Genomic DNA, 121,912 nt, shown 5'->3' on the forward strand with positions numbered 1-121,912 from the left:
GGTAGAAGTGGCTGGCTGAGAGCAGGTTGTCTAGGTAATCAAGTCTGATAGGTAGTATTGAGTCAAATCATAGAGGATATTGAAAACTAGGCAGTTCTCAAATAAAGAATGTGTTTAATAAAGAATGGCTTGGAAGGAATATGCATAGCAAATACGGAAAATGATACGGGTGCATCGGTTTAAAACAAATCTCATTTAGAAAAAGCCCAAACCTCTGAATAGCCTTAAGAGTGATAATTCTCATGAACAAGGTTTTTCTTAAGTCACCGGATCGGGTTCATTTGAAAAGGATTATGCTACCAAAATGACTTCTACTTACAAGCGCATAAGAGGAGATACACCAGCATTGGATCTGCGACATTATCGGCAAAGAAAATATCCAATTCTGCAGTGAAACAGCCCCCTTAGATCCTGCTGGTGGGATTGTAAATTGTGCCTCTCTTAGAAAGTGACTTGGAAAGCGGCTCTAGAGTCTTAACAACATGCATGTTCTTTGACCCAATAATTCCAGAGCCCGAAGTTTATCCTTAGGGAAAAAAGCAAAGAGGCATAGTAAAGGCTTTCTGACAAAGATTTCTTTGCAAGGCTGCTTATAACAAATAGATTGTTAAATGCCAAATAAAATTGCTAAAGAATCCCTATACACTAATCTTAGCATTCATTGGTAGCCTTACATTTGTAATTTCTAGAATTCTTATTCTCTGAATGTTACTTTCCTAAAATAGCATAAAATTGTATTCATGGAGACAATATCATCTCTCATCTCTCTTAAAGTTACAAGGTTGTTTTTTTCCCCCCCTTAAGTTTTCTTCTGCGTTGTTTCTTCCCTGACTTTTTTCTTCCTATTTGTTTTGGTCTCTATCTTTTATGGGAAGGCTTTCCAAAAATGGGTGATAGTCTTTGGCTATCCACTCATGGTTAACCGTTAGACAAGGCACTAAAAACCTTTTCGGGATGCTTGGCATCAGCAGAGCTAGTAAATTGCAGGAATTCACTGTGGGGTGGCCAAGTGGAAGCCTCAAGATGTCAGTATCTATAGCTCTTTTTTCTTGAACTGGTCAGTGTCTCTAGAGAGGAATCTTTTTAGTACCTGCCTGGGGGAGTATAACCTTGGCTGTTGGAGTTCTAGGAGCCAAGGAGTGGGAGGTCTCGGCAATGAGGATGAAATGCCACCCGATGCCCACTTTCAGCTCCATACTCACCACTCAAGGTCCTCTCGGGTTCAACTTTTCCCCACTCATGCAGGGTAGCTGGGACTATCGGAGCACGCAACCATGCCTTTTTTTTTTTTTTTTTTAGAGAGACTAAGTCTCCACTCCTGGCCTCAAGCAATCCTCCCGCCTCAGCCTCCCAAAGTGCTGGGATTATAGGAGTGAGCCACCGTCCCCAGCCTGTGGATGTTTTTAAGTGAGGAATATTTCTTCTTCCCAGAGATACTGAGACCTGGCAGGGAATACCAAATGAGTTTCTGCCTTATGGGAGTTTAGCTATACTTGGAAAGACAGAACCTTTATAAGGACATTACCAAGGAAAGTGTTTTAAGGTCATTTAAGTTGTAGAGACCACAGTAGTCACGTGCATTTCAGAAACCAAATTTGAACTAATTTAAGACAAAAGCAAACTGATTGACTCACATAAAATGTCCAGAGGTAGAATGTAGCCTTAAATGAAGGTTAATAGAAATGTTCAAACAGAAACGCACTACTTAGATGATCCAGCTTATAAACAAATCAAGTTATTTCTCCCAAACGTTCTCTAGGACAGACTTTTGGGTACATTCTTGTACCACATTTAAAAATGAAGAGGTAGCGGGCACAGTGCTGTGTGTCTGTGTGTCCCAACTACTTGGGAAGCTGAGGAGGGAGGATCACTTGAGCCCAGAAGTTCGAGTCCAGCCTGGGCATCATAGCGAGATCGGGTCTCTTTAAAAAAAAAAAAAAAAAGAAGACGCGCACAGCTGAGGCACCATCTTGTCCTTTATAGAGTAAAACATAAGGCCAAGTAACAGGGGCAAGATGAGGTAGAATGAGAGGTGGGGGAAACATCAAATCAAAAATGAAAAAAAAAAAAAGATTCAAAAGAGAGAAGGGGGTCGGACTGGGAGTCTTGGAAACCTCATTTTCCTGTGCTGTCCCTGGCTTAGCCTCTCCCAATTCTATCTCTATTTGTCCCTGATTAGATGTCTTAGGTAATTAAATCAGAGCAGGTAGGTTGGTGAAATGATTTGTTTTTACTGTGAACATCATTCTATTCTATAAAATAATCCCACCTCCATTTCTGAAAAACTGGAAAAAAACTAGAAAAAAGAAGGAAACTGAAAGAAAGATCTCCAAAGTAAGCTTCTTTAAAGGAAAATGAAACTACCTGCAGTTTTTTGTGTTTCTTTTTTTTAAATTTTTTCTCTTTCCAGGTCCACATGGTCCTAAAGTTAACATCACTCTTTCTTTCAGTTGCAGAGATTGGGACCAGGAGCAAATAATAGGAAACTTCCTTGAGACTGGCACTTGTTACACTTAACAAACAGCATTGTATTTGCATCATGTTGTTTTTTTTCTCCAGTGAACTTGAATCATCTTTTCACGATATAACAATTTCAAAAGCTGGAAACCAGTTTCCAAATCTTATGTTACATGCATAAAATATAAGATTCCATTTCTCATCCTTCCAAGATTCATAGAAATCCATTCAGAAGAGGCTAAAGTTAAGTCAACCAATCAAACATTGCTTCTCATTAAAAACTATATACTTACACATATTGTTGCAGGTTAAATCTTATCCAAGACCTTAGACTGGTGAAGTTACACAGATTTCCCATCTGTGCTGCTTCAGGATTTCATCAGTTGTCCTCAATTCTCTACCCTTTATAGGCTGCCTCATCAAAGGTTGTTTCTAGCAACATAGTTCAAATCTAAAGTCTCATTAACTGGCTTCAGGAAACTGTTTTGCAAGGGATTCGAGGTTCGTTTCAAAGCAGCTGTCTCTACTCAGACCGGCTTAAACCCTGGCTCTCCTCTTAGCAGCTCCATGGCATCAGGCAAGTCAGGTGGCTCTCTGAGCCAGGGGTAAAATTTGGATGCCCCCATCTACCCCGTAAGGACACTGTAAGAGTAAGGATGAGCAATGCTTGTAAACTACCAAAGACACTGGACAGCCCACAGTAAGTGCCATATAAATGACAGTATTACAACTGCATCCTCACGGTTCATCTGAAAAGCAACTCTAATCTCTCCTTAATGCTTCCTAAAGGAATTTCGTTTTTAAAATGCTGGTATATATGTGATTAAGCTTAGTGGGCACTGCAATACATAGTCATCTATTTAGCTAATTCATGTTAGATGTATGCTATCAATGACCAGCAGTTTAAGATTGTGTGGTGATTTCTTACCTTAAATTTACATAATTGGAATCACAATCTTCTACCTCAGGGTTTCGTGAATCAAACTGGGGTTTGTCAAGCACCTACCGAAATACTCAGGATCAGGGAAAATGCTGTGACAATGAACGCTTATTAGTCCTGAAGATTAAACATTAGATCCAAACGCTGGTAACGAGAATGGGGCTATCCTTTCCTGTTAGTAATCCTCAATTCCTGTGATAGTGAAACCACCGAGCCCTAATGAACGATCTCTCAACAGTAATCTGATACAATGTTGGAAGGCTATCAGTATGTTTTAAAGGTAATTATAAAAATGGTTTATTTCCCTTGTTTTTATTAACACAGTCACTAGAACTTCAATCTCAGTGTAATTTTCCCCAACAGTTTAGCTATTTCCAAGAAAAACAATCATTTGAAGACTGGCCTTCCAGATAACAAAACATTATTACTTTGTATTGGCTTCTCTTTACTAGATAGTTTCAGCAAAAACAGACCCCCAAACTTGTCTAGCTGGTCCTTGCTTCACATACATTAATAGGGCAAAAGCCTTGATTTTTGTATCTCATGATTATAAAATGAGCAACTCATTTCAAGCAAAGAGCTGTGACAAGAACACTGAAGACCCACGGAACTCCCCATCAAGTTAACACTACACACGATATTAGCACCGGTACACCTGACTTTCATGCTTTTCAAATTGTTTTCTTCCAGAACACCTGAGGATTACAGAGGCAATACTTCTACTTAAAAGAACACATTTAAAAAAAAAAAAAATGTAGTCAGGGCAAGAAAAGGAAAACAGTATCTTTATTGTGTGTAGTTCTAACAAACATTCATTGTGTGCACATTCCAACAGAAAGAGACAAAGATCTTTGTTCAAAATATGCTGAAATAAAATAGGTAAACAAACTCCACTATTGAATACCAAAAGGAATGTTAATATTACTCGATCACAGTTGAGGGTAAAGTAAAAAGAACAGAAGTTAAATACTTGAAATAGTGTTTTGCCCAAATAGCAAATGTTCGGTGCAGGCGTGGGCAAAGAGCAGCTACTAAAACTTATGAGTAAGATGCTGGCTGTAGGGTAGGTAACTTGACAAATACCTCTCTGCTTCTTTGGAACCTCCCTCCTAGATCACCCCCACAAATTCCAAACTTGGCTCTTTCAGAGCACAACAGCCAAATGTGACTAAACTCCCCATTACTTCTGTGATATTTGGCAACAGAGTGAGATGGTTTAAAAAAATTGATTTCTTGTTGAGACAAGACATGTCTGAATCCATTTCTCCTGGGATAGGAGGCAATGAACATTAATGTTCTGCATTTCAATCTCCTAAAATGGAATTTAACCAGATAGGTATCACTTGACATTTTAAAGCATGAGATACCATAAGTAATGACATACCTGGCCTGCAAAACATTTTTCATTGCACCACATCGGAACTAAATGAGTATAAACTCAACAATGTTCTTATTTCACAACATATGCATTTATGATAACTGCTTAAAGAACTTTACAGGCCCAAATTATAGGTTCCAATGGAGTTTCGTTTTTGCTTAAGTGGTCACAAGGAGATCTAAAAACAGTGTCAACTTTGACCATGCCACTTTCTTATCTTTATAAACGTAGAAGTCATTTGGAAACCAAAACCAATTCCCAAGAGTCAGGGGCTAGGAAATTTTGGAAATCAGGCACTAACACCCTCTATTCTGGTGGCACAAAATTCCCCTCATCTGCTCCTTCTGTGTTCACCAGCTATGATGTGTACAATATGGTGTGTAGCACCAGCTAGTCTTCCTCGGGAATAAACAACCCAGCACCCCAGAGACCAGCTGGCATTGTCCACCAATGGGGACTGGCTCCACTGGCTCTCCTGAGGTGTTTTCACAACCTACTAATGTCAAGACTGTTTCGAGAATTCAAGTCTGCTTCTTAAACAAAACTCCTTTTTGATGGATTTGGCTCATGTACTGTATTACTTTATTGTTTAGAGAAAACTCCGCAAACTCTTACACAAAATCTACCTTTCACCTGGCTGTTTTTGTAGGCAGCAGAATAATAGTAAATGGACCCAAAAGTGGTTTTTATAATACAAAGTGACATCACATTAGCAGTAGCTTCAAAAGAAGCCCTGGGTACTGGATGGATTTCATGGATGGTAGTGACAAAAGCTGAAAATTTTTTCCCTCTGGCTCTCGGTAAAAACAAGTCTACATATAAACAGGAAAAGAAAACTAATACGAAATAGAAAAACATACCTTTTCATTGGTGTTTACCCTAAAAATATCAAAACACCAATTTTACTTAAGACTATAGTTCTTTCACATTTCTTAGAAGCCAGATGTTTTTCATTCAGTTTTGGAGACTGCCAACACACTTTTACAATTGATTCAAGTTATCTTCTGGCTTAGTTTTAGCTTGAATGTCCCCTTTCCAGCTCCTCACTGCTCCTTTGTTCTTTACTTCTACCCGAATGTACTCCCTATAATTAAGTAATCGTGCAACTTAATTATTACAGCAATTCTATATCAATCCTTATTCAAGGAACCCTTTCTAGCCTTTAAATGGAGGAGCATCAATTCACACGACTTTCATTACATAATAACCAAAGACTTTTGTTCAATAAATTGTCTTAAAGTGGGATCTTATAAGATATACAAATATTTTCTGAAGATAAAAGTTTTACTAAACCCATATCCCAGATAATAAAAGTCAGCCAGAAATGCTCTAAAATTACTCCAAAATATATTCAAGTGTGTGTGCAAATACAAGGTTAATATTATTTAGATGAATTCTGAATTCATTCAACTGCTAAATCACAGGATACAAGACCTGGGATGAACTTTTTCTTAAATAGTTTACATGGGCAGACACTGGTTTGCCGGGCAGTTTCCTGTCTCATCAAGTCCCTGGCAGGCTGGAGGGGAGAGAGGAGATACTGAGCAGCATCTATGGTCCTTCCTGAACTAAGATGCTCCCTGCTAGAAATGACAATGGCTCAGAAGCAGACTGGTAATCCTAAAAGGAAGGGGAGAAAAATCACCACAGTTGCGGCAGAAAACAGACAGTGCTTCCATGGGGCAAAAAATAAAGCCAAATATGCCAGAGAAATCCCTGAACCAATAAGAAACAGTAACATAATTCTAAATAATAACCTGCTTCTCAAGGAAACACACATCCAAGAAAAAAAACTACCATTTTTTTTTTTTATTATTCTCAACAGAAAAACAGAACAAAATCATAGGTTGGAGCCATGGAGGTAAAATACAGATGCAATGGAAAACAGTCTCTTGTCACAATCTTCCACTTTCAAATGCCATTTTATATGGAAGTTATTTTACTGGGGCAAACAGAGGGTCAAACTGGAGTCTCTCACTTTTGTAAAATACAGAATCAAAAACTTGCTTATCAATAAATTAAAAAGCATCAAAAATCCCTGGTAGAGTTTTACAGACATAATTTTACATTTATAGTTTACCAATAAAAGATAGCTAGGGGGAAAAAAGAGTTGGCCAGAAACTGGTGCCAAACCAAAGTGAAAGCTTTGGTGCTTTTTCTAAACTCCTATCCTAAAGTAGTGTTTTTCAATATTTTTCAAAGGAAATATTACTCTGAATTTGTCAGGGTTCCAACACTCCAGTTCATCCCCCTTCCTTTCCGTGTCTCTTCCCACCCCCAAGAAATAACAGGGAAACATAGTTTTGTCCAGCACCATTTGGGAAGCGAAGGGGCTGGACTTGGATGGGAAGAGCTACCTGCTACACTAGCTTGGGAGGGAGGAGAAGGCCACACAGTTCTTTGTGGTTTTAACAAATACAAACAAGGAACAGATCATTTGGCAGTTATATTTTAAGTAATAAGTACACACCTTTACTTCATAATTAAGCCCCTTATGATGAATACTAGAATTAAATCAGAATTTTTTTAAAAATTTACTTAAAAGAAAAATGGAAAAAGCTTCCACACTAAGACTGCTGCCCTGTTAAGAATGTCTAATGTGCAAAGTATTGGAAAGCGGGCATTTTTACCAAAAAGCAATGTCACTACAATATATGAATTGCAATTATGAACAGAAAGTTTTGAAGTGTAAGTGGAAACCAGTGCGAAGAGAGCGAACACTGGCAAGGACACAGACTGCTGAGCAGGTGCTCTGGGCGTAAGGCTCTGAAAGATGAAGGACGCTGGTCCCGGATCTGAGGTGGATGTCTAACCAACCGTCTTGACTCCAAGGGGGAAGGATACAACTGGCAAGATTCAAAGAGAGGGCATCGTGGCAGCCCCCAAGCAAGTCTCTGGTTTTCACTCCCAAGTGGACGTGTTTTCCAGACTTCAGCAAGGCTTCCTCAGGAGGATTTGCTTTCCACTGTGTAGTAGCGATACAGGAAACCTAAGAGAATAGCGCCTGCGATGGGGAAAATCCAATATACCCAGCAACTAGAAGTAGAGGGAAAAAGAAAGAAAGTTGTGAATGTTTTATAGCAAATGTTCACTATCTTTTGGCATTCATATGTTAATATTTATGTGAGCAAAGAGTTTGGATTTACTTTGGGAAATTTAACTGCTTTTATCATACAGTACTTGGGAAAAAATACTTGGAGTATTATTCAAAGTTCAGAAACAAAATGAATAGTATGATTTCAGAAAAGTTATACACACCTCCATATATGTTTCTACAAAGACATATAAGTGGTTATTTCTGGGTTGTGGGATTATGGATAGTTTCACATTTTCTTATTTGTATCTTTATTTTTCACATATTCTACAATTAACATTATATAAGTGCCATTTCACGCATGTATGGAGGTATATATATTTATCCCATTATAAATTTGTAAGCAGTAATATCTAATATGACTATCAGCAATATTCTAGCTGCTTCACATGTATTTAAAAATTTAATACTCATAAAAGTGCTATAAAATAGGTACTAATATTATCCTCATCTCATATATAAGAAATATCCATCCTCTTAATCTCTAGTTAAGTCTGGATACTAATAAGACACACACACACACACACACACACACACACACACACACAGCATATAGATGGCTCTAACAGAGTTAAGCAAATGACAGTTGGCTTAAAAAATATTTTAAGAGACTATCCTTAAGAAAAGTAATCATTCTCCTTAAATTCTGCTTCTTTAATAGAGCTTATTAGCACACTAGTTTTAAGGTATAATTCTTCCATGATCCAAATGACCTGGCTGCCCTTCTACTTAAGACATACGCGGTCTTGGCATTAAAAGGTATGAAGCCAACAAAACCAACTGAGATCCATGAAAATGATTCTCTTTGCCTAAATATGCCTAGCACTTTGTACACTTAAGTATGGCAGAAAGCTACTCTGGACAAGTTTAGAACGTCAGCCAGGTAGCTTTATTTTAAAAACAGGCAAGATGGCACATGGGAACTTTGAATTAATCTCCCCAAAAGAGTAATGAATTCAGACTTCTTGAAGAGCAACCACAAAAGACTAAAGAATCCAAAAATAGGATCCTTGAGAAAACACTGAAGAAGAAAAATTCTTCAGTACAAAAGACTGAGAATGGTTGACCACTACACTAATCCTCATATAATCTTTCCTAATACTTAACTGCCACTCAGGAGAGAACCAGAGGAAACACATTTATACTGCACTAAAGGAGATTTAGGTTCAACAGTAACTTCATGGCAAAAGACAGAATTTTCTTCTCGGAGATTCATTCATTTTATTGCATGTTTGTGATTCATTTATTTTTATTGTACTTGTAGCATTCTAATGTATGAATAAACCACAATTTATTAATTCACTTTATTAATGAACAGATATTAGGGTTGTTTCCAGTGTCAGAATATCTTGACTAATGCTACTCTGAACATTCCTGTACGTATTTCCTGGTATACTTGTGCATACATTTCTATTGAATATATCCCTAGAAATGTAATTACTGGGTCAAAAGTTATTCATATTATCAAATTTACTAGATAGTAGCAAATTGTTTTCCAAAGTGATTATACCCATTTACATTGCCTTAGGAGTGCTTAAGAGGATTGGGGATCCACTTCCTAGTCACCTCTTATTTGCAGAATTTTTTTCATTTTTGCCAATCTTGTAGGTATGAAATATACCAATGATTTTAATTCATATCTCTCTGATGATGAATGAGATTAAATCTTTTTTCTATACGCTTATATAATATTTGCGTTTCCTCTTCTATAAAGTGCTTGAATCTTTTTCTTATATTCTACTGAGGTATTTTTTAAAAATTGATGTGCTGGAATTCTTTATGTATTCTGCACAATAATCTCAATCAGTTTTATGCATTAAGTCTATTGTAAGTTTGTGGGTTCCATTTTCAAATTCTTTATGCAACATTTGGCTGACTATAGTCTTTAATATCAAGGAAACTGAATTTACTAATAGTTTATACTTTGTCCATTACTTCAAATAAAAGACCTGACATTTTATTGAAAAAAAAGATACAATTTTCTCCCTTTCTCTGTAATACTTTAAGTGAGTGAGATTAAGTTTTGGTGGAATCACATAGCTGAGCTGAGCTACAGAGACTGAGGGATTGACTTAACAGTAGTTACCTGTCCATGCACAATGGACAGCAATCTTAGTGTGATTCTAATTTATGTCACAATCAGATTTAATAATTACTCAAGGCATGAACCTTTCAGATCATTCAAAATGGTTGCAACTGTAAAAATTCATTTTGCTAAAGTCAAGGAACTACTGAATTTGCAAAGATTTTGGCCAATAAAGAATTAGCTGTCAAACTGTACTCATAAATTATGTTATACATGTATATTTACGGAAGAACCTCTTGCCACATTATGTTGAGCATAAGGAATTCTGTTAAGGGGATACTAACCTTTTGCACGTATTCTTTTTCGAAGGGTCCTGAAGATGACACATATTCAAAAAATAACAAACAAACAAAAAAAAACAGAAGATTAACATAGCACATATAAATCTTCTTGAGTAAGTATACAAATGCTGTAGCTGATAACAGAACTTCTTCTTTCATGCATTTTGATGTTTATAAATGTATAAGCAATCAGTGGGCTGGGAATTTTATTTCTGATAACATGCCAGTATTCCCTAGGGAAGAACCACTAATGAAAGCAATGACCTAAACTATTTTAGATGTCAAAAAAAATGCTTATGATATAAAGTATATTGAAATGGACTAATTTGCAGTCACAGTGATGTGCCTGGCTCAGCTGGGCTTGCCACTGGCAGTAGCTAACATCACATTTTCTTTTTCTTTTTTTAAAACTAAGTTTGAGAAGCTTGTAATATGTTTATTGGTTATGTAGATAGTCTTTTTTTTTTTTTCTCTTTTGGGGACAGAATCTCACTCCGTCACCCTGGTAGTGTACAGTGGCCTCATTGTAACTCACTCACTGCAACCTCAAACTCCTGGGCTCAAGAGATCCTCCTGCCTAAGCCTCCAGAGTAGCTGGGACTACAGGGACATGTGAGACAGGGTCTCACCGCTTTTGCTCAGGCTGAACTCCTGAGCTCAACCAATCCTCCCACCTCAGCCTCCCAGAGTGCTAGGATTACAGGCATGAGCCACTGTGCCTGGCCTAACATCACATTTTCTGAAAACATTTTAAAAAGCAGAAAAAACTCTTCTCTTGTATCATATAAATCAACTTTAAAATGCTCTAGATCATGCAGATGATCGCTTTATGGTTTATAGAAGTGAACTGGTTAACTCTTTGAAATGTTTATAATTATGACTAGAGACCTTAGGGTGTATTTCACAGTGAAAAGGGAAAGAGTAGAGTTAAGGGAAAGAAAAATGCCAAAATAATCTTCAAAAACAAACTTTAGCAATAAAAAGTAATGAAGCTGGGCGTGGTAGCTCACACCTGTAATCCTAACACTCTGGGAGGCTAAGGCGGGAGGACTGCTTGAAGTCAGGAGTTCGAGACTAGCTCTGAGCAAGAGCAAGACCCCATTCTCTACCAAAAAAAAAAAAAAGAAAAATTAGCTAGGCGTGGTGGCACATGCCTGTAGCCCCAGCTACTCAGGAGGCTGAGGGAGGAGGATCACTTGAGCCCAGGAGTTTGAGGTTGCAGTGAGCTAGGATGACGCCACTGCACTCTAGCTGAGGTGACAGAGGGAGACTCTGTCTCAAAAAAAATAATAATAATGAAGTACTGATATATGCTACAACACGGATGAACCTTCAAAACACTATACTAAGTGAAAGAAGCCAGACACAAAAAGACCACATGTTGTATATTTCTGTTTATATGAAATCTCCAGAACAGGACAATCAATAGAGACAGGAAGTAGATTAGTGGTTGCCTAGGGCTGGAGGCAGAGGAGTGGTGGGGAAAAGGAAAGTGTCTGCTAAGGGGCATAGGGTTTCTTTCTGGAGTGATGAAATTGTTTTAAAATTGATTGTGATTATGGTTGCACAGCTCTGTAAATATATTAAAAATCACTGACTCACACATTTTAAATAGGTGCATTGTACGGTATGAGACTTGCATCTCAATAAACCTATTATTAAAATTTTTAAAACCCATTTAAGTAAATATCAAATGAAGTTACTGATTCCCTTAATTAGCTGTATAGTACAGAAGGCTTGCAAACTTAACTGCCAGAGGACAATAACCCATTAGCATAGGTTGCTGCTGCCCAAAATATCATCTCTTGCCAATATGTAGAAGTATACTAGGCTATGAACATAGAATATCAACTCTGCCTAAACACAGTTTTCAATAATCTCTAAGAATTTTCAGAAACCAAACATACTGGCCCAGATATACTTTAGAGCAGTCTGTGAAATGAGTTTTAATTTCATATATCCAAAACACTTTCTTGCAAACGAATACAGGCCCCACACTGCAAAGAAATTAGCCTATAGGCAAGTAAGACTTCAAATAAAAGTTTTGGATAAACCGTATATTAATGTGTTACTATACTTCTTCAGGACCTTGATGATTATGATCTGGGACATTTCTGCTGGCATAGTAAGCATCCATCTAATTAAAATGTGTTACAGGTCAATCTTTGAGAAATACAACAAATGTTACTTATTTATAGATGTGGAAGGTGGTGGTGGTGATGGTGGTGAGTGCATCCAGTTAACTTATAATGTTGCCTTTGAAATATTCCATTATAGTAGCCAAGATATAATTGAATTCCATCAAGAACATGTCCATGACCTTTTATGCTTTATCCACATATATACCAATGATTTACAGAACAAAATATGTAGTTACTATTTAAAAAAAAAAACTGGGATAATTGGAAAGGCTTATACAAGAGCATCACTGCATAATGTATGTACTATGATGTTTAATCTATAACTACATTAAAAGTTATACACTTCATTTAAATGGATTCTCTAGATGTCAAAGCTTTTAGCCTTTTTTTACAACCAAAAGCCCTAGATGTATGCTAACTAGAGTGAGCCTTGGACAATGTAATAAGCAACTGAGAGAAGAAAGAGAAAGAGAGACTAGAGCGAACCAAGAACAGAATATGCCGAAATTGTAATGGTTTCTAATAAATAATTAAAAATACATATGGTGTTTTATCAACTAAGTACTACAAAGTGTCCTTCTTGTAAGATTAATCCATCCCAGGAGGCAAAAAAGACTGACTTGTCTAATACCTTAGAGGAACAAGAAGAGGAAGCATACATTCCCTTTAGGATACTGACAGCCAAGTAAATGCCAAACTACGGTGACCCCACTTTTAATCAACTACAATATAATGAAAGAGATGTTTAAGGCATAGCTCTTAGCAGCCAAGTCCCTCAACCAAGTTTGGAAAGAAGCCAAGTAAGTTATTTTTAATTTTACAAAAGTGAAAAAAAGTTCTATTAACACATAACGTTCCTTGGCCTTCATCCTTCCTCTACATACAGTTCCCCAATCCTCATTTCCACAGCTAAGTGCTGTGCTAAACCTAATGGATGCTTAAGTGAAATTCCTACAGTTTATAGCTGACTTCAATTTATCCCTTTGGGTGTCCGGGCATATCTGGCTAGTTATGTTCATGCCCAGACTTTAATGCTCTCAACTTCTGGCATGGAAAGTACTGCAATACTGTGATTTTAGTTACAAGAGAACAGATCAAATCCAAAGTTCTTCCAGCATAAGCCCTATTAAGTAATTAATATGCATGTTTCTTTATTCTCGCTCAAAACTAACAGAAATTAACTGTGTAAATAAAACTGGTTCCTAAAGTTCAAGGTTCATTAAGGCTTTAATTCCCCATTAAGATAAGTAAGGAAATAAATGTATTTACATACATATAAACAGTAAAGATGGGCTTTGTAGGGTAAAAGGAAATATTTTGTAATACCTGAGTAAGCTTTTTATAAAGCTGCTCATAATTTATGTCTAATACCTTCAAGCCCAATGCTATAAATCAGTTTCCTCATTTATAAAATGCAAGGCTCAGATCAGATGAACTTGAATTCTAAAGTCATATTCAATTATCTCAACACAATTTTCTGGGCCAAAGGCATTTTAGCAAAATCTACAAGAGCAGCCTTCTAAAGGGTAGAAAAAGGAAACACCATTCTCTCATGTCTAGGAAGACTGAAGGGGCACATGTGTATTATTCTCTCTTCCAGCACCTATATAAAGGAGTGTTTTTCCAGATACCCTTCCGAGAGGCACTACACCATAAATAAGTACTGACTCAATTTGATATGGTTAAAAGAATGACAAAGAAATGTCACAGTTGGTAACCACATGGAAAGGGACTTAGGGGTCAGTAGGAGTAGATTTCCCTATGAATTCTGTTTATGAGAAAACATGAGAATAGAGCACAGACTTAAGGAATGTGGTGTACTTTGTCCACAGGATATAAATAAATTTAGGAAAGAATGAGCCAGAATTATGATTATGATGCATTAAAACATGTAGACAGGACATTATACACCTTCATCTATACAGTTTATATTTAGGCTTTCCAAGGCCTTTCCAAGATCCTCCTGTCTCAGCCTCCCGAGTAGCTGGGACTACAGACATGCGCCACCATGCCTGGCTAATTTTTTCTATATATTTTTAGTTTTCCAACTAATTGCTTTCTATTTTTAGTAGAGATGGGGTCTCGCTCTTGCTCAGGCTGGTCTCGAACTCCTGAGCCCAAACGATCCACCTGCCTCAGCCTCCCAGAGTGCCTAGGATTACAGCTGTGAGCCAGTGCGCCCGGCCTCGTGGCCAACTTTAACTGCTGTGTCAAACCTGTTCAGTAATGCCAGCTCAATGAGGAATGAGGAATGGGAAGGAAGCAAGCAGCTAGAAAGAGGAAAAGGGGAAGGAGGCAGTATTGCTTCCATATAGGTTCTAGGTAGCACCTAAACTGCTTTCCCTTTAAACTGAAGGGCACAGCTTGGGCAACATAGTGAGTGAGACCCAGTCTGTATAAAAACTAGCCAGGCGTGGTGGTGCCTGCCTGTTGTCCCAGCTACTCGGGAGGCAGAAGGATTGACTGAACCCAGGAGTTTGAGGTTGCAGTGAGCTATGATGACGCCACTGTACTCTAGCCTGGGCAACAGAGCAAGACCTTGTCTCAAAATAAATAAATAAATAAATAAATAAATAAATTAGAGGGCAGTGTAACAGCTATCTGAAGGATGGAAGTCAAAGAAAATTTTAAGGGCATAAGGGAGATGAACCACTCAGCTTGTGGGAAGCAGAAAAGGCTTTCATATTTTCTTCCTGGTACCTAAGGTAGTGCACATTAAGGTTTTCAAACACTCGAATACTTAATCTTTTATTTTTCCCATATCACTGAGTAACTGGGAAGTACGTGGGCCTATCCGAGCCTCCAGGATAAAAGAATTAAATTTAGGAAATAAGGACAGAAAGGCCTTTGTATTACAAATAAACAAGATAACTTGTAAGAAAAAACCAACTTTCCGATTCTTTTTCCAGCACACAAGCAATTATTATCACCTGTTCTATATAATATAAGAATAAGATACTTTTGTGCAACTGAACCCATAAACTAATTTCTTTCAAAACCATATGGGGCACAGCTTTGGAGTTTCAATTTTTTGAAAAAGCATATAGATGCACTAACAAATTGTTTCCTACTGTTCAAGTCAGCCATTCTTTTTTCCTGAGATGGCAGGTACTGAGTCCAAATTCCTGAAAAATAGGATTTTGTCTTGGGGAAAAAGTAAATACTTTTTAACTTCTCTTAAGGTAATTTTTTTAAAAAAGCAATTCTACTTGAGTAAACAGAAATATAAACAATTAAAACATATAAAACAAGTTGATGACTTCTTACCTTGCTACCACTTTCAGGTTTAAGGTCACTCTGCTCAAAAGAGGAAAACAAATAATATTTTAAGATATATCCAAATGAAATCTTACTTTGTGCTTGTTTCTAAGCTTGGAACTTGATACTACATTCTGGTGACAGTGAATTCTCTGGGAGATTTCTGGGTCTTTAGACAGGTACTGAACTCCACCCTGAGTACAACAGGGTGCCCTGTTAGAATGGTATGTATGGATGGTTTAAAACATCCACAGTTATTATCTATAGCACGGAACTTGCAAGAACAGCCAAACCACTATTTTAGACAGAGATGTTATTAATTGCATTACAAAAACACATCAATCAATAAAAATAATAATCCCAAATCAACTCCCTTAGCTTTTCAGAGATACACACGTGCTGCTTGGCCAAAAAGAGGCTATATCTTAGCACAGTAAGGCTAGATGATTTTAGCGAAAATTTAGCCTGACTGCTGGGTAGAATGAATTTCCCTTTTAATAATTCATTCCCTCATCCTGTTCTATGACTGTTTAGTACTTTTCTCCAAGCTCTGATAGTTCATACCGGATGGACATCGCCAATATAGTACTGCTTTAACATTTCTCTGGCATCCAAGGAGTGTCCTACATCTTCAAAGCTTTCACTTGCATCTACACCAGCTTGTTCCAGCAGAACCTCTTCTCCTCCAGGATGCTGCAAGGAAAAGAGATTTATTGAACAGGGAGTTCTCTGAAAAGCAAGCCAATAAGTTATTTTTTCACCCTACTTTCCTTCCTCTGTTCTCCCTTTAATGGGAATAATGCAACAAAGCGGCATCCGGTGCCACCTGATAGGATGCAATGCGAGGAAGACAGCCTAACTTCTGTGATATTCTAGCCAACAATGCATAATATGGGGACTACTGTGAGAAAACCTAGGACAACTGCAAATTGAGAAATATTCTACAAAATCTCTGTGGACAGGACTGGCCTACGATCTCCAAAGATATCAAGGTCATGAAAGTCAAGGAAAGACTGAAGAAACTGTTCCAGATTGCAGGAGGCTACAGAGACATGACAACTGGGAACAACATGTGATCCTGGGTTGGTTCCTTTTGCCAACATTATTGTGACAGCTGCAGAAACCCGAATGGGGACTCTAGTCAAAGGGTATGTGAATTCCTTATTCTATTCTTGCAACTTTTCTATAAGTTTGAAATTGTTTTAAAGTAAAAGTTTAAATAAATAAATAAGTAGTACCAGAGGAAACAGATTCTATAACTATAAGCTATGTGACCCTGAACAAGTTATTAAAAAATTGAGATGTCTTTATTTATAAAATAGAGATAGTAAGAATATTTGAGAACTATTGTGTGTATTAAATAACGATGCAAAACACTTTGTGCTCCAGAAGAGCATGGTACAGTAGGTATAATGTGCTACCATCTATGATTTTAAAAAGCAGATATTAATAGATACACATAGGCTTACACATGCTTAAAATACCCCTGGAAATGCTGAAAAGAACCTGGTGGCTGGGAGACAAGGTGGGAAGGAAGACTTCACTGCATACACTCTTGAAATTGTTTTACCAAGTAAAGTATTACCTATTCAGAAAATAAATCGTTTTTTTAAAAATTACACTTAATGTAGTCCTTGACTTAAAGTAAATAATCAATAAGCATTTACTTGTAATTAGCAAATTTAGAATTTACATTATTCAACATATCCAAATTTACATTTTGGAAATACTGAGTAATGCTTTTTTACTTGGTTATTTTTTTAACAACCATTTAAGGGAGAACAATATCATTCCTATCTTAAATATTTATTCAACTGAAGTACAAAAACTCTAAGTGTAACCTCTCAGTCATCGTCACTTGCCTATGAGCTCCCTGAGGATAAGGAAAACTATTTTTGTCTCCTAAAAGGTCTCCACCCTTTTAGGTGGACCCAGCAGGTGGGTCTCACATCCCAGTATTTAAGCATGCTATTTTAAAGCGAAAGAAAGACAGTAACCATTTGTTATTACATCTGAAACCTCAGATGTGTTTTCTGTCAAGGAACTAAGTCATTAGTTCTGAAATTATGTCCCAATTTGCTCTATGCACCTCAGCTAGGGAAGATATTTTTTTCCTTATGACACATCCCAACTATTATGTTTCCTTTCAGAGTAAAAGGACAACAAAACTTCTTAGCAGCTTGAGAGATTTCAGGGAAGGACTGACTTCCTATACAGCTCTTTCTACAAAGTACTTTCATTTTCATCAATCTCTTTAAATGAGTCAACAAGGCACAACACTTTTAAAAAATATAAAAGTAAAAATTACATTAATATATTCACTGTGATAAATTTGGAAAACACAAGAATAAAGAATCAACTATAGTCCTGTAACAGAAATAAGTACACTTAACAATTTGGTGCATAAAATTCCATTGCTTTGTCTTGTGCATTCTTTCAATCATTTCAGTCATTATTCTATAATTTCTATTGAGGCTGTACTATTAGTATTTTATGTAGTAGGCAGTGATGAATAAAAGTTTTTGTGTTCTTACAAAAGTGAATTCATACAGTACCTGTTTTATGGCCTTTTTTTCAGTGAAGGGGGATCAGAGTGGTCCCCAAAAACCCTTAGTTTAGTAACTATCACTCTAAAATGTGGTCTTAATAGAGATGGCTTAGAACGAGCAAAAAGATTTCAGGGAACTCTTGGTTTCTGTTTTAAAACTCTATAATTTTCAGATATTGTTATTTAAAATCAAATGGATGCAGGGCTACAGAGGGCCTCCGGCAACCCAGCTGAAAGCACTAGGCCCAAAGCGACAGCAGCGTCCCGGGCCAGTCCTAAGCCAAGAGAATGCCCAGGCTGAGTGAGGGGCATGAGAAGGCCTTGAGGGGAATCCAAAGAGCCCCCACACCAGAGTAAGAGAAGCCAGGCTAGCTCTCAGTGAAGTCGCTGGGCGACTCCAAGTCAGCCTCTGGATAGTCCAGCCATATTTATCATCACCCTCTTCTAGGGCATCATCCACCACTACGTGTTCATCCTGCTGCAGAGCAACAAGGAGCTCATCCAGGAGCAAGTATTTGACAGTTAAGTCCTAAACTGAAGCAGAGTCTTCAGGGAAAATGGAAATTACCTTCCCCAAAAAGGCTTTCTTGACATGAAAATACGACCTCAACAACCCAGAGGATGGGTTTTTCAAAGAACTAAAAGGAAAACAGTGCCACTTTCTCCCACTATGCTCTTGGACATGACGAAAGGCAATGTAACCAATGTCCTGCCTATGATTTTTACTGGTGCATTAATCAACATGACATTCTCAGGCTTTCTCACAACCAAAGTCCTATTTCCACAGACCCTGTGTTTTTAAGCCTATGCTCAGGAAGGAATCAAACTACCCACATTAGAAGTGTCCTGGGAGCGTTCTGCATCTTGTCATTTCCTCAATGTATCTGGGCCTTAGAGCATTTACTCTCTGATCCTGGGCCAAGATAACGGCCATGATCAATAAGGAATGAGGCAAGAGCAGATGACTGGAGCAGCCAAGGCCAGCCCACAGATACCAACAAAGCTTCTAACACAAAATGGGAAGTTTTGAAGGTAATGAATCGCCACTGGGCACCAGATGATACCAAAGAAGAGCTCATGGCCAAAGAAAAGACCTCTACTTTGAAGGCATGTTCAAAAAGGAATTACAGAGCTCTTTTTCTTTTTTAAAGACCAAGCAGAGTTTGCTCTGCCAGAACTTGGAGTAGCCCTTAACTTGCTAATGTTCATTTGAGCTAGAGCCTCTTGGAATAAAAAGAAAGATGCATGAGCCGGTGGGCGTGCAGCAAGCATCACTCTTATCGAAGCCAGATTCCCCTTTTTGCCTGAAACTAGAGGAAATGAGGAGTATGTGCTGGGTGACTTGCAGAAAAGACCCACATAAAAAATGAATCTTTGGAAAAAGGATTATGGATTATAACTAATTATTATGTTCAGTAAGTCTGATTTTTTTTTTTTTTTTTTTAGAGACAGGGTCTTGCTGTCACCCAGGCTGGAGTGCAGTGGCACCATCATAGCTCACTGTAGCCTCAAACTCCTGAGCTCAAGGGATCCTCCAGCCTCAGCCTCTCGAGCAGCTGGGACTACAAGCATAGGCCACCACACCTGGCTAGTCAGTCTGACTTTTTTTAACCACAGTAAGCTCCTGTTTTCTCGGGATCCAAATACTCTGCATTTTTACATTTAACTGTGTTAGTATTTCAATAACTTTCTTTATAAAAGTAATAATTTTCATTACCAAAAACTTAGAAACTATGGATAAGTAAAGTGAATCTTCCTGTATTATTGTTCTTGAGCGTACAGAATGATGTGAAGAACAAATGTGTCAAAATTTTATTCACATAAACTCTTTAGAGTGAATACCCAGGGCTAGGACAGACTTAGCAAACCTTCCCTATCTTTTATACTGTCCAGGGAAAATTGGCAACACTGACATACTGCTTGATTTTCTAGTGCTTTCAGGATTATCAAAGACAGGTAAAAAAATGAGAGGTTCTTAATCTAGAGTTGAGAATGTAACAAATCCACTGAAAAAAAATCACTGTTTCTGTACTGTATATACAGCCACTCAGTAGAACTAAAGACCTAGTTATTCTGTATAAAAGAGTTTATATAATGTTTTAAGAAGGGAGAGAGTAATTGCTAGCAGATATAGAGATAAGTGTTGTCCAGGAATTATTCTGTCTGGATTAAATGTGCCAGGGTGCCATTTCCGTATCAACAGGTAGATTTAATTGCCATGATGAACACTATAATCAAGAACAAATGGGCCAGGTGCGGTGGCTCACGCCTGTAATCCTAGCACTCTGGGAGGCTGAGGTGGGAGGATCACTCAAGGTCAGGAGTTCGAGACCAGCCTGAGCAAGAGCAAGACCCTGTCTCTACTAAAAATAGAAAGAAAGAAAAAAATTAGCCAGGCATGCTGGTGTGTGCCTGCAGTCCCAGCTACTCAAGAGGCTGAGGCAGGAGGATCGCTTGAGCCCAGGAGTTCTAGGTTGCAGAGAGCTATGATGATGCCATTGCACTCTAGCCTGGGTGACAGAGCAAGACTCTGTTTTGAAAAAAAGAGAGAGAGAGAGAGACACTTGCATATATTTACTGATTAGACACAAGGACAGAGTTTTTCAAAAATTTTTACCCACAGAACACTTTCTTCAAGCAATATTTTGGACAGAAGCCCAATACACACAATCAAGTAGATGTGATTAAAGTGTACAGCAATCTTCAAGAATCAATTTGAAAATCAGTGACACAGGCAAAACAAGAAATAAGACTAGATTACAAATTAAGTAATACCAGTGGCAGACACAGGGCAGTAACTTCTGGAAGATGAGTTTAATTTCAGTCTTGCTGGGCCTGAGATAATAGCAGGAATTCAAAGCACAAGGGGCTAAGCTCAGTCAGCCACATCTTCAGATAGCACACTTATAAACCATCAGTACACAGAAATGTGCTGCAGTAAACTTAATGTAGCTACCGAAATTTAAAATGCACCAGAAGTGGTCAGAGAAGGAAGAAAGAAACTACAATAATGCACAGGGAGCTCCACTCCTTAAACACATTCAAAGATTGTAAGGCTAGTGGTAGGTAAAAGTATGTTCCAACATGTTGAGATGGATGGGCCAAGTTTCAATCTTGGAGCCCAGACTATCAACAGATTTGGTCCAACCAGTTCCTGTCTACAAATAGTGATGAATGAGGTCTTGGCTTAGAAGAATACATAGGAGTAAATCTTCATGACATTGGATTAGGAAATGGTTCCTTTGAGACATCAAAAACACAAGCAACAAAAGAAAAAATAAAAAAACTGGACTTCATCAGAATTAAAAGAAAGTGAAAATACAACCCACAGAATGGAAGAAAATAATTGCAAATCATGTATCTGATAAGGAACTCATGTCCAGAATATATAAAGAACTCTTAAAACTCAACAAAGACAAATAACTCAATTTTTAAATGGGCGCAGGATTTGCACAGACATTTTTCTGAAGAAAATGTGCAAATGGCACATGAAAAGATGCTCAATGTCATTGATCATTAAGGAAAAGTAAGTCAAAACCGCAATGAGATTCCACTTTACACTGACAGCAATGGCTATAATCAAAAAGATGGACAATCTTTTTGCCAATAACAAGTGTTGGCAAGGATTTAGAGAAATTGGAACCCACATATTGCTGGTGGGAATGCAAAATGAAACAGCTGCTATGAAAAATGGTTTGGCAGTTCCTCAAAAAATGAAACATAGTGTTACAATATGATCCAGCAATTCCACTCCTAAGAATACACTCAAGAGAAATGAAAACATATAAAACATACATCTACAAAAAACTTGTAAATGAATGTTCATAACAGTATTACTATTCATAATAGCCAAAAAGTGCAAACAACTGTCCTCAATTGGTAAATAAATAAAATACGGTATATTCATACAATGGAATATATCGGGGCAGCTAAAAATAATGAAGTACTGCAACACAGATTAACCTTACAAACGTGCTAAATGAAAGAAGCCAGTCACAAAAGGCTACATATTGTATTATTCTATTTACACAAAGTATCCAGAATAGGCAAATCTATGGAGACAGATGGGTGGATTAAAAAAAAAAAGAACACATGGTAGGGAGTAGGGGAAACCTTTTGACTTTTCCTTAAGGTAATTTACTTTATTTACTAAGTACTATTGGAAAGAAGACAGAAAATTTATGTTTAATAGAGAAAAGAGGACAAATTACTAATGGAAAATAATACTTCCTGATTACTAATTCTATGGAAAGAATAGGGGACTGATGGGCTGAAAAGAGGAGAATGTTAATGACAAACAGTTATAGAATAAAAATCTTGTTGGAAAAAAACTACAAATTGTCTGTGGGTGGAAATTCCACACTGATGTAATAAAAACCCAACAATAGAGAGATACTAGAGACCACCTGACTTGGAAAATACAATCTAGAAACATTAAGTAAGATTGAGGAAGCTGCAAAACTAGGCCTGGTGATGAAAAGAGGGACCTCTAGCCAAACACATTACCTCATCAAAATAAAATACAGAGGTTAAAATTTTGGAGAGAATAAAAACTACTTCCTGAAAAACGGTCTACAGGGCAGAGAAAGATAACAGACCTCGGTAGTGAACAGGAGGAAATGGTGGAGGCCCAAAGGCATTTATTTGCATTTGGACTAGATTGAATCTGGTAAGACAGAGGTGTTACCTAGGAGAGGCAAACTAGCTGGCTGCCAGAAAGGGTGTAACCTTGGCAAAGTCACCACTGCCCAGGGTCTGAAGGTCAGGTCTGCAGATCGAAACATAACTTGACATCCTCATCTCCACCAGATTAGGACCCACAGCTAGATTCTCACAACTCCATAGGCGCCTTCATGGTATTAATATTTATTTATCACACTGTATTTCTTTATTTATGTGCTTCTTCCCCACCAGACTATAAACTCCATTGGGAACACTTTGGCTGTCTTATTCATGGCTGTTTCAGCACATAGCATGGTGCCTGGAACACAGGGACATCTAGGGAGCCAGCGCTCACTCTGTTCTCAAGACTGCATACACACATCTCCATGCCCACACACCCACGCCCACAAGCAAAATGAATAAATAAATAAAAGTAGATTCCTTGGCTGGGTGTGGTGGCTCACGCCTGTAATCTTAGCACTCCGGGAGGCCAAGGCGGGAGGACCGCTCAAGGTCAGGAGTTCAAGTTTGAGACTAGCCTGAGCAAGAGCAAGACCCCATCTCTACTGAAAAAAAATAGAAAGAAATTAGCTGGACAACTACAAATATAAATAGAAAAAATTAGCCGGGCATGGTGGCGCATGCCTTGTAGTCCCAGCTACTCGGGAGGCTGAGGCAGGAGGATCACTTGAGCCCAGGAGTTTGAGGTTGCTGTGAGCTAGGCTGACGCCATGGCACTCTAGCCCGGGCAACAGAGTGAGACTCTGTCTCAAAAAAAAAAAAAAAAACTGGTAAAAGTAGATTCATTGATCAGGTCACCTTGCCTGGGCAGTGCTAGAAGTTAAATTCCGTCCCATCTTATTTCTAGTCTTCCCAGGACTAACCATTTAAATATGTTAATTCCACTAGCTGGGTAACAATGAAATTGCACTTTGTTTTGATCAATCTAAGAGAAATCCAGTAGGAATTATTAGTCAAACTCTGAAGCTTTCAGGAGATACCCTAGAGCTGGCATTCTCAGTCTTGCTTAAGGCCACTCTCTACCTTGTATGACAATTACTTGTGCATGGATCCTCCCTACAAATCCAAGGCATCTAATTTACCTTTAAAGCACCTGCCACTTAGCACTCAAAAGATGCTGCAGGGAACACTGTAATTTTATATTAATAACAAAAATAGCCACTAACACTTACAGAGTTATTTAAGCCAGGTAGTATACCATACTAAGTCTTTATATGTATTATTTAAATTAATTGTCATAACCACAATCACCCAGTGATGTAATATTACTTCCATTTTACAGATGGAAAAGGGCCTGTACAGAGAAAGTAGGAAACTGAACCAGACACTTGGATCTCCAAGCCAGCACCCAGCCATTAGAAAAAATGCTTTCAAGTCAATAATAAGAAAATAAACCCAATTTAAAAATGGACAAGACTAAACAGATACCTCACAAAAAGACATATATAAATGAATAATAAACCCATGGAAAGATACTGAACATCGTTAGTCATCAGGGAAATGCAAATATTAAAACCACAATTATATACCACAACACATCCATTAGAATGGCTAAAAGTAAAAGGATAAATAAATGTGTCAATGAAAATGTGAAGAAACTGGAAAACTCTTACAGTGCTGGTGGGAATGTAAAATGAGGTAAACAGTTTGGGAAAGGGTCTGTCAGTTGCTAAAAAGTTAAACAGACCTATGACCCAGCAGTCACTCCTAGCAATTTTACCACTAGGTATTTACCCAAGAGGAATAAAAACATATGCCCACATAAAGATTTGTACATGAAAGTTCAGAGCAGTTTTATTCATAGTAGCCAAAACCTGGAAACAACCTAAACATCAACCAACAGGTAAATGGATGACTTTTGGTATATTTACATAATACAATGAAATAAGCAATAAAAAGGTACCAATTACTGGTACATAGCAAAAAAAAAAAAAAACAGATGAATCTCACAAATGTATAGAGCAAAAGAAGCTAGATAGAAGAGTACACCTGTTCTACAATGTTAGAAATCAAGTTAGAGGCCAGGTGCGGTGGCTCACGCCTGTAATCCTAGCACTCTGGGAGGCCGAGGAGGGCAGATTGTTTGAGCTCAGGAGTTCCAGACCAGCCTGAGCAAGAGCGAGACCCCATCTCTACTAAAAACAGAAAGAAATTATATGGAGAGCTAAAAATATATATAGAAAAATTAGCCGGGCATGGTGGCGCATGCCTGTATTCCCAGCTACTCGGGAGGCTGTGAGGCAGGAGGATCGCTTGAGCCTAGGAGTCTGAGGTTGCTGTGAGCTAGGCTGACACCAAGGCACTCTAGCCTGGCCAAAAGAGTGAGACTCTGTCTCAAAAAAATAAATAAAAATAAAAATAAAAATAAAAAGTGTAACTTCAAAAAAAAAAAAAAAGAAAGAAAGAAAATGTGTCTAATGCACCTAACCTACCAAACATCATGGCTTAGCTTAGCCTACTTTAAACATGCTCAGAACACTTAATATTAGCCTACAGTTGGACAAAACCATCTAACACAAAGCCCTATACAACAAAGTATTGAATATGTCATGTAGATTATTGAAAGTAAAAAACAGAATGGTTGTACGGGTACTCAAAGTATGGTTTTTACTGAGCGTGTATCACTTACCATCATAAAGCCAAAAAATCTTAAGTCAAATCATGGTAAGTTGGGGACCATCTGTAAACTGCTTCAATGTCACCCCTCATCTTAAAACACTTCAGTGGTTTTTTATTACCTTATGGATCAAATCCAAACTAACTACCAGGCCTTGCATGTCCTGGCTCCTGCCTGGCTCTCCTCATTGACTACATTACAGCCAGAGATTCTTTCAGTCCCACTATTTAATAATACGCCAAATTCCTGCTTGACTGCAAATGCTGTTGGAATGCTCTTTTCTCTATTCTTCCCAAAGCTAATTCATTCATGCTCATCAGCTCAGTTAAAAGTCATCTTCTCAGAGGCTTTCCCCAGATCACTTATTAAAGATCTTCCCCTATTTTTCTTTCTCAACTCCTTTTTTTCTTTATAGAAAGTACTAGAGTTTAAAATTATTTCATTTGTTTATTTCTGTTTTCTTTTGTCTCCCCTAGAATAGTAGCTTCAAGAAGGCCAGACCATATTTATTTTTATACACCACCAGGGCCTAATCCTATATAGCACTTAACAAATATTTGTTGAATGAAAAAATTATTCCCATCCATAAGACAGATCCTAAAGTAATATTTCTATTTATGCCGACAGTTACTAAAAAACACATACAAAACTTTAAAATATTGCAATGTGTTATTTTATTAAGTTACTTTTTTGAGGAATGGCAATTTATACACAAGTCAATAGCTCCCAAATTTTCACTTGTGATACACAGAAAGAAAATAATTTTACATTGCAATCCAGTACACACCATATATATAATGTTATATATAATTAACTGAAACAGAGTTTTACAAAATCATACTTACTCTTGGTAAGGGAGGTGCACTTTGATATTTTCTAGTCATTATCATAAGATATTGTGACTGTTTTAACATGATTTTTCTAAACTATTAAATGGTAGAAAGACAACGATGTGTGTACTATTTTCATTCAGGATTGCAATAAATTAAACCAATAGCACTGATTCCAAAAATGCAAAATTAATCTGTTAGGGAAAAGATAATTCAATTATATTACCAATTCTAAATTATCACATACAAACTCCAGTATATTCTAACCACAGTTATTAATCAAAAAAATGGTAATCTACAGACACAGGATATTTCGATTAGAAACCCCTTGCCAAGGAGGAGCCCCAGAGTGATTTCAGATTGGAAAGAGAAGGATTAAAACCAATGTAAATCTTCCCCATCTCATCTAATAGCAACCCAGTTCTTGCAGACCAAAAATTTGGGTGTTTTCCTTAACTCCTTTTTCTTTCATTCCCCAAATCCAGAGCACTGTTAAATCCTATTGGCTCTACCATCACAACACATCCAAAATCGGACACTTGTCACTACCCTCACTCCCACCATTCTGGTCCAAGCCACCATCTCTTGCTTTAATTATTACAACAGCCTCCTAACTGGACTCCTCAATTCTGCCCTTGTTCTCCTTCAGTCTTTTCTCAACAGTGCAGTCAGAATGATCCCATTAAACCATTATGTCACATCACGTCACTCTTCTGCTCCAACCTTTCCCATCTCAGAACAAAAGCCAAAGTCCTTCTTTTTTTTGAGACAGAGTCTCACTCTCTTGCCTGGGCTAGAGTGCCCTGGCGTCAGCCTTGCTCACAGCAACCTCAAACTCCTGGGCTCAAGCGATCCTCCTGCCTCAGCCTCCCGGGTAACTGGGACTACAGGCACACGCCACGATGCCCGGCTAATTTTTTCTATTTTTCAGTTGTTTGGCTAATTTCTTTCTTTTTAGTAGAGATGGGGTCTCGCTCTTGCTCAGGCTGGTCTCGAACTCCTGAGCTCAAGCAATCCTCCCACCTCGGCCTCCCAGAGTGCTAGGATCACAGACATGAGCCACTGCGCCTGGCCCAAAATCCTTCTTAAAACCTGCAAAGCCATACTTGATCTGCCCTTCCCAGTCATTCCGATCTTGGCTACTATTTAACCACCATGGCCTCCCTCATTGTTCTCTGAACCACACCAGACATACTCCCATCTCAAGGCCTTTGAACTTGTTTCCTCGGCCAGGAATGCTCTTACTGAAGTTGTCCACATGGCTAGCTCCTTTACCTGCTCATGGCCTTTAGTCATCTTCATAAAGCCATCTCTGGTTATCATATCTAAAATTTCAACCCCTCATCCTTGCACCCTGACTGTATACACTTCCGTTCCACAGTCCTCTTCCCTGCATTATTTTTCTTCTTACCATTTACCACTAACACAGTATATATTTTAGTAAATATTTATTTAGTCTGCTTATTGTCTTCCTCCTGTAGCATGTAATCTTCATGAGGGCATAAATGTTTATTCACTACAGTATCCCCGGCACCTAGAATAGTATCTGGTACACAATAAAGGCTTAATAAATATTTGAATGAGTAAGTGAATGGATGAATAGGCTTGGAATGAACAAGAAAACAGGGATAGAGATTAAAGAACAGGTTAAATGAAAATGGCTAACTGCAGGTAAAGACCTATGGCTCAACCTTCACCAGTCTTGGTGCACCAGTGATGTCCATGGCTATATCAGGATGTGGTAAAACAGGTTAGACAACTATTACTCGAAAGACTGAATTAATGTTCTTTATAAGCACTGAGTGTTCTTTCCAGGTTCACCATCTATTCTGAATCAATCAAGAAGAAATTTGGGAGAAATGAAACCACAAATGAAGAACACAATTGCCTACCCATTATGAACTATGTTTTAACATGGAACTTATTATGAGGCAAACACCAGAGGATGTAGCTAAGGCTAGAATTTTGAAGTAATGCTACGCAGACAAGAGAAACCAAGGGATGTGTCTAAGCCAGATTCTGCCATTAATCAATTCTATAACCAGAAATCTCTCTAAACCTATTTCTTGTATCCCTGTTAAAATAAGGATCGTTACTATATAAGTCACTCTCAACTAGTTGTTTTGAGGATGAAATAATGGGTAAGTACTTTTAAAAGCATAAAACGCCAAGCACATAAAGATGCAAAAAGTTTCTAAATTGAGTTCTTAAATCATTGTCCACTACAAAAATTTACTAGAAACAATGCTCTTTTGAGGAAACTTTAAGTTTTAAAACTTTATAGAATTATGAGTCAGGAGGTAGTGATTTTTCCCTTAGGTCCCAGATTAATGGAAAAAATATTTTACTAGTATATTTGCTTCATAGAAATGGAATAAAAAGAAACTTTTTTCTCAGTTACCATGTTATATTATGCAAATGTTTACAAGGAATTGACCACAAGATTATTAATCTATTACTCTAGATAGAATGATTCACACACACACACACAAAATCAAGGCTTCAAACTAATCTTTAGTGGTTGCATATCACTAGTTGGCTGGGGGTGGGAAAATGACTGGAAAAAAGCAAGAGGGAACTTTTTAGGGTGATGGAATGCTCTACACCTTAACATGAATGAATATATTTATCAAAACTCATCAAACTGTACATTTTAAATGAGCACAATTTGTTTTATGTAAATTATACCTCAATAAAGTAAATAACAGTGATTTTCCCCTTCAATTAAAAAAAAAAAACCACTCAGTTGCCCATGGTCACAAGGAGAATTTGTGTTAACAAGATCTAATACAAGGGCTGGGCGAGGTGGCTCACGCCTGCAATCCTAGCACTCTGGGAGGCTGAGGCGGGAGGATCGCTTGAGCCCAGGAGTTTGAGGTTGCTGTGAGCTAGGCTGACGCCATGGCACTCTAGCCCGGGCAACAGAGCCAGACTGTGTCTCAAAAAAAAAAAAAAAGAAAGAAAAGAAAAAAAGATCTAATACAACAGGCTTGAAGATATAAGAAAGGGTGACAGAACCTGAGACAGTGGAAAAAAAAAAAAAGTCAACTTATGACCTTCTGGCCTTAAGCTCAACTCAAATTAGGAAAAAAAAAAAAGTAATAGCATAATGGCAGGAGGGAGCGGGGAATCCCAGCTTCTCAAGAAAATGAAAATCAAAAATGGTATTACTTAAAAAAGCACACTGGGAAAAGCACAGGTTTGTGCACTTCAGATCTAGGTCTGAATGGATCTAGGCCGTTAAGTGCATGACCTTGAGCGTTCTCAACCCAAGCCTGTTTCCCTTTTGTAAAATGGAGATAATGATGGCTTAGAGTTTAACCTAACACACAGCAAATGCTCAATACATAAGTAACACACGATTATCATACAAGATAACAGAATTTGGTGCTGGCCGGAAATGCATGCAGACCTAAGGCCCCCCTCCCCCGTTTCTCTATCAGAGGGTCGCGGTCCCTTCCGTACCCCTTATGGCCCTCAGCCAGGCCTCACAGCCTTCTCACACACGCTCCACATAGCTTTTTCACCCTCCACCCCAGCAGCTTCCAGGAGCCCCCCACCTCGTTGAGGAAGCGGGTGACATCGTAGACTCGCCCGTGGATCACCAGCCATAGTTCCTTCAAGGAGTTGCGCTTCGCCACTTCCTCCAACCGATAGTAGGTGACGGAGGTCTCAACCCCCTGCTCTTTCCCATCGCTGCTGCTAGCTTCCACAGTCGCCATTGGGACCGAGATACCTCCGCTTACTGGGCTTCCGTAGGTAACTTCCTTAAGGTAGAGCCCGCGCTCAGCCCTCCTCGGCTTCCGTAACCAGGGCCCATAAGGCCTTGGGAGGGTTCCTAGCAACAACCAATCATACTTCCGAATAGTTCCCTGTTAGTTTTCTTTTCACCAATGACACGAGGAGTTCAGTTCCAAGTCCCGCCCACTCCTCTCCCGATCCTCGAAATAAAGGTCTGGTTCGAGGTCCAATTAACCAATCAGAGTCATCCAGCCCAACCTCGCAAATCAGTGATTTTGGAACGGCGCCGAATAGAGACGTGTTGACACAGGTCTCCTCAGGACAGAGTCCTTTTCGCTCGGCCTGTGGACCTGCAGAGTCCTAGAAGAGGGGAGCGAGTGTCCTGTTTCCCGCTTCCCTTCCCATCGCTGTGGATCCCTCCCGAGCCATGCAAAGCTTGTTTCCCCCACTTCCTGTGCGCCTTGCATTCCAACCTCAGATTTACAGCTTTGCTTTTCTACCTCCAGGCTGTGATCTGGCAAATCCAGTCTCAATAAGGCTCAGTTTCCTCACCAGTAAAATGGGCATGATAAGCTCTACCTTACAGAGAGGTTTGCATATTTAAATGAGAGTGTCTGTAAAGAGCTTGGTGCATAGTAATCGCTACATAAATGATAGCTGCTATTAGAAAGGCAGGGTGACCGGCCCGAGGCCTTAGGACAGCGATTGGGGACAGGGTATAGAGTACCCCAAGTTCCTACCACTACTCAGAATTTTCTGATGATCAGAATCTATCTGCATTATTTTCGTTTCTACGAGATCTAAAATAGAATTCACCTCAATTGTCCCCGCTAGAGGTCCCAGTACTTTGGAATTCCAAATTTGGTTAATATGCAGTGTTGTGAGCTACTTATTTTTAACTGCCATTATAACTGACAGATTGGTCTTCCTGTAATGTCATTTTCATAATGTCAGTCTCGCAGCCTACCATTCAGGACTCTCCACAATCCATTCGCAACGTCTTTCACTAATATTTTCCACCATTCCCTTTTATAAGCCTTGAGCACCAGCCCAGACTCCTAAACCCACATCCATGGACAGACATCCCAGGTACACCCAGTTAAGATATCCTTTTCCTTCCAACGACTACTGACTTTTCAAGTCCCTCTTCAGTTTTGTCCTTCTACCTTTCTGAGCTCCCGTGGTTCCATCCTCTTGTAGTACCTAAGCATAAACTATTTTAGGAAACCCACTGTATCTGTAAATGTTAATTTTCCATATTTTACCTCCCCAGTTAGACTGAAACTATGAGAGCAATCTCATATGATTCTTAGGATCCTCCACAAACTCTAGATTCAAATATTTACACTTATTTCAGAGACATTTACTGAATATTTACTGTTACAAGTCCTACGATAGGCTCTGGAAATAAAAGATAACGTAAGAAACAAGATCTCTGAAAGAAAAAAAGTTTACCAAATATATATATATTAGCAAATTACCAAATATTATATATATATATAATTTAATGCTGAAATAGAGATTTCTACCAAATGCAATGAAACACACCTCTCAACACATATTTGTTAAATAAATAATTCACACTTGACCCTGGTCCATGCCACACCTGAGAAGGCTATGTTAAAAATGCAGATTCCCAGCCTCACCTCCAGAGATTCAGGTCCAGTGCTTCCAGGCGTAGAACCAGAAATCAACATTTTTAGCAAATATTTTGGCTGACTCTAATGCAGATCTGCGGACAGCTTTGGGAAACACTGAACTGTTTTTGAAGCGCATTATTAATAGATATGTCTTTATCTTTCATACAATGAGTTGGTAAAGGTATGCATTTCCTTATTTGCCTCCACCTAGGAAAGTGAGTCCAACTGTGTTTTTTAAAGACCCTGAAAGGATAGTGTGGGAGGACCTCTCAGCAAATGTGGGGTGGGGGGGGGGTACTGAAAATATATATTTGGAGTACAGCAAAAGCAGGCATAGCCTTGATTGAGGAGAGATTTCCAAGACTGGGAAGAGGATGGTCCCCTCCAGTAGCAGGGACCCCACTGGCTTCTTCAAAGGTACCTGTAAGGTGATAGGACTTCAAAGGGGAAAGGCTACATGGTGCATGCAGGAAGACCAGACCCAGCTAGCAGACATACTTGAGTCCCAGTGTGAAGACTGTTAGCTCTGCAACAGATCTCTCAGGCAGTGACCAATGTGGACTGAATATAAACCATCTTCCTGATGGTTTGCACTATGTAAAAAATCCCTGGGAAGGAGGAGAGGAGCACCAGTATACGACAAAACTGAATTTGTTACCACTGTGTTAAATATAATGTGTATCAAAGGGTTTTTTAATTATTCAAATTTTTTTAGAAATTCAAACAGGTAAGTTGCAAGAATGATACAATGAATTCTCATATACTTTTAACTTAGACTTACCAATTGTTAATATTTTTCAATATTTTGTTTCTTCCATGTATGCTTTTTTTATTGTTGTTATTGTGCTGAACCATTTCAGACATCATGACTCTTTACCTCCACATAATTCTGCATGTATCCTCTAAGAATAAAAACATATTGTTATATAACTGCAGTATAACTTTCAAATCCAAGGAATTTAACATTCATATAAAACTATTATCTGACATGTTCTCCCTATTATTTTCCAATTATTGCAATAATGTCCTTTGTGGAATTCTGGTGTGTCTGTGTGATCCAGGGATCCAATTCAGGATCGTGTATTGCATTTATTTATGTCTCTATAGTCTCCTTTAATCAGGAACATTTCCTCAGCCTTTCTCTTTTTTTCATGGCATTGGCATTTTTAAAGAGTATAGCCTCAAATTGAATTTGATACAAAAAATTATCGTAGCCTGAATGTATTGATTGTAACTTCATATTCACAGTTTATAGCATGTGTTAGCCAAAAAGTCTGGCTTGGAATCCCTGTCCCTGCCACTCACAAACTTGATGACCTTAGCCAGAGTTCTCAGCCTCTTTTTTTCCACGTGGATACCCACTCATTCCAGCAACATTGGATGAAAACACAATTTGCCCTTGAATTGTTTTCATGTCTTTGTTGAAAATTGTTTGATCATGTAAGTGTGGTTCTCTTTCTGAACTTTCTATTCTGTTCCAGTGATATATTTGTCTACCCTTATGCCAATTCCACAGTCTTGATTATTGTAGCTTTGTGGTAAGGCTTTAATCAAGTAATGTAAATCCTACAGCTTTGCTCTTGTTTTTTGTTTTTTTTTTTGTCTTTGAGACAGAGTCTCTCTCTGTTGCCTGGGCTAGAGTGCCATGGCATCAGCCCAGCTCACAGCAACCTCAAACTCCTGGGCTCAAGTGATCCTCCTGCTTCAGCCTCCCGAGTAGCTGGGACTACAGGCATGCGCCACCGTGCCCGGCTAATTTTTTCTCTATATATTTTTAGTTGTCCGGCTAATTTCTTTCTATTTTCAGTAGAGATGGGGTCTTGCTCTTGCTCAGGCTGGTCTCAAACTCCTGACCTCGAGCGATCCTCCCGCCTCGGCCTCTCAGAGTGCTAGGATTACAGGCGTGAGCCACCGCGCCAGGCTAATCCCAGCACTTTGGGAGGCCAAGGTGGGAGGATCACTTGAGGCCAGGAGTTCGAGACCAGCCTGGGCAACATAGTGAGACCCTGTCTCTACAAAAAATTAAAAAATTGGGCCAGGCGCGGTGGCTCATGCCTGTAATCTTAGCACTCTGGGAGGCCGAAGCCAGTGGATCATTTGAGCTCAGGAGTTCGAGACCAGCCTGAGCAAGAGTAAGACCCCCGTCTCTACTGAAAATAGAAAGAAATTAGCCAAACAACTAAAAATATATAGAAAAAATTAGCCAGGTGTGGTGGCACATGTCTGTAGTCCCAGCTACTCGGGAGGCTGAGGCAGAATGATCGCATAAGCCCAGAAGTTTGAGGTTGCTGTGAGCTAGGCTGATGCCATGGCACTCACTGTAGCCCAGGCAACAGAGCGAGACTCTGTCTCAAAAAAAAAAAAATTAAAAAATTGGCTGGGCGTGGGGGTGCACACACCTGTAGTCCTAGATACTTGGGAGGCTCAGACAGGAGGAGCACTTGAGACCAGGAGTTTCAGGCTAGAGTGAGTTATGATCATGCTCCTGCACCCCAACTTGGGTGACAGAGCAAGACCCTGTCTCTAATAAATAAATAAATTTGTAGTTTTCAATATAGAAGTCTTCCAGATCTTTTGTTAAATTTTTTCTTTCTTTCTTTCTTTGTTTCTTTCTCTCTCTCTCTCTCTCTCTCTCTTTCTTTCTTTCTTTCTCCCTTTTTCTCTTTCTTTCTCCCTTTCTTTCTTTCTTTCCTTTTATTTATTTATTTTTTTTTGAGACAAGGTCTTATTCTCTTGCCCAGGCTAGAGTGCAGCGGTGTCATCATAGCTCACTGCAACCTGAAATTCCTAGGCTCAAGTGATCCTCGTGCGTCAGCCTCCCAAGCAGCTGGAACTACAGGTGCATGCCACCATGCCCAGCTGATTTTTCTATTTTTTGTAGAGACAAGGTCTCACTACATTGCCCAGGCTGGTCTCCAACTCATGGGCCCAAGCAATCCTCCTGCCTCAACCTCCCAAAGTGCTGGGATTATGGGATTACAGGCATGAGCCATCGCTCCTGGCCATGTTTCCTTAAATTTATTTATGAATATTTTAAGTTTTCGTGCTACTATAAGTGGAATTATTTCATTTTCCAACGGTTTGCTGCCAGTGTAGAGAAATAGAATTGATTTTATACATTGCCTTAGTATCCTATGACCTTGCTAAATTCACTTATAGTTCTAGTAGTTCTGTGGATTTCTTAGAATTATTTATGTAGCAATCATGTCACCTGCTAATAGAGACACTTTTACTTCCTTCCACCTTTCCAATCTGTATGCCTTTTTTTTTTTCCTTTGCCTTATTGCACTGGCTAGGACTTCCAGTACAATGTTGAATAGAAATGGTGAAGTGAGCGTCCGTGTCTTGTTCCTAATCTTAGGAGAAAAGCCATTAAGTCTTTCATAATTAAATATGATTTTTCAGTAGATGCCCTTTATCAGCTTGAGGAAGTTCCCCTATATTCCTAGCTTCCTGAGTTTGTTTTGTTTTTATTAAGAACGCAGCCAGGCACGGTGGCTCACGCCTGTAATCCTAGCACTCTGAGAGGCCGAAGGGGGGCAGATGGTTTGAGCTCAGGAGTTCAAGACCAGCCTGAGCAAGAGCCAGACCCCATCTCAAAAAAATAAATAAATAAATAAAATTAAAAAAATGAAAAAGGAAAAAATAAAAAAAGAGCAGTGTTGAAGACTATTGAATATTTTTCTACATCTATTGGGATAATCATATGATTTTTCTCCTTTATTCTGTTAATATGGTGAATTGCAATGAATGATTTTCAAAAACTTAGCCATCTTTAGATTCCTGAGATAAATCCCACTTGGTTATGATGTTAGTCTTTTTTAAAATATATATTGTTGGATTCAATTTGCTAATATTTTAAAGGATCTTTGCATCTATAGTCATGAAGAATATTGGTCTGTAACTTTCTCTTCTGGAATGTCTTTGACAGTTTTTTTCAAGTTCTTGGACAAATATTTACTGAGTAGCTGCAGTTAAGCACTGTGTTCACATGACAATTAAACAAAACTCTTAGCACAGTGCCTGCCACAGAAAGACCTCAGTAAATGCTGGGTATTTGGGGGTTATTATTTCTAGATGCTCTAAATGAGACCCAGTTCTTAAGAAAGATTAGGAGGAAGATGGCACTTATCTTAGAAAACGTTTTTTTTTTTTTAGAAAACATTTTTAACATTAATGTTTTACTATTGCTGTTTTTACAAATTAGACAATCCTATCCCCCAGGCTGTTGAGGTGTGTGCTCTCTAATTTATCTCAGGTAACAGTAGGATCAGTGTGTAAGACACTGTTCCAGGGGAGTTGTTATTTACCTTGCAAGATCATTTTACTGCTCTTGTATAAACAGTGGGTTTGGAACAGGAAACTGTCAAGGCAAGCACTGTGCATGTTCCTTGAGAATTGGGCAAGGAGCAAGGATGCCGTCCCATTTCTTGCAGACATCAAGCATACCTCCTGTGTTCTCATAGTCTTTTGAGGGGAGGAGAAGGATTCCCCTTTCCTGTTCCAGGAATGAAATACAATGAGGTGGCTCTCCAATCTGTTCTTGCCCTTCTCAAAGTATTATGTTCCCTGGCAACCTAGTCTCTTCCCCTGCCAGAGGGAAGACAAACTTTTATAGCTGTCACAGTCTAACACTCTCTTTCCCTTCCCTGGGCCAAGCCTGAATCATCCGGTGTCCAGGAGGCTTCAGGAAGTTGGTGCAAAGTTAGGAACCTGTATCCTGCATGGTATGGTCTCAGGCAGTGTTTGGCTGTCAGCATTCTAGAGTACTTCCCACTCCCAAGTCAGCCAGACCTTCCTGGGTGGCCTCTTCTAGACCCCAAAACCATCCTGTTGAGTATTATGCCAGGCCCAATCCCCACCAGCCCAGCTCCATGTCTAGACGTGAAAGAAACTATAGGCTATGCAAACAGCCGTTGACTAGGATGTTTTCTACCCTGGGTTGGTTTCTCTGGCTTCAGAACAATCACTGTTTTTTGTTGTTGTTGTTTTTGAGACAGAGTCTCGCTCTGTTGCCTGGGCTAGAGTGCCATGGTGTCAGCCTAACTCACAGCAACCTCAAACTGCTGGGGTCAAGCAATCCTTCTGCCTCAGCCTCCCGAGTAGCTGGGACTACAGGCATGTACCCCCATGACCTGCTAATTTTTTCCTATATACCTTTAGTTGTCCAGCTAATTTCTTTCTATTTTTAGTAGAGAAAGGGTCTTGCTCTTGCTCAGGCTGGTCTTGAACTCCTGAGCTCAAACGATCCTCCCACCTCGGCCTCCCAGAGTGCTAGGATTACAGGTGTGAACCACCGCACCGGCCTAGAACAATCACTGTTCCTCTTTCCAGAGTTTGTTTGTTTATTTGTAACATATAATAAATACATTCACATATTTCAAAAAGTAAATATATATATGCATATGTAAATATATATATTAAAATATATATACAGTTCCTACCAAGTAACTACTTTTGTTTTCTCATTTATCCTTTCTACAACACTTCCCATTTTATAAAAAGCATAGCGTAGATGGGGCATGGTGACTCATGCCTGTAATCCTAGCACTCTGGGAGGCTGAGGTGGGAGTATTACTTCAGGTCAGAAGTTCAGGACCAGCCTGAGCAGGCAAGACCCTGTCTCTACAAAAAAAAAAAAATAGAAAAAATTAGCAGGGCGTGGTAGCATACACCTGTAGTCCCAACTACTCAGGAGGCTGAGGCAAGAGGATCACTTGAGCCCAGGAGTTTGAGGTTGCAGTGAGCTATGATGACACCACTGCACTCTAGCTGGGGCAACATGTCTCAAAAAAAAAAAAGCATAGCTTATTATACATATTTCATGCATGTTGTTTTATTCACTTAACAATTTCTTCTCAAGATCATTCCATATCAGTTTAAAGAGAGGTTATTCATTCTTTTTTACAGCCACATGGCATTCCATTTATAGTTGTATCATAGTTTACTTTATCAGTGTCCTATTATTAATATATATTTGGATTATTTCCTGTCTTTTGTCATTATTGTCAATATTTCAGTGAATAAATGGGTATGTTTGCCATTTGGCCTATGTGCAATTCTATCTATAGGATATATTACCAGAAGTGGGAATAGCTGGACCAAAGAGTGTATGCTTTTATTAATATAATTGTGGTAGATATTATCAAATTGCCCTTCTTATGGGATGTATTGATTTCCACACTCACCCCAATGCATGAGGATGCCTGCTTTCATAGTCTAACCACCAATGTGTGTGATCAACAGACAGACAACAACAGAGATGAAACAACAGAGAAAGTCCTAAATTATACAATCAAGAAAAGAAGATGTAGTAAAAATGTTATCTCAAATCAGTAAGGAAAGGAGGCTTTTTATGGTGTTTAGACAAAATAATAAATAATATTTTTCCATAGATTTGATTCTAGCTGAATCAAAGATTTAACATAATAAATGAAAAAATAAAGAGTATAATTCTATTCAAAGTTCAGAAATAGACAAAACAAATATGATAAAAGAAAAAATAGATAAATTGAACTTTATCAAAATTGAAACCTTTGTGCTTCAAAGAACACTATCAAGAAAGTGAAAAAATAGCCTATAAAAATGGGAGAAAAGTCATATGTCTGGTAAGGTACTAGTGTTCAGAATATATAAAGAATTCTTACAACTCAGCAATGAAAAGACAACCCAATTAAAAAATGGGCAAAGTGGCCATTTTTTTTTTTTTCTGAGACAGAGTCTTCCTCTGTTCCCCAGGCTAGAGTCCCGTGGTGTCAGCCTAACTCACAGCAACCTCAAACTCCTGGGCTCAAGGGATCCTCCTGCCTCAGCCTCCTGAGTAGCTGGGACTACAGGCATGTGCCACCACACCCAGCTAATTTTTTCTGTTTTTAGTAGAGACAGCCATCTCCCTCTTGCTCAGGCTGGTCTCAAACTCCTAAGCTCAAGCAATCCTCCCGCCTCAGCCTCCCAGAGTGCTAGGATTACAGGCATGAGCCAGCATACCCGGCCGGCAATACGTTTAAGTGCCAATTTGCCCGGCCCAACATGTAGTGTGTTATGGATGCTTTCAAATTATGCCAATCTTATATTTTAAAAACTTATATCACAATGTAGTTTTTTTGGTTTCTGCCTCCCCACCCATGGTTTTTTTGTTTGTTTGTTTTTTGTTTTTGAGACAGGGTCTCACTCTGTTCCCTGGGCTAAAGTACAGTGGTATCATCATAGCTCACAGCAACCTCAAACTCCTGGGCTCAAGCAATCCTCCTGCCTCAGCCTCCCAAGTAGCTGGGACTACAGGTGCACACCACCATGCCTGGATGATTTTTCTATTTTTTGTAGGGATAGGGTCTTGCTATGTTGCTCAGGCTGGCCTCCAGCTCCTGGCCTCAAGCAATCCTCCCACTTTGGCCTCCCAAAGTACTGGGATTACAGGCCTGAGCCACTGTGCCTGGCCCCTGTGCTGTTCCTCATGGTAGACTTGTTGGGGTGCTGCCTGGGGCCACTCCAATGATACAGATTTGGCCTTGTCTCCTTTCCATGGCACATAACTCATGTTTTTCGTTTTATCCAGAGAGGGCTAAAAATACCCACCTCTCCCCTCCTGAGGAAGAATGTAAGCTTCTCAGTCTTTTCAGGATTCCTGAAGTCTACCATATTCTCTGGTGTCCGTGTTTTATGCTTTGTCACTGGGAGAAAAGGTTGGAATCAAAAGGGGAAAAAAATCCACCTTTTCTCTTTTTTCAATAGAAAAATAACTTGGATTAGTATATTTCACCATCACTGTCAACGTGTAGAATTTTTAAAAATCGTAAAATGTAAAACCTTGTCTCTCTTTCCCCAGTTTTCCCTTAAAACCACAATTTTTCTTGCAGTATCTTCCTCTCTGCAAATGCCAACCTCGAAACAGGAGGACTGAACAGAATCAGTCACTTTGCTCCGTTTTTCCATTTCTTTCAAAACTTGATGCCACTGACTCAGGAAACAAGGTCTGGGTGATGCAAAAACAAATTCAAGGGCCAGCCAGCGGGAATCATGGGCACACTGGGGCTTTGGGGGCAGCTGCCTCGGCCCTTGTCCAGCCAGCATGCCTGCCGAGATGGTTTAATTTCTATATGCCAAGCATGAGCCTGTCTTGGGGGAATATTCCTTATGGAATGATCTTCCCAACCCCAGCTTCACATATGGATCTTATTCTTCTAATTTCAGTTTAGATGCATCCCCTCCCTAAGGCCTAGACTTGCAACTTTGTCCTAATTGGCTACCCAGTCTCTCTCTAACACATCATTCTGTTTTCTTTTCTTTCCATGCAACTCATGGCTACATGACATTTTCCAGTTTATGTGCTCAGTGATCCGTATGCTCATCGTCGTACCCCCAGTGTCTGACATGGTGCTTTGCACGCAGTAGGCACTTGATGCAACTGTCTGTTGAATAGATAAATGCCCAACCTCTGGAACGAGGGGAAAGAGGCAACGTTTCTAAACAGCATTTTTTGAAATTGGAGTGTGGGAAAGGAATTTGGCCTTGCCACTGGGTTGAGAATGCCGGCAGGCAGCCCCGAACCTTAGTGCTTTATTCTTAAAGCATTTGAACTTCGTGCTAACTTGAGCAGTGGACGTGAGACCCACACCCGGTTAAGTTCAGGTTAGGTTTGGGACACTGGGATATTTTCTTTCATCCCTAATCACTGGATCAAGGCCTATAAATCAAATAGTTAAGACACAAAACACAAACAAGGTCATAATTTGTTTCTTCCTGCCCTCTGTTTTTGTTGGCATAGAAAACTCAAGCTTTTCCTGACTAGGGATGGGTAATGACATTGGGGGGTGATTCATTAAAAATGGCCTATGTAACTGGCCTTTTATTTCTTCTCATTCTTTGCCCATATTGTCTCAACTCATGTAAGGAAACACATTGAATAAAATAATTCTGCTGTTGATAAAGAACTTTCCCTTGACTCTTTGCTCCCTTGCAACTATATGTTCCCAGACTCGAATTCTTGGAACTGGAGAGGCCAATGTGAGTAAGGGTGGATGTGATGGATATTTCTGGTAGAAAAGGAAGGCCAAGAGTCCTGGCTTATGGAAGCCACTTCTCCGACCACCTTTTCTTAACAAAGCTGTCTATTAAGTTAGGACATTGTTCCTGTCCCCAGGGATCCTGGCCACACAAGCAGGAGTTGGGTGTGGCTATGGGCAAGTCTGGGAGCCTCAGTAACTCAACTCGTAAATGGGTGTTATAACACCAGTACCTTCTTCTCAAATGAGTGCCATTAATTTCAACCATTCCTCCTTCCTCCCCCTTCCTCCCTCCCCTCTCCCCTCCCCCCGGAAAAAAAAAGACATTTCTAAGGTCAGGAAAGAGAAAGGGAAGTGGTAACAATAAAAAAAAAACACCTCAATTTATAGCCAGGCGTGGTGGCTCACGCCTGTAATCCTAGCACTCTGGGAGGCCTGGGCGGGTGGATCACTTGAGCTCAGGAATTCGAGACCAGCCTGAACAAGAGTGAGACCCCGTCTCTACTAACAATAGAAAGAAATTAGCTGGACAACTAAAAGATATACAAAAAATTAGCCGGGCATGGTGGTGCATGCCTGTAGTCCCAAGCTACTCGGGAGCCTGAGGCGGAAGGATTGTTTGAGCCCAGGAGTTTGAGGTTGCTGTGAGCTAGGCTGACCCCATGGCACTCACTCTAGCCCCTCACTCTAGCCCGGGCAGCAGAGTGAGACACTGCCTCAAACAACAACAACAACAACAACAACAAAAAACTCAATTTAATAGTATACATCCATCATGATATTAAGAGAAACGACAGAATATACCATTTTCACCTTCTACATGATACATTTCCGTATTATTTGAACTACTTCTATAAAATTTTTAAAGGAACAGTGAAGGAATTTTAAAATGTAAAGAAAAAAAGGCTGGACATTAATAAATCCAAATGCTAACAATAGTGATCTCAGAGTTGAGGGCTTGGGGAGTTAATTTTAGCTTTCATCTTTATACTTTTCTGTATCTTTTTAGTTCTTCTAAAGATTGTACGTTACTTGTGTAATTGAAAAGAAATAATAATAAAACACGGTGTTGTTTAAGTTGCCCCAAGCTCCTACATGCACCTCTCTGTGGAAGTGAAACAATTTATTTTTCCAAGAGGTGGGCGTAGAAGGATACAAGTGTGATGGGAGATGTAGGGGACAGATGTGGCTGTGGTCCCGGTCAGGGCGAGGCTGTGGAAAAATACCAGGGATGCCACACCCTGCCCTGCACATGGTTCTGGTGAAGGCCACTAGTAAATCACCACCACGTTGTTTTTTCCCTCCCTCCATGTGAAATAACCCGGTTCCTCTCACCTGCTGTTGTAAGTAAATCCAGCTTCCTTGCCTTTCTGGTGACTTCCCTGTGAGCCCGCTCCTAGCACTCCACGCTCTCTGTGGATTGCCAAGGTCAACAGCTCCTTGGTCCCGGGTCTGGGGACCCAGTAAGAAAGGGGAGAGATGGGAGAATGAACCTGTGGGTCCCTGATGCTCTAAGCTGGCAGTTCTTGTTAACTTTTGAGAAGGAATTCAATAAATAGCAGGCCTCCTCCCTGCTCAGGCTCTAAACCAATTGGGGCAGAGAAGGGAGTCAGAAGATAGATTATCTTCTGATAAAGGCTACAGGTTGGAGAATGCGGCTGAGTGTGTGCCACATTGACCTCCTTGTAGCCTAATTAAACACTCTCCCCTGTGTTCCAGGCAGCAATGGACCAGAGCACTCTGCACAAGTGGAGGGAGAGAAGAACTTGTGCTCCCTCCATGATCTTGATCCTCAGAGACCAGGAGGAGGAAGACACAGCAACTCATGCCCAGGTTCCCCTACAGTTCTCCCTTTTCTCTGTGCTGAAGGAGTAAGGGGTGCAGAGGAGGCTGCAAAGTTACCTTAGTTGATGGCCCTCCACACTGAAGGAAATATCTGGAGTGGGAAGAAGCATTTTCCTCTCCAAAAGTTCTTACTATTTCTTGGATGAAAGAACACTTTGAGGACATGAAGCAAGCTATAAACCACCATCCCAGAAAAATGCACATAGGTGCTGTCAGAGACTTTGACATTTATGGTTTACATCTGCCTGCTTTTCCTGTCTGCTTACATGAGCCACTAAATTCACCTTTTTCTTTTTTGCTCAAGCTGGCGTGAGGCAGGTTCCTATTATTTTGCTGCGTATGTGCACACACAGAACTTGGCCCCCCCTTCCTAGAGGTGCTCAGACTGTAAGCCCAAACCCCCACTGGATGTTAAGAGCCCCTTCTATTAGTGGGGCCCATTATGAATTTGAAAATTGATCAGGTATTCAAAAAGATTCAAATAGATCTGGCCACTGCATTTGGGGCAGCAATACTTGCCTCTTCATGTTGGCACCGGTTTCTGCTTGTCAGCAACTTGGAAACCATACTGCAAATGCAGGCCAGAGGGCATGTAGCTTAAGAAAAAACAAGTTATATGGTGTATTAGAATGTAGGAAGTGCTAGAGACAGTGTCTACCTAAGGATAGAGAGGTTATCTTAAAGTTCAACTCTCCTCTTATTTTAATATACTTTAATATAATGGGTGAGAGTCGGAGGTGGGAAAGGGAGAAAGAGACTCCCACCTAAACCAAAGAATATATTTGGACAAATTAATCTGCAAAAAGCTCTGGACATGTGATGCACGGTGCTGTAGAAAAATCTATGGGGTAATAACAGCTAACATTTTATTAAGCATTTCCTCTAGGCTGGATGTAGTACTAAGCACTTTACATGCATTGTAGCAATGCTAGGTGGTGTGTACTATTGGTTTTCGGGGGGGGTTGTTTTTATTTTTGTTTCTTTCTTTTGGGAAAGGGTCTCACTCTGTCACTCAGGCTGGAGGGCAGTGGCACTATCATAGCTCACTGCAGCCTCAAACTCCTCGGCTCAAGCGATCCTCCTGCCTCAGCCTCCCAAGTAGCTGGGACTACAAGCATGTGCCACCATGCCCAGCAGATTTTTCTTATTTTTTGTAGAGATGACATCTTGTTATGCTTCCCAGGCTGGTCTTGAACTCCTGGCCTCAAGTGATCATCTTGCCTTGGCCTCCCAAAGTGCTGGGATTACGGGCACAAGGCACATGCCCAGCCGGTACTGTTGTTATTCCCATTTTACAGATGGTGAAACTAACCCTGAGAGGAGTTAAGGACTTGCCCAAGGGTCCTACAGCTGGTGGAGCCAGGATCTGACATCAGGGCAATCTGAACCCAGTGCTTTCCAACCACCATGCCCTTCCACTCTAGCTAAAGACCTGAGTTTGAATCTAGCTCTGTCACTCGCTGGTTGAGTGGCCTTGAGCAAGTCAGCCTCTCTGAGCCTTTTGCCGCACATGGAAATTTCAAGGATCATACTAAATAACTTCTCTCTGTCTCTCTCTTTCAACTCTAACATTTCAAAAATTAAAAAATCCCCAACTTCCCAAACTAGGATTTGTATTCCTGGCCCAAGCTTTTTTTTCCTCAAGATCCTATAGATTGGTTTTCCCATGGATTTAGGATCAAAGGGCTCCTTCAGGTTATGAATTCCTTTGAAATGGATTCAAAGGCAGGGGGAACTGGAAAGCCTTCAGCTTTGCTGAGTGAATCAGCATCCGTGAGCACAGGTGACAAGTTCTGACCCATCCCTTCTCTGTCTGATAAGCCCATAGGTCATGGTTTGAACTCGAACCCACTTTTCCTTCTTCCTGCCCCTTTTGTGGGCTTTCTGATAAGGCGCCCTAAGTCAGCTGTGACACAGTTTTCTCTCCCTGCAAACACAATCCCCAGGGCGTGCACTCTGCCTGCAAACTCCCCAGCTGCTTCCAGCTCGCCCTCTGCCCACAGCCCTTATTGCTGCATTCCAACAAATTAGCCATGTGACAGATTATTTTTAACTTCAATAGAGCAGCTCCCTCTCTTTTAATATATCATGCTTGGCCCACATTCCCTCGGTGAAAAGGGCACCATCGGCTACTTCTGAGAACTTTTAATTACTCCAATTGTTTGCAAAACTCTCTCAGAAGCTTGGAAAAGAAAAAGACATTTCTTTCTCTTTCTGCCTCCACTCCCGTGGTTGAGCTTGATGGTGAGGCTGAGCCTTCTACCTTGAACTCTCACAGAACAACAAGCATGTCAGTAGCCACCACACAGACCAAAGGCCCTCCTCCAGTTTTTCTGAACTTTCTGAACCTCAAATACTTCTCTAATCTCAGGAGGCCAAGGGGGTAGGGAAGAGGTTATATCTCCACCAGCACCTAGAAGGTAGAGATAGAGTTGCACTTCAGTTTGAATCCCTCTAAAACTGAGAAATGTGCATTTTTCCTATGCCTGAGTTTTGCAAAGCAATTCATACAGGTTATAATATGGGCATCATTCCAGCCATTTTCCATGCCATAGGTATTTTGACACACAGTGAATTACAAAAAGATAGTTTGTGAGAGTGTGTGTGCATGTGTGTACGAGTGAATGGTTGTGGCTGTGTGCTGGCAAAAGGGAAGAAAGTGTTTCAGGCAGTGGGAACAGCATGTGCAAAAGCTGCTGAGTGGCAAAAAGCATGGTGTGTTTGGGAAACTGACAAAAGACCAGTGTGACTGCAACCTACAGATAGTAACATGTTATGAACCTCACAGCCCAGTTCTTTTAAGTTTTTAAAATTGAAGTGTGTATTTAACATAAAATAAAATGTCTAGGCTGGGTGTAGTGGCTCATGCCTGTAATCCTAACACTTTGGGAGGCTGAGGCAGGAGAATCGCTCGAGCCCAGGAGTTTGAGGTTGTAGTGAGCTATGATGATGCCATTGCACTCTATTTTGGGTGACAGTGCTAGATCTTGTCTCAATATATATATATGTACACACATTGGAGTGTACAGATCAATGAGTTCTGACAAGTGCAACAGAACTTTCCCATCTCAGAAAGTTCCATGGTACCCTTTCCAGTCAATACCCCAATAACAGGCAACCACTGTTGTTGATTTCTGTCACCACAGATGCATCTTGTCTGTTCGTGACTTACCAGCACATGAATGGAATCTGCAGTGTGTAGTGCACTATTTTGCATCCGACTTCTTTCTTTCAACATTATTCTTTTGAGATTCATTTGTGGTTGTTCCAGCAGTTCCAACCTATGTAGTGATTTTCTGTTGAGATTTGCAGGAATAAGAGGTGATCAATTCAGGCCTAACCAGAACAATTTCATTTATGATAGATTTCCCTACAATTGGCTTAGTCAACTGCCACAGACCCCAGTAATGCTATTTAGACACGGCAAGGTGCTCTTGACTAAAGTAAGTTTTCAATACGCACCTCACCCTTTGACTCAGCTATTCTGCATTGAGGAGTTAATCTTACAGATAGACATACTCATTCACACGTGTGTGCCACAATGTTTGTACAAGGATATGAATGGCAGCATTATGGTCACAGCCAAGGATTAGAAACAAACTAATGTCTATCATAAGGGCCCAATTAAATAAATCATAATAAATCCAGACAATGAAACATTGTACAGTAATGAAAAAAATGAGGAGGTTCTTTATGTACTGAAATGAGATGATCAAAGTAGAAAAAGCAAGAGGCAGAACAGTGTGTGTTCACTCACTTGTTCAACAAATATTTATTGAGCAACTAGTATGTGCCACGCATCACTGTAAGTGCTAAGGATAGAATATTACACAAAATAAAATCTCTTCCCTCATGGAGCTTCCATTCTACTGCCAGGAGCGGCAAAGAAAATAAACAAACTGTGTATTCATATAGTGTGCTCTCACTAATGTGAAATAAAAGAATAAAAAGAGGGAAGGAAACACGAATGTGTTATTTTAAATATGCACAAGAAGCTGGTTGAACTGGGAGGCTGGGCAACAAGGATGAGGGAACAAATTTCACTTTATGCTCTTTGTATCTTCTGAATTTTTAAGTTAAATGAATGCATGATCTAATCCAGAATTAGTGGACATAATTACATTTTTTTTGTAAGTTGGGAGAAGTATTTGGCAGTATTTTCAAGCACCTGGCCCCTCGAGATGCGGGAAACGCCTCACTGTTGTTGAATCAGGGTGAGAGGAAAGGGCTAGCGGCCAGCTGTCACTCACTGCAGTCATGAACCGAAGCCATTGCATGCCTCTCATAAGATGAAAGAGATACTGAGGACAGAAGGAAATAAAATCAGTCTTGAGTCACATATGTATCATGGGTATTTATAAAAGGCTTAGACAGCTCCTTCCTAAATTTGAATTCATGTCAAGAGAGAATCATTTCAGGAAGTGTGAGTTCCTCTCTTCAAACCATTTGGACAATCCCACTCTGGTGTGAATCACAGAGGGCCACGCTCATTTATAGTGAACATCTGTGTGGGGGGAAGTGGCGGACACAGGGCATAATAAAGAGACCACCTGAAACTGAACTTGGACACCTTTGCCTTTTTTCCCAACTTCCCTTGAGTTGTTCGTTTGGTTGTCTGGGAGGAAAGGTCTATGAAACCTTCACGGTTTGAGTTTATGCACATAACATGTAAAAGTGGCGAACGGAAGAAGAGCCTGATTGAAATCTGCACTCTTTGTCAGTGTTTGTGTTCTAGAAGTTTCCCAGAGTTGTTGGATGATGGCTCTATGATTACTGTCTCCTTGTGATCTGTAGTCAACCAAAATGGAATAAAAAGTTTGGCTTTGAGAATAACAAGTTTATAATTTATTTGTCTTATTTCACAATAAGTTACTCCCCTTTAAAATCCTACCATTATTTTTTATATTTTTATTAACTTTTAATTATGAGTTAATATGAGAATACATTCTTTTTTGAAAAAATTAGAGTGTTACAGATAAAGTTTTCATTCTGTTTAATCACTTCCCACAATGCCAGTTCCTTTCTCCCTTCCCCACAGAAAATCACTTCCAGGAGTTTTAAGACTATCCTCATGGATTTTTGATTATACTTTTACATATATATAAATGTACTCATAGAAAACATACAGGATTTTTACATGCATGTGGTTGTTTGTTTGTTTGTTTGAGACCGGGTCTCACTCTGTTGCCCAGGCTAGAGTGCAGGGGCATCATCACAACTTATTATAACCTCAAACTCCTGGGCTCAAGTGATCCTCTTGCCTCAGCCTCCTGCGTAGCTGGGACTACAAGCAGGTGCCACCATGCCCAGCTAATTTTTCTATTTTTTGTAGAGATTAGGTCTTGTTCTTGCTCAGGCTGGTCTCAAACTCCTGGCCTCAAGCACTCCTCCCGCCTCGGCCTCCCAAAGCATCAAGATGGCAGGTGTGAGCCACTATACCCAGGCATGTGGTTTTTTTTTTTTGTTGTTGTTGTTTTTGAGATAGCAACAGGCACTCTGTTGCTTGGGCTAGAGTGCTGTGGCATCAGCCTAGCTCACAGCAACCTCAAACTCCTGAGCTCAAGCAATCCTCCTGCCTCAGCCTCCCGAGTAGCTGGGACTACAGGCATGCGCCACCATGCCCGGCTAATTTTTTCTATATATTTTTTTTAGTTAGCCCGCTAATTTCTTTCTATTTTTAGTAGAGACGGGGGCGGCGGGGGGGGGGGGGGGGGGGGTGTCTCGCTCTTGCTCAGGCTGGTCTCGAACTCCTGAGCTCAAGTGATCCACCTGCCTCGGCCTCCCAGAGTGCTAGGATTACAGGCATGAGCCACCGCGCCCGGCCGAGCTAACGTTTATTGAACTCATGTATTGGTCATTTTTGTTGATTGCGGACAACAGATTTCACTCTTGCTAATTTAAGCACAAAAGGATTTATTGAGGGGTCTAGATAGCTCTCAGAATCATTAGGAAAGTTGAAGAAATGGAGACAGGCTAAACAGCCAGGAATGACTTTTTTTTTTTTTTTTTAAGACAGAGTCTCACTTTGTTGCCCGGGCTAGAGTGAGTGCCGTGGCGTCAGCCTAGCTCACAGCAACCTCAAACTCCTGGGCTGAAGCAATCCTCCTGCCTCAGCCTCCCAAGTAGCTGGGACTACAGGCATGCGCCACCATGCTCGGCTAATTTTTTCTATATATATATTTTTAGCTGTCCATATAATTTCTTTCTATTTTTAGTAGAGACGGGGTCTCGCTCTTGCTCAGGCTGGCAGGAATGACTTTTAAACTTACACTACAGAACTGGGCTGACAAGCAAGACACAGCCTCTGCCACCAGCCAGACGCTTCAGAATTGCTAAGCTGCCACCACCAGCTGCTGGCTCCAGAATCACGTTGCCTCTGCCCTGACTAGCACCAGCAAAATGGATGCTTCACACTCTGCCTCTCCCTCCGTATAATTCATATTTAGAAAGTCTCACACAGTGGAACTTAAATCACAAGCAAAACCCCAGCTGCAAGAAAGTTCAAGAGATGTAGCATTTAGCTTCCCATCCTGTGCAGTCCAGGAAGCAAGCGAGAAAGAGGCTGGAATGGCTTTTGAGTGAGCCAGTCTAAAGCATCTGCCACGACCCGCCGGGTGCCAAGTCCTGAAAATGTGCCTGATCTCATCTCATGCTTACAAGAATTCAGTGAAGAAGGGACTAGAATTACCTCCATTTGACAGATGGACAGTAAATGGTGGGGGACACAGTATGGTCTTAGCTGGGCAGTAGGGAGTTAAAAAGGGGCCCTTTGTCCACTCTTAGAGACAAGTAACTAAAGAGAGAAGCTGGGCTGGAAGACAACAGCCCACGAGGAGAAAGCATGGGTCCCAAGGGGACAAAGGACAGCCAGACTGAATTCGAGAACTCTTGAGCAGTACTGCTGTGGACATTCACGCCAGACCAATTCCAAAGTCCCTGCTCCGTCCGCAAAACCATGCTGCCCCCAATGGGAAGAACCAGAACGTACACACCCACAGCAAAGACTTAAGGACACGTCCCTGGTTACAGTCCCACAACCCCATTTGCATCGAACACAGTGCAAAAGCAAAAAACTCAGCAGGGAAGGCTTCCAGAAGGAGGTGAGTTTTCAGTCGGTTTTTAGAACAGAGGCGAAGTGTTAGCTTGTGCACAGCTGTGAGAAGGCAGAGGACTTCAGATGAGGAATTCACAAGCCCTCGTGCCAAGACTCAGAAGCTGAAAGGGGCAGCCGGTGTAGCATATCAAAGCAGTGTCCTTGACCGGGGATAAAGGAGGTGAGTCAGTGCTTGGGAGAAAACAATAAATAAACTGGTGGGGAAGGGAATTGGTTGCAGGGTAAGATTATGTGAAACCCTTCCTGTGATTATGGTTTTATGAAAATATTAGTAAAGTAGGTATTGAAATTCAACTTGGAACAGAATGAAAATCTCAGAGAGCAGGCCCTGGGAATTTTCTAACAAATGGGTTGCCTGTCTTGATTTCCCCATCTCAGCTCTCCTTCCCTGGGACCGAACCTCGGTTTCTGGTGCACAGGGGCTTGGGTCCCTTTGCAGCATCATTCTTTCCTGGACACATTCTAGTAGGATCAAAAGATGAAGAATAAATCTCAAGGAAATGGGTCTCTTGGTGCTGGGAGATTCAGAATAATTTGAGAAAGGGGTGTCTACATTCCAGAAATGTGGCTGTATACATAATTCTTATTTTGCTTAAGCTTTATTAAACAATATTAACTAATGTTTTATCAAGTCTTTCCATTGGCCAGGTCCTATATTGAGCAATTTAATAATGTAGCATATCATTTAACCCTCACAGCGATGACCTGTATTAGAGGTTATTCATATCCCCATTTTACAGATGAGGAAACTGACGCTTAGAGGTCCTGAAGCTAAGAACTGGAGACTCCACAGCCCATGGATTTCACCATCCTGCTGTGCTGCCCTGGTTTATTCTCCCTTATTGGTGTTTGCTTATTATCTTTCACATATAGTGTTTGTCTACTTATTGGTTTCTCACTCCCTCAAAAACTAGAAGTTTCTGGGCCAGGCATGGTGATTCATGACTGTAATCCCAGCACTTTGGGAGGCCAAGGCAGGAGGATCACCTGAGGCCAGGAGTTTGAGACCAGCCTGGGCAATTTGGCAAGACCTCATTTCTAAAAAAAAAAAGTAGCTGCACGTGGTGCCATGAGCCTGGAGTCCTAGCTACTCAGGAGGCTGAAGCAGGAGGATGGTGTGAATCCAGGAGTTTGAGGCTGCAGTGAGCTATGATCACACCACTGCACTCCAGCCTGGGCAACAGAGCAAGACCCTGCCTCTTAGAGAAATTTTTTTAAAAAACCTAAAAGTTTCTTAAGTATGCAATCAAGTTGAATTGATCTTTTGACACCCTTAACCCCAGCACCTGACAGAGACTAGCACATAGTGAGTGCTTAATATATGTGAGCGAGAGGGTGCTTCATAACCCAATAACCATTCATTCATTTTATGTACTTACACTCAATTACTTTTGCAGATAGTAACAGCTTCAGGAAAACACGTGGATGAAGCGAGTCCTCTCCTTGCATATAGTACCATGGTCAAGTGTGAGGGTCGTAGAGCCAGTCACAGGTTTGAATCCCACCTCAGCTACTTATTGGCAGTGTAAACTTGGGCAAATGTTAAAAGAAAAAAAAAATAAGTCTTACAATTTACGAAGGGTCATCTGTTAAAAAAGTATTGCTGTTGGGGCATGAAGAAGAGCTGGGAAAGCTTATGATTCCGATGCTTAAAAAAATATATCTATATTTTATAAAAGTGGTAGGTGAGTAGATTCTCAGAGCTCAGCTTCTCGCTGGAGTAGCCAGAGCCCTCTGACCTTCGCAAGGCCCCTCCTGTTTAAAAAGATCAAGCAGCAAGTACAGAGACTTGTGGTTAAATGTTAACTTGGGTTTATTTCTCTACAACTGCCTGTTGTTTAATTTGGCCAGCCCAGTGAAGATTCTTTCGTAAGCCTGTGTGTAATTTCTAAACGCCAGACCTACGACCTTTACACACATGCTAAACATTTATAGAGTGGGAGAGTTCTTTTTCTCCATCAGTGAGTTAAATAAATGCCAACATCCTCACCCCCCGACCCCCTCCCACAAAAAAGTATTCTTTGATCTACGCTAAAGATAAACTGGTAATAATTCATCAGCTAAGGGTTGTAAAGCAGATTCTTTGATAAGCCAGTTAGTTAATTTCAGAGGGCACTGGGGCTTTTTTCTTCCTGATGCTGATTTTGATTTGTAAGGCCTTAGCCTTTTAGAGATGGAAAGAGAAACTCAGAGTGTTTATTTCCTGAAATAAACCCTCTGAATTTCATGGAGAAGAAAACTCTGAGTTCCAGAGAGGGAAAAGACAATTTAAACTCCTGGATAGATGTTAATAAAGAGGCGTCTAAAAATGTTTTGTGGCCGGGCGCGGTGGCTCACGCCTGTAACCCTAGCCCTCTGGGAGGCCGAGGCGGGTGGATCACTCGAGGTCAGGAGTTCGAGACCACCTTGAGCGAGATCCCATCTCTACTAAAAATAGAAATAAAAATTATCTGGACAACTAAAAATATATACAGGAAAAATTAGCCGGGCATGGTGGCGCATGCCTGTAGTCCCAGCTACTCGGGAGGCTGAGGCAGGAGGATCGCTTCAGCCCAGGAGCTTGAGGTTGCTGTGAGCTAGGCTGATGTCACGGCACTCACTCTAGCCCGGGCAACAGAGTGAGACTTTGTCTCAAAAAAAAAAAATGTTTTGTTACAATTTCTACAGCATTTTAGACTTTCGGTGGTGGTTGTTTTTTGTTTCCTTTATGGTCCGGTGATCCAAGGACAGTATCTGGGCTTGGAAATGGAAACCCGGGGACACTAATCCTCAGCTTCGGGCTGACGTCAGAGACATTTGAGAATCACTGCTGCCCCCTGCTGGAAATTTAAAAATCTCACAGGCTCTCAAGGTTATAAGGAATTTTTTCTTTTTTTTTGAGACAGAGTCTCACTCTGTTGCCTGGGCTAGAGTGAGTGCCGTGGTGTCAGCCTAGCTCACAGCAACCTCAAACTCCTGGGCTTAAGCGATCCTCCTGCCTCAGCCTCCCGAGTAGCTGGGACTACAGACATGCGCCACCATGCCCGGCTAATTTTTTCTATATAGATTTTTAGCTGTCCAAATCATTTCTTTCTATTTTTGGTAGAGACGGGATCTCACTCTCGCTCAGGCTGGTCTTGAACTCCTGACCTCGAGCGATCCACCTGCCTCAGCCTCCCAGAGTGCTAGGATTACAGGCGTGAGCCACCGCGCTCAGCTTGGAATTTTTGCAATGGTTTAAAAAATTATAAAATATTTCCTCAGGTTAAAAATTTTAAACAGCACGAAAGGATATAAAGAGAAAAGAAAAATCTTCCCCCCTCAATTCTACTCTCCAGTCATAACTGTTTTAATTTTTTAAACATTCTTCCACAATTTTTTCTATTAATGTATGCATATTATATGTACATATAATATATATTATATTCATAGGTATATAACTTTTATCCACAAATAGGACAATACTGTACACACTGTTTTGTAACTTGCTTTTCTCTTTTTTTCTTTATTTTATTTATTTGGAATAGGTAAGACATTCAAAAGATTCCTAAGTTTAAAAAAATAATGTCTTAACATGTTTTCAAAGTAGTATATATTGACAAATCTCATTCCTTTTGATGAAGGCATAATATTCCACTGCTTGGGTGTATCATAAATTATTCATTCAGTCCTCCTTTGATGGACTAAACAGTAAATCTCTATAAATAGAAAAGGGACTTTATTATGGGTATTTTGTTGTTAACTGCTGTCTCCAGTAATGGACATAATGTTCAATAAAGTGTGTTTACGGAATGAATGGACATTTGCTTAGTTTCAAGTTATTTCACTGTTTCCAAACTGCTGCCCTGAATACCCCTGTGCCTATATTTTTGGCATAGGATAAAGTCTAGGAGGAAACATAGTTTGAAAAGTCCCGTGAATTTTAAGTTTGACAGATACTGCCAGATTGGTCCTTTTGATGGAGGAGTGGACCCAGATGTTTAGTAATTCTATCATTTCCATACCTTATGGGGCATCAAAACCAGAACCTCCCAGATAGTTGAATTTAGAATAACTCCTGTTGGGCGGGGTGTGGTGGCTCATACTTGTAACCCCAGCACTCTGGGAGCCCGAAGTGGGAGGATTGCTTGAGCTCAGGAGTTCCAGACCAGCAAGAGCGAGACCCTGTCTCTACTAAAAATAGAAAAATTAGCCGGGGCTTTGTGGTGTGTGCCAGTAGCCCTAACTACTGGGGAGGCTGAGGCAGGAGGATTGCTTGAACCCAGGAGTTTAAGGTTGCAGGGAGCTATGATGACACCACTGCACTCTAGCCAGGGCAACAGAGTGAGACTGTGTCTCCAAAAAACTCCTTTCTGCACACCCCCTCGCCATGCTACTTCAGCATGGGGTGGGGCAGGATTCTGTATGTTTAACAACTCCCCCAGCGATCCCCATACGCTCAGGACAGGGAAGGGCCACATAATCTATCCATTTCTTGCCACACAGTAGCAGACGAGAATGTGCTCCTATATCATCTTAATATGGTTACTCACTTGTTATTCACCTGATGCTTATCGAGTGCCTGCTGAGTGAAAGACAGTATGCTCCCTCTCCCAGAGGCAACGTTGTACTGGGGGCGTGGTGTGGATTTTGCCTCTCCCGTGGGTGTCAGTGCCGGGGTCAGTGGGTGAGTTTGTTGCTGTATGTGCTGGCTGCTGGCTGGGGTTTGGGGAGGGAGCCGCGTGTGGGCGAAACTCAGGAATCCTGCAGCACTACAGTGGCCAGAATTTTTAAAAGGCCCAGCCCTGCTTTCAGTGACATGTTTCTGTGTCTAAGAAACATGGAGCCAGCACCACTACTAGGTCTTCTTAAGTGACTTCTCCTGGAGGTTCCCTGCAAGCTGGTGTATGGGGCAGGGCACGGACATTTCCCTTTGGGCTGGGCCCTTCCTAACCAGATAAAATATAATGCAGATGAAACGCACGCGGGAAGTGCGCCATGGACAGCCAACAGATCCCAGCCATAAAAAGAGATGACAGATTTCACCGTCATTCATGATCCACCCAAATGTCACGTCCTCTGGGCTCTTTCCCAGGCAGCTCCCGCCACAAGTGGGTGTTGTTTCCATGTACTTCATGGCACTTGAACTATAACAACAAGAGAAGAAAATACCACCACTGCTCCTTGAGGCTTCCCATGTCAGAATGTCTTCTAGCTGCTTTACTGCGTGATCTCATTTGATTCTCCCCAAAGTGCAGGCAACTTAGAAAAGTTAGCTAACTACATAAAAGCCATACAATTTGTTTAGTAGAGTGGTCTTCAATTTTTTTTGCATGTGCACTTCATCAAATAATTTTGAAAAAATTGTGTATCCCGAGAAACAGATCCATATACATGTGACCACTTAATTTATAACAAAATCTAATCATTTTATTATCAGATTTTTAAAGCTCTGATCTTTTCTACATTATACATAACGCTGGGATGAAAATCCTTGAACTTAAATCTTGGTGCCCATTTATTTATTTTTATTTTTATTGTTTTTGAGACATAGTCTCTCTCTGTTGCCCAGGCTAGAGTGCTGTGGCATCAGCCTAGCTCACAGCAACCTCAAACTCCTGGGCTCAAGAGATCCTCTTGCCTTGGCCTCCTGAGTACCTGGGACTACAGGCATGTGCCACCATGCCTGCCTAATTTTTTCTATATATTTTTAGTTGTCCAGATAATTTCTTTCTATTTTTAGTAGAGACGGGGTCTCGATCTTGCTCAGGCTGGTCTCAAACTCCTCAGCTCAAATGATCCACCCGCCTCAGCCTCCCAGAGTGCTAGGATTACAGGCGTGAGCCACTGCGCTTGGCCGAGATTTTTATGACTCTTGCTGGATTTTATTCCTAAATTGTTCTCTGGAAAAAGGCTGTTCTGATTTCTACTCCTACCAGCACTGGCCCACCAGTGCCACTTCATAGAACCTTCGCTGACTATGGGGATTGTTAAGTTTTAAAACCTTGCTAATTTGATTGGCATGTGTCAGACATTATTTACAGGCCTTATCTCATTTTATCTACACTACAGCCCTATGAAATGTCCCTTTGGTAGTCCACCCTCTTTAACAGAGCGGGAAAACAAGGTTCCCAGAGGTTACATTCTTACCCAAGTCGGTACATTGTACAGCCAGGAGCCTGAGCAAGCTGTGGCCTTTTCCCTGTACTACACTGCCACCTGCTGGAGCTCAGGAAGAAGGCAGGAAGCACTCAAGTTCTTCAAAGCCTTTCGTTGGATAATTAGGTATTTGTGATAGAGAAAGAAGGGCATGGTGTCGTGATAACCACATGATGATGGGATGATTAAAAAATGGGGAAAATTCATCAAGCAGTACACTTAAGATTTTTGCACTTGATGTAAGTTATACCTTTATTTTAAAGAAAAGAAAAGAAAAATGAAGAGACTTTTTGATAGAGTAGGAGACTTTTCAGGCAGGTGCTGGATGAGTTAATTAAAACAGCTTACACTTACTCTTCCCTTACAAAAAGCCAAGCCCTGCGCTAAGGGCATTGGAAATAGCAGTTCATTTAATTTTCACACACTCCCCATGAGGCACCTCTATTATTAATATTTGTGTTTGACAGATAAGGGAACAGAGGCACAGAGATGGTTAAGTAACTTGCTCGAGGTTACACAGATAGCAAGTAGAAGTGTCAGGATCTGAAGGCAGGTAATGTGGCTTCTGGTTAAGGCAAGCAGGCTGCGATCACAAAGCAGCCTTGGTCACCAAAGATCTGTCAGAATTAGAGGTCCAGTGGCGCTGGTAGGACAACCTTTGAAGCTAGAACAGTTACTGGGTCCCTCAGAAGGAGGTACACCCACTCACCGTCCTGAACAAAGGTCTGAACTGGAGTTTCTGTATTTGGCCCAGGTTTTTGGTGTTGTCTTCCAAGAGCATCAGAAACACCTGAAGATGATTCACATGCTGTTTCCCTGCCTCCTTCCTACACCCACCGGGGGGCCCCCCAGTCCTCTGGAAATGCTCCTTGCTCACGTCACTCCCCTGCCCCTGGCGGACACGAGCAATAATGCACCCAGGGAAGGAGTAGGGAAGGGACCATTCAAGGTCAATGTGGCAAACCCATCACAGAAGTGCAAAGAAGTTAAGGAAGGTTTAGGAATGTGTCCAGCAAGGTAGGGGCTGGTAGTGGGTCTGGAACCTGGGGTTGGACAAGAATGAGTACCTAGAGAAGTAGACAGGGACCATGATTTTTTGAAGTCCTCCCCAGGCCCATCTACAAGGATAGAAAGAGAGAAAAGAATTCAGGGCAGGCACCCTGTGCATTCAGGCATAAGATTATGTGGTCAGCTGTTTTGTATCTAGAAAATCATGACATAAATACATAAGAAATGGGAGGCAGCCCTAAGAATGCCCCTGTATCAGTAAATATAGTTTGCTGGTGGGCATGCAACCGGTACAGCTTTTCCAATGTGTATCAAAAGTCTTATTCATGTGCCTAGTCGATTCAATTGAAACTCAAGAAATGTGTCAGGCCCTGGGCTAGGTTCTGAGATACAAGGTGACAAGCAGGCAGCGTGCCTGCCCCTAAAGGAGCTAACTGTGGAGAATATATTTCAGGAAAGGTGAAATATCAGGTGTTAAGGAGAGAGCAACAGGGGCATTTATCCTAGCCTGGCAAGTAAGAAAGGGTGAAATGTCTTTTCAATGAGGCTTGAAAGACAAGAAGGATTTAGTTAGGCTAGAATGGACAAGCTAGGTTCCAGGCAGACTGAGTAGCATGTGAAAAGGAAATGATTGGAGCTGTAGACACACACACACACACACACACACACACACACACACACACACACACGTGATCATAAGATGAGGTTGACAAACAGGTGACCTCTTCAGCCTTTAAAAGTCCTGTTAAGGAGTCTGCACGTGTTCAAAAGCAAAAAGGATGACGAGTGGCTATTCTAGTCTGTATTCTGCTGCGTGTCCTTTGTGTTATGTACCTTTTTTCTTTTTCTTTTTGAGACAGAGTCTCACTCAGTTACCTTGGCTAGAGTGCAGTGGCGTCATTCTAGCTCACTGCAACCTCCAGCTCCTGGGCTCAAGCGATCCTCCTGGCTCAGCTTCCCAAGTCTCTGGGACTACAGGTGCCTGCCACCACGTCCGGCTAATTTTTTCTATTTTTGGTAGAGACGGGGGTCTCGCTCTTGCTCAGACTGGTCTTGGCCTCCTGACCTCAAGCGATTCTCCTGCCTCAGCCTCCCAGAATGCTAGGATGACAGGCGTGAGCCGCCTTGCCCAGCCTGTGTTATCTAGCTCTAAAATGAGTCCAAACATTTACATAGTGGATGATATATGTTTTGCTGTGATAGGAACTTGGAGTTTGTTGGCTGATGTCTGTTAAAAAAAAAAAAAAAAAGGAAGAACTTGGAATGTATTTCTCCTCTCCTCTCCAGATTTGATGGCTTCTCAGATCCCCTATGTGAGAACTTGGAGTGAGCTCCTCTTCCCCTGGGGAATGTGATATCACACCTCATCAGACCCCATATGCGAGTCACTGACCTCATCTACTAGACTTCAAAATAGACATAAAACTCAAGAGTCTGACAGACACTTTGAGAGCTTACGCCATGGCAGGCTACCGTCTGTCCGCCACCTCTCCAAAGACCAAGAGCTCAGGCTGTGACAAAGCCACCGTTAGCCTCTGAGCAAATCTCCAAAGCCTCGCCTGCCCTCTAGTGTTGAGGGACCGTACATGTCGTGCAGATCTCCCTGGTGTTGAACGCCATCTCTCCCAAGAAACCGCGGGTATAAAGATACACCTCAAACTTTAATTAGACTTTACTTTCCACGGAGACTTGCTTCCATCTACTTGAGCAACTAGACGAATAGCTTTGCAACTCTCTCACTATCTGGTTCATGTCCCTTGTCTCGAGAGCTTATTCCCTGTGAGATTTGCTCTTGTTCTTCTCCCCCTTTTAGCATTCTCAACCCGGGGGAGGGGAGGGGGAATTCACTTTTTATGGCGATAAACTGTGGGATTTGTGAAAACTTGTTTGATTATCTCCTTATTTTAACTACACAAAACACTTTGACTCAGCAATTCCACTCTAACGAAATTATCCTAAGGAAATAATTATGAATTTGTGCAATAATAAAGCTAAAAGAATGTCTCTAACATTGACCTTGTCTAGAATTACAAAATTTTTAGATAACCTAAACATCTTACAGTAGGCGTTTAGATAAAGAAAACTTTGGTTCATCCATATCCTGGAATGCTATGTATCTATTAAAGATACTGTAGAAAAAAATATTTAGTGGTGTTGAAAGACGTTCATCACATGCCAAAAGGAAAATGGAGCGCCTGTAGTCTCAGCTACCTGGGATGCTGAGACGGGAGTACAATTTGAGCCCAGGAATTAGAGGCTGCTGCAGTGAGCGATGATCCCGCCACTACCCTCTAGTCTGGGTGACAGAGTGGGGGGAAAAAAAAGGAAAATGAGGGTTATAATAGAATATGTATGGTCCGATGCCACGTTTGTCAGCACGCACACACACTAGGTATACAAAAGACATTGAAAGGCTATAAACCTAAATGTCAACTTATTTTTTCACGTGGGACTAGGAGTGATCCTTTTGCTTATTTTTTCCAATAGTTCTACAACAAAATGTGTTATTTTTGCGATTAAAAAAACTATATGTCTGGAGGTTTCTGGGGTGCCAGGCATATTCCATTTTTGACCCCAATTGGGATCACACTGGCCTTTGCTTTATATTTGCTAAAATGTGAATTTTAATGAACTTTCCTCTATGTATGCTCCTTGTCACAACTTTAAAAGTGTTTCATAAGGTGCACATATTTATCTTTCAATCTCATATATATAGTCCCGCGTCGCTAGCATAGTACCCGTACTCCGTAAATTAGGAGCAGAGTAGATCCTTGACTGCAAATCCTGGTGGGCTCACCGGCCTGCGCGGCGTGGACTCCAAGCCCCAGCAGGCATTGCGGCCGCACAATGGGAACTACGGTGTCCGAGAGGGGGGCCGGGCCCTCCGGCCCTTTCCCTCCCAGAAGCCCGCGGGCGGCTCAGAGCGCCGTTCCTATCATGGCCGCGGGAGCCGGGACGGGAGGCCCCGCTTCCGGCCCGGGCGTCGTGCGTGACCCGGCGGCGTCACAGCCGAGGAAACGGCCCGGCCGAGAGGGCGGGGAGGGCACGCGGCGATCGGACGCGATGGCGGGAGGAGGCGGGAGTAGCGACGGCAGCGGGCGGGCGGCGGGCCGGCGGGCGTCCCGCAATGGCGGGCGGGCTCGGCGGGGGCGCCACCAGTCGGGGTTGGGAGGCCCCGCGGAGCGGAGCGCGGGGGAGGCTCGGCTGGAGGAGGCGGTGAACCGCTGGGTGCTCAAGTTCTACTTCCACGAGGCGCTGCGGGCCTTTCGGGGTAGCCGGTACGGGGACTTCAGGCAGATCCGGGACATCATGCAGGGTGAGGGTCGGCCCGGGGGAAGGAGGCTGGGGAAGGGGGTCCATGAGGACTGGCTGTTGGGGCTGGGGCGCGGATCCAACGTTGTCTTTTTTCGCAGCTTTGCTTGTGAGGCCCTTGGGGAAGGAGCATACCGTGTCCCGGTTGCTGCGGGTTATGCAGTGCCTGTCGCGCATTGAAGAAGGGGAAAATTTAGGTATGGGCTATTTTTGTGTTCTTCTCTTGATTTACTTACGTAGGATTTTGTTTTCAAACTTGCATCCGAAGGATTACGGGTTAAAGTGCGCTGGTTTCCATCTCAGTGGTCTTTTTCATTCTACCGATGGGTCTGTTCTCTGGCTCTAGTTTTCTCCGTTAAGGTTCTCTTGGCAGCTTTTCTATGTTTTTTATTTTCGCCCACCTGTTAATTGATCACCCCAACTTTGTTGCGATCTCAAGTGCATTATGTTGATATGGACATCTTTTTCCCTGTGGTAGAGTGTTTTTCAGAGTAGGAGCACATTTTTTCCCCCCTGAATTGTACTCCAGCTGTTAAGCAAACTGTTGTCAGTTTCTGGCCACTCGTATCTGAGAATGTTGTATCTTGAATAGGAGAGGCAAATGCATGTGTTTAAAAATATTTTTTTTTGCTCGTCTTGAAAAGTATTAAAAGATGGTCACTTTAAATTCAGTGATTTGAATTTGGACTCTTGCAACATATGTAAGCTTGTAGCAAGTATGTCAACAAATTAAATGCAAATGTTACTATATTTGCATGTTCCTTTTCCGTAAGTGTATACATTTTTGGATATAACTTTTCCACTCTTTAGAAAAGAGCTTAAAGTGAAAACTGTGCTTTGTCCTAGATTGTTCCTTTGATATGGAAGCTGAGCTCACACCTCTGGAATCAGCTATCAATGTACTGGAGATGATTAAAACGGAATTTACACTGACAGAAGCAGTGATCGAATCCAGTAGAAAACTAGTCAAGGAGGCTGTAAGGCTTTATTTATTTCTTTTTTATTTTAACTCAAATCAGGGGTGTTAGAGAATATAGCGTTTAATCTTATTCTGTGTGGAGTAGAGGAAAACAAGGATGGAGAGAAAGAGAGCAAGCAAGCACACACACTCACAGATGTTATCTCTTCAGGTGTCTCCTTTCCCACCCAGGCTTGGAAAGAAATGGTGGGTGCTCACCTTTTGTGATCTTCCTTGTGGTGGTCTTCCTTGTGGCCCTGGCAGGAGGGGCCACGGTACCCTGGAAATGGGTTGGTATAGAAGGCTCTGACGTTTTGGAAGTTTTTGCACCATTCGCGAGTACTGTGAAAGGGCTACAAGTAGCTCTGGCCTAGGTTTGGTCACCCTTGTTTATAATAAACCAAGGAGACTAGATGGGGCCTTGGGAAATGTGGGACTGACTTTGAGCTCATTCATGCAATTGTCTGCAGAAAGAGAGGCTTAGGGAACATTCCCTTTGAGCAGATAAATTAGAATCAGAGGTGCTGGGATAATGAGCCAGCTAGAAAAATAGTAATGGTAGAAGAATGGTAAAAGGCTGGCACAGGAAATGTTTTTTTGGTTTTTGTTTTTTTTTTTAGACAGGGTCTCGCTCTGTTGCCTGGGCTAGAGTGCAGTGGCGTGATGATAGCTCACTGCATCTCAAACTCCTGGGCTTCTGCCATCCTCCTACCTCAGCCTCCCAAGTAGCTGGGACTACAGGTGCGCACTACCCCGGCTGGCTAATTTTCTTATTTTTTTGTAGAGACGGGGTTTCATTCTTGCTCAGGCTGGTCTCGAACTTCTGGCCTCAAGCAATCCTCCTGCCTTAGCTTCCCAAAATGCTAGGATTACAGGTGTGAGCCTTGGCACCCAGCCCAGAAAGTGTTCTTGAAATTAAGTATTCAGGAAATTAGGCTGGGTGTGGTGGCTCATGCCTGTAATCCTAGCATCTGGGAGGACGAGGCAGGAGGATCACTAGAGCTCTCGAGTTCGAGACCAACCTGAGCAAGAGTGAGACCCCCGTCTCTACTAAAAAAAAAATTAGAAATTAGCTGGGCAACTAAAAATAGAAAAAAATTAGCTGGATGTGGTGGCACTCGCCTGTAGTCCCAGCTACTCAGGAGGCTGAGGCAGCAGGATCTCTTCAGCCCAGGAGTTTGAGGTTGCTGTGAGCTAAGCTAACGCCATGGCACTCTAGCCTGAGCAACAGAGAAAGACTCTGTCTTAGAAAAAAAATTAATTAATTAAGTGTTCTTGAAATTAGTGGAGTGTTTAGGAATTCGGGGCTATCACTTTGCCATGGCTCGGGTAGCTTCAAGTAGTGGAACTTTGAGACAGAGTCTCGCTCTGTCGCCCAGGGTAGAGCACAGTGGCATCGTCATAGCTCACTGCAACCTCAAGCTCCCGGGCTCAAGCGATCCTCCTGCCTTAGCCTTCCAAGGAGCTGGGACTATAGGCACACACCACCACGCCCAGCTAGTTTTTCTAATTTTTTGTAGAGGGGGCCTTGCTCTTGCTCAGGCTGATCTTGAACTCCTGACCTCCCGAGATCCTCCCCTGTCGGCCTCCCAGAGAGCAAGGATTACAGCGTAAGCCACCACACCTGCCTGGCCTGGAACTTATTTTTATTTAAAGCATAGAATAGTCTGTGGGAACCAGTTAGAAAAAGATTTTTCTACTCCAAAAACCAAAGCAGGGGGTGTGGAAGCAGAATGCAAAGGTGGGGATTGAAGAACAAGTCAACATTGCCCTGGTGGTAGAAAATAAGGAAAGCTATTCAGAAGAGAAAAGAACACCCCTAAAAGGATGGGATCCCATAGGTGGGAGTAGGGTGGAGAGAGAAAACCTTGCTTAGCAGGGAAGACCTTCTGTCTCTTGGCTGTGTAGGAGGTACTCAGGTACCCTGTTAAAAAACAACGAACATGCAGGAGGTGCAGATATTTTTTCACTTCACTTGCGCAGGAACCACTATTGGTCTTACAAAGAATGCTAGATAATATTCAATTCCAAGAACACATCCTTAGTATAGGTAAGTCAAGTTTGTGTTGGTGGGTGGGTGGGGAAATGCCAGAAAAGACATTATTAGCAAGGGAGGAGAAATCCGTGCCTACTTTCAGAACAGCTGAGGAGCTTTTGAATGGGTACCAGTTCAGAGTAATTCATGTAACTCCTGCTAAGTATAGATGGAGTATTCCTTATCCAAAATGCTTAGGACCACAAGAGTTTCAGATTTTGGATTTTTTTAGATTTTGGAATATTTACATTAAACTTAGGTTGAGCATTCCTAATCCAAAATTCAAAATGCTCCACTGAGCATTTTCTCTGAGTGTCATATTGGTACTCAAAAAATTTTGGATTTTAGAGCATTCTGAATTTCGGATTTTCAGATTTGGGATGCTCAACCTATAGCTGACTGAGGAATGCAGCTCCTTCAGAGCTCAAGGACCATAGATTTGCCACGTGGCTCCTCTTCTGGAAGAGCATTTGTGGTCTTTCCTCTTTCAGCTGCGTATATATTATTTTATTATTATTTAAACTTATAGATCTCTTATTTGATGACTTCTTTAGGGAAATCTATTAGAAAAATCTAAACTTCCTTAAAATCATCAACCATTTTCTTGATTCTCTTCTGCTTTTCCATTCTCCACCAGGTACCAGATCTCTTGTTATACTTATTGTATTGTTGTTACCACAGTATAACAAATTACTCCAAGACTTAGCAACTTTTTTTGTTTTTTTTGAGACAGAGTCTCACTCTGTTGCCCTGGCTAGAGTGCCGTGGTGTCAGCCTAGCTCACAGCAACCTCAAACTCCTGGGCTTAAGCAATCCTACTGCCTCAGCCTCCCGAGTAGCTGAGACTACAGGCATGCGCCACCATGCCCGGCTAATTTTTTCTATATATTTTTAGTTGTCCAGCTAATTTCTTTCTATTTTTAGTAGAGGCGGGGTCTCAGTCTTGCTCAGGCTGGGCTCGAACTCCTGAGTTCAAACAATCCGCCCACCTCGGCCTCCCAAAGTGCTAGGATTACAGGTGTGAGCCACCGCGCCCAGCCAAGACCTAGCAACTTAAAAAATATTTTCTCTCAGTTTCTAAGGGTTGGGAGTCAGGTAGTGGTTTAGCTAAGTGGTTCTAGTTTAGGATTTCTCGTGAGGTTACAGTTAAGCTGTCAGCTAAGCTTGCAGTCATTTCGAGCCTCAACTGGGGCTGGAGGATCTGCTTCAACACTCACATGGTTGTTAGCAGGGCTCACTTTCTTTTCTTTTTTTTTTTAATTGAAATATGAAGGGGGGAGTGAGGAGGAGAGTTCAGTTTCCTTTTTTTTTTTTTTTTTTTTTTTTTTTTTTTGAGACAGTCTCACTGTGTCACTCTGGGTAGAGTGCAGTGGCATCAGCCTAGTTTACAGCAACCTTAAACTCCTGGGCTTAAGCGATCTTCCTGCCTCCAGCTCCCAAGCAGCTGGGACTACAGGCATATGCCACAATGCCTGGCTAATTTTTCTATTTTTAGTAGAAATGAGGTCTCACTCTTGCTCAGGCTGGTCTCGAACTGAGCTCAAGCAATTCTCCCACTTGGCCTCCCAGAGTGCTAGGATTACAGGTGTGAGCCACTGCTCCCGGCCAGGGCTCACTTTCTTACTGGCTGTTGGCTGGATGCTTCATCTCCTCACCTCTCCACAGATAGGGCTGCTTACAACATGGCAGCTGCTTCTCCTAGGGCAAGTCATCTGAGAGAGCAAGAACCTAAGGCAGAAGCTACGATCTTTTATAACTTAATCTTGGAAGCATCACTTCTGCCATGTGCTATTGGTCACACGGGCCAGATCAACTCTGGTAGAGTGTAAATGGGACTGTGCAAGAGGTGAGGTGTGCTGGAGGCTACCTTTGAGGCTGGCAACCGCAATTACTCGCTCTCCTAGTTATTAAATGATATGATATCATTTGTCTCTTTAATTTACATTTTTAAGTTTCTCATTTAGAGTCACAGAATCTGTTAATGGTCATCTTTAGGAAAATACCATGGGATGCCTAGGTTCAATGAGCCTTTTTGATGCATTTAAGCTTCATAAAGTGTCACAATTCATTTAAAAGTATATTAACTTTTTAAAAAGGTTTTCAAGTAAGTTATTTAAGTTAGAACTTTGCAACATACGGTGTCGGGATTACTGAGATGGTCCATGATGTCAAAACTGTTTTCATAACAATACTAAAACATTTGACTTTTTCAGTACATTGACATTTTCATTGATGGTGCAAAAGTCATGGTGGGTAAAATTGCTGATGCCTTAGCATGATCAAGACGGTGGTAACTTGTACTAGTAATTGTTGTATTCTTCACTTCCAGATGCAGTTTTTTAAAAGCTGCCAGTTTCAGGTTGGGTGCAGTGGTTCATGCCTATAATCCCAGCACTTTGGGAGGCCAAGGTGGATCGATTGAGGCCAGGAATTTGAGACTGGCCTGAGCAACATAGCAAAACGTGTCTCCACAAAAAATACAAAAATTAGCCAGGCATGGTGGCATGTGCCTGTAGTCTTAGCTACTTGGGAAGGTGAAGCAGGTGGATTGCTTGAATCCTGGATTTTAATGTTGCAGTGAGCTATTATGATGCCACTACTGCACTCTAGCTCCGGCAACAGAGTGAGACCTTGTCTCAGGAAAGGAAAAAAAAAAGAACTGCTAGTTTCGATCAAAAATGTCTTTGATCACGAAGTAAACATATTGATTTTATTAAATCTAGTATTTTGTGTGATGAAATAGGGAGTATGCCTAAAATATTTCTGTTACATGAAGGTGGTTATCTTCAGGAAAAGCACTTGTGTGATTGAGTTGCACGCTGTACTGGCTGCTTTTTTAATGGAACACTGACAAAGAACAACTGACAAACTGGATATTCAGACTTGGCTATTTGACAGTCATGTTCTTGAGAATGAGCAAAATGAACCTGTCACTTAAAACAGTTGACAGAGGCCGAGCGCGGTGGCTCATGCCTGTAATCCTAGCCCTCTGGGAGGCCGAGGCGGGTGGATCGCTCGAGGTCAGGAGTTCGAGACCAGCCTGAGTGAGACTGAAGAAATAGAAAGAAATTATCTGGCCAACTAAAAATATATATAGAAAAAATTAGCCGGGCATGGTGGCGCATGCCTGTAGTCCCAGCTACTCGGGAGGCTGAGGCAGGAGGATCGCTTGAGCCCAGGAGTGTGAGGTTGCTGTGAGCTAGGCTGACGCCACGGCACTCACTCTAGCCCGGGCAACAAAGTGAGACTCTGTCTCAAAAAAATAAAAAAATAAAATAAAACAGTTGACAGAATTTTTTTACCAATGATAAGATTCCAGCTTTCAAATGAAAATTAGAATTTTGGAAAACTTGAATTCATGTGCTTGATAGCTTCCCAATACTTACAGTTTTCTGAAGATTGGTGATACTAACAGCTGAGATTTTAAAAATATTTTTAATTAATAAGTCAACATTTGGAAGATCTACATAACTCAGTGAGCAAATATTTTTCAGATGATTGCTGCATGATGTTACAAAATCATTCATGGACAAAAGATCCATTAAAGTGCAAGATAGACTGATGGAGTTTAATGTGACAGATTGAGAAAAGTTTACTTGTTAAAGTTTGATGTAGGATCAAGAATATTCACTGTTTCCTGAAAAGGCTATTAAAATACTCCTCCATTTTCCAACTTTATATCAGTATAAAGCTGAATTTTTAAATATACCTCAACCAAAACAACGTATCACAACAGATTGAATGCAGAAGCAGTTATGAGAATCTAGCTGTCTTCTCTATTAAACCAGATATTAAAGAGATTTGCAAAATGTAAAACAATGCCACTCTTCTCATTAAAATTTTGTCTTAGAAAGTATAGTAACTTTACATAAAGATGTTTATGTTAATCCGTAATGTGTTTATTATTATTTTTTAATGAATTAATATTTTTAAATTTTCTCAGTTTTATATTTCTAATACAGTGAATATAAACAGATATAACCTTCATAAACAGAAGATCTTTGGGGTCTTCATTAACATTTCAGAGTGGTCTAAAAGAATCCTGAGACCAAAAAGTTTGAACCTGCTTCTGCAAGCTGTTAATTATGTTGAGACTACATTAGTTTTTTCTGCATAACTGAAAGAAAGATTCCTCAGTTAGATTTCTTTGGAGACCAACATGTATAGCATGTTCTTGGAGAAGCATTTGTTGCTTTTTGCTGTGCAGCATTCTCCCCTGCACCTTTGGTAGTAGAACCTTGAGTTTTTTGGGAGGCCTTACCCCATTTGAGGTGCTGACACATCATACACACTCACTTAGAACTGTAAATTTTGAAACAAAAAAACTTTGTTGAAGCTTTTTAAACATTGCTACTTCTCAGAACAGCCTCCTTTCTTTTTACATCTGCTGCTTTAACCTTTCTTCAGTTCTGTGAGTTTTGGTTTTCTTTTCCTTTATTAAAATGTGCTTTCTGACAGTTCTTCCCAACATAAACCAATCTCATTTAGTTTGAAAATCTGTACTTGGAATTTCCTTTTTGTTTAAGTTAGCCAGAGACCATTGATATGCTGCTTATGCCCTAAAATCTTAACATATATGTAAGAGAAAAAATTATACTTATTCCTGAGAACTGCCAAGTGATAAAGCAATGATTCATCTCTTTGAAATTTTTTTCTGCAGGATATTAATACATAGTTTTAAAAGATAAGCACATAGCACAACCTTTGAAGCAGAGAAGTTAAAAAAAATTTTTTTTTAACTTTTTCTCTCAGTTAAACACTGAATAGAATGAAAAGGCAAGCCACAGATTGGGAGAAAATATTTACAAATCACATATCTGAAAAGGACTTATATCCATAATATATAAAGAACTAAAAAAAAAAAAAAAAAGCCTATACAACCCTTTTTTTTTTTTTTTTTGAGACAGTGTCTCACTCTGTTGCCCAGGCTAGAGTGCTGTGGCGTCAGCCTAGCTCACAGCAACCTCAAACTCCCGGGCTCAAGCAATCCTTCTGCCTCAGCCTCCTGAGTGGCTGGGACTATAGGCATGCACTACTATGCCTGGCTAATTTTTTCTATATATATTTTTAGTTGTCCAGATAATTTCTTTTTATTTTTTAAGTAGAGATGGGGTCTCACTCTTGCTCAGGCTGGCAACCCTATTTTTGAAATGGTCAAAAGGCTCATCAAAAAATATAGATGGCAAAAAGTCACATGAAAAGATGTTTAACATCATTTAGCCATTAAGATACAAGTTAAAACCACAATGAACACTAGTACCTACCAGTTAGAATGGCTAAATTAAAAAAAAATACTAACAATAAAAAGTGCTAGTTATGTGTTTCCAAATATCATGTCGTACACAATAAATATATACAATTTTTATTTGTCAACTTTAAAAAAAAGTGCTAGCGAGGATGTCAAGCAACTGGAACTCTCATACATTGCTCATGGGCATGAAGAATGGTACAGCTATTCCAAAAAACGGTTTGTCTGTTTCTTAGAAAGTTAAACATATTTTCCATATGATCCAGCAATCCCAGTGCTTGTATATTTACCTCAGAGAAATGAAAAGTTATATTCACACCAAAACCTGTACATGGATGTTCTAGCATTTCAATTTATAATGACCAAAAATTGCAAACAACCCCAAAATCCTTCAGTGGATAAACTATAGTACATCCATACAGTGGGATATACGGCTCAGCAATAAGAAAAAGTGAACGATTGGTAGTGTAACGTGGATGGACCTCAGAGGCATTATACTGAGTGAAAGAAGCCAGTCTTAAGGCTACATCGTTTTAAAAAAAATAGGTGCTACATACTGTGTAATTCTACTTATTTGACATTCTGGAAGAGAAAAAACAGCGAAAAGATCAGTGGTTGTCAGAGCTTAGGGACAGGAGGGTATGACTACAGAGGAGCAGCCCAAGGGAGGTTTTTGGATCCTCATTGTGATGGGTGATACCAGAGTCTGAAATTTCAAAATGTGTTAAAATTCAGAACTATACACCCCTGCCCCCTAGGAAATTTTACTGTATGCAAGTTAAATAAAAATTTAAAACTTAATAGGACCTATAGGATTTGTAAAAAGTAAAAACCTTGTATTTAAGAAAGTGAATATAGTCTTAGTTTAAGGGTTTTTTGTTTTGTTGTGTTTTGCTGAAAATGATGTATAAGTGGATATGGGTCATCTGAGTGAAAAGACTTGTTTTGTACCTTCTCTGGGCAGCAAGTTGTGCCTGCTTATTCAAGAGCATTTGACACCAGTTTCCTTGTGCCCTGCGTGGCTGTGCTCAGCATGCTGAGGACAGAATCACCAGAGACTAGTACTTAATAGATTCCCTTGCTGTTCCTCCTTCTCTTGGTCTGTATTTCCGTACATTCGTCCCCGTGAAGACTGAAAATATCTGTGGACAAATTTTCCTTCCTTTTTTGTGTATGGTAGTCTTTTAAAAAATGTGTCTCTCTCTGAGGCAGGATTTAAGGTAGCTACTTTATTGTATAATGTAACTCCAAATGCTCCCAGGTTTCTATTGGTGTTTCTTATTTTTTTAAATGTTCATGTTTGCTCAAATTTCCTTTTAAATTTTCAGTCACCGTGATTTATCCTCTACGTATGTTCTCTTGGAGTTTCTTTACAGAAGGATTCTTTATTCTGTGGGTTGTAAGACCTTATCCTACCTACCTGGAACTTTGTCCTTTTTCTTTGTTGCTCGTGGCTGATCTGGGTTTGTAATTCCCTACATACTTACTAACTAAAGTTGCTGGCTGGGGTTTGTGGCAGTAAGAGGCTTGTCTTTTCATTCTCCTACAAAACGGGCCTTCTGAATAGAACTAGCAGAACTCTACAGTCAGCAAACTGCTTGGTTGTTTGTTTTTTTTTTTCCCCCTACAGTATATCCTCCCTCCACCACCCCCTCCAACTCTTTACATCAAAGCTTTTGCATCCATAAAGAACAGAACCAATTGTTCTGGGACCTAAAATTACAGGAAATTAAAATGACTCCTGTCCATTTTGTCTTTCCTTAGGAGGTGCTATTCAAATTGATTAGATGATCTGTAATCCAGGGGATCTGATTTTGCTCTATCAGCCATTTAAAAAACAATCCACTGTGATGTTGCAAAGCTACTACCTTTATAAGCTGAAAGAAACAGAGTACAGTTGTTCACACACTTGAACAATAATTGTTAGTTTTTAAGTACAGGAATTTGATATAATATGAAACAGTTATTTTGATATTTGATATTCTGATTACGCTTGTCATTACTAAAAGTAAAAGGTTCCCCCCCTTTTTTTTAGGCTGTTATTATTTGTATCAAAAACAAAGAGTTTGAAAAGGCTTCAAAAATTTTGAAAAAACATATGTCCAAGGACCCCACAACTCAGGTAAATTTTATTTATTTTTGCTTCCATGACTTAAATCCATCTCATTGCTTTTTGTGGGGAAATAGGGAAAGGATTCTTTGTCAGGAATCTTATCTAAATAGTCACCTTTAAACATGCAACACTGTAGCATTGTCGTCTTTTATATCAAAGATAACTCACTGTAAGATTGGATTTTCAAACTGTGTTTTTCAATATAGAAATTTACATTAATCATTTACTCGCCTCATTTCTGTCAGGGTTATGACAGAACATTTATTTAAGCAATCAACACCAGGTATTAAGCTGACAAATTTGTAACACTCCTGACTTTGTTCACATAAGTGTTGATCCTGGAAGACTTGAGGAGACGGCTTTGGTGAGGACTTAACACCTCTATTTCCTGGTGCCAAAAGCTCTATTGGTCCTCTGCTCTTATTTTTTCTTCTTTATAAATTTAAATTTTATTATTTGAAAAGGTAATATGCATGCATAATATAAAATCCAAAAGGTATGACCAAAGAGCTTAGTGAAAATTCTCTCATATCTATCCTCTGCCATCTAATTCCCTTCAGAGGGACCGGTGTCCTTTTTTTCTTTTAGAGATAACTCTGTGCATATGCCCGCAAATGTGTGTGTGTGTGTGTTTGCATGGACACACATATAGCAATTTTTCCTCTTCTTCCCATACACATATGTGATAGCATATTCTACATGTTAATTTGAACATTTTTAGAAGTTGCTTTTTTCATTTGACAATATATTTTGGAGCTCATTGTATGTTAGCACATAAGGAACTTTTTTCTCTTTTTTATAGCTACATATAGTAACCCACTGTGGCTGAACCACAGTTTACTAACCAGTGTTTGTGTTGTGTTTTCCTTCCCATATGTGTACCAGTGACTTTCTTTAACAGTGTTGCAAAAGTCCTGATAGGTCTCAATTCATCATCATTGAATTTTTACTGGAGTTTTCTTTTCTTGTGTTGCAAATATTGATTCTTTGTGTAGAAGCTGAGAAATGATCTCCTGAACATCATCCGAGAGAAGAACTTGGCCCACCCTGTCATCCAGAACTTTTCCTATGAGACCTTCCAGCAGAAGATGCTGCGCTTCCTGGAGAGCCACCTGGATGATGCAGAGCCCTACCTCCTCACGGTGTGCCTTGGCCTTTCTTCTCTTCCCATAGCTGTGGTCTCCCCTTGAGGATGTGCAGGGAATTAGAAAATTAGAAATGAAAAGAGTTAATGTGTGAAAAAGACATTGAATCATATGCACTGCCCCCTTAATTAAATGCCACAGAAATTCGAAAGCAGGGAGGTCAGCAGAGGCAAATGGAATACATCTGGTCTCTCTCACCTGCCTTTGTTGTTTGTGTTTTTTTTTTTGTTTGTTTGTTTTTGAGACAGAGTCTCGCTCTGTTGCCCAGGCTAGAGTGAGTGCCATGGCGTCAGCCTAGGTCACAGCAACCTCAAACTCCTGGGCTTAAGCGATCCTACTGCCTCAGCCTCCCGAGTAGCTGGGACTACAGGCGTGCGCCACCATGCCCGGCTGATTTTTTCTAGATATTTTTAGTTGTCCAGATAATTTCTTTCTATTTTTAGTAGAGACGGGGTCTCGCTCTCGCTCAGGCTGGTCTCGAACTCGTGACCTCGAGCGATCTACCCGCCTCGGCCTCCCAGAGTGCTAGGATTACAGGCATGAGCCACCGCGCCCGGCCAGGTCTCTCATTTTATGTTCTCCATTTTATGTTAGATTGGATTTGTAAGTGAATGTTGGCATATTGAGTATGTTCATGGTGAAAGAATCAGAGAATTAATGAAACTGTGGCTTTCTTTTCCTGGTGACATCCTTCCTTTCTCAGATGGCCAAAAAGGCTTTGAAATCTGAGTCAGCAGCTTCAAGTACAGTGAAGGAAGATAAACAGCCAACACCAGCGCCTGTTGAAAAGCCACCCAGAGAACCTGCAAGGTGAGAGGATGCCCTTTTGTGATCTTGGGTAAAACACTGGTTGGTTGTTGGAAGCATCGTCTCCTTCTTAGAGCAGAAGCAGTTCCTCTGGGCAATTTGACCTGCTAACATGTTACTAAGTTACCTGTACAAGGCACTGTGAGAAATAGAGGGCACACTCTGGGAAAATGAATATATTGAAGATGGGGTGTCTGGGATCCCTGATAGAACTTCCTGATTGGCTATTCCTCAAAGGTTCTTTCTCCATTTCTCTCTCCCTGCCTCACCTCTATATGTCTACTGAGTACTTCCTGTGGATACATAATCTTTTAATATACTCAGGAAGCAGCATTCAGATCTGTGAGTTGAACCCCAAAACAAGTTGCTGAAGCAAGGGTCACAAGTTTAGATACTTTTGAGGGCCTGGTAGGAAATACAAAGGAGTAAAGTGGGCCTGGGATAAGACAGTCACAAGCATGGGGCTGTGAGCCAGAGGGCACATGTTTCAGCTTCGTGTGATTTTTGCTCCATGAGAATTTCCAAGGATGCCCAAATTTTGGTTAATATTTTTGTGTGAGGCGTCCTAGTTTTTTGTGAGGTTTCCCAACCTTTGAATGTGGGTAGTCTATTTTTGAAAAAGATAAAACTTCACGTGGGTTAGGCAACAAGACACATCTGCCAGCTGGGTTTGGCCTGCAGGCTGCCCGTTTGCCCTTCTCCTAAGTTTTCGCTTAAAGCGTGTTCACTGTTCCAAATGACACATGAAGTGTATTTTTTAAAGGTGGTTCCTCATTGTTCCAAGACTGGATGGCATGCTTTTTATTCTGAGAATTCTCAAGATCCTGTTCATAAGTGTGCTATAGGAGAGAGGGGCAAAGTAGAGACCAGTATGTTACTTCTCTCACATGAGGGGTGGACTGGGCAGCTGGAAGACGATTATCGATTTCAAGGTGAGATTGCTGGATTATCAGTTGGTTGCTCAGGTGGACTTGCAGTTGGTAGCCACCATTCAGAGTTCTTACGTAATGGAAGGCATTGCTTTAGTCCATACAAACTAAAAGGGTTAGACGGCACACAGGCTAACGAGGTTTCTGGAAGGAGTATCACTGGCCATAGTTCCTTTAAGGTTCTCTTACTTGGAACTCCATGTTGCAACTTATGCTTATACTCATTATAGAGGCTTTTATAGAAAAGGTGGTGTCAAGCCAGCCTCTCTCTCTCTCTTTTTTTTTTTCCTTTTGTTTTGGTTTTTTTTTTTGTTTTCTTTCTTTTTTTTTTTTTTTTTGAGACAGAGTCTCACTCTGTTGTCTGGGCTAGAGTGTCGTGGCATCAGCCTAGCTCACAGCAACCTCAAACTCCTGGGCTCAAGCGATCCTCCTACCTCAGCCTCCAGAGTAGCTGGGACTATAGGCATGAGCCACCATGCCCGGGTGATTTTTTCTATATATATTTTTAGTTGGCCAGATAATTTCTTTCTATTTTTAGTAGAGACGGGGTCTCGCTCTTGCTCAGGCTGGTGTTTTCTTTTCTTTTGAGGCAAACTTTTGCTGTGTTTCCCAGGCTGATCTTGAATTCCTGGGCTCAAGTGGTGCTCCTATGACAGCCTCCTGGGTAGCTGGGATTATAGGCATGTGCCACTGTGCTTGGCTTCTCCTTTTTTTTAAACAGAGAGTCCTTAGCTTGAGGAGTCCTCTGTCTAATTTGAAACTTCAAACTTCCAAAAAGTTGTGGCTATTTGGATGAGTACCAACAATAGTAAAACCGATTTGCTTTATTTGCAGGCAGCTACAGAATACTCCAACCACCATTGGAATTACCGCTCTGAAGGCAGCTTTCAAGACTCTGTCTGGTGCAAAGGATTCTGAGGCAGCCTTCGCAAAACTGGACCAGAAAGATCTGGTACTTCCTAGTCAAGCGCCTGTACCATCATCAGCCCTCAAAAACAAAAGACTGAGAAAAGATGAAAACGAAAGTTCAGCCCCTGCTGAGGGTGAGGGTGGCTCAGAACTGCAGCCCAAGAACAAGCGCATGACAATAAGCAGATTGGTTTTGGAGGAGGACAGCCAGAGTACTGAGCCGAGCCCAGGCCTCAACTCCTCCCAGGAGGTTGTTCCAGCATCACCACCGAAGCCCACCGTTCTCAACCAACCCCTACCAGGGGAGAAGAACCCCAAGTATGAAGACCTTCTTTGTAGAAATTTTGGGGCTGGTTGGTGGTCCTGGTTGGGCCTGGTATTACTTCCATGAATGAAGTAACTTTCGCTAAGTTATTCACCACCAAGGCTTGCTCGGACTGCTAGAATGTGACTCAGGAACTGGGAGTGACTACGTAGCCGTCCCTGCCATTTCTGAAGCCCTACACTTGGGCTTCCAAGCATTGCACTAGGGCACGAGTGAGGATGGAAAGGTTTCAGAGCCTCCTGCTCATCTCTGCTTTCGTTTTTAGCCAACATCCAAGTGTCTTGACTACTAAATATTAGTCTAGCTGTGAAAAGAAGTTTGTTTGAATTGGGCCAGAATATCCTTTGATCCTTAAATGAGACTGATGAATATTTATAGTTTTGTACCTTTTATGAGCATGTGAGACTTGGCATAGTTACTGATTGACTTCCCATATTCTGCTAGGTACAGTGGGACAGTCCTTAGGATACTTTAATTTTGCCCTCACATCATGACTCCCACCCTGGCCTTTGCTACCCTCTGTGCCCTGTTGTGGATCCCCCCTCCAGGCAAACTGGTCTGCTTGCTGTCTCTGGAACACACTGCGTTTGTTTCTACTACTGTACTTTTGCTTTCTCTCATTCCCCACAGTGGACTCTCATCCCTCCCTCATTGCTTGTCCAGATCCCATTCGTCCTTCAAAGGGAAGGGAAGCTGTTGTTGATTAAGTGCTTTCATGTATTATCTTACCGAATCTCTACAATCCTCACTCTGTGAGGGGATATATTAGCCCCATTGTATACATAAGGAGGGCTCAGAAAAGTTATTAGCTTGCCAGAAGTCACACAGTTGAAAGGTGGCACAGTTGGGCTCTGGGATTTTTAATCCAAGTCAGTCTCGACACAAAAGCCCATGGCCTATTTACCGTGTACACCACATTGCCTGTCAAAATTCTCCCTCCATGGACTCTTCCCTGGTCACCCCTGTTGTATGTGATCCACCTCACTGATCTCCCAGGCCATCTCTACCACTGCTCTGTGTTGTATTATTTGGGGACCTATGCTCTGGCATGCATTGTACTAGGTGCCCCAAAGGGCTGTGGTGTCTGATAAGTGATGTATACTTAGGCACAAATACGCACTATGGGTACCACTACTTGCATTTGGAAGTGAGTCCTTGGCTGGCAAGTGGGCGTAGCTGATGGGCAGCAGATGCAGCTCCACACACATTATTTTCATTTGATGCATGATCTCCCTGACTCCTCAAAGCGTTCCTGTGAAGTGTAGGTATGGCTCCCATGAACAGTTGAGGAAATGGAGAGAGTGCGGGATTACAGTGGTTTTGTAAGTGGGAGGATTTGTGAGGGTGTCAGACATACCCACCTCTCTCGTATGTCAGGGGTATGAAGTACGATGAGTACTATAAAGCAGGAGTTGGCAAATTATGGCCCTTGGGCCAGATCCGCCTGCTGCCTGTTTTTGTGAATAAAGATTTATTGGAACATATCACACCCATCATTTATGTATACTCTAAGGCAGCTTTTGGTGCAATGACAATGAGTTGAGTAGTTGTGACAGAGACAGTAATGCTTGCAAAGCTGAAAATACTGTTTGGTCCTTTACAGACAAAAGGTGTCCATTGATCCCTGCTCTAAAGGAAGTATGTGTGAGGTGCCCTGGGAGTTCATGGGAAGAAGAGCTGAGCCTGCTCAGCAAAGTTTTAGATGGAGCAAACCTGTAGAGGAGCAAACCTTGAGCTGGCCTTGAAGGACGAGTAGGAAGTCGTCAGGCATATTGGAGGATGGGAGCTTCTAGGCAGTGGGAACGCCTTACATACGGGCATGAGAAAGCCTGGTATGTTCCAGAAAGTTCCATGTAGTCTGTATGGTAGAATACAATGCACAAGAGAGAAGGAAGGGAGAAGAGTCTGAATCAGTAGATGGGCTAGATCTTGAGAGTTTCTATTCATCTATAAGGCAGAGGTTCTCAAACTGGGCTTCATGACACAGCTGTGGAATATTCAAAAAGTACACACTCCCAGGTTCCTAACTACTGAATTAGAAGAGGCTGGAGAATGCACTGTAATCTGCTTTTCTAACTATGCCCCAGATAATTCTAAGACAACTCCTAGGAAGGCATGATGAGACACCACTGAGGGAAGGAGGGTCTGGAGACTGCTGCCAGGGGAGTAGGGAGGGGAGAAGGTAGGGTAAGAGGCTATCGCCTGGAGGGCAGGGGCACAACCCTGCATTTATATCTCCCATGGCACCTTGCACATAGCAAGTACTTTCCAGGTATTTATTAACCAAATAAAGATTCTTAGTTCTTGCATTTTAAGGGGTGACACCCAAAACTTTTGTAAAAGGCCAGCAGAGGGCTAACATTTTAGGCATTGTGGGCCATATAAATTCTCTGTCATATATTCTTTTTTGTTTTGTTTTTTTCTTACAATCGTTTAAAAATGTAAAAACCGTTCTTAGCCCAAGCTGCCTGGTACAGAAACCAGCAGCCCCAGACTAGTCTGCCGACCCTCAATAGACCGTTGCTCTTCACAAGTTCTAACTTCACCAGTGAGGAGCACAAGGACCAGAAGTGGCCTGACTTGCCCGGCACCAGGCAGCCACCTAACAGTTAGGAAGAGGACCCAGCTCTCAGCCGCTTCCACATGAGAAGTCAGGAGAGGTAGTCAGTGTGACACTATGTGAAAGATTTCACAGGCCCCATAAAATAACTACCCAAACATTTGCACAGGTAAATAATGCTGAGCGTTCAGACGAGGGGAAGGTTACTAAAGTGACCTGCAACACTGCAGGAAAAGTGGACAGCTACTCAGGGAAAATGCTGGGCCAGCAGGGCACTGAGGCTCAAATCCGTTTATCTGCGCACTGAGGTAAGCAGATAGAAAAACTCCATCTGACTTTGGCTTATAAATAGTAATTAACACAGTAATATCCTGAGAAGGAGAAACTTCCTGTAATTTTTTTTTACCTTGTCTCAAGCAAATTACTCTCAAAAAACATTTTAGGGGATATGATCCAATCTAAAAACAAGGGAAAGGAAATAGTCCACCGATTGTCTCCGCCACTTGGTTAGGTAATTTCATGGAACCCAAGGAATTTGTTCAAGCCTATGTATTAATCAAATTGCTTTCATGATTTATTTGCAAAATGCCTAGACAGCATTAAAAGTAAGTTTCTCTTTCATGATAGGGAGACAGAAGTTTGTTTCTACTCTCTTGGTCAACTTTTGCAGGTCATTTTGATCTATATAAATTCCTTAAAACCCTTAATTCAGATATTTTGCATGTTTTGTAAAAGATGTAATTCTGAGGTCAGATTTGTGCTGTGCTGTGTTCCCAGGGCAGTTATATTATTAATCACATAAACACAGTTAAAGTTGATGAGGAGAGATGGGCTATAATTCTGATTTAATAATTTGGTTTTACATTCCTTTTCAACTTTGGGGCTTTTTTTTTTTGGCTATAGTCAAGTGCTTAACATTTTGTGTTCACGGGAAAGATTTCTTGGTTATTACTCTAATCTTTGATGGTATAATTCCTTAGTGACTCTTTGATAATCCCAGTATTAGTTGAGCTGATATGTCTCCAGTTTGTGTTAGGGTGTATGTTGCCGTGCTAGGTGTTTGGATGGACAAAGGAAGATGTAGTTCCTGCCTTCGAGGTCTCCTGGTTCAGGGTACTTTGTGAAATGGCTGTGGATGCAGTGGAAGCACCCTGCTGTGGCAGCAGAGTGCGGCTGTGTGTGGTAGTTACAGGAGGCTTCACTAGGAATGATGCCCTGGAAGGATGGCTAGGATTTCATTTGGCAGGAAAGGGACTTAACAAGCAGAAAGAACAGGATATGGAGAGGCAGGAAAGTGCAGAACTTCTAGGAGGAAGGAGTGGAACAGCGCGGCTCTGCTGTTTGGGTGGGTGTTGTGGGGAGCAATGGGTAGGAAACTGACTGGGGCCAGACTGGATTGTTTAGGCAGTGAGAAGCCATCCGGGAATAGAGGACGGATGTGGTAATTTTAGAACGATTGTCCCCGTGGCTTTGGAAGGGCGAGAGGCTAGCGGCAGACTCCAGTTAAGAGGCTAGGGTAATACTGGCAAAAGGCACCCCAGGCTTAAATGAGGAGAACAGGGAGGGAAAGGAGATTTGTCCAGACAGGAATAGGGCATGTCTGAGGAAGAGAGGGCGCAGCTTGCAGATTCTAGGTTAGAAGAATACTGAGACCTTTAAAAACTCAAAACGAAACCAAAAAAAACAAAACAAAACAAAACAGGAAAATGAACAGATTTTGGAGGGGGATAGTGATGTACTCAGTGCTGAATTTGAGAGATGTTATGTGGAGATGCCTAGCCAGCCCAGGAGAAAGGACAGTGGGTGTAGGAGTTGTGTGTATGTGGACCTTGAGTGTGGTCACAGCAGAATAGGGAGGAGTACAGGGCTGCAGGTGAGCCAAGGACAGAGTGTGGGACCATCCCGTGTGACTGTTTGACAGGTGTCCTCTCGTTGATCTCCCCTCAGAGCACCCAAAGGCAAGTGGAACAGCTCTAATGGGGTTGAAGAAAAAGATACTTGGATGGAAGAAGAAGAACTGTTCCCAGTTCAGGGTAAGCAGTATCCTCCTTAGCCTTTTCTTGATGCTTGCCGAACTATAGATGTATGTTACTGTCATATTAACATTCCAGAATCTGCTTGTCTCCAAGCTAGAAAAACTTGAATAAGTTCCTGATCTCATTTTGATTTATGAGGAGTCAGTTTTATGTCCTTTCTTTAAACAATGGAGACTGTAAAAGCAAGACTTTTATTTTAAGGAAAATTCCTGATTTTGTTTTAATAACTCCTGTGATATTTAATTGTTATTCCTAAAACCGTTTAATTAGATATGATAGTATAATTCATTCTCTGCATTTCCTGTTTAAGTAAAAAAAAATCTCTCAACAGTTTATATATATAAATGTTTTTTCTAAGATAAGAAACTTTACTTTTCCATAATTAATAACTTCACAGCATTTGTATTAGAATCTCTCCCACCACATATTTTGTATTCTAATGGAAATAACTATTTGCTAAACCTTAATTTGGTGGGAGGGGGCTCTAAAGACTTTTGTAACATGGTAATAGTAATCCTTTGCCAATCTCAAAGGTTTTGTCCTTGATAATTACCTTCATTGGCTAAATTATAGTTGGCAAGATCAAGATCACATGGAAAATGGAGGAAGTAACAGAAAAACAATAAAAATGACATTAAATATTTTAAAACAACATGATATAACAGTTCTAGAAAACATCCACTTCCAATGCAATCCAGGTGTATTAGCTTTAGAAATCTTCCAACTGTAGTATATGAAATACTTCATAATTTAAAAATAAGTAATGGCCAGGTGCTGTAGTTCACACCTGTAATCCCAGCACTTTGAGAAGCCAAGACAGGAGGATCACTTGCTGCCAGGAGTTGGAGACCAGCCTGGGCAACATAGCAAGACCCCATCTCTAAAAAAGAAAGTAAAAATAAAAAATTAGCCTGGTGTGGTAGTGCATGCCTGTAGTCTCAGCTACTCTAGAGGCTGAGGCAGGAGGATCACTTGAGCCCAGGGGTTTGAGGTTGCAGTGAGTTATGATGACACCACTGCAGTCTAACTCAGGCAACAGAGTGAAACTCTGCCTCAAAAAATAAAAGTTGGTTTTACTAAAAAGCCTAAAATCCATTATTAATCAGCATTTATTGACCGCCTAGTGTAAAGTACTTGCATTGTACAAATTCTCGTGAGCTGAATGATTGGTACTTGCAAACAAAGGACAAAATTAATTATCCTTTAGTGATGTCCTTTCTCTTAATGTTTGTGAAATTTGAATCAAGTTTTCCCTTTGGGGTCATTCTATATCTTTTTCTCATGGTTTGTACAGAGAAAGGTGATCTCTGAAATAAGTCTACTTTTAATGTTTTCCAGCAACACCAGAGGAAGATCATCCAACCCCTATAACAAAAAAGCAGGTAATTTAAAATTCTCTTTCCTGATACTGGTTATGTGGATAGAGCAGAGGTAAAATAAGCGCCCCAGCTCATAAGCATAGACTACCCATGTACCCAGTAAAAATCTTTTTTGAGATTTTTCAGATAGTTCAAACTAAGTTAAAGTAATAGTTATTTTCTGGAAGAAAAACCTAGGAGGGCAGAAGCCTAACATACTTTCCAGATAGGGAACAACATACACACATTTGAAGTTTGGAATGCAGAAGTGATTCTTAGTTGAGGATGAAATAGCAGGACATTGAGAATCATTAAATGTCCAGATCCACATTGTTCACTATGCCATGTTTTAAAAGCATAAACCCTGCTTTGGGGTTCAGACAATTCTAGGATCCTTGAGTTTACCTCTTCGCTGTATTGGAGAGAAGGTACATAGGTAGAGAGAAAGGTCGTGATAAAACTTTTGGTTTTCTTTTGCAGAAGTGGACTGTGGAAGAAAGCGAGTGGGTCAAGGATGGAGTGCAAAAATACGGGGAAGGAAACTGGGCTGCCATTTCTAAAAATTACCCGTTTGTTAACCGAACAGCTGTGATGATTAAGGATCGCTGGCGGACCATGAAAAGACTTGGCATGAACTGAAACAGGCTTTCATTTCCACAGAATTCACAGGAGCATGGTTCCTAATAATAGCCCCTGATAGTCTGCTGTTTCTTTCAGAAGCTGGGCTGGGATGAGAATTTTGGGCATCCTCCTTCCACATGGGGGAGGTCCCAGTTCCACTTCAACACTGTCGGAGATCATGGAGCTAAGAAGCAAAGCCAAGTCCACCCATGTCCTTGGCAGAGATGACAGGCACACAGCTTGTACAGTGCCAGAATATCATTAGTGTTTCCCTTCCTTAGTGGTTTGCTTAAATTTAAATCCCTGGTAATCTGTAGAACCTTCTCCTAGAAAATGGTGGAGTCTCTTAGGAGCCACTTAGGACTCCATGACCTGTTAAAACCAGCAACATGAGCATTATTTGGAGTGAACTTGTTCACGGAAAGTTTTGGCCTTGTGATGCAAATGCAGAGGAACTTTGTCTGTTGGGAGCCCGGGGTTGTTGAGAGACCAGTCCTTGTGGAATGATAAGATTCCCTTTAAAAACGGTATAGCCAGTTAAGACAACCCTAGAACTTACTGCCTTGGCATTTGCTCTTAATATCTGCTGGGCTATGTAGGCAGGTTTATCCTCCACTTCTCATGTGGTTGAATCAGTGTGTTTTTTGGTAAAATGGTGATTGTAGATAAGCTTAGCCTCCCCTCCCCACCCCCTGCCTCTTTTCCCAATTCCCTTATGCTGGATTTTTGAAGCTTAAAAAAAAATCCTGATTGAATATAAATGCCTAATTTCATTCTTTATGAAATGGTTGCTTCCACCCAATTCCGTAATCGTGCTGTGTTAGTGTCTTGCACTGCAATTCAACATTCCCTTCTCCTTTTGTACTGTGTCGTGCTTGCTGTCTCTCCTGGACATCCTTAAAGACTGTCTTTTTAGCAAAAAATTTCAGTAAGGTGTTTTCTGTAATCTTTTTTTAAAATATGAGAACTAATTATTGTCCATACTTGTAGCATTCTTCATTAAAGTCTTGCTTCTCTCAAATTTAAGTAGCTGTTTAATTGCAGCACAACATGTATTCACAGATGGAGGTAGCAAAAGGTTGAACAAACTTTGCTGAACTATTTGATCAAGAAGCCATTGTGAAACTGTATTGGATGCTGTGATCCTTGGAAACTGTGTCAAACAGATGATGTTGAAGTTTCTTCTTCATTTGTCCCTTACCTCATAGAACATAGTTTTTTCTGGAGACAAAAATATTCCCTCTTTTCCACTTGAGTAAAAGGCAAGGTTTAAAAAAAAAGGTAAAGTTTTAAAATTCACCTTTTAGTTATAAGTTGAAAGCATTGTACAGCTTTATCACCTATTAACTATGCATTTGGGGGGTTGGTACTATGGTTTTTCTGTCAACCAACCCCAAATGAAACCACAGGGAGAGGTTGAGAACTTGAGCTCCTTTTGGTCCAGCTACCATATGGTTGCAGCTAGTGTGGCCTCCCTCCAAACCAGATTAGAATCCTGAAGCTTTTCTCCCCTCAGCTCACATCATTAGATGGTGTTCTCTAGGGAGAATGGTGATGGATTTAGGGAAGCAAAATATCCCAATCAGTATTTCTCAAACTTGAGAAATGCCTAAGTCCATTAATATTTTTTCAGGGAACCTCAGTGTTGTTACAGCGTTACTGAAATGTATACAAACATTAAACTATGTTTACACAGTTTCTGTGGAACCATAAAACTTACCACAAACCGATGATTGTTTTGCCGAATCCAAGTTGCTGCTGGTGACTTGAGTAGTGTTGGGACCATGGCAATGGCGGGACTCAGTGAGGGATGCTGGCGTCACATTGCACTGGAAGATGGTCCCAGCCTCTCCTGCTTTCCCTTGAGTGAGACTGCCGCAGAGCGACTGTGTCTCTAGTGCGATGTCATTTGGCCTTTGCTAGAACTGAACCACATTCATGAAGTCTGTTTTCTGCTTTATTAGCTTACACTTGGAGCCAATGTGATGAATTCTGATCTTGGCTAGAAGTTGCTAATGCTGTTGTGTTTTTTAAGATGATGCCTAAAATGAAAATGTTTAGATATTGTCAGAACGGAAGAGACTGCCAGCTTGAGAAACATGGTCGTGGTGGTTAAGAGCATAACCCTGCCTCAGGACCCCAGCTCTGCCAGGTGTGCTAGTGGGACCGTGAGCCAGTCACTTGACTCTCCTGAATGTCAGTGTCCTCGTCTCTGAGGTGGGAGCTCACAGCACCTCCTGAAGGGGGCTGTTGCGAGAGTAAAATAAGATGCAGGTAAGTCTCTCAGCTGAGCGCCTGCCATGAAGTCAGTGGGTGTTGAAGTCATGAATAAAAGAAGATTGAGGGTTTGAACAATATAATAGTCTTTGAGTGGGTTTTGGATAGCTTTTTTTTTTTTTTTCTGCCTGTGGGTGCTGAAGAAGTCATGAATAAAAGAAGAAAGACTGAGTGTTATTGAATATAATAGTCTTTAAGTGGGTTTGGATAGTTTTAGATGGATGTATCAGTTGGGGAAGGTAGCAGAATGAGGACTGACAGCAGAGGGGTTTGACCACTGTCTTGTCACTCGTCATCCATTCCAACTTGTGCGCACACATGCTGTGCTTTGCTCTGAGCTATAGCATTGAGCAGAAAGTCTGCTGAAACAGGTGTTGCCTGATTTGTTTTATAGGAGCAATCGGTATCCACTAGCAATTTGACATGCATAAGAAAAACACCTCCCCAGCCAACTTTTTTAAGTATATTCAGATGGTTGTAAATAAACTTACCCAAGAAGAACTGAAAAATGACAGCCCAGAGGATGGATGGAAATATCTCTTCTGAGGTAGTAGATTCTATCTAGCATGCATGAAAAAGGTTTGGGAAGCCATTGAGCTTTTGAGGTGAAGGCAAAACCTCTTCCTGTGAGCCAGAATCGGAGTGTCATGGCAGTTCTATTATTAAATATCTATGCATAACCCTGAAGTTGGCCTACATGTGACTCATGGTGTTAATGATTATCCCAGCGGTTGTCTGAACTACTTGGTTCCACTGGGCTGCAAGCAGTACACCTGCAGAGGCGCCTCCAGAAAGCAGCATGTTCCCCTTGCTCTTTGGGGCTGGGCTGGTGGTTCTGAATCTAGTGACATCTAGGAGTCAGAAGACAGAACCCATAAGTGGCTCTGGGGAACAGCTGCTCTTCCGCGGAGCTGATCGACATGACTTTGCCATCATGATCCCTCCAGGAGGCACAGAATGCTTTTGGCAATTTGCCCACCAGACTGGATACTTCTATTTCAGTTACGAGGTATGTGGGCTCCTCTGGCCATACTTGGGGCTTTTTTTTTTCCCTTTCGTGAAGTGGGTCAGGTTTTAGACCAAAACAAGTTCTATTTTTCTTTATTATGTTGTGATTCCCCATGTATTAATGGAAACTAGAGCTAGAGGGAAACAGATGAATAATCACCAACAGGAACTAAAACATATGGTTTGGCTTCTCAAATCGGGGGCTACAGAAGTGTGTTCAGAGCCATGGGACAAGCAGGATACCTCTTCCTGGAGAGGGGAGAGGATGCATTTGTAAAATATTATAATAAGACAACATGAATGTGGTACTTTGGGGACTGATCCAGAGATTTCAGAGAAAGCTGCTTCAGTCTATAGGTTTGGAGGAGCAACATCTGCTTTCCTGCCTTTAATGGTAACTCCAGCAAATTGGAGAATCACTAGCTCAAGTTTTCTCTATTCAAGCAGACAATCCTGTTTTTTTTTTAGGAAGGTCACCTGTTCATAGGTCAAGTACTTTTATCCATACTGTGGTCTTATACTACACTGCTCAAGGATGGTGAGCCCAATATTAAAGTTTTCATTTTCTTTGTTCTTTATCTTAGAAACCTGTTAAACTTTCTAATTTTTGTTTACATAGTAATAGACTATGTTGATTTTACTCTACTAAACTGGAATTTAAAATTTATTTTAAATTAACTTATCAGAGCTTTTTCTTCTCTCTGAATTAATATTAGAACAGTACCTTGTAGTCAGCTCGCTGTAGCCTGGGCTTATCAAGATCCAGCTTGGGAACCAGTGTCAATGGAGTGCCTGCTGCTGTAGGTGTGGGCTGCCAGGCAGCAAATGCCCAAATCTGGGACACCACCAGGGAGCTCAACAACCAGGTTCACTCAAGAACTCTACAGCCAGAATCACACATTTTAACCAATCCACACCAGCTGTGGCGTCTGAGCAAGACATGGCTTCTTTATCTGCAGTGGTGCTGTTAGCATTTTGAGCAGTTCTTTGTTCTGCTGTACTGCTACTGACATTGCAGATGTTTAACTTTGCCGTGCCCCCCTCCCCAGCACCATCACTGTGACAACTAAGAATCCTCTACTCAATTCCAAATCCTGGGGGTTAGGCGGTACCAACCCAGATTGGTATCCCATGCTGATGACTGTGGGATGTCACTCTTACCAGTCAGCTGGCGTCTTAGTGATGTAGCAGGGTCTTTGTTCCCTCTTTGATGTTGTCTTTGCAGGTTCAGCGGACAGTGGGAATGTCACATGACCGACATGTTGCTGCCACCGCACATACCCCACAGGGTTTCCTCATAGGCACCTCCCAGGATGTTCGGGGCCAGATTAACTTCTCTACCCAAGAGACAGGTCTGTTTACATCACCCCAGCTGTTATAATAATCATAGGTTTCTACGAAATTGGGAAAATAATGAGGAAGTACATAGATACGGTGAAACAGTGGGAAAAAAAAATCAGCCTTTAGCACCAAAAACCAGTGTTCCTGGAGACTCCTGATGTCTAAGGTTGTCAAGTGTCAGTTCCCTGGCAGTTTGGGGTCAGGTCTCCAGGTGACCATTATAACTAGGGTTCAGCAGATCAATTTTATCTCATCATCTCCAACTGATCAGATGCTGGGAAAGTGACCAAAACAGAGACCCATTTATAATAGAGAATTCCAATTAACAAATTTATTACAATGAAGCATTTCTTTCCAGTCATCAGAATACTTCAGTGAGTTATTAAAAGCAGATTCAGAACAAAAGAAAATAAATGGCCATGTGAAATATCCACAACAAAGCACTTCAGCAGCTAGAAAATTCTCTCAGCCAAATCAAGCCTGTCCCATTTTGGACGGCACCAGTCAGTCTTAGCTGCCCTAGCCAAGTATACTGAAAAAGACAGATTTTCTCAACAGGGGCATCAGACAATCCTGTGCCTTTCAATCATTTGGACTTTCAAAAACTGCCACACCTTTCTAATCCCACCACCACCCGATCTTCCACCAGCCCCTACCCCCTCACACACAAACGGAGGCAACCCCAGGTTGAGAGCCCACTCGAGTCAGTAGATACCCCCAAACCATGAGTCACTGTACAGAACACCTTGCAGGCAATTACTCCAGTAGTACAGCTTCTTTCATTCACAATGAATGCATCAATTCTTTCCCTAGTTTCAAGTTCAAGATGGTATCCCCAGCTCTAAAGGTATACAAGGAACAGGCAAACACCATGCTCTTAATTTCAACTCAATCGGTTGAGCAGCAGTTTCTTAATATGAGATGTAGGAATTACAGGTTGGAAAAGAGGGGGGAAAAACCTTTTGTATCCAGTATGGAAAGAACTAAAGTTACTGAAACTTGGCAAAATATAATCATTTTAAGTTACTACGTAATAAAATAAGTTTCACATAAGATCAGTGTCTTCCATGTAAAAAGTGGGATCTTTGTACTTCCTAAAAAGAAGCTGTTGTAGTAGCAGTTCTAAAACTGGAGAGTGGGTATCTCTAGGGGAACCTTAACAAAGGGTGGGAGACCAAAGACTTGCTACTGACCTAGGAATTCCTACAGGTTTCTATCAGCTTTGTCTAAAAAATCAGCAAAATCACTTTGGTTCCGTCCAAGTGTACCTCAACTTTGGAGTCTTCTATGAGGGGCCTGAGACGGACCACAAACAGAATACAAGAAAACAACTGAATGATACTCTGGATGCAATTGAGGTAATAGAGTGTGTTTGGTGGGAGAGAAACATCTATAAAAACTGATTTTTAAATTTGGAGGGAAGGTCAAAATTATGGGAGTAATTCTGTTCGAGTGACGGTTCATTTGGGTAGAAACCAAACAGGCAGGGGAATTTCAATCTTTTAATACATTTTTATGGCTTGGAGATCTTGATATTTCATACTTGTTTTATTCCAAGGGTTGGCAAACTGGCTCACGGGCCAATGGGCCAAATGAGGCCCACTGCCTTTTTTTTTTTAATTGATACATATCTTACACCATTTTAAAGTGGACACTTCAGTGGTTTTTAGTACATTCACAAAGTTGTGCAACCATCACCAGCATCTAATTCCAGAACAGCTTCATCACACCCCCAAAACCCCTGTGTACCTATTAGTCACCATTCCCCATGGACCACCCCCCCCCCCCCGCCCTAGGCCTGGCAATCACTATTCTACTATCTATCTCTATAGATTTGCTGATTCTGTACACTTCATATAAATGGAATCATACAATATATGGCCTTTTGTGTCTAGCTTCTTTCACTTTGCATGTTTTCAAAGTTCATCCACATTGCTGTATATATCAGTACTTTATACTGTGCACTTTAAAATGGTGTATGGGCCAGGCATGGTGGCTTACGCCTGTAATCCCAGTACTTTGGGAGGCTGAAGCAGGAGGGTCACTTGAGGCCGGGAGTTCAAGATGAGCCTGGGCAACACAGCAAGACCCTCATCTCTATAAAAAATAAAATAAAATGGTGTGTGGTATAAAAATTGTTTACCAGTTAAGAAAAAAGTATACAATTCCTTTTATGTACTTTATTCCTTTTTGTAGCTGAATAAAGTCAGCTTTATCCATTTATCAGTTGATGGACACTTGGGTTGTTTCCACCTCTTGGCTGTCATAATGCTACTATGAACATTTGCATACAAGTTTTTGTGTTAACATGTTTTCATTTCTGTATACCTGGAACTGCTGAGTTGCATGGTAACTGTTTAACTTTGTGAGGACCTATCACTGTTCTCCAGTGGCTAGACCATTTTAAACTCCCCCTAGCAATGTATAAGTGTTCTAATTTCTCCACATCCTCACCAACACTTGTTATTGCCTTTCTTATTATAGCTAGCCTAGTGGTTGTGAAGTATCTTGTGGTTTTGAGTGCATTTCCCTAGTGATTAATGATGCTGAGGGCTCTGTTCTTGTGCTTATTGGCCATCTGTATATCTTCTTTGGAGAAACGTCTATTCAAATCCTTTGCCTGTTTTAAAATTGGGTTGTCTTCTTATTGTTGAATTGTAGGAATATTTACATATTCCAGATACAAGTCCCTTTTCAGACATATAATTTTAAGGTATTTTCTCCCATTCTGTGGGATGTCTGTTCACTTTGATAGTCTACGCGATGCACAAAAACTCACCGCCTGTTTTTGTAAATGGAAGTTTTACTGGAACAGAGTCATGCTCATTTGACAATTACATATCGTCTAGGGCTGCTTTTGTGCTGCAGCGGCAGAGTTCAGTAGTAGACACGGTATGGCCTGCAAAGCTTACAAGTCTGCAGGCCCTTGTCTTTTACCACACAGAGACGAGTAGAAGAAATCATGTGCTGAGTACAGGTCTCAATCTAGAGATCTGTAGGAAGAGCTCTCTAGTTTGGGCACTGAAGTTTTGCATTATAAAAAAATTAAAAAAAAAAAAAAACCAACTAAAGTCCATTCCAGCACCAGAGGGTTTTAAAAAAAAACACTAAAGTCCAGACCATTTTTCATATACAGCAAACCAGCATTCATCAACTATAATAGTATTATATATCTTCAAATCTTATGAGCAAATTACTCAACTTCCAGACAACTTAGGTTAGTGCTGGTGAGCATCCAGGTGAGGCTGGATGACAGAAGGGGGTGGAAATCTCTTTATTTTCTCTCCCATAGCAGAGTACACGAAAGGTACAGAACAATATCTTTCACATGTGGCGATACTACAACTTTGCCCGGATGAGGAAAATGGCTGACTTTTTCCTTCTCCAATCAAACTATAACTATGTGAACTGGTGGTCAACAGCCCAGAGCCTTTTAATTATTCTTTCTGGGATCCTGCAGCTGTATTTCTTAAAGCGTCTCTTCAATGTTCCAACAACTGTAGACACAAAGAAGCCCAGGTGCTAAGCTAGGATGATGACAGCTCCTTTCTTCTGGGCAGAAACTTACAGTCAAAGCTGACAGCAGCTTTGTAAAATTATGGGAAAAAATCAATTTCTCTTAATATTTTTGTCTATTACACGCATCTACAAAGAGAAAATGGCAATAAAATAGCAATGTAAAAGTTCTGAGGTTGGCTATTTCTAAAGTACACATTAAATGCTACCATCAAAATACTGTTCATCATATAGCAGTCCCTTAACCTTCACTGAGTCTATTTAGGGGTTAACAGAAAACCTTAGAAGGGAGAAGAATTAAAAAAAGATGGGCCAAAATCAAGTTTGGTTGTACATAAAAGCAGGAGTTGGTAGAGTGCCTTTTTGCAGTTGAAAATGTTTTATTCTTAGAGATGTCACCTTTGGAATTAAAAATAAGCAGTATTCATTAAAGAAATTGTTTTGTTTTACAATCCAGGTAGCCTTTAAAATTTTTGTCTATAAAATGTTAATTTTAAAAAATATTTTAACAATTCTAAAATAATTTTGCAAAGCACAGGAAAGGACAAAGAAGCTAAGTTTTTATTTCAGGGTCTGTTTTTTTGTTTTTTTTTTTTGGAGACAGAGTTTCACTTGTCACTCTTGCTAATGTAGTGGCGTCAGCCTAGCTCACTGCAACCTCAAACTCCTGGGCTAAAGCGATCCTCTTGTCTCAGCCTCCAGAGTAGCTGGGACTACAGGTGCACTCCACCATGCCTGGCTAATTTTTCTTTTTTTTTTTACTAGAGACAGGGTCTTGCTCTTGCTCAGGCTGGTCTCCAACTCCTGAGCTCAAGCAATCCTCCTGCCCCAACCTCCCAGAGTGCTATGATTACAGGCATGACCCACTTTCCTCCCAGTCATTATTTCAGGGTCTCTGATTAGTGCTTTTAGTCCAGTCCAGTCCAATCAAGTAAGTAGAGGTTCATAAATTATGTTTTATGAAATCAAAGTGAAGGAAAAAACATTTCAGCCTGGGATCATCCCATCCCAGAAAGAGACCGAGAAAACAGTTTATAAAAAATAAGATCATATAATCAAATTACATTCATAAGACCCAACACTTAGTAATAGAAATACATAATATATGCAATATAAAAATAACCCTTACCATTTATTCAACACCTATCATTTCCCAGGCACTGTGCTAGATGCTTTACAATGATTTCCAATTCTAAAAACCACTCTTAGGCAGATAGCGAAAGCTGTATTTTCAGTTTTGTGTTTTTGAAAATAGAAGAAGAAAATGAAGCTTATTAAAGCTGAATGACTCATCCAAGGCCATACAGCTGGTAGGTGGCAGCACTGGGGTTTGAACCATACCACACAGCACTTACTGTACAGAAAAATAGCTGAATGAATTGCTCTTACTATTTTAGACAAATTTTCATTTGTAAAATCCCAGACATGGCCTACTAGTCTGATATGGCAATATGTATCTTTCATGATATTAATAAATAACAGAGAAAATCCATTATGTTATTATCATGAGTTTGGAAAACAAAGTGTTATCACAGATAACAATTATAAGCTATTCTTCTCCTCAGTTCCAAAAATTCAGAATCTGTTACTCAGAATAGGAAGCCCTCTGATTCAAATATAAAACTAATATAGTAGTATGCTAGTCACAAACACAAAGACCTGAAACCCCATTTTGGAGCCATTTCTGTATAAGAATCCAGCCTGCATTTGTCAGTGATAGAATATTAAAGTAAGAAGTCCCTGAAGATGTCAGTGTTGACAAAATTCAACGTGATGGTGGAGTCCACACAAACACAGGAAACAAAGCTCGGCCCTGCCACACAGCCCAGCTGTAAAGTCCTTGCGATGATTTCTTTCTAAGTCAATGTCTCTTCGTGCCGCACGTACTCCCCAATGTCTGCTTGATGAAATACCACAATCGCCATGGGGTCTACTTTCCTGCAGTCCTGTGTAGATTTTGCTGCCACCCCAAAACCCTGGGATTCAAAAGAAGAGACACTCAAGTCATTCAGTATACTCATGCCGAGAGTATAACAAAGATAAAAAAAATAACAAGGATTTAAAAAAATTACAGTTCTTGTCTTTAAGGAATTCAGAAGGAATTCAAAGAGAGAATTTAGTCTTTCAAACACACAGACTGAAAATATATCTTTCTTGAATCAAAAAATCCTTGACTTTTGTAATAGCTAACATCTCTACTCACCAAAGGGATGTCTGCCATGGAGTACACCACCACTCCCTGGTACTGAGAAGTATTTTCGGTGATTCGACCCAGACCAGATTTCAATACATGGTTCCCATACAGGAAGGATTGCTCTGCTCCAGGCTTTATCCACACTTTATACTGTAAGAAAGAATTAAAATCCAAGCGACACAAAAACGTTAATAGTTATATCCCTGCAGATAAGGTAGCTTCTGGATCTGTGATTCATTTCTTGGGAAGAATATTAAGGAAAAGAGAGAGAGATGCATGTTTCCTTCAAACTTTTTATCTCCTAAACAGATCTGCCAGGAAGTTCTTTCCTGAACTCTACAAGCAATTTCTCCCATGGACAGTTTAACAGCTCTTTTTCTGGAACCCACTGTCCTCATCACAGCCACGTATTTGCACTTTGCTTGATCTGGTCTGCACAGGCTTTTCTACTTTGCTGACGATAACTAGGACTACGTAGCCGCACAGCACTCCTATCCCATGCCCAAGCAGGCCCGAGACCTCTGAAAATCTCCATGTGTTGACACTATCCCAAGCACTGTCGGGGGCTCCGTGGAAGAAAAGCCAACCAATAACGGCCGTTCTGATGGGGTCCTCATCCTTGACTTCATCCCCAGTGGCAAAATGGAAACCGCCCTACAAACCTTGGCATAGGGTGCAAGGTAATCCAGAGCTGTGATGTGCAACCGAAACTTGTGGGTCTTAGTGAATTTTCCGAAGCAGGTCCCCAGCGACACCAGCTTGTCCCCGGAGATATTGGCGGCCAGCTTCAGGATCTTCTCACTAAAGGGTTACGGGGAAGGAAGGTTGCAAATGAGGGAGGCTGGTGGGACCCAGGTCCCTACTCGGGTGCACGCTGCCTTCCCGGCCCCGCCTCACCTCACGTAGTACACCCGGTCGTTGTGCAGCCTGAAACAGTAGGTGCCATCGGGCCTGTCGACCAGCTGCTGAAGATTCTCCCCGATGCTGAGGGCAAAAGGAGGACCGGAGGCCGCCCCTGAATGGACTAGTCCCGGCACCGCGACCCCACTCTACCCCTCCCCAGGGCACATCCCCTCATCCGCCCCGCGCGCTCCTACTATTTCGCGATCTTCTCAAACATTACACGGGTTTCCTCTTCAGTCAAAGGCCGCATTTCCCCGCTGGGTTGGAGCACCGGATCCTCGTGCCTCAGTAGCCGGAAACGGAAGTCGGCCTCCAGCTGCTCCCTGGCAACCCCAAATCCTGCCTTTCTAGCCCCATTCTCGTCATTCCTCACGCCAGCGCCCCACAGCCTGGAGGACCGCCAGAGAAAGAAAACCGGCCGGATGAGAAACCATAGAGAGCGGAAATGAGCCCCAGCTTCTTCCGGTCCTAGGTTCTAAGCCAGCGCCCTCGCCGGTTCGGAGGGGAAGTGACGCTGCTGCTGGGAAGATGGCTTCGGCGGCTACTGTCCCAACCCCAGTCACGGCCTCGGCCACTGCGACGGCCACGGTAGCGGCTCTCGGGGAAGTGGAGGATGAAGGGCTCCTGGCGTCGCTGTTCCGGGACCGCTTCCCCGAGGCTCAGTGGCGGGAGCGGCCGGATGTGGGCCGCTACCTCCGGGAGTTGAGCGGCTCGGGGCTGGAGCGGCTGCGGCGCGAGCCCGAGCGCCTGGCGGAGGAGCGGGCGCAGCTGCTGCAGCAGACGCGCGATTTGGCCTTCGCCAACTACAAGACCTTCATCCGCGGCGCCGAGTGCACCGAGCGCATCCACCGCCTCTTCGGCGACGTGGAGGCGTCGCTCGGCCGCCTGCTCGACCGCTTGCCCAGTTTCCAGCAGAGCTGCAGGTGCGGCGGGCCTGGCATTAAAGGGGCTTTTTTCTGTAATAGCTGACATTTACGGTAATAGAAATAGCTAACACCTACATAGCGCTTGCCCTGTGCCAGGGTCTCCGCTGAGCGCTTTATTTATCCATTTAAACCTCACAGCAGCCTTTCGAGGTAGGTACTGTTACTCCCATTTTGTATATGAGGAAGTTGAGACACAGAAAGGGTTAGTGACTTGACCAGGGACACAGCTAGTAAGTTTGGAAGTCGGAATTGGAACCCAGGAGCACGTCCCTCCCTCGTAGGGCTGTTGTGAGCACTGAATAAATTGGATCCATGTAAAGCACTTACCATCGGCTCTGAGATAGTTAACACTCTGTGAATGTCAGCTTAATGTATGTGCACATTCATCTGGAGGTCATCTGCTCCAAAACTTTGTGTAATGGGAAGCTAATAAGGAAATCATCCCGTTTGGGGGCATCGAAGATTATCAGAAAGTCTCCTTGTTCTTCCTGCCTAGATCCTCAGTCCATTATTCTAGTTATGCCTTGCAGCCTTTTTTTTTTTTTTTTTGAGACAGAGTCTCACTCTGTCGCCCCAGCTAGAGCACAGTGGCCTCATCATAGTTCACTGCAACCTCAGACTCCTGGGCTCAGGCGATCCTCCTGCCTCAGCCTCCTGAGTAGCTGGCATTACAGACCCATGCCATCACACCGGGCTAATTTTTTCTATTTTTGGTGGAGCCAGGGTCTCGCTCAGGCTGGTCTCAAACTCCTGACCTCAAGGGATCCTCCTGCCTTGGCCCTTTCAGCCTTTCTTGATCAAAGTTTAAACTTTTTTTTTTTTGAGCCTTTGAATATTAGACAACAGCTTTTGTATCCTTCCATGCCCCAGATAGGGGACTTGATAAAGCAGGTTTCTGCAATTATAGGGAAGAAAGGGAGAAAGTTGACTGTGGCAGGAACTAAGAATGAACAATAGAATGGAAGACTAAGATCTGAGGGACTGTTAGGTAAGATTGGGGCTTGGAGGCTAATAGCTTTTATTAAAGGAACATTTTACTCTGTGTCCCTTTTACTCTTTACTCTGACACATGTACTCTGTCAGGTTCTATGTTAAGTGCTTCACACACATCATCTCATATAATTCTCACACCCTCATGAGGTGGGTCCTGTTACTATTTTACCAGTGAGGAAGCAGTTTCAGAGATGCTAAGTACCGCAGCTAGTAAAAGTGGCAGATCTGCATTCAGATCTATCCATGATTTATTAGCTGTGTGTTTTTAGACAAGTTGCTTGACCTCTCTGGGATTAAAAATTTCCTCAAGTGTTTAGTACCTACCTCATAACTATGGTGCGAGGATTAAATCAGATCATCCAGCCCAGTGCCCAGCTCATAGTAAGTGTGCTTGGTAACTGTAAGTAGGGTTTGAGCACAGAGCAGTGAGGGACCAATGTTCTGATTGTTACCAGGAACTTTGTGAAGGAAGCTGAGGAGATCAGCACCAACCGACGGATGAACACCCTGACACTAAATCGGCACACAGAAATCCTGGAAATATTGGAGATTCCTCAACTAATGGACACTTGTGTCAGGAATAGCTATTATGAAGAGGCCCTGGAGCTTGCAGCTTACGTACGCCGACTGGAAAGGAAATACTCTTCCATCCCTGTCATTCAGGTAACTAACTTAGCCAGAGAGGACTCAAAGTGATGTTGTTACAGTCATTTATTCTGTGGTCAGGACTGAACCTTTAGGTAGAAACTCTTGCATGTTTCACATCAATTTCTGCCAGCCAGGGAGGTTTGAACATAAAATATTCATTCATTCGTTCATTTCAAAGATACGTATTAATCACGTGCCAAGTAGTGTTCTAGGTGCTGGGGACACAGTGCGAACAAAGCAGACAGGGCCCTTGCTTTCATGAAGCTTACATGCTAGTGGGAAGTCTGATGATTGCAAATAAATAATAGGATCCTTTCAGATAGTGGTGAGTGTCTGAAGAAAATAAACCAGGGAATGCAGTAGAGGGAGACTAGGGTAGTTTTCTTTAGGAAGAGGAACCAGGAAAGGCCTTTCTGGAGAGGTAACATTTAAGCTGAGACCTAAATAATGAGAAGGAGTCAGCCACGCAACGACCTGGGGAAAGAGCGAACCAGACAGTGGGAAGAACAAGTGCAGAGGGCTGAGGTGGGAAGAAGTTGGAGTGTTTAAGGGATACAAAGACAGCCAGTGTGACTGGATTGTAGTGAGCACTGGGAGAGCATTAGGAAGCAGCTGAAGCTGGAGAACCAGGCAGGGCCTGTTGGCCATGATGAGTAGTTGGAATTTTATTGATTGCAGTGGGAAGTCATTGGAGGGTTTTAAGCAAGAGAATTACCCAACTGGCCTGGTGTGGTGGCAAGTGCCTACAGTCCCAGCTACCTGGGAGGCTGAAGTGGGAGGATCGATTCAGCCCAGCGGTTCAAGTCCAACCTGGGCAACATTGCGAGACCCTGTCTCTTAAAAAATAAATAAATAAAAAGAATTTTTAAAAAAAGAGCCAACCAGATCTTTGTTGCTGAACCCACAAGCATCAGCTTTAGGAAATCTACTCGTATTTCTGAAAAGCCATGGGAATGTTGGTCTGTAATATTCAGGGCTAGTGGAATGGGTTCTAGAGTATCTTTCTCAGCGCGGTGTGATGCATTCCTTGTGTCATCAGGGCATCGTGAATGAAGTGCGCCAGTCCATGCAGCTGATGCTGAGCCAGCTAATCCAGCAACTGAGGACCAACGTCCAGCTTCCTGCCTGCCTCCGTGTCATTGGCTACCTGCGGCGCATGGATGTCTTCACCGAGGCAGAGCTGAGAGTGAAGTTTCTTCAGGCCCGAGATGCTTGGCTCCGTTCCATCCTGACTGCCATCCCTAACGATGACCCCTATTTCCATATCACGAAAACCATCGAGGCCTGCCGTGTCCATCTCTTTGATATCATCACCCAGTATCGTGCCATCTTCTCAGACGAGGACCCACTGCTGCCCCCTGCGGTGGGTGAGCACACCGTGAATGAGAGTGCCATCTTCCACGGCTGGGTGCTACAGAAAGTCTCGCAGTTCCTGCAGGTGCTGGAGACCGACCTTTACCGGGGGATAGGCAGCCGCCTGGACTCTCTGCTGGGCCAGTGCATGTACTTTGGGCTGTCCTTCAGCCGGGTCGGGGCTGACTTCCGGGGCCAGTTAGCTCCTGTTTTCCAGCGGGTGGCCATCAGCACTTTCCAGAAAGCAATTCAGGAAGCAGTGGAGAAATTCCAGGATGAAATGAACTCCTACACCCTCATCTCAGCTCCAGCCATCCTGGGCAGCAGTACCATGCCTGCTGCTGTGCCAGCCACCCAGCCGGGGACGCTGCAGCCGCCAATGGTGCTCTTAGACTTCCCACCCCTTGCCTGCTTCCTCAACAATATTCTGGTTGCCTTCAATGACCTGCGCCTCTGCTGCCCCGTGGCCCTGGCACAGGATGTGACTGGGACCTTGGAAGATGCCCTTGCCAAGGTGAGCGCACTCTGTTGGCTTTCTGCTGCCCTGGGCCTTCTTTGGTAACAGGCAGCCAGACTTTTATGATAAGCCAGTCCCTATGACAGTGGTGCCTGCTGACTTGGCAAGGTTTAGTGTGGTTCCAGGGGTTTCTCTGGTTGCGAAGCTCTGGTTAGTCCTCCCTCCATGGGACCTAGAACAATTGATGAAGTGGCTCACCTGTAGTAACGATTCAGTAATGTGTTAGTTTTCTATTGCTGCATAACAAATTCCCACAAACTTAGCATCTTACAAAAATACATCTATTATCTCCCAGTTTCTGTGGGTCAGGAGTCCAGGCACAGCACAGCTGGGTCCTCTGCCCAGGTTCTGATTGCAGTCAAAGTGCTGGCTGACCTGGTCTCACCTAGAGTCTGGGGCTCCCTTTCAGACTCATTCAGGTTGGTAGGTTGGGTTCCTTGCAGTTGCAGAACTGAGGTCCTCAGCTGCTAGAGTCCATGCCCTCCACAGGCAGTTCACAACGAGGCTGTTTACTTCCTTAGGGACCCAAGAGAGCATTTCTCCTGCTCCAGTCTCTCAAGTACCCTCTTTTAAAAGATTCCTCTGATTAAATCAGACTCATCCAGGATAATCTCCCTTTGATTAATTCAGTCAACTGATCAGGACTTTAATTACATCTGCAAAATCTTTCACGTTTGCCACATTCTATTAGTTAGAAGCAAGTCTCAGATTCTGCCCACATTCAAGGAAAGAGGATTGAATACAGGAGTGGACACTGGGGGTGGGAATCATGAGAGCCATCTTAGAATTCTACCTGACCTGAGTAATAATAACAATACTAATATCCTAGTATGGTGCACTTTTTACACGTTTAAATCTTTAGGTATTGGGATGATGCTTCTTATAATTAATGGCACCTTATAATTGCTGTCAGTCAGGTGGCAGTTGTGACTTGTATAAAATCTTTCTATTGGTGTCCTCCTGTTACAGCAAGAAACCATGACATTGAAGCTTTGTAGTCAATGAAATTCACATAATAATAATCAGCAAACATTTATGGAGCACTTACTCCATGCTAGGTAGCATTCATCATACTTTACATGTTAGACTTGGTCCTCACAACCCTATGAGTTAGGTCCTATTTCTGGCCCTACTTTATAGATGAGGAAACTGAGGGACAGAGGGCACAGAGTACTTACCTAATCACATGGAAGTCACAAAACCAAGCTGGAACTTGAACCCACGAAATCTGTTTAACCCTGAGTCTTGTTCTTAATGCTGTCACTGTGCCACCCATCTGTAATGTCAGCTGGGCTGCCCTGTTGTTTGTTTATAGAACCTCTCTTTTATAGCTGTTTTCTTCTTGTACAAATTTCTAGTGGTTCTAGCTTTCCTGAGCCTCACTGGCCTTACTCAGTAGAACTCTTTTATAGTTTTGCTTCATTTTCCTGGATCCAACACAGTTGTGGTTGGTCCCCCATGGGAGTCAAGAACTACGTATGTCTATAGAATTTCATGGTGTTCTGCTGGCACTGGAAAGTACACCAGTAATGAAACAAGCTGGATCAAAAATACGTCAGTGAAGTGGAGATTGACTGCAATTCTGCGTTTAAATAAGATAATAATATAATGTAGTGTTTGAAATTGCTTTCTTCATGAAAACTTGAGGGCTGCACGGTTTTGCTTAGTCTCGTGTACTGCTGTCGGTGATAGACTGCCCCAGATATTGACGGTGGTGCCCTTGTCTCTTAGGTAACCAAAATAATCCTGGCCTTCCATCGTGCTGAAGAGGCTGCCTTCACCAGTGGGGAGCAAGAGCTCTTTGTCCAGTTCTGCACTGTCTTTCTGGAAGACCTTGTTCCTTATTTAAATCGCTGTCTCCAAGTACTTTTTCCACCAGCTCAGATAGCGCAGACTTTAGGTAAGAGAAAGGAGGAAGGATTTTTAAAACTGCTTTACCTCACAGGGTGTGGTGGCACGTGCGTGTAGTCCCAGCTACTTGGGAGGCTGAGGCAGGAGGATCGCTTGAGCCCAGGAGTTTGAGGTTGCTGTGAGATAGGCCGATGCCACGGCACTGTAGCCTGGGCAACAGGGTGGGATTCTTGTCTCAAAAAAACAAAAAACAAAAAAACTGCTTTACTGTTATGTGATTCACTTATTCAATAATTCACTCATTTGTATAAGTCAGTGTTTTCAGTGAACTGCCACCACCATCCAATTTTAAAACATTTCCATCACTCCAAAAAGATCCCACCATGACCACTGTAGTCATTTCTCTAGAGCATCCTTGGCCCCTGGCAGCCTACTTTCAGTTACTGTACATTTGCTTTGTCTGGACATTTCATATAAATTGAATCATGCAATTAGTGGCTATATCTGGCTAAGTGAAAGAAACCAGTCACAAAATAACTACATATTGTATGATTCCATTTATATGAAACATCTAGAAAAGGGGTTTTTAAAATATTTTTTCCTATGTGCTTTTACTTCCCTGTGCCCCTAGTGATGGGAGCGGGGGTGGGGGGAACAATTTCCTAAAAGGCACTGGGTCAGTGACCACACCTGCCAAGAGTGGCCACCCTCAGCTTGGCCCCAGCTTTTCCCTTGGGTCTGCCTCAGGGAAGCCCGTGCTTACTGAGGTTCTCTTGGCTCTTGCTCCATCCACCCTACACTGTGCTGCTCCAGATTGCCTTCCTGGTCTTGCTTTGCAATATAGCTTCCTGTTCCATATCACAAACACAGTTTTTGCTGTACTGAATATGGTCTTTGTGTTCATTCTTCTTTTTTTTTTTTCCTGTGACGGCTATATTGAATTTTATTAACTTTTCCCCCCATTTTGCTTTCCCTATCATCTGTGCAGGCGTTCCACCCACTCAGCTCTCCAAATACGGAGACCTTGGGCACGTGAACATCAGCGTTGTTCAGGAGCCTCTCGCCTTTATCCTGCCAAAGAAAGAAACGGTCTTCCCATTGGATGAAAAGGAGGTAGTGCCTGAGCTCACACCGCCAGCACTGGAGCTTCCAGGCGAGGAGCCCAGCCTCGAACCTGTCCCCCCAGCCTGCCCCGAGGGAGGGCAACAGGAGGTGGAATCAGTGGAGCCCCCGCAGGGGGAGCCGCCTGCCGTGGAGACTTAGCGGGACCTATGCAGCACCCGGTGCACGGCGGCGGGACTGGCAGGCAGGTCTGCGGGGAAGGAGAGCTGCCGGGCCGGGCCGGGCCGCCGCGCCCAGCAGTGCACGGGGCAGGCTCCGAGAGGGTGCGCAGGCGGTGGTGGGAGGTAACGGGGGAGCTCAGCGGGACTCATGTACGTGGTGGAGCCAAACAATAAAGCTGCTGTACTGTCACTGCCCAGCCCCCTGCCCTCGCCGGCGGCTCTCGGAAGGCCCGGGCCGCGCTTCCCGTCGTCCCCCGCGGCTGGGGCGGGGCCAGGCCGGTTCGGCTCGCGCGCGCCATGGGCCGGCTGTGGGGCGCGCTGCTGCCGGGGCTGCTGCGGGCACGTGGCTGCGCCGGGCCGGCCCCGCTGTGGCGACAGGGGCCGGGGGCCGGCGGTGCCCGCGCCTGCAGCTCCACGGCCGCCCCGGACGGCCTCGAGGGCCCGGCGCGCCGGCGCTCCTACTGGCGCTACGTGAGGCACCTGGTGCGGGGGGCGCCGCGGCCGCCGTACACGCATGTGTGCCAGGTCGGGGACCCGGTGCTGCGCACCGTCGCGGCCCCGGTGGACCCGGCGCAGCTGGCGGGGCCCGAGCTGCAGCGGCTGGTGCGGCAGCTGGTGCAGGTGATGCGGCGCCGGCACTGCGTCGGGCTGAGCGCGCCGCAGCTTGGCGTGCCGCTGCAGGTGTTGGCCCTGGAGCTCCCCGAGGCGCTCTGCCGCGCGTGCGCGCCGCGCCTGCGTGAGCTGCGCCAGATGGAGCCCTTCCCCCTGCGCGTGTTCCTGAACCCCAGCCTGCGCGTGCTGGACAGCCGCCTGGTCACCTTCCCCGAGGGCTGCGAGAGCGTCACCGGCTTCCTGGCCTGTGTGCCGCGCTTCCAGGCCGTGCAGATCTCAGGTGCGGGGGCCTGGGCGGCTGGGTAACTGCGTGTCTCCTCGCCTGTGGAGGCGACGCCCCGGTGCTGACGCTCAGCTCCAGTGAGAGTGCAGACTTGACCAGCGAGCCCCTCCAGGAGCCAAGCAGGGCCCAGGAGCAGACGGGACTCAGGACTGGCAGGGGCTCCTGTGGGAGCAGAGCCTGCAGGGATGGGGCACGAGGCTGGGGGTATGGAGTGCGGGCTGGGAGGGTGGCCTGATTTCCTCTGTCACCTCACACCCCGTCTCTGTTTCTGCTCTCTTGCTCCTTCTCTGTCCCTCTGACTCACCCTATCTCACACACGCACTTTTCTGCCCCAATTAGATCTGTCACGATGGGGTTGGAGAAGTAGCACCCGGCTTTGCCCACCCCTGGGGATAAGCCGTTGCCCGTCTGTCATACAACAGGATGTTTTACAGAATGTGATTCTCTGCTGGGGTTGCGATGATTTTTCCTCCAGAGCAAGCCAGATGGCCCAAGAGAATCAGGAAGTCAGTGGTGTCCCAAGCTGAAATACCTTAGTTAGGAGTTGAGAGCCAACAGCAACACCTCACAAGTGGAAGGAGTGTTCAGAAGGGAATCACCTTAGAAAGATAATTTCTCATCTCTCAGCCCCATAGTGAGCCCAATAACCTAATTATTCAGTTTGGGAACCGGGTTGAATACTTCGTAATGGGCAGAGTTGAGGCGACTTTCCTGGGAAGGAGAGGAGCTGCTGTCTACGTTCGCTTTCTGCTGTTGCCTGTTGTAAATGGACAGAGCCATGGTGGGGGCAGGGAAAGGAGGAAGGAGGTTGAGAATGATGCAGTTGAGCTGTCCCCACTCACCCAGGCTGTCCCTTCCTTTATAGGGCTGGACCCCAGAGGAGAGCAGGTGGTGTGGCAGGCGAGTGGCTGGGCAGCCCGCATCATCCAGCACGAGATGGACCACTTGCAGGGCTGCCTGTTCATTGACAAAATGGACAGCAGGACATTCACAAACATCCACTGGATGGAGGTGAATGACTGAAGCTTTCCTGTTGAGGCAGAGGAGTCTGAAGACCAGGAAGCAAATGGGCTTTGAGCTGGGTATGTCTTATTTGGCATCAACTTGGTATTGGCTTGGATCTGACAGGAAGTGGTGGTCTGCCAAAGCGTGCCAAACTGAGCTAGAGGAATACATTAGAAATGTTTGCCCAAAATCAGCTTTGGACAAAATGTTGCCTACAAGAAAAATACCCCCTAACCCCAAAGGAATGGACATTTCCTGACAGTTTTGTGTGGAGATAAATGGGGCAAGTAAGTTCATTCTCGGTAGAAATGAGTTCCTAAGACCTGTATCATGTACTTCCAAAGCCAAGATTTGGTAATAATGTAGTCCCCAGATCTCTGAAAGCTGTGTTTAAAAATGCAGGTAAGGCTGTGGTTGACCGTCTTCGCAGAGTTCTTATTTTTACAAAGGGCTTGTGTGTATGTGCCCTTGGTTTGCCTTGGATGCCAGTTTCGTCGTTGAAGTGAAACAGAACAGAATGGTCCCAGCTCAAGGAAGTGTTTCATGATAGCATTATCATGAGTAAGTACCCACACATCTTAACAGGGTCACATATAGTCTAGGTCTCCACCTTTTTTGCCTTTCACCTTTTAAAAACTTGGGGAGGATTTTGCTGCTGAGATCTTTTGGGAAGCTGGTACTTGGCTTATTCTTTGGGTGGAGGCCACGGAGCAGGGCTGGGGGAGGAGGTGACAATTGAGAGGAGCAATGAGCCCCTTCCTGCCACAATTAGGACAGAAACAGCAGAACTGGTGCTTCCTGGTCACCACACTTATTGTGGAAAACTAAATTAGCATCATGCTGACCAGTGTTTAGCGTTAAGAAACTGTCAGAGCTTTGTCAAGAGGCAGAGGAACTCTAGTTTTAGATAAATTGTCTTATCTCATTTTTGAGTTTTGTGAAGTAGGTACTTTTGCCAAGGAAAGTGCCCAAAATCATAGTATACAAGTAGTAGGACGTCCAGTAAGTTGTTTAGAGAAAAAGTGTTTTAAGTAGCAGTTAATTAAACAAACCCAGGAAAGACCCATCCTCCTTTATAACTTTCTCTGGGGGGCCCTTGAGGCCAAGCTGAAGTAAGTTGGCTCTAGGTACAATCAGACTTTGAGAAGGAATCACCACTAAGGTCAGGGACTCAGCCAGTAGGGAATTTTATAGAAAGCTCTTATTTATGCTGGAAACATGGGTCTTTATGAAAATTAGAATCCAGTGAGCCTCCTTGCCGTTGGACAGTGTTCAGAAGCTCCTGCAGGGTCACATCCTGATGGCTCCTTATTGTCTTCTGAGGTTAACGCCTTTGTGATGTAGATCAGTAGCAACAAATCCTTGCATTTCCAGTAATGGAAATCTCTTCCACTTCTGGCAGGTATCAGCCACAAAAAACACTCATACACACAAATCGGCATCTTGAACTAATGAACGTTTTAGAAAGCCACTTTGACAGTGAAAGCCAGCGTAGGCAGAGGGTTTGGAACAGAATCCCCAGGTATGGAAATGAATTTCAGAGTAAGTACTTCAGGAAGGAAATTTTCTTGCACGTAACATGTTTATGTAGATGAAGTCAGGTCATATGCCGGCAGCCCAAATGTGAGGCTGCTGTGTCAGTCTGAGGTCAGTTCAGCATCGGTAGTAGTGCTGTCGCTGATCGTGGAGAGAGATGTGGAAAGGCTGCGTGTCTGAACACTAACTAGAGCTACGGGGATGACAATAGCACTCCTAACATGTCTCTTAACCTCTGTCACTTGTCAGGGTGTTTAAGCAGTAGGAAGGAGGAAGCAGGTTAAAAAAGGAACCAAGGACCTTCTGATTCAAGTAAAGGTAACCGGAAGTAAAATTTCAAAAACACTTATAAAGTAGCCAAAGTGAAGCTATACAGACAGGGCAGTCCATATCCCTTCTTTCCAGCATTTACAAACTAACTGGTGGTGAGAACTCCCAAGTGACAATGATCCCAGCCATAGTTGCTGCATACATATCATCTGAAGGTCCGGCCTGCTGTGGCTCTAGGTAACGTGGGGGTGCCTTGGAAAGCAGCACAGGAGTCGGGCCCTAGAGCTAGCGATCAGAAGTTAGCTCAGCACAGGCTCCTAACCAGAGCAAAGAAACGCAGTGCAAGGCCAGCATACCCTAAGAGTCTGCCAACTAATCAGTCTGGGCCGCTCAGACTTTAAAGCTAGAGGAGTAATACTGGGTCTAGGAGGAGAAGGCAGGCTAGAACCACCCCCTTCACAAGCTACAAGCTTCAGTTCCTAGGCCAGGGCTTCTCTGTGTGAATCTGGTTTGACTCTGGTGTATTTGTGTGCTCGGGATGAATGTGGGATAGCCTGTACCGCTCTGCTCCTTGCCAGGCACATTTCCAGGGCTGCCACCTTGGTGTCTCACTGTCTGGGGCACAGATGAGTGGGGAAGGGTGACCCCTTCTGAACAGGGCAGCCCTACTCCATGGCAGCTGCTAGGCTGTCTCATGGGGATGCAGGCCCAGCATTATCTAACTTAATCGCCTCTCCTGCCGTTTTTTGGCCTGTTGCATCTTCTGAGGCATAACTTAATCTTCCAGAAGCCAGAAATCTGAATTTTTATGTCAACTCTCAATTTTTAAATGTTGGCAGACCAGACCAAGCTAACATGCGTGCAGGCCAGGTCTGGCCCACAAGCCTCCTGTTTGCAGTCTCTGATCTGTAACCGGGTCTCTCAAACCACCCCCAGCTACACTTCTGAGGCCTGGGGGGGCGGGGGGAGGGCGCTCGCACACCTGACTGTAGAACTGGCCTGAGAACAGCAGTCGGCGCACACTTCTACTTTGTACTCTGCTGAAGAGAAGAGAGGAGCAAGCAGAGAGAGAAAACCAGAGGGTCTTTATTGGAAGCAAGAGCCCCAGACAAGAGTCAAAGATGCAATCACTCAGGTGGCTCAAAAAGGGAAAAGGATTTATTAGACTATTTCCGGGACAGGGACCCAGGGGCAGTGGCGGGGTTCAGTGTTCCTACACTCGGAGGAAAGGCAGCAGTGCAAACCTGCCTGACGGCCTTCTTTCGTTCTGATGGAAACAGCTCTGCGTTCACAGAAGCCATCTCCTCCTGCAAGAAGACACAGGGCCCTGGACGCCAGCCTAGGGGGGTAGGAATGGCTTATCTTACTCTCAGTCTTTGAGGCAGAGCTTGGGCTGGGAGGGACGTAGGGGCGTCAGCCAATTTGTTCTCAAGGAACAAAACTTGGGAATTAAAGGAACAGCGTGGTGGGGCCTGGCCAGCCGTCCAAAGTCTGTGCCATTCACATCTCGGCTGCTCTCAACCCTTGATGCGTCCAGGTGATTTTATCTTGATAAACAAGACGAAAATCCAAGCAGCATTAATTTAGGGGAACAAAAAAGGATTAAAAAAAAAAGAAGAAGAAGATGACACACAGGGGCATGGAAAGGAGTTGGTGAGCATCCAGGAGAGGAGAGGAGGAGGAACTAGGAAGAGCCAGGATTCACTGTGTGCCCAGCGGGCAGCGGAGTCTCTGCGGCTGTGGAGGCCCTTCCTTCCTGCTCCCTGGCTGGCAGCCAGATGGCAGAGGGGACACTGTAGTGACTTAGGATGAGCCCTACAGCCCGATCTGGCCACCGATGTAGGGAGTACCATGGGTTTGCCCCAGTCAACCTCCCACTTTCACCATTGCCCAAGTGAAGAAGGTTTTAACTCTCCTGTCCAAAGTCCTCTGAGAATTTCTTCACTTTCAGGAGGTCGTCTGCATTCACTGTGGGCCGGGTAGTGGCCAAAGACCGGAGCATGTCCGACTGCAAAGACAAGAGCATGCAACTGAGGAGCCAGGCACCAGGTGCCCAGCCTCGCCTCACTGCACAACTGTGCAGTCTAGGGTGGGAAGAGGCCTGCCCTTGAGGTCACTCCTACAGCTGCCCTGCTTGAATCCACCTATGGCAGGGACCCTCTTCCCTCCCAAGGCAGCTCATACCATTTCCAGGCAGGCCTACTTCTGGTCTGAGAGAATCTAAGCTCCATCGTCTCGTCACTCCCATTAGGAGTCCATTTCTTAACTGCATGCCCACCATACTAGCCACAGGGCTGACCCCTGCCAGGACGGCACAGGCGAGACTAAGATGACAAGAGGCCCAGACTGTCTGGGCGAGCGGCTGCCTTTGCAGCTGCACCAGATCAAACCATGCCAACACAGGTTCATGGTTCCTTCTGTGTACCAAATCAGCCAAACCGTGGAATGGTGTAGTCCCATTATCTGGACTTTACTTTTCTTGCTGAAGAATATAAAATGCTAATGCTGCTGCCTCCATCCTGGCCCCCGCCGAGTCTCATGGCAGGAGCCCCCGCTACCCAGAGCTGCAAGAGCCATTCCTGGGTTAGGAGGAGCCACAGCAGCCCAGAACACAGAAGGAGGGGACCTCATTTTTAAGCTTAGACCCAAGCTCCCAATTTCCTGGATTTTGTGCAGTCCTCTCTCCCAAGTGGCCACCTACCATGCAAACCACAGGCTCTAAGAGTTTGTCACCAGGGACATCCATCCAAGTCATCTCCATGGCCCCCGGGTCCCCTGGTGAGCATGGGGTCAGGAGGTCATCGATCACAATGCTGGGGTTGGTGCGGGAAGGGCCACAAACCTGAAACCAAACAGGAATTTGGCTGGAGTGGGTGCCCCTGTGTTTGGGGAACAGTCAGGGCAGCTCAGATTTCTAAGGACATCCTAAAGAGAAGGTAATGCAGGCTTTCTAGGTCATTGGGGTCAGAGGAGGGAGGGGCTCCTACGGGCTGATCAGAGGCTTGTTATTGGCACATCTTCCAGCCACTGTCCTCCAGAATCTCAATTTGTAGCTCCAGATGCCTTTTTTTCCTCATTAATGCCATCGAATCATACCATGGGTGTGGTGACATAAAAAATGTTTTTCCCAGTAAAGTCTGCTGCATTGGCAGAATGTTCCCCAAATGTCCCCAAGGCTCATTTCCTCACCTGCTTCAGCTCTTGACGCACACATCCCCCCCAGTGTCCTTTGACAGTGCAGCCTGCCCAGCCCTCCCCCATCACCTCTGAGAGCCCAGCATTTCCTTTACTGTCTGTCTCCCCCCACCAGAAAGGAGGCTCCTGGAGGGCAGAGATTTTTCGCTTTGTGGTCACTAATGTCTCCCCAGCACTGAGGACAGTGCCAGGCACACAGCAGGACCCACAGCAAACCCTCAATGAAGATTTGCTGAACAAATGGATGAGCCTTCCTTACAATCAGTAATTCTATATCCAGCACGTTCCAAACATTTGTTTGGTGCACAAGAGCACAGTGCGGACAGAGACAGCCACAGTGCTGCTAAGATGGTGCACTGCCCTCTGGTTTTACACATTCTGAGATGGCCACACTTGGGCAAGAAGTGATACAGCCCTGCCCCTGAAGCCAGCGGCCCCACCTGGCACTTGTCCTTGGCTCTCCAGAAGACCAATAACATGTCACCTGAGCAGCCAGGCAGCAGGACCAGGGAGCTGGCAAAGAAAGCCAGTAATTCCCCCCCTTTCTGTGACATTTTCTAAGCAACTGCTTGCCGGCCACTCACCTTTTTGAAGTGTGTTGCCGACTGTACTTTTCTAACGGGCTGCATGAGGGAGTCCCGCACGATGATGCTAATGTCTGCGCCTGAATAGCCTTCTGTCTTGCGGGCCAGCTCGTGGATGTTGGCATCTGTGAGGTTGTGGGGCGTGCTCCCCAGATGCAATCGGAACATCTGGGCGCGGGCGGCTTCCTCTGGCAAGGGGATGTAAATCCGCTTTTCAAACCTAGAGAGCCAAGCACACGGCAGGAATTGAGAGCAGATGGCAGGATGGTATTAACGGAAGGGGCAGCACGGAGACTCCTGAGATGAGAGAGGACTCTGCTCGACACGCAGACAGGGGGAAGACTCCGGAGAAATGAGGTCAGGCTACACCCACGGGCTGCCAGCGGCAGGCTGACCATGGCTGGAGAACGACTTCAGGCCCTGGCTCCTCCTGGGGAGACTTACCTCCTCCTGATGGCTGAATCCAACACCCATGGGATGTTTGTGGCACCAAGAACCAGAGTCCCATCGTTGTTATTCCCCACTCCTGAGAAGAAAGGGAGACAAAAGACTGACTCTGGACACCTGCAAGGGTAAGTTAGAACCTGTGGGGACACACCTCAGGGGCTTTGTGTGTCATCAGTTGAAGCCATCCCTGTGCCACCACTGGCAATGTCCCAGCTGAAATTAAACCAGGTTCTGGTCTGGCTTTGCCAAGGGTGAAGAAACTTCCAGCACTGCCTGCCCCAGAGCAGTCGGCATGGCAAAGGCCCCAGGAGCCTCTCCCCGATGACGGGTCCTCCCCAGCCTGAGGAGATGGGGCTGAGAAGGACACTAGCCACAGCTAAATAATGAAGCCAGGGGTTGGCTTTAGGTAGAAGGAAGCCCCAGGGGGCACCTGGGACTAGCACGCACCCTGCATTTGGACCAAGAACTCCGTTTTGATCCTTCGGGCAGCCTCGCTCTCATTTTCATTTCGGGATCCGCAGAGGGAATCCACCTCGTCGATGAAGATGATGGAGGGCTTGTGCTGCCGGGCCAGCTCAAACAGGTTCTTGACTAGCCTGTGCAGGTGAGAAACGGGGTCAGGATCTGGACACTCTCGTACACGCCCACCCAGGGCCCAGCTGCCACTTCTCTCCTCTTGCCCTTCCCACAGAGGGGCTGAGACAACAGTCACACCTGGACTGCAGGAAAAATGGTGCTGACCAGTCCTCTGGCAGCACTGTGCCCAGAGGAAGAGCAAGCCTTAGCATCTGCTTCGAATTCTGGGAGCCCCAGTCATTGGCTCTGGACTTAGCACAGTCAGTTCCCTTCCTCTAAGCCTCAGTTTCTTCATCTGCAAAATGGGAGTCAGTGTGGGGTATAAGTTAACTATTAATATATAAAATGTTCCATCAGGGGACACTCAACTGCTAGCCAGTTCTTGGCTCCTTTCCCTTCCCTTCTTGAGCACCTCCATCTCTCCCAGGTTCACCCGCCTTTGTCAGGACAGCGTCCCACCCAATCTGGCTACTCTCCCTGAATATCAAACAGCAGCTCCTCTGGGAGGGGACCCTGAGAGGCAGGGAAGCTGGTCCACCGGCAGCTGCCGGGGCTGACTTACTTCTCACTCTCCCCCAGCCACTTGGACATCAGATCTGAGGAGGACACAGAGAAGAAGGTGGAGTTGTTGGCCTCTGTTGCCACCGCTTTGGCCAGGTAGGATTTCCCTGTGCCAGGGGGTCCAAAGAGCAGTATCCCTCGCCAAGGGGTACGCTTGCCTACGACAGAGAGTAAAGGGAAGTGAGCTTCTTGCTGACTGGGGACAGGGAACAAAAAAAGGCAGATTGTTAGTCACTGTAAATACAGTAAGAAACAGTTCTGTAAAACAAATGATTCTAGGAACAAAGGAGTGAAGAGAGCTAAATTACCTGCTGAGAGCCTGGTAATTCAGCCTAGCCCTTGCTAATAACCCCATGACCTTGAAAAGTGACATTGGCTAGCCCTGCCCACCCGCTGCGATGGCCAACACACAGGTCTAGTCACAAAAGTGGTTTTTGAGCGTGGTGAGCAGGCTGGGGTCGCTCCTGACTGTGAGCACACGGCAGGGCTGGGGAGCTGAGTTGTCACCTGCTCCCAGAGACTGGAGAGTGGGAACTCTGGGCTGGCTCCCTCAGAAGCCTGGCATTTTTTTTTGTCTAGGCCTAAAGTGGCTCAACTCTTACCTGTGAACAAGTGTGGGAATTTAATTGGCAAAATGACAGCTTCTTTGAGGGCCTCCTTGGCCCCGTCCAGCCCGGCCACATCATTCCACCGTATGTTGGGCTTCTCCATGACAACAGCACCTGCGAGAGGGAGGCCGACCGGTGCCCGGCCCGTGAGCACGAGCCGACCCGACAGGGGCCTGCGCCGCCTCCCCTCCCGCTGCCACAGCCTCGAGCCTCTTACCCATCAGTTGTTCTTGTAATTTCTTCTTCTCTGGATTATCCTCTTCACTGTCACTATCGCTGCTGGGAAAGGAGACAGGTGATCACAAGCTGGACTTTCAGCCTGGGAGCAGGGAAGCTCTCAAGCGAGGCCAGGCTCTGTCACCGGCACAGTGGTCAAGGAGCACTGTCCCTGCTCACATCGGTGCGCGCCCGGCAAGCAGGTACCTTGAGGAGGTCTGGCCCCCTCTCTGAGCAGCTCTTGCCTCTGATCTTCCAACACACACTCGTAACCCAGCCCCGGTTCTTCATGCCAGCCCTCTCCCAAAGCCTGGTGAGGGACACGCGCCTTCGCTGCACTGAGAGAGCAGCCAGGGAAACTACGCGGCTGTCGGAGCCTTTCGTACAGACTCAGGGACAGAGAGCATGTGGCTGTGACTCCAAAGTAGTCGTGTGCCAAAGGACAGAGAAGAGGACAAATGCAAATCTGCAAGGGAACACCTGGGGAGAACCACACGGTAACTACCCTCATCCCAGCAGTGAGTCCTACCCTGACATAGTTTATTTGTCATCCTCAAAGCTCTTTAACCCCTCCGGGAGATCCCCGGTCTCCTGCCCCCTCCTGGGTCTGTCTCTCACTCTGGGGCACGTACTGTCCATGCCTGAGGGGAGAGCCTCTAGATTCCAGGTCTCCTACTGTGACCCTCCTGCCCTGAGGACCCTCCCCTCGCCCTGCCTCCAGGACGGCACGGGCGTGTGCTCAGCTGACTGGAATTGCCTGGAATTGCCGCAGTGGGTGAAGCCCAGAGGTGAGAGGCTGTGGAGAGAGCACTGGCTTAGGAGTCAGAGACAGGGTCCAGGGTCCATCACGTACTGGCTGTGTGGCCTTGGCAAATCTCTGAACCTCTGAGTCAGCTGCCTCAGCTGTCAGATGACATGATGATTCTTAGATTGTAACAGCAGGCCAGGCGCGGTGGCTCACGCCTGTAATCCTAGCACTTGGGAGGCCGAGGCGGGAGGATCGCTCGAGGTCAGGAGTTTGAGACCAGCCTGAGCACGAGTGAGACCCCGTCTCTACTAAAAAATAGAAAGAAATTAGCTGGCCAACTAAAAATATATATATATAGAAAAAATTAGCCGGGCATGGTGGCACATGCCTATAGTCCCAGAGACTCGAGAGGCTGAGGCAGAAGGATCGCTTGAGCCCAGGAGTTTGAGGTTGCTGTGAGCTAGGCTGACGCCACGGCACTCTAGCCTGGCAACAGAGTGAGACTCTGTCTCCAAAAGAAAACAGCGGCCGGCCCAGGCGGGCCGTTCACTGTGTGCCACGCTCTCCTCTAAGGGCTTCACCCACATCCTCTCTTTACAGCAATGCTAGAGTTCCGTTATCTTCCCCCTCCCGGATGTGGAGAATGAAGGCACAGGAAGTCATGGCACTTGCCCAGGGCCACACGGCTAGGAAGTGACAGAGCTAGGTTATACCCCGACAGTTGGGCTGCAGAGTCCAAGGCTGACAGCCTCCACACTGGGTGCCCCTCTCCCCCACAGCTTTTGTGGCAGATCCAGGAGATGATGTGCACAGAGGCATTCTGTGAAGTGCTTCATGAAAGCAGCTGTCGGCGCTGCCCTCACTGTGTCATGAGGCGAATGCCCCATAAGGCAGGCACTGTGGAAATCCAGGGCAGCATTACCGCCAAGAATGACAGTGACACGTCAAGAGGGTACACATGTTCGGGGGCTCCAGGCCGCCAGGGGCCAGCTGCACACGCCTGCACACTCACCCCTTGCCCTCACTCTGACTCTCTTTCACTGGCTTCTTGCCATGCTTCTCTTTGTTTCGTAAATAATCCTTGAGCTTCTCGGCCCGGTCTAGGTACTGCATGCACTTGGCTCGAATGCTCTCCTTAGCCTTGTCGCTGTGTGCCTCATCTGCAACGGGAAACCAGAGAGGGTCCCATGAGCCCCGTGTGCCCACCCTCTTCTCCTCGCTGCAGCCAGGGAGGACCCCACGCATGACTCACACTTGATAGCGTGGAGGAAATACTCCACGGCATGCTGGTAGAGCCGCAGCGCCTCCTCGTAATTCTTGGCCTTATCCTCTTCTGTGGCTTTTGTCACCAGATCAATGGCTTTCTGGAAAGGCAAAGCAGATAGCTCAGTGCTTCCTAGGAGATCTGGAAAGCCCTGGGGTCACAGGCAGCAGGCTGAGATATGATGAGCGATGTCGCCAGGCCCGTGGATTTATCACTCTCAGACCATTACATTGGCCTACTTCTCCAACATCTCCTAGAAAGGCCTTAAAAGGAGGCTTTGAAAGCCAGCTGTCCCCTTCACAATAAGCTCATCCAGTTAAAAGCAACCTCCTTCTCAGTCCTCACTCCGGATTTCAGCAAGTGGACACCTGACCTAGTATCTCAGGCTGGGGCTTAAAGGGCGACTCCACAGGACTTTCTATTCCACTGCCTCGAAGGAAAGAGAAACTGAGACCGACAGCCTGGAAGAGGGGACACCCGGAAGCAAGTGATTGATGATTTGCTCAGCAAGGAGGCCAGAAACCGCACTTGGCCTCAGGGCCAGAGAAGAGCCAGCCAGCTAGAAGAGTGCTTCATCGACCCGAGAGTTTCTGTGAGAGACTTAAAGGCATCCCCACCCCTTCTCCTGGCCCAATGCAACTTGTTTCTCTAGAAGAAAAGAGAAGACAGTTTTCCCAAACTGTCTGAAGTTGACACCCAGGGAGGGGATGCTTAGACAGGTGGCTCAATATACCAGTTCGCTCCAGTGAGAAAAGTGCTTGCTTACTCCAGAGGCAGCGACGTGCTGCCAATTGAGGGGAACTGTCCCCTCGAACCTTCTAAGAACTCTGAGTGTGAGTGTCTGTGGATATCTAATAAATCCTGTAGGCCCGTGTCCTAGGCTGAACTGAGAGCACCTATGTATCCAATTTTTAAAACTGCAGTTTCCCCAACCGAGGAAACACGACCAGCATCCTCCTCCTCAGTCAGACCCAGCGCTGGCTGCCGGGCAGGCGGATCCCACTCCGGACCCACAGTTCCGAGCACAGCAAACAATCACCCTCCTGACCGGCTCTCTCGGCAGGGCCAGGGCATTTGTTCAGCCCTTCCTCATCTGCCAGCTCCGAAAGAAAGACACACAGATAGTTCTACAGAGGGGGCAGGCTGGGGTGAGTCGGGCCAGGTGAGTTAAGGGAACCCACCAGACCGAAGAGACAAGGAGGGGTGAAGGCTGCTATTTTCAAGCTTCGGCTCCCTCCACCACCTACCGAGAGTGAACCTTCTCCGACAATTAGCTTCCACACAAGCTCCATGTGTCTACTCTTTTCTCTATGATGTTCCTTCAGACTTGAAGGCAGTGCTCCGGGCCCTGGTGACACCTCTTCTCCAGAGCCAACACCCCCCAGTTCCTTGGACATTTTGACTCTATACAGCTTCTTTCCTGGGTCTGTCCTCAGCACAACACTACCTCAGGTATTCCCTGTTCCCCATGGAGCAGAGCAGACCCATTCCCTCCCTCCTTCTAGATCCTCTACTAATGCACCTAAGAGTGCAGTAGATTTTTCTGGCAGCCACTTAAAGTTTTTCACATGCAGGAGGCCTTAGTTTCAATAGAAACAGTTTTGCCTAACAAGAGGGTAAGGTGACAAATAAAACTGCCAGCTCTGCTGCATCTCTAGTAACACACATGGCAAAGGATGAGGAGGAAAGAAAAGGGTAACAAGGGTATGAAACGGGCTGACAAACCTGGAAAGGACCAGACAATAAATGCTTTAGGTCTTGCCAGCCAGCCACCTCTGTAGCAAATACTCAGCTCTACCTTTGTAGCACAAAAGCAGCCACAGACAACATGTAAATAAATGAGCGGGGATGTGTTCCAATAAAACTTTATTTATAGACACTGAAATTTGAATTTCATGATTTGCAAGTGTCATGCAACATGTCTTCCAGCCATTTAAAAAATGTAAAAAGCTATGACATTGCAGTCACAAAGGACCACATATTGTATGACACCATTTATATAAAATGCCCAGAATAGGCAAATCCATAGAGACAGAACGTAGATTAGTGGTTGCATAGAGCTGGGAGGGGGGGAGGGATTGGGGGGTGACAGCTAAAGGGTGCAGGGTTTCTTTTAGGGTGATGAAGCTTTTTGTTCTTGTTTTTGAGACAGGGTCTCAGTTCAGGCTGGTCTCGAACTCCTGGCCTCAAGTGATCCTCCTGCCTCAGCCTCCCAAAGCTCTGGGATTACAGTCTGGAGGCACCATGCCCAGCAGAAAGATGTTCCAAAACGTGATTGTGGTGATGGCTGCACAACTCCGTGAATATACTAAAAGCATTGAACTGTACCCTTTAAATGGGTGAGTTGCATGGTATGTGAGTTATGTCTTCAGCTATTTTTAAAAAACCATAAAAAACATTCTTAGCTCACAGGCCATATAAAAACTGGCTGGGCAGATGGGATCTGCAGCTTCTGCTGGCTGATGGTGGGGTCTGGCTTTGGTCTCCATCTAATTCCTAGCCTGGTACCCCAGCTTATTCACGCCTGTCCCCAGTCTTCCCTCACCTGGAGTAACCATCCGGCCCCTCCTCCGGGCCATCTGAATGCTGCCCTTCCTCCGATGATGCCCCTGCTTCCAGGAAGTCCTACCTGACTCCCTCAGGCACTGTGCATTTACTATGTTCCAGACACTATGGTGCGAATACTTTACCTGAATTATTCAATCTAGAGCCATTGTCACAACCCTACAGGGCATTAACCCATTTTACAGACAAGGAAACCTGAGATTTCACGATCAAAAAAGTAGCCCAAGGTCACATGCTAGTGAGTGGCAGAGCTGAGGTACAATCCCCGGGCTGACGCCTGAGCATGTTTACGTTTTCTGGCCCTGCAAGACTGACAGGACCTGGAGGGCGGGTCCGTCATTCGTCTAGGTGGCGCCACCCCAGCACCACCCCGCACTATCTAGGGAATGAATGAAGGGTCGCAGGCCGAGAAGAGGAAGTCAGATTGGGGAAGGAGCCGGGCCTTGTGCCAAGTCGGGGCCGAGGGGCTTCCAGGACCCGGGGCAGGAGGAGGGAGTGAGCATCGCTCCCTGGGAGACCAGCCGGACCCCGGGCCGAGCTCCCCGAGGCGGCCCGTGAGGCCCGGGTGAGGCCGATCGGCACGGCAGTCCCGGGGCGCCGGGGGCACGTAGCGGCCACGGGGCTCGGCCAGCCGGGCCGGGCCGGGTCCTGGGGGTGGAGACGCCGCTCGCCTCCGAGCGCGTGAAACAGAAACGGGTGGAGGCGGGAGCCGGGCGGCGGAGGCGGGGGCCGCGAGGCCGGGGCTCCGAGGAGGCCGCCCGCCCGCCCTGCTCTGCGGCCCGCAGGCCCCGCCGCGCCGCCTTGGCCGAGCCAGGTACCTGGAGGGTTGACGTTGTCATTTCATCTCCTGGTTCCGCCCCACACCCCGCGGCGCTGCTTGCGACCTCGGTCCGGCCCCGGGGAGCCGAGGTACTGGGTCCGGTGTGGGGACCCGGCGGTCGGCGCTGGGCGCGGGCAGGGCACCACTCGCAGCCGGAGCCGAGTCCGAGGGCGAGCGAGGAGCGCTGCCCAGAGCGGCCGGGCCCGAGCGGCGCGGCTGCCCCCCGGCGGCCACGGCCCGCACTGCAGGCACCGCTCCCCGCGGGGGCTGGGCGAGGGCAGGGGGCGGGGCGAGAGGCGGGGCGGGGCCTGGCGGGACCCGGGCTCGAGGGGCGTGGCTAGGGGCGGGGCAGGGTAGAATCCGGAAGTCCTGGACCCGCTTGGAATAAAACAGCGCCTATAGGGCAGTTTTATTTGCACAATAAAAAGTACCTTTCCAGAGCTTTGGTTTCCTCATGTTTAACAGGGTATGATAACAATTCGTACCTGCCTTGTCTGCCTTTTAGGGGCAATGCATGAGCTCGCTAATGCAAACACAATGTGTCCCGCACTGGGGCTCAGTCACTGGTAACTGTTATGATACTGGTGACTCTAAAGCCAGTTTTGTTTTGCTTTTTAAATATTACGCCTTTTACTTTTCTCCTTAGGAAAGTGGCTAAACGTCCGAACCTGGGGGCTTCACCCAGGTGACCTTCAGCATAGCAGATTGGTGGTTCAGGTTCTTTCAATATTTACTAGGGCCCTACTATGCGCGGGGCTCCGAGCGAGTTTCTGGGAATACAAGAATGATCAAAACAGTTGTAGAGGGGCCTGCTCGGCTCTAGAGGAGTCTAAGAAAGATGAAGTTCATCAGGAGGTAGTAAGCGTGTTAAGGCCCATGTGCTGTGTGAGCTTCTCCCAGGCAGCCTACCCAAGATAGAGGGTCAGGAAAGGCCCTTAAGTGCAGTCTGGAGGGAGTTGGGGGGAAGGGAGGCGCATTCTAGGTTGATGAACCAGCCTGTGCCAAAGCCCTGAGGCCAGTGGTGGAGAAAGTGGAAGAGGGCTCAGATGGCCACACAGAAGAAAGTAAGTATAAGTCTAACTTGAACTGATGTTGGGAAGGTGGGCAGGGGCCAGGACATCTGGCTGTGGTAAACATTTTAGGTTTTATCCCAAGAGCAACGGGAAACTGTTTTGTTCTTTTTTTTTTTTTTTCTGAGACAGAGTCTCACTCTGCTGCCCCAGATAGACTGCAGTGGCGTCATCATAGCTCACTGCAACCTCAAACTCCTGAGCTCAAGTGATCCTCCTGCCTCAGCCTCCCGAGTAGCTGGGACTACAAGTACGTGCCACAACGCCCAGCTAATTTTTTTTTTTCTATTTTTAGTAGAGATGGGGTTTCACTCTTGCTTAGCCTAGTCTTGAATTCCTAGCTCAGGCGATCCTCCTTCCTCGGTCTCCCAGAGTACAGAGTACTAGGATTACAGGTGGGGAAACTATTTGTTTAAAGATTTTGTTTTTTATGGGGTTTTTTTTTTTTTGGTTTCGGTTTATGCTTTTTGCATTTTATATAGATGATGCTAGCACTAGTACAGAAAACAGATTGATTGCAGGAATGGGGTAGCTATAGCAGTATGAAGCTATTGCCATAGTCCAGAAGAGATGAGGGAAAATACAGGGTGCAGAGGTTTTAGAAAACAGATCATGAGAACTTGGAAGGGGACTGGATATGGTGAACAGTAAGGGGCAGGAAGGGACAGAGATGACTCCTGGCTTCAGCTCCTGAACTGCTGGTGCTCTGAGATGGGGAGACTGGACAAATAGAGCTTTATGGGGTAGGAGCTGAGGAAGATCATGAGTTTGAGGTGCCTTTGAAATGCCCCTGTGAAAACATCAAATGTCAGTTGGATAGATACATTTGGAACTCAGAGGAAGTATCTGTGAGACATCTGGGCATCCGTGGGAATAGAAGCTCTGCAAGTGAGGTCTCCTAAGGAGTAGAGAGCAGGGTGAGGTGAGGAAAGCTTTGAGATTTGTTAGCCAGAGGAGGACGAGTCTGCAAAAGCAGCCCAAAAAGATAGTGGGGGGCGGGAGGGGGGGGAAGGACAGTCAGAAGAGTGTCCTGGAAGTGTGTCAAGGGGCTGGGGGTGGGGGGAGACTGTTGGTAAGGAGAGACGGGACAGCAGTACCTAATGCGGCTGAGAAGGCAAACAGTGAGAGGGGAGACACTGATGGGCTTGGCCAGGGACAGAGGCAGGAGCCACACTGCAGGGGGCTGGAGTGAGTGGATCCCGAGGATGTGAAGTCCATAAGGAGGGACAGCTCTTTCTAGAAGTCTGACTGGGAAGAGAAACGAAGGCCTAAAGCAGTAGCTATAAGAGTTGTGGGGTCCAGGAGAGATTTGTGTGTGTGTGTGTGTGATGGTTGTTGGTAGGAAGAGTTGAGCATGTTTAAAAACCAACAGGCACTCTGGGAGGCCGAGGGAGGTGGATTGTTTGAGCTCTGGAGTTTGAGACCAGCCTGAGCAAGAGCGAGACCCTGGCTCTACTAAAAATAGAAAAAATAGCCAGGTGTGGTGGTGCACACCTGTAGTCCCAGCTACTCGGGAAGCTGAGGCAGGAGGATCGCTTGAGCCTAGGAGTTTGAGGTTGCTGTGAGCTAGGCTGACGCCACAACACTCTAGCCCGGGCAACAGAGTAAGACTCTGTCACAAAAAAATAAAAAATAAAAACCATTAGGGCTGGGCGCGGTGGCTCACACCTGTAATCCTAGCACTCTGGGAGGCCGAGGCGGGTAGGTTGCTCGAGGTCAGGAGTTCGAGACCAGCCTGAGCAAGAGCAAGACCCCCATCTCTACTAAAAAAAAAAAAATACAAAGAAATTATCTGGCCAACTAAAAAATATATATAGAAAAAATTAGCTGGGCATGGTGGCGCATGCCTGTAGTCCCAGCTACTGGGGAAGCTGAGGCAGGAGGATCGCTTGAGCCCAGGAGTTTGAGGTTGCTGTGAGCTAGGCTGACGCCACGGCACTCACTCTAGCCCGGGCAACACAGCGAGACTCTGTCTCAAAAAAAGAAGAAAAAAAAAAAACCATTAGGAAAAAAACAAAACAACAGGAATGATCTGGTTAAGAAAGCTAATCCATGGGGACGGGATGAAAGTGTAGGTGGGAGGCTCGGCGTTAGACATTACAGTAGGACAGAAGGAGAAGGTAGATGCCTGCCTAGGTCAACCAGAGGGTAGCAGGAAGTTGAGCAGGTACCTTTGGGTAGCGTCTGTATTCTTGGTGAATCAGGAGGTAAGGGCATCTGCTGAAAGAGGAAAGGAGGGGAGGTCTGGGGTTTGAGGAGAGTAAGGATGGTTTGAAAATCATTTCAAGTGAACCACAAGTGAGCAGCGTGGAGGGGGAAGACCTGGTAGAGGTTGGCCATCTCTAAAAAATGTATAGAGGTCCCAGTGAGCTCCCCAACACTCAGCTACAGGGACGGCTGGGTCCCTCCAGGAGGCGCTGTGAAGAAGGAGACGCAAGGGGACACCCATGTTTGGCAAGTGTGCTACTGAGATGGGAGGCTGCGGGTCCCGGCTGCATATGGTAGGCAGTGGATAGAAGGTGGAAGAGTCAGTGGACTTATGGGGACCCACGAGGTTGGAGTGAGAGCCGTGAGAGGAGCGAGCTGGACAGGGGTGCTTCAGTTATTCTTTCTGGAAATGGCTGTTTCTGGCAATTACTCAGTCCAGGAGGTGACCATGGGAGCAGAAGGGATGGATGGGTGACACGGAGTGCAGGGGCCATCGCTATACGTGAGGATGTCCAGGGTCCAAAAGGCCAGGGCGCTGGAGCATCTCCGTGGACACCGGGGTTGGGACGATGGCAGGAGCGGCAGGACGCAGCCTCGATGGGCCTGGGTGAGAGGGGGAAGAGCACACCCTGCCAGTCACGGTTTCTCGGCTTCTACCTGGGCATTCTGCTCCGCAGACACTGATGGAGCTTGGCGGGGGCGGGACGGGGAGGCATTGTTTGCTGTCATAGTACTTGGCAGTCACTCTCCTCAACGAAGGGGCAGAGCTGGGTCTTCTCTGGGAGCCTAGCACAAGATAGATACTTGATATATGCTGGAAGAAGTAATAATTAATTTATTAACAATCAAAGGGGAAACAGAAGTTGAGAACGTACTAACCCCCCACATTAGATGGGCTGCCCAACAGGAAAGATGGAATTAAAACAGAAAGTCCCTGTAAATGGAAGAGGCTGTATCAGCTCGCTAGAGCTACCGTAACAAAATAGCTGAGTGCCTTAAGCAACAGAAATTTATTTTCTCACAGTCCTGGAGGCTCAGGGGTCTCCCCATCTCACTGGACACCATTGTAGATTTTCTCCTTAGAAGCCAGATGATGATAGCTTGAAAACAGACTCTCAAGCTGTTGAAAACCAAACCCTCAGTTCCACAGTGGTGTTGCCATTCCTGGGGGCAGGGAAGTACATGGAGGAGGGGAAGAGGGAGCACAGGCACTAAACTTCAAGTCATTTTGGGGCTGGCACATGTGACACATTTAGGCTTGATGGTTCTGAATTAGATCAATAACTTCATGTTCTAACTTTCTCACTGTAGCAGAAATGAGGTTCTCAACTCCCACACTTTAGGTAGCAAGTCATTGACTTTCAAATTCACAATTCCATTTGCTCTTTCTCATAGAGCTCTTTTCTATATTGTGTTCTGCTGATGCTAAGAACGTGGCACATATTGTAAACCCAGTCTTGGACCAGTGAGTCAGCTCTGGTTAGCCAATACAACCTAGTAAAGTCAGACTGCAAACCCTAGCATTCTGGGGCTCGTGCCAAGGAATGTAACAACTCATTGAAGAACCCCTTGAATGGGGGGCAAGAGCAGCGTGGAGGGAGGGTGAACAAAACCAGGTTCAGGTGAATAAAGTGGTTTTTCTTTTTTCTTGCTCTGAGCCAATTATCTTGAAAGCGTTTTGCTTTTTGAGACAGGATTTTGCTCTGTTGCCCAGGCTAGAGTGCAGTAACGTCATCACAGCTCACAGCAACCTCAGACTCCTGGGCTCGAGCAATCGTCCTGCCTCAGCCTCCCAAGTAGCTGGTGCACGCTGCCACGCCTGACTAATTCTTGTATTATTTTGTAGAGAGGATTGTCTCGAACTCCTGGGCTCAAGGGATCCTTCCGCTTCAGGCTCCCAAAGTGCTAGGATTACAGGCGTGAGCCACCGCGCCCAGCCCCAGATCTTGGTTTCTAAATATCATTCAACGTTAAAAAAGCCTCAGGGCTTCCTGGAAATAATGGGTGATTCCAAGACTTTTGAAGGAGCTCCCACTGGCCCAATCTAGGATAATTTGGACATTAAAATAAGCAGTGCATTAAAACCCATTTAAAACCAGGAATCTGTGAAGCTTTAATACCAATACATGGGGGAAAAGGGGAAGTTCTGGCTTCTGGCAAAATGCCAACTACTAAAGGCAGAAGGAATGATACTAGATAAGGCAGATACAGACAGGAGTTATCAATGGAGGTTAAGCTGGTGGGGGTGGTTTGAGGAAGCACGGAATATTGGTACATCTGAGTGTCTCCCCAGCAAACGCTAATCAACTACAAAAGGGAAAGCGATGGAGACGCTCAGTGGACCAGGTGATTGAAGTTAACGCCGCCAGTGGTGCCACAGGTGGCCATCGTACGCCTCCTGACAGGATACCGTGCAGGGGAGCGCGGCGTTGCTTCTGTGGTTTTGCTGCCAAGAGCAGTGACTGGGCAGAGCCGAGCGCAGGGCCATCCTGCAGACCGAGACCTGTGCTCTCTGAGCCTCCCGGGCACAGGAGAGCGAGGGTGAGACTGAGGAGCTGGTCCTGACAGATGAGACGTGACAAGTGGTCCTGGGCAGGGTCCTGGGCCGGAAAGGAAAGGTAAACGCGGCTGGGATGAATCTGGGGTCTCTGGAGTGGATGGTGGTGTCGGGCCAATGTTGATTTCCTAATCGGGAGGGCTGTGTGGTGGCAATGCAGGGGATGTCCTTGTGTTTTGGAGGTACACGCCAGAGAATTTAAGGGTGATAGAGTATCAGGCCAGAAAAAGACAAGGTGTTGGAACAAATGTGGTAAAATGTTAACAGTTGGAAAATCTGGGTGAAGGGCATATAGGAGGTTTTTGTATCGTTTTTGAAACTTTCATGTAGGTTTGAAACTATTTCCACATTTAAAAAAATGAAGAAAATACAAGTCTAAAAGCAATTTTTTATTTACAGTATAAAGGTTACAAAGGTATATATGTATTTATATATATAATAGCCTTAAGTTACAAATTTTCATTGTAATGTACAATGCTATACGTTGATATGCAACTCAAGGGGAAGTGTTGTCTATGCATCTATATTTATAGAGTATACATAAAGCTTTTTTAAAAATTAAGAGCACAAATACTGCCCTGTTTTATGCCGTGGGTTTTTGATTTGGTATCCAGAAGATTTGAGACTTAAATTTTAAATAAGCCTTAAAAAGTCATCTTTAAATACACTGTTCTAAAAAGAAGAAAAAATCCAGAATATCACATACTTTTAATTATTTGCAGAAGTATTATTTAAGCATTCTAAGTCTTTATAATTAACAAAAATGAAAGCAGTACGGGAAAGAATACATATAAGTGGGTATAATCGGAATTTGCAAAGATTAGCCAAAATAGGCTTTCCA

At 43.7% G+C, this 121,912-nt stretch overlaps 6 protein-coding genes and 1 long non-coding RNA gene across 10 annotated transcripts; 3 read left to right on the top strand and 4 right to left on the bottom strand.

Annotated features, from left to right (window-relative positions):
- Positions 1–4,163: 4,163 nt before the first annotated feature.
- Positions 4,164–30,202, bottom strand: LOC123625153 (cytochrome b5 type B). Its single transcript, XM_045533379.1, has 5 exons — positions 29,874–30,202; positions 16,200–16,328; positions 15,645–15,674; positions 10,240–10,268; positions 4,164–7,811 (listed from the first exon to the last, which is right to left on the bottom strand). Exons 1-5 carry the CDS (start codon positions 30,033–30,035, stop codon positions 7,721–7,723), a joined length of 441 nt encoding a protein of 146 aa, XP_045389335.1. The 5' UTR covers positions 30,036–30,202; the 3' UTR covers positions 4,164–7,720.
- Positions 30,203–43,059: 12,857 nt separating this feature from the next.
- On the bottom strand, positions 43,060–51,067 carry LOC123625154. Its single transcript, XR_006730415.1, has 3 exons — positions 51,035–51,067; positions 45,714–45,837; positions 43,060–43,137 (listed from the first exon to the last, which is right to left on the bottom strand). It is a non-coding gene; the product is annotated as an uncharacterized LOC123625154 (long non-coding RNA).
- An 8,640-nt stretch (positions 51,068–59,707) lies between these two features.
- On the top strand, positions 59,708–82,157 carry TERF2 (telomeric repeat binding factor 2). Of its 2 annotated transcripts, XM_045533380.1 has the most exons (10): positions 59,708–60,096; positions 60,194–60,289; positions 60,939–61,069; positions 70,369–70,455; positions 71,442–71,588; positions 72,295–72,401; positions 74,162–74,554; positions 79,069–79,154; positions 80,496–80,539; positions 80,996–82,157. In XM_045533380.1, the coding sequence occupies exons 1-10, from the start codon at positions 59,718–59,720 to the stop codon at positions 81,152–81,154; spliced, it is 1,629 nt and encodes a 542-aa protein (XP_045389336.1). In that variant the 5' UTR covers positions 59,708–59,717; the 3' UTR covers positions 81,155–82,157. The 2 variants fall into 2 exon arrangements, with proteins under 2 accessions (XP_045389336.1, XP_045389337.1); XM_045533381.1 differs by lacking the exon at positions 70,369–70,455.
- Positions 82,158–82,198: 41 nt separating this feature from the next.
- Positions 82,199–89,433, top strand: TMED6 (transmembrane p24 trafficking protein 6). Its single transcript, XM_045533382.1, has 4 exons — positions 82,199–84,422; positions 85,647–85,773; positions 86,972–87,120; positions 89,055–89,433. The coding sequence occupies exons 1-4, from the start codon at positions 84,213–84,215 to the stop codon at positions 89,286–89,288; spliced, it is 720 nt and encodes a 239-aa protein (XP_045389338.1). The 5' UTR covers positions 82,199–84,212; the 3' UTR covers positions 89,289–89,433.
- Positions 89,434–90,214: 781 nt separating this feature from the next.
- On the bottom strand, positions 90,215–93,035 carry NIP7 (nucleolar pre-rRNA processing protein NIP7). The gene is made up of 5 exons (XM_045533388.1): positions 92,570–93,035; positions 92,370–92,456; positions 92,135–92,273; positions 91,482–91,622; positions 90,215–91,254 (listed from the first exon to the last, which is right to left on the bottom strand). Exons 1-5 carry the CDS (start codon positions 92,623–92,625, stop codon positions 91,135–91,137), a joined length of 543 nt encoding a protein of 180 aa, XP_045389344.1. The 5' UTR covers positions 92,626–93,035; the 3' UTR covers positions 90,215–91,134.
- On the top strand, positions 92,678–102,269 carry COG8 (component of oligomeric golgi complex 8). Of its 2 annotated transcripts, XM_045533385.1 has the most exons (6): positions 92,678–93,298; positions 94,750–94,957; positions 95,982–96,809; positions 98,544–98,712; positions 99,652–99,828; positions 101,707–102,269. In XM_045533385.1, exons 1-6 carry the CDS (start codon positions 92,904–92,906, stop codon positions 101,862–101,864), a joined length of 1,935 nt encoding a protein of 644 aa, XP_045389341.1. In that variant the 5' UTR covers positions 92,678–92,903; the 3' UTR covers positions 101,865–102,269. The 2 variants fall into 2 exon arrangements, with proteins under 2 accessions (XP_045389341.1, XP_045389339.1); XM_045533383.1 differs by lacking the exon at positions 101,707–102,269 and having other exon boundaries at positions 99,652–100,136.
- A 2,523-nt stretch (positions 102,270–104,792) lies between these two features.
- VPS4A (vacuolar protein sorting 4 homolog A) lies at positions 104,793–115,429 on the bottom strand. Of its 2 annotated transcripts, none has more exons than XM_045533387.1 (11): positions 115,235–115,429; positions 111,840–111,951; positions 111,600–111,747; positions 109,841–109,899; positions 109,618–109,737; positions 109,017–109,173; positions 108,326–108,474; positions 107,876–107,957; positions 107,432–107,651; positions 106,354–106,494; positions 104,793–105,660 (listed from the first exon to the last, which is right to left on the bottom strand). In XM_045533387.1, exons 1-11 carry the CDS (start codon positions 115,253–115,255, stop codon positions 105,559–105,561), a joined length of 1,311 nt encoding a protein of 436 aa, XP_045389343.1. In that variant the 5' UTR covers positions 115,256–115,429; the 3' UTR covers positions 104,793–105,558. The 2 variants fall into 2 exon arrangements, with proteins under 2 accessions (XP_045389343.1, XP_045389342.1); XM_045533386.1 differs by having other exon boundaries at positions 109,841–109,902; positions 115,235–115,427.
- Positions 115,430–121,912: the final 6,483 nt, after the last annotated feature.

The sequence above is a fragment of the Lemur catta genome, chromosome 20 (genome assembly GCF_020740605.2).
Source record: "Lemur catta isolate mLemCat1 chromosome 20, mLemCat1.pri, whole genome shotgun sequence".
Taxonomy (NCBI): Eukaryota; Metazoa; Chordata; class Mammalia; order Primates; family Lemuridae; genus Lemur; species Lemur catta.

What these genes read in the sequence shown, in the direction of transcription:
- LOC123625153 (XM_045533379.1), bottom strand. Translation starts at nt 30,035, where the DNA reads ATGGCGACTGTGGAAGCTAGCAGCAGCGATGGGAAAGAGCAGGGGGTT. An exon ending in TCACCCGCTTCCTCAACGAG is followed by an intron (nt 16,329 to 29,873) that starts GTGGGGGGCTCC and finishes TTTTCCTTGCAG; the next exon opens with CATCCTGGAGGAGAAGAGGT. An exon ending in AAAAAGAATACGTGCAAAAG is followed by an intron (nt 7,812 to 10,239) that starts GTTAGTATCCCC and finishes CTCTACTTCTAG; the next exon opens with TTGCTGGGTATATTGGATTT.
- TERF2 (XM_045533380.1), top strand. Translation starts at nt 59,718, where the DNA reads ATGGCCGCGGGAGCCGGGACGGGAGGCCCCGCTTCCGGCCCGGGCGTC. An exon ending in CCAAGGACCCCACAACTCAG is followed by an intron (nt 70,456 to 71,441) that starts GTAAATTTTATT and finishes TTCTTTGTGTAG; the next exon opens with AAGCTGAGAAATGATCTCCT. An exon ending in CCCCTATAACAAAAAAGCAG is followed by an intron (nt 80,540 to 80,995) that starts GTAATTTAAAAT and finishes TTTCTTTTGCAG; the next exon opens with AAGTGGACTGTGGAAGAAAG.
- TMED6 (XM_045533382.1), top strand. Translation starts at nt 84,213, where the DNA reads ATGTTCCCCTTGCTCTTTGGGGCTGGGCTGGTGGTTCTGAATCTAGTG. An exon ending in CTTCTCTACCCAAGAGACAG is followed by an intron (nt 85,774 to 86,971) that starts GTCTGTTTACAT and finishes GAATTCCTACAG; the next exon opens with GTTTCTATCAGCTTTGTCTA. An exon ending in ATACTCTGGATGCAATTGAG is followed by an intron (nt 87,121 to 89,054) that starts GTAATAGAGTGT and finishes TCTCTCCCATAG; the next exon opens with CAGAGTACACGAAAGGTACA.
- NIP7 (XM_045533388.1), bottom strand. Translation starts at nt 92,625, where the DNA reads ATGCGGCCTTTGACTGAAGAGGAAACCCGTGTAATGTTTGAGAAGATC. An exon ending in ACCTTGCACCCTATGCCAAG is followed by an intron (nt 91,623 to 92,134) that starts GTTTGTAGGGCG and finishes TCTTTCTTACAG; the next exon opens with TATAAAGTGTGGATAAAGCC. An exon ending in CCATGGCAGACATCCCTTTG is followed by an intron (nt 91,255 to 91,481) that starts GTGAGTAGAGAT and finishes TTTGAATCCCAG; the next exon opens with GGTTTTGGGGTGGCAGCAAA.
- COG8 (XM_045533385.1), top strand. Translation starts at nt 92,904, where the DNA reads ATGGCTTCGGCGGCTACTGTCCCAACCCCAGTCACGGCCTCGGCCACT. An exon ending in AGTTTCCAGCAGAGCTGCAG is followed by an intron (nt 93,299 to 94,749) that starts GTGCGGCGGGCC and finishes GATTGTTACCAG; the next exon opens with GAACTTTGTGAAGGAAGCTG. An exon ending in GCTTCCAGGCGAGGAGCCCA is followed by an intron (nt 99,829 to 101,706) that starts GCCTCGAACCTG and finishes CTTCCTTTATAG; the next exon opens with GGCTGGACCCCAGAGGAGAG.
- VPS4A (XM_045533386.1), bottom strand. Translation starts at nt 115,255, where the DNA reads ATGACAACGTCAACCCTCCAG. An exon ending in TGACAACGTCAACCCTCCAG is followed by an intron (nt 111,952 to 115,234) that starts GTACCTGGCTCG and finishes TTGCCTTTCCAG; the next exon opens with AAAGCCATTGATCTGGTGAC. An exon ending in GTTCTTGGTCCAAATGCAGG is followed by an intron (nt 107,958 to 108,325) that starts GTGCGTGCTAGT and finishes CTTTCTTCTCAG; the next exon opens with GAGTGGGGAATAACAACGAT.